The sequence below is a fragment of the Meleagris gallopavo genome, chromosome 16 (assembly GCF_905368555.1).
Source record: "Meleagris gallopavo chromosome 16, MGAL_WU_HG_1.1, whole genome shotgun sequence".
NCBI classification, from domain to species: domain Eukaryota; kingdom Metazoa; phylum Chordata; class Aves; order Galliformes; family Phasianidae; genus Meleagris; species Meleagris gallopavo.
In genome coordinates this window covers 1235810-1357705 of record NC_139419.1, presented here as the reverse complement: position 1 = coordinate 1357705, position 121896 = coordinate 1235810, and the positions used below count along the sequence as shown (strand labels likewise).

The window sequence follows — 121896 nt, the reverse complement described above, 5'->3', positions numbered from 1 at the left end:
TAACTAAAAGCTTTTGTGATTTACCTCCTTGGAGCCACTGGTGGAGCTCTGGGTTAGTACTGTGTAAACCCTCTCACAAAATAAGGTAAATCCACAGCATATATTCATGAAACAGAAGATCCAAGTATTAATGTTTACACATTAACACCACCAGGGACCTCATTAAAACAATTCTCTTACCCATATTTGCTCTATTTTATCACACCCCACATTTTCTTTTAGGAGTGTATTTCAACGAACAAGAAAGATGCCACAGACAAATTTATAAGTTTGTCCCCTTTAACTTGCATTCTCACTTTTCTACTTTAAGCTCTATCGTGAACAGAGAAATAGCTGAGTTATCTGATGATTTCCTTTCAGGGAACGCTGTCTTCTCACAGTTGGACATATCTAAGACATGCAAATGATGAAGAAAAAAGAGATACTGCGACTCCTCTGATGCAAAAAGTGCCATATTTCACAGCTACAAACATTACAATCTTCAATAAAAGGAAGCCAACAATTCCCTTCAAGTCATAAAAGCACTAAGCTTCGTTGTGAATGACTGAATATAGAGTATGTTGTGACACATGCAGGATGTGTTATGTTTTATAAGAAGAAAGTTCAGATTATTCTTGCCAACATGATTTTGATAAGGAAGCGAGTCTTTGCCAAAAAGAATACATTTGTTTTCCAAAACCTTATACAGTCCTTATCACTCATGTATTTCAGCTTCCAGCTGTAAATAATGGCATGCAGCAGGATTCAACCTATCGCTCTCTTCAGTACGTAAGGAGCACACAAACAAGGATGGGAATAAAGGGGACGCAGCTTTATTCATCACAGCAAACAGAACCAGAATCCAGAATGAAAATATATCTGGTGAGAAGTAATTAGTTCTTTGTCCCAGCCCAATCCCACAGCTGGAGCCACAGTAAATCTCTCCATCTGTGTGTGCACAGACACTCAGTCCATCTGATCTCAATGCCTGCACCTCAAGCACACAACCTGACCAGCCTTACCTGTGCCCAGCACGGCGGGTTGGCTGCCATCCTGAAGGCAGCAGCAATTCAGCTGGGAGAAGCCCCAGTGCACCTCACCTGGGAAGAAACTGAAAAGAAACTTGCATGGGAAATGCTTTAAGTGGAACAATCTTACAGCAATACACAGCACATTTCTGCAGTTCAAGCAAATGAAAGAATTACTTCCAAAATTTCCACAATTAAATTATTAGAAATCCTACACCAAATAAACTGTATTTACCACTCAATATTGAGCTGTACCGTATTTTACAAAGAAAACAGAATATTCATATATTTCCCAGGCTTTTCCCTAAAAATATGTCTTTTTTCCATACATTCTTTATTACACATTTACTTATCAGAGCTAATAGTAGAGCTTTTTTTTCCGTTTACAAGTTAATAATATCCTAATTTCCTTTTTCAAAAGTGCATTTCGTTTTTCCTGCTATATTTTAACTATATTTTTTCTGCCATGTTATAAGTATATTCCAAAGGAAAAGAAGTGTATCTGTGCTGGAGCACAACATATCTTCATTTCTAACACTGGGTGTACTCATCATTAGTCAAAAAGTAAAGAACAGGTGCAAATGCATAAATTAACCTATGAAAATTATAGACATGATCCTATATATTATGTGTAATTGACACATACCTTAGCATTTATGCATAACTAACATTCAGCAAAACATTCTGTACGAACCACCAGAGGCTTCATGCCCAGAACAGCATGCCAGACCATCCCACCTGAATGAAGAGAGTTTTATCAGAGCTCTGACATGACAAAGTGCAGCCTTCCAAGCTATTTAATGCTTAGCCTGCAGGTTTAAAGAAATTAAATTAATGGTTTTGAGTTCATGGCTGTAAACTCTGTGTACGCATGTGTAAATAAATGCACATACGTATACACACAGAGCACCTCCTGTCCATCAGCTTCACTTCTCCATGCCAGCTTCAGTGCTGCTTTGCTGCTAGCAGAACCTTTGTGCGAGATGAACAGCAGATGGAGACGTGCAGCTCCTGCACATCACTGACACAAGTCCCTATCAGTCGATCTGTTCTGCTCGTGGCTGCAAAGATAAAAGGAACAGGTTATTTTGCATCTCTGTAAGAGGCCCATGGAATGCATATGTTGCTTCTGTTCCCCCCAAATGATGACTTGATTGCAGTCTTACCTACTGCAGGCCTTGATCTGCCACCAGGTTAGATGATGATCACCTGTGAGCTCTCCCAGCCAGAAGTCAGACTGCCTTGTAGAAATTCCCCTTCCCTCGGAGACATACAGTGATGAACAGTGGTGATTAACTTGTTATGCAACTCAGTTGCTCAGAAATATCTGAAGAATCTTTTGACATCTTATTTTTTTTAAATAAAAAGAGAAAGATCCATTCTTTACTATATTCAAAGGTTCAAAACCATGTTTCTATGGAAGTTGTAGAAAACCCCTAATACAGTTCATCTCCATCTGTAACCTTGACCTCTGAGCAATTACTTGCAGGTATGACATAGGCTGTTCTGTTTGAAGACAGATGATTAATAAACAGACTGTTACCACACTGGCTTAGCAATAAAGCCTGCACACTGAAGAAATCCTTGCCATACACATATTTCCTAGTTGCAGCTCTTCCAAAAACAAACTGCTCAGCAGCATACACATAACACACATCTCAGTATGCAGCTCTCACCTTTTGATGCTCAGGCTATTTTAGTTTAAAGATCACACTTGCTTTTGGGTCTTTTCAACTTCTGCCACAGCACTGTATTAAAACTACCAATGAATGTCATAGAGAGTTTTTTAAAATATTTATTTTGAAAAAATCACTCTGTACAAATTTAACATTCTCAGCACTGAGGTTTTATAAAAATGCTAACACAACAGAAAGACTGGAGTGAAACATTAAATTCCTCTCTTCTTAAATTACAAAGAAACGAATTCATTCTAAAGAAGCTATTGTAATTCTAAACATTAAAAAAGAGATAACTTCATAAGATTTATCTTCTTTATCTATTGCAGTCAAATACATGTATCAATAGATGATTTTTCCCATTCTTTTTATAAGCTTTCCCCCCCACACTGTCCACAACTAAACCAAATGCCCTACATGTATTACACTTCTACTGTACATAGCTTGTGCTCCAAGGAAACCTTGCACAATTTCACCATCCTCTTCTCAGTGCCTAACAAAAAGATGCCTCTTTACATTTGGTACAAAATTCTCTGTACAAGCCAAATTGGCTCATGTGAATTTCTGAAGCAAACTAAAGGAAGAGTATTTATTCGAGCCTTCCATTTGGTATCATGAAGGAACAGTGATTAAGTAAAATTTCACAAAGTAAAATCCAGTAACTGGGAATTCTGTCTGTTTTAATAATTATTATTGTATAAAAACTTTATATGCTATAAGTCATTAGGAATGGCAAACCCTAAATCTAACAGTGCTAGTTTTACAGTCCTCATCATAAAATAAGATTTTTCTGTATATTTTTAAGCTTCCTTCCCTAATTTTAAGCTATTTTCAAAAGTCATTCTCGCAAATTCAACAACCTTTTTCTTTTTCCTTTTTTTTTTTTTTTTTTAAACAGGAGGAAACACACCCTCGTAGAATTAAAAACAGTAAAACTGTCCTATTCCTGTAAACAATCGAATGAAGACTGACAAAATGCAGTGTGACAGGTAAGCCAAGGTCTGATTTCTTTTTCACATTTCTTAGCACAATGTATGGCTCACACCACTTACAGCAGCAAACAAAAGCTAAAGCAAATTTCAAGTTACAGCCAGGGGTGCCAGGCGGGATCCATCCGGCAGAGATTATCCAGGCTATTTGCAGCTGCTACCAGCGTGTTCACTTTGCTTTCTCCTCCTTCAAACTGAGCAAGATTATGAAGTCGAGTCATGATGGCAGTGACAGCTTTCTGAACGAGAGAAACCAGCTGCTGGCTGTCCATATTTTCCGGCTGTCCAGCTGCTGAGAGCGGAGAGGAAGTGTCCTCCTGTGTTTTTTTGTGCCATGCAATTATTTCATCCCGCAGCACGGTTTTTAGGATACCATCAACCTACATGAGGGAGAAAAATCAGACTATTATGTTTAATCTCAACAAGCACTAGCACTACATTACAGATTTTAAGCTAAATATTAGTCTACTCAAGCTGCTAACATTTTCAGCTATCTGGTCTGAGATAAACTTTCTGTTTGCATATAATAAATAAGCATTTTTTAGCATATCCAGACATTAGGCCAACATATACATACATATATTAATTAAATTTTATAGGCTTCTGTTAAGGGGGGAAAAAAAAAAAAAAAAAATCAATCAAATGTTAAAGGAATTCCTCTTATGTCCAGAATTCAGACAAGCTACCACAATTATAACCACGTAGCTGAAATGAGCTGGGCACCCATCACTCCAAAAAGAATAAATGGGCACCTGTGCTCTCATCTTGGAAATTCAATATGAGAAGTCTAATTGGGTTTACATCATCTGAGTGTACAAATTACACACAAATCTGCAAACTCTATGTGTACAGACATGGCTTTGTAAGGTAAAGTGATGAATTATTAAAAAAAAAAATCTAAACTTTCTGTATTACAAAGAAAAAAAAATCATTTTAGGATATTTTCCATCTTCTAAAAAGTAACTAGCTCACATGATAGCTAGGGTACGTTCTGTGCAATGCCGTTCTGGTGCAAATTGCTGCCTAAGTGCAAGATGCCTCATTTTTGGAAAGCATTAGAATTTAAAAGGAAGTTAGACAATTTCTTTAGAAAACTACACCCTGCTAAGAGCTAGAATCCATCAAAGGAACAATGTATCTTGAGCATTCTGCTCTGCTAACAAAGGCCAAACACATTTCTATTCACAGTATATTATGAAGATTCTAAATGATGTTGCATCTGTCATTTCACGACTTACCACTGCCAGAACGCGTAGGGATTTATGAGGCTACAGCACTGAAACAATCAGCCCGAATTAACATGCTTCAACAGAATAAGAAAGAAATTCAGGATACAATTACACCTATCTTCCTCCTATTCTTCCCAAAAAGGCAAAGACTTCAGCTGCTTTTGGGATGACCTTGGGGTAAGACTTCAAAACATAAATACGAGCTGCTCGGTTTCTATCTCAAGCAAGGAAATGCTGTTTAGCTCATCGTTTCCTAAACGATAAACGCAAATTAAGCGCCCATAGACAACGCTTGGAAAGGTATACGAGCCTTGAAGTTTGGCTGTGCAAAGCAGCGAGCTACTGCAATCATAGAGGCGGTCAGCGGGCCAGACACCCCAATGGTGGTAAGAAACTCTGAGATGTTTGGTGTGAGCCGGAACGGAACCGGGCGATTGGCATCCAGATCTCCTGTAGCATCGTTGATGTCGAAGCGGAAATAGGCCACGTTTAGCTTGCCAGTATCCTGCAGGAAAACCAAAACGCACAGAAGTTTTGGAGTAAGAAGTTCAAATTGAAGGAATTTTTATCAACGCAAGTGTCCAAAAAGCTGTAATGGAGATAGATTGCAGCATTAAACCCTGGGAAGCAATATTCCTCTGGCAGGGGGCTGGGCAGAAAGATGGGCCTTCACTCTCCAGGCACCTCAGCTCTGGTAAGCCCTCCCTGTGTGCTGCTCACTCCAGGTGAGAACTTAACAGCACAGCTGCACCGTGGGGATTAAAAATCTACAGTGCCATACACAGGACAGCCCTCCATGCATTAAAATGGCATTAAGGCTTTAATATATACCACCTTTGCTCCACTAAGTGGCGAGCCTCATTTTAAATATTGGGTTAAAACAGAGAAATTACTATTAATAGGAGTTATAGCTTGACGTGATGTCAATGCAAAAAAGAGGGCGTTATTTGAAAAAGGGTATTCTCCTCCTAAAAAATTAACCTCTGAAGTTTTATTTTGTTGTGTACTTATTTAAGCTGTTCGGCACACAGGTCTATCCAAAGCAAAATGCGTAATGAAAGAGTAAAGAGAGACTTATCATTCACTTACAGTAACAGTTCCAATATCTGTGATCAACTTTACAGATTATGGTCTAAATGCTAACCACAGAAGGAAGACAGAGTTGATGGCAGCTGGGTCTGCATTATAAATCACTACCTACATGAAGTGCAATCACGTCATCAAATGAAAACCTACTGGAACACACTGTTAATTATGTATCTCAAATTCCCATTTTGACTCAATTCAAACTCCCAAATTTCCTTTTGATCAAAAAACACAGCATGCAGTTAGGACAAAATAAAGCATACCTGAGCTATCTGCAGCATTTCAGGGTTGAGTCTGTTTAAATGAAAGATGAATTCTGCAAAGCCAATCAGGGCTAACTGAATAGTGAACATCTTTCGAAACGTCCAGTAATCCGTGGCGTTGGGGAATGTATGTAAAGCCCACTCCTTAAGCATACTGCGTGGCACCATGTTACTCTGCACTTCTTTAAGTATATCTCTGAGAACCTATACATGAAAAATATTATTTGAAAGAGATCGTTTTTAGTGCAATTTTTAGCAACAGACAATTATGCCAAAAGCAACTACCAAACTCCACTGAACTGCTGTACCCCGTTGTAGGAAAACATCCCAAACTTTGACACTTTTAATCCAACAACATTTCCTGATTTCCTTATCGAAATACACGACGCTTTGTGAGTCCATCCCCTGCACAGCTGCCAAATAACCTCCATCTTACAAGACTCAAATTTTAATAAAACCAAATAAGCTGTAGATCTACAGTCAGTCTGACATGAGAAAATCCGAGAGTGAAAAGTTATGCATTGATTGAAGTATCTTCAAACCTTTCAAGAAAATCAGAAGTAAACTAAAGAGACATTCAATCACAATGCAGCACTTTCTTAAGGCAAACTAATGGAACACACTCCACTCTTTTTATCTTCAGTGCAAGGTGAATATGCATTTGTCAGCAATAAAATAAAAACTCAGCTTAAGTCTGAATATTGCTATGTGTTAATAGTAATACTCATTCCCAACCTCAGGCACCAGGATGCTGAACACTACAGAAGGTGAATTTTCCTTTCAGGGCTGCTCGCATTTTCCACATAATGTCCTCTCAGTGAAAAATCCCCTTTTGCAATGAAAGATGTAAACATCACTCAGCAATGAACCTTGAAGATAAAGGTTCTGGAGCCTACTTCATTTCTCTGAATTTCAAAGGGTCTGGGATAGAATCCTTACATAAAATAAAGCCAGAGAGGTTGCTGCTCAGACTAACATGTTACTGAGCAAAACGCTGACCAAGAACAGTGACATGGATTCTTTCCATGACTGGTCTGCAACAACAGCTGAAAAGATCACTGACAGCCTCGGTTTGTTCTCATTATCAGGTGATGGGAGTCCGTAGGCAGCACGAGGAGACAGCTGGCAGAAGGAAAAGTATGCACACGGATACAGCAGCAATTAGGCAGACTTTTTTGGAAGGCATTCGACAAACAAAAAAGCATAATGACAAGATGTGAAATTACACTTGGGATCTACAAAGACTGCAACCTAAAACCTGGTTTCTTTGTACACAGCGTAGTTTACTGGAAAAGGTAAAAGATTTTATTACAGGAGATAGGGAAACTCTCTGGGTAAAATAATTACTTTTATGTATTATTATAGCAAAATTACCTCAAAAATGTAAAGAGAGAAAATGTAGTCATTTTTCTAAGTGAACAATAAGCAATAATTTTTCCCTTGATGTAAAGATACACAGTTTACCAAAATATTTCATTATTGTAGCATATCCTAGCCTCATTAAATAGAAAAAGAAATAAAGTTAGGATATGTTCTATTGCACCAGAAAGAGTGACAGTCAAACTGACTTCAGTTCCATGGCTGTTAAAGAGTTTCATAACCTGAAGAAAAAAATCCTCAAAATAGAAGATGTTACATAACACTTTGTTTTATTTTCTAACAGAAAAGATTCTCCAAATGATGTCTGTGATATACTGTGTATTTTCTAACAGCTGTATTTGACGTGGAACTAGCATTTGGTATAAGAATTTGCACTAACCTTGAGATAAAAACTGTAGAGTAACCATATTTATCAGAATTAGATGTCTGATGGAGATTAGAGAGACAGAAGTTCTACTTTCCAAGTACTGTCATTTATTAGGGTGAGGCTAATCTCTGTTCCTAGTTGACTCGGGTGGGATGAATCCACCCTCATTTTCAGGATGAACATCAGAAGATGAGGAAATGGCACCACATGGCATGCTCTGCTTATGCAGATTAGGAACATGAAATAGGAATGCTTTTCCCACGTTATCAATTTATTATTTGCTAAACCTTATACAAAAGGGCCTAGTAGTAACGAATCCTTCATCTGCTTCCAGCTGCAGTTCCCCAACACAACCTGCAGCAGAACAAATACAGCTTCCTGGAGCCTTTCAAGGGTACTCCAAAATGCCAGTGAGGTGTAAGAACTGCCAAGAACACTTATAGTAAAAACAAAACAAATGCAAACCACCTCCTCAGTGAAACACCTCCATCCTCCGTCTAACGGGAGGGAGTTGAACACACTGTAGCAAAGTCCTCAAGAAATAATCCTCACTTAAACTCATTCTATGTTCTAATACCTGGTGGCTAGCTTGAGTCCCCCGTGCTTGCACCGTTGCCAGCCTGTCGTAGTACCGAGAGATAGGGTTGTCGTGCTCAATGCCCTTCTTGGCGCAGCGCTGCTTATAGATCTCCACCAGAGACAGAGATGAGGGATTGTCTTCCACCAGACGCATCTGCGGAGAAACGGCCACAACGCGCGGCACTGCGGGCAGGGGGAAAGAGGGCAACAACACAGCAGTCAGTTCCCAGCCCAGGGACTCAGAGAAGAGCACGAGAGTGCAGCCAGCAGCCCTTCAAACACCACTGTGGTAATCAGCTGATGGGTATCAAGAGAAAACTGTTATGACTATTCTTGTTATTAATTCATGAGCTCAGTTAAAAAGAAAGCAAGTAAGGCAGTATTTTTTTTTTTTAATTTAACTAAGCAGAAACATCTTCATTGTTTCAGGAGGAAAAAAACAAAGGAATGAGCACTCTACCCTTCCTACTTTACCTGCAGAAAAGAGGGCAACGTTTTGCACTGCTGCAAACAGGCGGTGGTGATTCCGTGACACTGGCATCATTTCAAAACACATTACTCTGAAGAAAAGTACTGAACTCAGTACGGTGTTTAAAGCAATTCATAAAACGGGGGGATAAAATCTCCAAGTAGCTGAGGAATAGAAGTTTGAAGTGACAGTGCTTGAAAATAACAAGGGGAAAATGAAGTGAATTGTTCAATAACAAGAAAACTTAAAGTCAGGGAGCTTTTACTTCAGGAGCAGTAAACCTGCAAAAACCCTATTTGCACATGAATGGTGCTTCACAGATGTATCACTGTGGTGAGTCTTACACCTGCAGAACACCTGCACTCATGTCCAGAGAGAGCAAACCTCTCCCAGCACCAGCTGGTGACACCCGTGGGACTGTTGCAAAGTGGCCTCCGGTTGCCAGCAGAATGCTCTCTCATCGTTTCCCTCAGAAGCTGTAATAACTAACCTCAGGAATACAGGAAAAAATGGTGTTCAAATGCCTTTAAGTTGTTTGATGCAATTTCTTCAATTGTAAAGAAACAAATGCATTCCACAGAAAGAGTGTTAATGAGCTCTTTCTTCTGGCCTGCTTCCATTACCCTCTGGCAGCAGAGAAAGGAATGTTCTTCAGGTTCTTTTAAATAGTATCAAACCACAAAGTACAGAATTATTTCCAAAAAGACTGCAGTTTAAAAAGAGCAGTTTGAAGGAAAACATGTTACTTTCCTAATTGTGTTACATAAAGGACGTCAGTGACTTTTTTCTTTTTCTTTTCAGTCATATCTATCATGGCCGTATCTACTGTATTTCTCACATCCTGGCCTTGGAATGATGTAAAAGTGTCTTCACAGACATAGATACTATATTCACCTCTTGTTACCACAAAGCCTTGACTTGTACATTTTAGGCTCATTAAAGCTAGATCAGAGTTATGCACTCCTAGCTCTGTAATTGCTACTTGCATCATCTCACCACTGCTTGTGAGAGCAAGTTTGCGTTAAGAGATACAGTGTGCACAGAAGGAAAGATTGATAAAGCCAGACTTTGTTAAAATTAGATCTAAGGATTCTGCAAAAAGCCAAGAGCAAAGCAGCTGCACACCTTGGTGTCTTCAGTTCAAAGTTCCCACTACCCATAATCTATTTGCTGCTCACCAGTTAAGGATTATTCAAATTGACTAATGAACAGAACTCATTTATATGAAATTAGTAAGTGATCCCACGACATTCTGAGAAGTATTTTATATTGTTATGAAGTTATTTCATAGCTACAAGCTGGAACTCCTGAATTTCTGGAAAACACGAGTGTTTAATTCTTTGAAGGCATTCCCATTACACGTGAGTCACAAGCAGATCAAGTATGCTGCTGAGTGCTTCTCATTTCATCAACAAATTAACTATAATCAACACATGAGAAAGGCAACGTGCAGACAAGAAAAGGACAGAATCCCTCTTTCCAGTACCTGTAAAAAACAGATGTCGTTTTGTAGTTTCCTTCCTCTTCTCTAAACAGGGGTTCAAAAGGCGAAGGAGTTGTAAGACACGCTCTTCTCTGCGAGACTCTGTCAGGCAAGCATCATTCATTACCAGATAGGGGTAAATCTTTCCATTGTGGCCTCGGATATAGAGCCTCCTGGCTGCAGTGTTGTGTTTCTGAACTATCTCCACTCGGGGCATAAACCTACCAGGAGGAACGAGAGATTAAAGCCCTTGAGCTCATCTCCTCTGATATCAAATAACGATTTAAAAACCAGAAAACAAACAAAGGAATAATACAGAGCAACTGTGAAACTATATTATGAACAATTGTTTACAATTTTATTATCCAGTTAACACAAGGTTTCTATCTGATAGTCAAAAAATTTCAGGCGTTTCTGTTTCTTTCTAAGTTCTTAAGCAAAATTAATCATTAGATGAGATCCTGATCTCTGCTTTGAAGAGTTGTCCCTCTGTGGACCACAACAGTAGAAACACACTCAAATAACATCAGCATTAAACGAACCCAACATCATTGTCATATAGTAATTAAGCTGTGCAGTGAGGCAACGTAACATCGCCAAAGGAGGATAAAGGAGCAACTTGGGCTGTTACAACAAAGCATGACTCTGTATACATTATTTCAGTACATGAAATACACATAGTAGCCACTTTCTGCAGCATGGATGGGAGAACATTTCCACTTTCTTCTCCATTTGCAGAATTACAACTACTCCTTCCCCTCTAGAGTTACCTGGCTATCTTGATGTAGTAATGTGTTGGCTTTGGCATAAGGAATTCTCCAGGTATCTCTACTTCAGCAGTTTGAGCTGAAAAATTGCTTAGAAAGCGGCACTTCTCCTCTATGAGGAAAAACTTGGGAAGCTGCTTAGTTTTTGCCTCCAGAATTTTGATCCACTTCTTCAGTTTGGAGATAAGATTATGAAGTTTCATTGACCCCGGCACACTGAAGTCAAAGTCTAAAAGAAAAAATGCACATACATCCTTAGCATTTTGGATTCCATATACCACATTTAACAACCACATATTAGAAGTTTGTGCTTTAGATGAGATTTTTTCAGCCACATGCCCTCAAGCAAAATACTTTAAGCAGTCCCCCATTCCACCTACGATGAAGAAAACATGTTTGTAAAGCACCGCAGTGGTCTTGAATACTACAGCTAGATGGAATAGGACCTCATAAAGTCAGCAGCTGGCACATGAAAGGGAAGGCACACTGCCACTAAGGCTGTGACAGGGACACGGCTCCCCATGGAACCCAAGCACGCAGTGCCACTGGCAGGTTCAGACAACACAGGAGAGATGTGGAAGAGTCAAAGCCTGAGTGGTACGGAACTACGCAACAGCAACAACACTGCACAGAGGTGCTGGAGGAGAACAAGTCATACAACTCAGCGTTGTGACAAACACATGAAGACAGCTTCCTTTGAAAGAGAATGTTGAATATTTCACTTCCATACAAAATACTTTATTAAAATTCTAACATTATACACAGCTTAAACTTATCAGAATCTACTACTTCCTGCTACCAATCCCCGACAGCTCCAAGTTATATGCTATTAATTAGTAAAGCATGAGCTTCAAGAGTTTCTTGTTTTACAGCCCCAAGAACAAAAATACACAGTGGAAATTTTAAATACTGTTATTGTATTTAATTGTCCAGAGAGCAACCAGAGGGACTGACAGAGAGAATGCCATTGTGAACCACAGGAGTAGATCCGGTCACTCAGCAGAAGAAGAAAAGTCAGTTTAATAACTCAGAGTCTAGCACTTCAGTTTTCTGCCTGTTTCATTAAAAGTGATTTATTTATTTAAAATTAGTGGAGCCCTTCTACTTTTAAAAAGAATGGAAGAACCTGAACTGAGGATACAATGTAGAATCTGTGAGCAACCTCAGGGCAAGAAGTAAAATTGCGTTACTGTTATCCTCCTATTGTGATCTGCAAGAAAATCCAGACCTTCTCTCCTCTCTTGGATACTGGAATGTCAGAACAGATGTGACAGCCTAAGCAAAAGGACATCATGCAAGGAGCCCAACCTAACAGCCTCCCAGTGCAGCAGTGCCTCCTGCAGCACTGAGTCACGGCAGGGCTTCCGCAGGGCAGCCACGGGTACTTTTCTGACTGAAATCCCTGCAATACACACTGCCTTCTGGGCCTGCACACAGGTCAGCTTCCAAACACCACTTTGCTAGTTTCAGAACACAGCAAGCAGAAAAAGTAAATACATAAACAAGCTGGAATTCTCCCGAGGTTCAGCACTGCAGCATCACAATGCTGACAGACTAAATACAGTCTGTAAGAAGCTAAACCACTCCGTGGCACAAAATCCCAGAAACGTGCAGCCCAGCACCCTTTCCCACATACCCACAATACAGAAACGCCAGCAGTTTTCACTGAGAGCCTTACGGCCCAAAACAGCAACAGCCAGCAGCACAAAACCCATTCCACCTGTGTAAGAAAAAAGCCTGTGGTGAAAGACGCAGCTCCTTACGTACGGATGACAAAAATTAGAAGTATTGAGTAATCCTCCCTTCTACCTGGTACGGGCAGTGCATCTGTTGCAAAGCTGACAGTGACATGACAGTGCCATGCTCATTGGAATCCCACGGCTACCCTCTAGTGAGCACAGCACTGCATGGCAGCAACAGCACTGAGCCACCCAGCTCCTGACTCCACAAAGCACAGAAAAGCATCCCAAACTGCATCCAGTGTGTGCTAATGTGCTTAAATGTATCACCAAAGCGGTAAAAACATGCATCAATACTATAGATTTAAGTTAATAAGAACAAAATAGTAATCAAATAACGTTAATTATGTTAATTAAATGAGTAATAAATAAGACATTCAGTTAGCATAGGAATAGGTCCAGTTTGTTAAAATGCCCATTCCAGAATTTTGTTTCTCAGCAGCAGGTGGGAAAAGAACAGAAAGTTTAAGTCTTTTACTTGAATTTAAAAAAATAATAAAAATGATAAATTTATATATAAACACACACACACACACATATATATACACCCTTCTGCTATACAGGCAGGTCTTAAGTAACAGTTAATTAATGCTTTGAGCATCAGCAATAGCTCATTTCTAAGACTTGAGAGGTTCTTATGGCAGAGACATGAGAGGATTCTGCTTAAGAAAGCCCACAAGCCAACAGGTATCATCCAAAGAGCCAGGACAGCCTCCACGGCCGTGAGATACAAGCTGAACTCTGGAGAGAAGTTCAGTCCCTTGTACATGTGACAGTGATGAAGATCCGAGTATTGTCCAAAAGCAAGAGCTGCCTATTATTATTCACTATGAAATTACTTTATGCTTTCTGAAGGGTTCTTTTTAACCTCCTAAGAACTTTAGGACAGCAGCAAAAACAAGAAAAAACTCGGTGACAGTTAGGAAAGAGGAATAAGTCAGCTCCAGAAAACCAAGACTAGGAAGACCAGACTGAGGTCAAATGAGATGCTAATCCCAGTCTCTTGATTTGCATTTTCTGCATACTGTCCTAATACCTAAAAATTACAAGAGAAGTAAAGGAAGAGGTGCCTGAGCAGTGCTAGGCTTTCTCAGCAGAAAAGAGGCCGGGGAGAACACCTCAAAGTAATGCTAACACTTGAAAAAGCTAATAGCAGAAGTGTTCCACCTCCTTTTGCCCCACACTTCGCAGTGACTGAGGACTGCAAGAATCTTCCTTCTAATTGCAGCTTCCATTCACAGCAGAGAACTCTGCTAGGTGCCACAACTCCCAACAACACGACCCTGCCTCTTAAGGGACCTTGCAGTTTTCCACCTGTACGCAGCTTGAATGGAGAGAGGGCAGCAGGAAGGAGCAGGGGTCCAACTTCTGAACTCTCATCTGCCCTCGACTGAGCAGTTGAGGCCATTTCTCTCCTCCTTTGCTGCTGAGTGCAAGGGGAATGTTTCTCTCTCTATGCCTTTTTTTTTGTGCTCTTTGATGCCAAAGGTTTGCAGAGAAGGATGGAAGGAAAAAAGAACAGACACTCAAAGAGCCATGAATTTGAAGCTCCAGAAAGAAAAAAAAAAAAAAAATCACAGTAAAACTTGGTTTTAAAATGCATAATGTTGGGACAGAAAAAGATGGCCTAGGAGAACTCCAGCAGTCTGGTTGGATGCTGACAAAATCTTTCAAGTACATGAAACGGTGAGAGAGCCCCTGACAGGGGGCTAACAGGTTGAGGTGCAGCTCTGACAGCTCTGGAGAAGATGACACAAGCACACAGAGCTGCACGTGTCTGCAACACAGCACCAACATCCATTCATGACCACAGACAGCATTTTTCTCCTAAGCAGCTGCTCAGCATGGATACCTGTGAAATGGAAGGCAACCTCTGCATTATCTGTCCACCATCTAAACACAGGCAGCACTGAGAATCACAAACACAAACCTTGAATCTGCAGTGTGACAAATGGACACAGGAGGCATGATTTACAGATGGTTTCTCATTACATTAAAACAGCTTTTGGAATGTTCTGTGGGGTAATCAGTCGCATTCATTTAGTTATGTACTTTCCATTGTTACTGCAAACCTAATCAAAAACTAACTTCCATTTTCTACATAATGAATTAAATTGTGGAAATGCATAAATGTATCGATCTGTTCAGTTTCATCCACTGTCCCATGGTTCATTTATGAAATAAACCAATTCAACAGATAGAATAAAATCAAACCCAGCACAAAGAGCAGTAAGTATATTAATCCTGCAGACGTTCATGTTTAATTATACCTGAAAAATGAAGCGTGAAATCTTGAAAAACAAAAACAAAAAACCCACAGAGTAATTACTTACTTTTAAAATCAGGCTCACTAAGGAAGTGCTTCACATTCAATCATTCATTCACTTGCAACTGTTCTTATGTTCAGGCCTTTGTTTTTCTATATGTTGTTCCACATCATTCTTTGTAAAAGTTGTGCTTGGAAAGCACAGCTGAAAACTTTACATGCTATTTACACACAGTAAAGATATGCAAGCAGCACATAGAAACCAAAAATTCCACCTATTCTATTTTTTTTTTTTTTAAGTAAAAACGTAACCGAGCAGTAATTAAACATTTTTAAGGGTTTTTTGTTTGTTTGTTTGTTTTACAAATGTTCTGAAGGAATCCTTCAGGTTTCGCAGACATGAGCCTACTGCTGTACTCAGCCTTCAGCTGTAAAGCTCCTGAAACCACAGACCCCCCCAGCATCGTATCTTAAAGGAAAGACACGAAGGCAAAGTACAAAAGACCCAAAGTAACTCAGAAGCACCCCAAGACTGAGCGTGCCAACGTGGATAGCAATGAAAAGCAGCTGGACTCTTACTGCAGTGCAGACATATAAACCATTACTAAAAAAAACAAAAACAAGTCTAAACTTTTATTTAATGTATTTCATTTCCCCGTAAGCTTCAGTCAAAGACTCACAAAATGGTTCTGCTTTCACTTCCTTTCCCAGCAGCCTTCATCCATTAAAAATCTAATCATATGGTTCAGGACTTTCATTATCTGCTGTCATGCAACTGTTGTGCCTCCAAAAGGAACCATGCAGTGTATCGTGTGCACGAGATATGTAGGTCATATCTACAACTGAGCTGCTCTCACAAGATTCCCATCCGTTCACCTATTTTCTCAATGTTAGCAGTAAAATGCTTGAGGAAAAAATAAAAAGAAGAAAAATAACAACAAAAAACCACTGGAAATCTACTTGTCAAACTCTGTAAACTCTCCGCAACAGCGTGGACCTCAAACAACTTTATGTTAAAGGAACTTCATGTAACTGAGAATTCTAAAAAGAACAATCAGTCAACACAAGATTCACACCTGCAGAGGGATCGGCTTGATGCAGAAAGGCTGTGATTTTTAAATCACTACAAAGCCAAAAGTGAATTCTAACTCATGCCAGAATCATCTGAGTCAGAATCCCAGCAGGGTAAATTGAAAAGCAAAATCAGAGAAATATGAAAGCCCAGGTCTGCATAGGAATTCCATCTGTCCAGTTACAGACAACTAATAACTTTGAATTCTTAATTTCTGTCACATACAGCCACGTGGCCTTCACGCTTCTCAGCAAATGCATCACTGCACCCTGCTGTACACAGACTTCTCTTGGAATTTTAAATCAACTTCAGATCAAACATGTAACACCACCACTGATAAAGCAAAAAGCTGCTTCTCTCAAGTGCCTTTTTTATTAGAGCTGATTATTGATTCAATTTACCTAACAATGACGTGGGTTTTTGTAATTGTTTTTTTTCATAATCTAGTTATCCAAAACACCGAAACAATCTTAGTCATCAGAAGTCAATTGTTTTGAAAGATTCTACACAATATTGTGAACTGGGAGTCCTGCAGTGATAATTGCATTACATTCTACCATTCAACATAGAACAGTCATCATTACTGCCTTCATCTAAAGCAGGCAGTCTGATCCAAATTGCAAAAAAACTGCAGTGAAGTAATCTAATTTATTTTTAAACACATATGATTTGACCACAGGTTTAGGTAATAGAAATACGATAATATCCTCATTCTCTATGTTGTGTCTGGTTTTCATCTGACAACGTACGGAGCAACAAAGATAATACAAACTACTCCAGGTTGTGCCAAATGGCAGGGAGAATAAAAAGGCAGAATGCTTTCAGAGTTGAGCTTTGTGGGGAAAATTTCCCAGGAGATGAAGATTTTTAAAAAATTACCTGTTGTGAATTGCCCTTTTAGCTTCTGGAAGACGGGATCTTGAGCTGTCGCCTGCGCTCTCCTGGCTAGCGACTCTGAGGCTGCACTGGAAAACATGGTGGACACATTGGACACGTTCTCAAGTCCTACTCCAAAAGTGCTCACTAACTTCTTGACGAAGTTTAGGGTATGGGGAGTGATTTTGGCATCTGAAACAGCTCCGCTTTTCTCAAAGGCAACTGAATAGCACTTCGCCAAGCCCTGCTGCAGTTGTCTAAGAACCTAAAGACAAAATAATGATAACAAAGACAAAGAGTCAGGAAGATCAGGTCTTCTGATTTGGTGTAAGGAAACACTGTTAAGTCACTGCCAGGTAGACAGAACTGCGTGTACCACTTCAAGAGGCAAATAAGAGAAATGGAATAACAAGTCCACCTGCTCTCTAAATCAAATTTGGACAATAATTACCACCTGTCACAGACTACCAGATCAAGAAGAAAACTGGCATCTGTGGAATTTAGTATAAGAGCATCATGTTCCAGTTAGTACAAGCAACAGCTTAAATCCTAATGCTAGAGGCATTCGTCAATCTTTGGGAAACTCAAATACTGCTTCCATAAATAACTAAGCTCTAAAAACTCCAATCAGAGCAGCCAGTTCTAGGAATACATCAGTTTTCTAATCAAAAAGAAGATATGTTTTACTGCTCAGAAGTAATCCTAGAGAAATATTTTGCAGCTAAGTTTTCCCTAGAGGATACACACATATGAAACTGTGTAAGAGCCAAATACCTCTTCATGCCAATTCTCTCTGAACCAGACCATCTGATCTACAATGCCTTCCAGAGAAGACAAAAGAGTTGGGTGTAATTCTCGCTGCATGTGCATAATTCGACTGCATCTCCACATTGGTGCTGTGGCTCTGATTGGCCCAGGATCTGAGGCAGAGTGGGACTGATTTCCAACTGAACTTGGCTGCTGTTGCCCAGAATCTGGAAAGTGGAAAAGTAAAATCAATACAAAAATTCAAGAAAGACTTTACTCTTTATAAACTTGAAACGCGTCTGCATGCAATAAATGGTTTTGTTTTTTGGATTACCCACCAAGTTTCTGAAATTTTGTCAGTTAAGAAAGAAAACTGCTCGCAGTGCTGTTCAGCACTACAGACTTCTCAAAGCTAGAGCAATGTGAACACCCTTCAAAATCACACAGTGCTGAGTTTTATGCTGCCAAATCAAGCTCTTGAAGTAGTGGACAATATTTCATACAGGAGCAAATTAAGTAAACACTGTACATTTTGCCCCCCTCCCCTTTTTGGTGAGATCTCTTGCTCAACTGCAGGAATAAATACAACTATTGCCAACAACACATACTGTACAGTGTTACCCATTAGTAAAACTTATCTCCCGTGTTGCAACTCCACTGCACAGAGTTTTGGTTTATCACATCATGTCCTGCTACTTCAAACTTCACCATCTCCCAGAAACCTCATGTAACTCACCAGAGCAGTAGTTTGTGGCAGAAATGAGAGGAAGATATGTTATCAGCTACCACTAAGCGCATAAGTGGTGATATCAAGAATTTGGAACAAAAATTTCTCTTGCTGGACACGAATGTATTAAAGTATTATGGCATGTGAATGTATCATCTTCCTCCTCCAAAGGAGGAACAAAGGAAAATGAATCATTTTTTACTGCTCTTCCATATCTGAAATGCAAGACTTTTCTACCTAAAATCCAGTAAAGAGTGCATAATTTTGAGTAATTACAGTTACATAATAATGAAGATCAAACTCTTCTTGGTGAGCATGTTATTCAAGACAGATCAATAGTTGAAGCTCCTGTAGACTTGATGCCATAGAAAAGAACTGCAATAAAGTTCATTGGAAATTCTTTCCTTGGCCTTGAGAAGTTGCTGCGTTTCCTAGAGCAGCTATCCTCCCAGGAAAATCAGGGAAAGCTAAGGATAATGACAAGTTCACAAATTCAAACAATTTCATCTGTATCAGACTCACCGCTTTTGTAGCGCTCTCGCTGTTCTATCTTCAAGGTCAAATAGAGGGTTCTGATAGGGAAGTAGACAGCCTGGGGATAGACTCGTCCCACCTATTTGGGGATGTACAGACACACTTAAGGAACACTGACTACACATCAGATCAACACATACAGATGCCGTGTGTAAATAAGTGCAATTCAGTAATAATCCGCTCCTTGTTTTAAATAACAGCTTATGGAAAACTAGGAAATTGAAGATCGTTCCAGTAACAGAAAACCAAAGAGGATGAAATGGTGACTCCCCCCACACACTGTTAAGACATTACCTAATTAGTGCTTCCAGATAGTACTGTTCAATAAATCTGAAAATAGCATAATGCCAGTGTACCTGGGCCAGCTCACCGATCTTACTCACATACATAATGGAAGAAAACAGACATAATGACACCAGTTAGTCTTTAAATTAGGCCACATTTCCCAGTGAGCCCCACGTAAGTGATAAGAAAGCCCATTAGAGAGTAACTTTACTCCAGCTAATTGCGGCATTTAATGTAAGGGGATACCAATTTCACCAAAAAAAGATGTCAGCTCCCATAATAAAACAATAATAAAAAAAAAGCTGAAGGAGATATTAACATCCAGCGCCTCCTCTGAAATCCATACATCTTTTCTATTAAAGGAAAGAAATGATGTGTCTAAGTACTACCCACAATGGAGCACATCTTAGGACATGATCAGAGACTCCTCCAGCCACAAGTGCATTAAATCATGGATTTTTCTCCCCTTCCTCCCCTCCAAATGGGCATGGCAAGCCTGACAAGTTTTGCAATGGCACTTTCAGGATCTGCATGTGCTAAAAAGAGAGCTTAAACTAAACCATGAGCAGTTCCATCCCTGAAAACATATCTGAACCCTGTTCACATTAAGCAATAACAAAACAGTATCTAAAAATAATCTCCCTTAGTGCAAAGCCATGCTGTAAGCCAACTTTATGCTGAGACACAGGCAACGTTCTGTTCTGATCCTGTTTTAGAGCAGAGGGCAGTAAAATCTTAAAATTCCAAGGTAAGATTAACCAAAGCTCCTTTGTCTTTTCAGAGGTACAAACCGAGGAAGTCAGGTCCTTCACCTAACTCCTGAAACACTACCCTTACTTCTCCAGTCACTTGACACACTAAATTTTGAGTGTAAATTTACAGCACCTCTGTGAAGATTTCTGAGGGTGACAGTGTTAACTTTTAAACCTAAGTTTAAGAAAAATAAGAAGCTAAAAAGTCTGTCCTTTACTCACTACTTACTCACTAGAGCTAGCAATTTTTTATTTTTATTTTATCTCTGCTCTTAACACGACAAACATTTAACATTCCTAAATGTGCACTATTCTGCTCACAAAAATGTAATAAAGAGATTTCCAAGGGAAATCTAAAACGTGTTAAGCAAATAAGGCATACAATTACACTAGGTTTAGTCTCATTAAGCATTGCTCACTTTGAACTTAAAATTATTCTGCTTCTAGGGAGAAATTAGCATTTATTAAATTAACAACAGTTGCAAGAAATAACGCTTTTTAAACTTTCCTAATTTGCTTTTAAAAATTCTCATATATCTCATCTTGAAAATAAAGATTACAGACAATAAAGAACCAGTGTTCATCTTCTGTAGCTACCTGACTGATGAGGTTCAGAAGGAGTTTGCCCTCGGAGCCAACCAAGCATGTTAGCAGCTGTGGAATCCAGGCCAACCACTGGATGGGTGGGACACCAATACAGTACTTGTCCACTGCGTCTGCCAGTGTGTTCTTATCATCATCAAAACTCAGCAGCCACAGAACCTGAAGCAGAGTTTCGAGCAGACATCTCAGGGTTTGAACAAATTCAACACGTCAGTGGGATTATGCAGGAAAAAAAACCAACATCCAGATAATTACTGATATGATACTGAAGTCCATTTATCTATCGAAGCCTACCCTGGTCAGTGTAGGATTTTCCCCCAGAAATAAGATTGAAAGGATGTAAAAATAAACACGTATATTTAATGGGTCGGTGAGGGGGCTGGAGTGGAAACTGAGGCATGTTTCATACTGCCTATAAGTGTGATCTTCAGATGTGTTAACCCGAATGTTCCTGTTCCTGTCTAACCCTAACAATACTTTTTTACCACCACATTTAAATGGAAACATATCAAGCACTGCCTGCTTGTCCTAAGCACTCACAAGTAACTGAAGCTGTATTTGTGGACGCAACAATATGACATTTAGCAGGAGAGTACAAAACTAATAACTGTGTTTGGCAAATGAACTAAACAGAAAAAAAGTAATACAAAAATTCTGAAAACGAAGCACTGATTTTTTCAGAAGTTTGCTCACGAGAACAAAGATTAAACCAATGACAGCTGACATTGTACCAGTAGTAATCCACAGTTCCTATTCCTGATGGAGTCAGAAGGGCAACGCCTTCAAAACTAATCCCAGTTAAGTAGCTGGAAGAAGTATTTGAATAGAGCTGAAAAAGTGGGGAAAAAGCATTGTTAATTCTAAGGCTTTGACATGGCAAGGTATCTGACTGAACTATACAGCAGAAGGACACAAAGTCTTACATGAACTTAAAAATCATTAACAGTTATGCAAGCAAGGATGTTACTTGTCCCCTTCCCTCCTGCTCCCCACAAAGAAAGAGGTTCCACACACTAAAATATATATATATCCTAATGAAGAAAACAATCCATGATGACTTCCATGCAATGACTGTACAGCAGCCATGCATACAGTTTCAGCCTCGAGTGAAGCTTTTAATCAGCACCTGGTATTTCTCCAATTACAACAACTTGGGCATATGAATGTTCAAACACCAGAACCTTACCTTTGCTAAATATTTTCTTGATTTGCTCTCATTCTGATGACGACACGCATGCAGATAGCAAGTAATAGCAGACACACCCAGATGAAGCTGACGTTCTTTCACAAAGATATTCTCCAGGTAATCACCCCACATTGCCCATGCCTTCACTAGGACGTCGTGCATCTGTACAGCTGCAGAAAAAGCTTTGTTTGCTTCTTCAGACCTGCATTGTGACAGGAATGAATGTGAGTTTCATACTAACAAAAAAATCACTAAATCACGTAACAGATTTCTGATAGGGTACTCAATTATGTTTGTAACATCGAATGGAATTTTTCCACTAAGTTCTCCAGTAAGGGCTTATGATTGCTTTCTCTTAGCTTTCCTTTATTTCAGCAGCTATGAAAGCGAATGGTTCATAATGGAAACAATTATGCAAATGTTTCAGATCCCCAGATACTCCCTGAAAAACTAAAAGTCCCAGTACACTGCAACTGCAACACAAGCAACAGAATAAGACTCTGGGGAAGAAATGAATAATAAATGATTGCACAAGAACACCAGAAGTAAGGAGGACTGAGAAAAAGGAAAATTGAGAAGATATGGCATTAGATATCTTTTGGTGGACTCCATCTTGCCTAACTGTTCTCCCACCCAAACTCCAATTGATGTTACCTGGAACAAGTCAGCTCCTCACCCCCAAAGCTGAAAAGTTAAGAAGTTGGGGGAAAAAACAAAACAAAACAAAACACAACAAAAGAAATCTAATCATACAATTCTTGGATCCACAAAAACAACAAAGCAAAGTTTGGTAATTGGGAAGTCCTCTCTGTGTTCCCTCATGTTTCCATTTCAAGACTTGGCATATTTCACCCCAGCATACACACAGCCTTCAAACTTAGGCAATGTTTCGGGTATAAGGCTAAAGAATGAGAAAACTCACATGTACAACTGAAACAAACTTTTAAAGCATTTCAGGACTCCTATTTAATAGGAACCTTCTCTCTTCTAGAATAAGCAGAGTAAGAAGCAGGACAAAAAGTAAAGTAATGCTTGTCTGTATTTTTTATATCATAATATTGGCTTGAAGGATTACAGTGAATTAAAATGATTAGCTATTGAGACAAAATGATAGAAAGGAAGTAATTTGGTCAGTCAAACACACACTCATTGCTATGTCACACAAATACACCGCTTTCTTTTAGAAGCTTTCTGCACCTTATGCTGAAGGTTGGAAGCCTCGTAGCAAGGCAGCAGCCTGATAAATGACTTCATATGACTACTTCCCTTTCCTAAAATCAGGACTTTTCAGCAGATCCTCTTTTCTACCTCTCTACTATCCATCATTCTTGACACCTGAAATGACTTTTTAAAAATGCTCTCTCCCCACCTTGCTCAGCAAATGGGCAACACCAGAGGTGACCTCCAGCTTGCAAAGTGCTTGGCACACAGGTCAGCAGCAGTTACGCATTCTCAGCATCAAGACTGCCCATCTTCTCAAGAGTAACCATCCCAACATCCCACGTCCAGCTCCAGTGCTTGAAAATTCACGTTTGGGTTGTTTTGCAAGGTTAAGATACATGTTTTAAACAGAATCCCTTATCTGTTCGATCCTGAAGAAAGATGTAGGTACAGCTTTTGCTGTCTTTTAGTTCAACTGCATGAATTTTGTTTACTTATTTATATATATATATATACTTTACTTATTTTAAAGTGGGGTGGAGGAAAGGCAGACTTTCTTCCCTTTACACCTCAACTGAACCTAAGCTCATTTATGGCCATAAAAAAGCCCACTGCACTTTCCATTGAAGTAATTACATTCCACATATTTAAGTTTCTCTCTTGTACCCACAGAAAATACTCATTATTTCCTGACTTTAATTGCTAGATGGGGTTGCAATGTATAATTTAGAAGCTGATGGACTTCATTTTGAAAGTGTCTGCAATGCAGAGGTAAAAGAATGATTCCATCTATATGTAACATTTAGCAATATGCCATTAAATACCACATGCACAAAAAAATGCTGGAATCTGAAGGGCTGTTTTTAAGTATCACCCAATAAAATTTGACTGCTGAAATATTTTCTGTTGAATTAGAGAGACCCTCCTCAATACAGTAAGATGCCTGCCAGCATTACAGTGAAAACACTGGAAAGCTGATACTGTGAAAGTAAAGCTTACACTTCAGCGTTACATTTTTGTAAAGCAAGCCATCTCCGGAACAAAAACATCAATCTATTCAGTCCCATCTTCAACGAGTTTATGTAACATTTTCATTTTGAACCACACAGCAGATTTTTCTATGGACTCTGAACTATGCCATCACATATTTTTCTTTCCCTTAACAGACATATACAGTGAACAACAGAACGGGGAAAAAAAAGAAATAAAGATGGAGGCTAGCTTTGTTTAGGTAGCTATAATCCTGTAGATTGAACAGGGCTTTATCCTTGGTTTTATATGTGATACTTACACTGAGACTGTAATTAAAGTAGCTTCCTTTTGTCAACTATGCTAATGTATTGGCTTGTTTGAGATATCAGTTAGACATCAGTCAGTCTAACTAAAGAGTCATAGAACCAGGAAAAAAAAAAATCTTACGCTGCAAAGCTTTGGACAAAAATATTCTCCCTGCCTCTTCCTTCTGCATATCTCTAAAAACAAACAAACAAGAAATAATGGATGTAACGTTTGCTTCAAGTAGCTCTGGATATTAACAATCATTCCATCTTCAAACTGAAAAGGAACCACCGTGTAAAATTCTACTTCCATATACAGCTGTGCCAAATTTTAGGCTGGGATAAACATAGGGAACAACTTTCCTGATCAAATACTGTGCTGAAATACTTCTCTCAGATGTGTGCTAACGCCTCCTCCAGCCAGCATACTTACTTGTTAATCTGTGCCAAGAACATTCCCTTCAATGCATAGAACTCAGCAGTCATCTCCTTGGTGAAGTACTTCAGATTGGTCGATTCAATAACTTCAAGACCCTGTTACGTAAGTGTAGGTGAAAAAAAGCCTTCTAAAACGGACGCTTCTATTAACATGAAAATACCATAAAAACCAGCCAAAATGTCCCCTTGAAATAGCTTGGATTTCTAACATTTGGGTTATTTCCCACTTATTTTTCATTTAAAAATAGTGTAGACTGACAATAACTTTAGGTTTCATTTGGTCCACGCAAAACTGATTGATACAACAGACAACACTCATCAGGTGATCAGTTATCTTTTGCCTACCTTATAATTATGCATCAGAGTTTTCTACCCACAATCACACTTTTTTTCCCTTCTTTTTAACTCATTTTCACTTCAGTATGCCAGCAAACATCACTCATGAGCAAGCTGCTCAAAAACCCTAACATGCCTTACAATTGGCACTGCCCTTTTGCAAATAATGTATTTTCAAAGTCCCTTCCATTTATCCACTTTGTAAGACTTCAAAATACCTATTTCCACTTTGTATTTCTTAGTTTAACTTTTAGAACGGGTCAAAGAGGACAATGACTGCTTTCGTCCCTTACAACACTACTTAACACTAGACACAGTATAACATGACAAGGAAATCGACCCTGTCCCGAATACAGGCCATTTATTTAAATCCATACATCTGACGGCCCTCCTAACCTTCCAAGTTCTAATAACAACATCAGAGAAAAAGCTGCTGTACCTGCATGCATTCGTTTTTGCCCATAACTCCCGCCAGCTGAAGGTAACATTTAACTTGCTGGCGAATCTTCTGGAAGCAGTCCACGATGGGCACAGTTGGAATTGTATGAATACGACTCAGGATATCCAAAGCTACGTTGACCAGCCCTTGTTTTCGAGCTATCTTTCCATACTGGATAATTGCTGATGCAGAAGCATGAACTCCCAGCATCGCGTTATTGGAACTGGGATCATGCTGAGAACTGTTCTCGTATGCAGTTACAATGGCTAGAGACAAAACATGAAATGTTGTCATTATAAATGAAACCATACACACAGCAAAAGCTCACACAACAGTACGTATGAAATTACGACTCAATGGAACGCTTGAATGGAAACTAAATAAAAACAATCTTGTCCAAGCCAACAAAACTACTGCATATTTAAATAAAAAGAATTAAAAAAAACTTATTTCAAACAATGTGTTGTCTGGAAAATTACATGATGAAGGCATGCTGGACCAGGCAGTTTTACCCTGGTAATGATGCTGTCTCCACATGAAAATGCTGCTCCAGTGGGATAAATCATCTGACACAATAGGTAACCTGTTCCTCCATGTCTTTACAACAGTCTTCATATCATGCAAGCTGTTGTTCCTCCCTAGATTAGTTGGCTGCAGTCCTGCGTTTATTTGGGCTGCTTCTTGAAGTTCAATTATCTGCTGTGCTGCCTAGAAAACAGTAAGCAATATAAATCATCTTAAAAGATTGTACAGTAAACTGGCCAAGATCCATCTGATCAGTTCACCTTTAACTCATCAAGTAAAGAAGCAGCTACGCTGCCTGGGGACCTGTCCACTAATTGCACAAATAACCAATAGCCAGTAGTTATCAAAGCAGAAAAAGAAAAGACAACCAAAAGCCACATGCTTCAGCTATTAACAGAAATGCTATATCCAACTGCTGATCATCGGAACAGAATTGCTATCACCAGGTAGCTAGTACTAAGAAACAAACAACCCAATTGTTTTATGAAGTACACAAAGGTGCCATAAATTTCCTTCCTGAATACTTGCAAGAAGGTCACTGCTTAAATTCAGGCTCCACACATCTCTGAACCTACCACTGTAAGAGATTCCCCCAGCAACCTCAGCTTGGAGAAGTTACTTAGGTTAAAAATGTTTTTTTATAGTGACATTGCAATCCTCAGGTTAATGAAGGGAACAAACAAGAGATGGCAGCAGTCTCAATCCTGCTACAGGCAGCAGACATTCTGCTAAACTTCAACAACCCCAAGAAAAGGCCCACAAACTTTAATGGAATTTAATTATCCGTAGTACAATAAAACCAATGTAGTATTCTCTAAGCTACCTCTTGGCAGATAGCAGTTGTATTCATTGTTAATCAACCAAATAAGATAACTACTTAAAAAAAAAAAGAAAAAAAGCCATCTAAATTTACCCAGTGAAATCTCTTGAAACAAAATAAATTAAGCAAAGTAATATTTTCCTACAATCATCTCAGTATCAGCTCTCACAACAGCTTAACCTTCATCCTGCACCCATTCATCACATAAATTTAATTTTCTCACAGGTATTTAATCACATACTATCTGATATTAAAAAAAAAAAAGTAATTACTGCACTGCAAATTCATGGCTGCATTTGTACCTCTGTCACTCATTGCCTAATTTATCATTTCTTCATGAGGGATGTCCACGCATTAGCTGATTCTAAACGCTTGTTTTAATTGATATCTGAAAGCATTTAAGTTATTTAGCAATCCTAGTCCTTTCATGCTACAAATAGCACGCATCCAGAGGAGAAAAACTGCAAATATCAGAGAAAACTTATGAGGAAGGACATCATTTAGTCAAGTTCTCAGAGCACCAACCCAAGAAGAAACGCATCCCCTGACACCAAATCTCAGATATTCCAGAATTTCCCCCTTGGAGACAAAAGGGGGAATTGCAGTGAGCACTGACCTGCCTCAGCTGCCACGTACCGCAACCTGAAGAGGACCGCAGGCCTCCGCACTGCTGTGAAGGGGAACCCAAATCCCACCTGCAACCCCCAGGTGCTGCTGCACAACACAGGACATTCGCTTTCAAGAAGCTCCTGGAAGCGTTTCGAGGCCAAATCGCATTTTTTAAAGATGAGTTTGGACACCTGCTTCCATTCAGTTACACTTGGCAATAACATCTACTCTCAGAAGTCCGCCTCTTGCCGTTCTGAATTGCTTGCATAATTAAATCCAAGGAAAGCTAAAGGTGATGACATTTCACACGCTTTAAAGGGAAGCAGAAGTCCGTTTGTGTAACAGAGAAATGTGTGAAAGTTGTGAAGGACACAAGCCATACACTTCTCACATGTTACACGTCTTATTTCATCTCACGTAACAAATAAACTGCATCATCTGCACGATCACAGTTGTGCCAGTTGCTTCACAAAACACTCCTGCAGGTCTCAAGATCTTCCAAGCTTTTCCTGCCTGGATGAGAACCAAGTCTTTTCCCCTAACTTTCCAAGTGGATTCTCAGTAACACCTGAGTTAAGGAGCAGGACCAAACACACAGAATTTGAACATCTTTTTTAAACTGCATTGCCAATTTGCCTGAAGAAGAAAGATTGAAAGCAAAAATAAACATCTATCTGGTGCACAGTATCTGCAAACCAATTTACAATTAAATGCTGGAAAAAGCACATTATTTGTCTTGGAACATTTAATAATTAGGTCTAAAATATGGTAAAAACAAGCACTAAGGACCTGTTCAGCAAGGATGAAAGAAAAGACATCTTCTACTTCCCTTATTCCAATCATACTTCCTTAGAGAAACAGAATACAGCACATCTCTTATGAGAGAAAAACATTTTTAGGACTCAGAAGTACCCAACCAGCTCTGCCTTCCCATAGAAATGGATGACAGAGTTAAGGAAAAAGTAAAAAATGGCACACACACAAAAATGTTAGCTTTGCCCATCCTCTTTGTACACACTGAGTTACTCAACTGGAAAGTTACTCATCCTTTCTAAGTCGAGGATTCCAGTACGCACACAAGGCTTTCTTTAAACATCAGTGCTGGAAAAGATCCAGTGCAACACAGCACAGTCATTTTATAGACTAGGATGAAGTTCAAGTTACAAACTTCTCTTCTGAATAATCCTGAAAGGAGCTAGCAGAGGTGAGCCGGTACTGTGCTCTGCGTGCTTTTTGTGTTGCTGTTCAGTTTCATCACTGTTTCTTTTCAAAGTTCTCGTAACTCAGAACCAACAGACTGCCTCTCGTTTATTCTGAGAACAGCTCACAGCTTCACTGTCAGAACGCTGCCCTGACTTCACGATTAAGCTCCTCTCAAACCTTCACGCTTGCTTTGCCCATTTTTCTTGCCCAGAAAGCACACAGATCTCTTTCAGATCCCAAAGTAAGGCCACAGGGCTCCAACCTCTTCTGATATCAGCGATCTGTTCCTCCTCAATTCAGCAAAATGCCCCTGACAAAGGTTACTGCTGTCTCAAGTCTTCCAGCTGACTTACTCTCGCAAGTGCTCTGTAACGTATTGGAATTAAAATGAGCCAATTAGTTGGAAGCAGTAACCTTTTCAATCAGCACAGCTAAATTTGGAAGGTACGCACCCACATGCAGACAAGGGGAATTACTGGAATATGGTCTCCCACTCAGACCAAAGACATTTTCTTTCCTGCAGCTGGCATCAGATGGGATGCAGGGAGCAGTGACCCCAAAGCCCTCCCATCTGTGAAGCAACATATTAAGAATTCTTTTTACAACTCACTGCAAAGATTTTAAGGCAATACCAATCAGAGCCTGCCAAATGACCTAGGCAGGCGCTCCATAAAGCTGAAGACCCATGCTTGAAGCTCTGAAGTACACATCAGTTCATCTGGTACAATCCACGCTCTCTTCCTCTCCATGTCTAATCAGAAGTATCACGTAATTCAGAGATGAGACTCCTTCCTAATGCCATTCCCTGCTGCTTTACTTTGGAAGATATTTCAACACTCCCACAAGTATTATAATATAATACTATACCTACTCCAAATAGAACACAGTTTAAAAGCCATTAAATGGTCAAGCACTCCAAGTGCTGCAGTGCACGGTGCATTAGCCCATAAAGAAGGCTGAGTCGTTTGTCAGTTTTTAAACAGACACATCAATACACCACAAACAGAACACATTCAGGTGAACCATAAACCTTCCAACTAGTCCCCCTCAATATGCACATTCTGCAATTTCAACAAAGAAAACTAGGAGAAACCAATCAGTTTTAGTAAAATATTTCATACCCACAGTCACCAACTGAAGCCTGCTGTCAGCACATAACTGATAAAACAAGCTTGCGGTTCTTACCTGGAGGAGGGGAGTGTGAACATGGGACACCACGTGGGGAAGCCTTCGCCACTCCCGAATGGCCAGGCTGCTCGCCATCTCCACCAGGCGCTCAATGAAGTTCAGCTGCTGCTCCTCAGGGTGGCAGATCGCTAAGTATCCTCTGTACATGTTCACTTTCCAAGCCATTTCTTTTGGACAACTCAACTCCACCTGGTAACGAAACAGAAGGAGGTCTGGTAAAGCTTACTCGTGCTTAAACATCAGACTTTTCTGATGCATTTTCTAAAGACTTCTTGAACACTCGGGTTCCTTATTTTGTTTAGAAAACAGCCTAATTTCTACAGATATCAGACTAAACCACCACAATTTGTCATAACAGGGGCTCAGGCTCTAAGAATCATTGGTGAGGGTAGGCTAGCAAAGAAATTGCCAGCTCAGCACAAGAGCAGAGGTGCTGCACACAACCTGCTCAGGGCACACCGCCAGGCAGCCGAGGTGCAGCTGAGACAGCTAGGCAAGCTGAAAGCAGTCCTGCAAGAGGAGCACGAAGCTCACTGCCAACCAGTTCACCCTGCACGAAAATGAGTGCTTCTCAGCAGAGCCTACTGCCTCCGAAATGCTTCAGGGGCTCCAGAACATTAGCTTCTCACTTAGAAGGATACCATCCCTATCTGTCAGCATGTTATGCCAGCATTATACTTCCCAACTGCCTGCTAAGTTTATCAGAATAAACAGATGATTTTTCTTTTTAAATCATCTACACATTGCCTTCCCAGTGACATCAAAACCATTTCTAAATTCAGGTGCACAGTCAGGAGGCAGTACTAAAATGATTAAAATAATTTTAAACCATTTTCTTAAAAATCTCGGACCAGCAGAAAAAACAGCAACTAAAAATGGCAAAACACTTGAATTGCCTAGCAAGGAAATCCTGATTTTACAGAAATCCTTCCACATTATCTTCCTGTTGATGTACTGCACCTTAACCATTACAACTGTTATTTCTGCTTATCCCCAATTGGCTTTTACGCCTGAGACTGCAAAGAGAAACTGCCAGGCACCAGCCTTACACTTACACAGTGAAAATCATCTCTTTTTTATTACGTTATCTACTGGATCATTAAACACAACGGCAATGTGAGCACATGGAAATGAGCCTTGGGTCCTATCAAAGGCCACACGGTATTTTAATAGCTCAGCTTAAATAGGTAGATTATTTAAAGCGTTTCACTAAGATTTATGAAAGCTGCTACATATTTGCCATCTTTTCTGACCCTCTTCTGACCCAGGGATCACTGCAGAGATTCACATAATTGTACATTTAAAATCAGTTTTTCAAAGTCAAGTTTTAAAGAACAGCCACAGAATACCATCAGAATTGGAGCAGTGAGTATAGCAGCAAACCCACCGCTCCTCACATCCTAGTATTTATACAAACACGTGTCCTGATGCATCTTTTAAGGGAATCCAAGTGAAGCCACAGAGGCTCCATTTACGGTTTTCAGCAGCATCTCCTCCAGAGTCAATTAGTGAAGGTTCCCATTACTGAAAATACCTCATTTGATGTAACTGCCACTACAGCACATCAGCAGCTACTTGTGCTTGTCACTTCTACTCAAATCCATTTCCAAAACCAGACCCTGTCAGACGTCATCTATTTCATTCTGGTCAAACTCAAGGTTTAATATACACCATACAATGGAGTTCTTATTTTAGGCTTCAAAGGTTTTTCAAATAACACAGTTCCTATAATCAGTCGGTAGAGTTGAATACTTACACATAAAATAGCAATTTTTTAAAGAGCAAGAGAAGTTAATTAAAATGCAAATATCACCCGTTAGATCATTTCTGCAGCTGCAGTACAACTTGCTACTTATGCATTTGGCTCCATGTGAACTGATAAATGCTAAAATGCATCCTTAGAGGCAACTGCTTCATTCCAACCATCAGTACTGCAAGCGTGGGAAAATTCAATTTCAAATGCTGTAATGGTTGGACACCCTTAATTTAGGTTCCAAAAAAAAAAAAAAAAAGCACTCCCTTAAATTAATTAAACAGCTTTTCCAATTTTCACTGTTTAGCCTTTAAAGCAAATCACACTGACTGCACGTACCTATATAACCAGCACTGCAAAGGAATAAACACAACATTAAAAAATGCAACTGGAATTTTCAGTCTCATCTTGAAGAAAGGAAAAGGAAAAACACAATTGGGTGTATCTATCGTGGGAGAATAAGTTGTCACAATGAATTTAACGCAGAATTCTCACCCTTCAGATTTCAGTACTACATCTGATCCGTGTTTCTGCCTTAACTAACCACAGATGAACAACTCAACTACGAGAAGCAGGCCTGATATCTTACAGCAGCTTCAGGAACAATAATGTGAGCTGATTCTCACAGGATGGATCACAAAACAGTGGGGAAAAGATGCCTAAGAGGGTAAGGATGAATTTATCTAAAGATGGCCTTTCTCCCCCCCCCACCCCTCCTCCCTTTTGCATGTGGAAGAACTCCCAGTTTGATCTCAGAAAAAAATATCTACCTGTGTGATTTCTGTGGCATCTTCTTAGAAATCATGGACATTCCAAGCATGTTTCCCTGGCCTCTTAAACTTCATTTACACACACACAGAAAAATATGTTTATAGATACTTGGAAAGAAAAAAGAACTTGGAGATTTTCATCTTTTGAAATATTATTTTACATTGTGTGCCTCCCGCCTTCAAAGCCTCCTGTGACAGGCAGAACTTCGTGGAGCACTCATTCCTTAGGCAGACAGATTCATTCTCCAGGCACACAGATGCACTGAATGCACAGTCTCATGAGTAAAATCCAGGAAAGGACAAAGGGAAGGTTAAATGTTTTACAAATGCATGTTGTTCAGCAAAATGAATTACAAGCAGAATACAATAATGAGCTCCATAATGAATCAGGAAGGTCAATAGCAGGAAAGTACAAACAATGAATTCTATCCCTTACCAAATGAGGAAGACAACTGCTCCACTTGCTACACACAAGTTCCTCAGTTTCAAACAAAAGCTACACATAGTGCTATTTTCTAAAACAGCGTGTAACAAGAAGAGCACATCTCTTCTCCTTCAGATGAAAAACATGTCCAGAAAGCCTGTGGCACATCAACCCCTGGGATGCCAGAACCCTACCAGACAAGGTAGCCTGATCTATTTGGGCCTGCTCTGAATGCATCTCTGTTCCCTTCCAATTCAAAGCAGTCTGTAGTTCAATAAGCCCTATATTAAAGTAAACATGAACACAGAAAGTCCTCACTCACCTGCACCAGAGCCTCCTTCATAGCAGTCCAGTTTGAGACCCTCCATGCACATTCCAGTACCAGGTAAGGATTTATATGGCCTTTCGACTGCCCGTATTCTGTCAAAGGTTCCCACTGGTTCAATTCTTTGGAGCAACTAAGAAAATCAAAACCACTGTAAGTTTATTTACTACTACTACTACTACTAATAATAATACTACTACTACTACTACTACTAATCATCATCATCATCATCATCATCATCAATAAAAGTGTCTTTAAGTTTTGTATTAGATTACCAACATATTTGTTTCTCCGTGAACTGCTCTGCAAGCACTGCAGATATTTTATCCAGGTGGGAGGATTTATTACCAGTTATGTGAGCAGACAAAAGCTGCACTTTCTGTCTACCTTAACAACAGTTTTAAGTAGGAAAAACAAATTTTAGTTCCAGTCTGATTCCACCAATATCAAATTACATTTTTACCAATCTTCACACAAGTTACGAGGGTCTCGTAAGGGAGTATAAAAGTAGGTTGTTTTTTTTTTCCCCCTTAACTTTCCCCTGTATTTAAACGGTCTGAGTGAAGTGTATTCTAGCAACTAAAGCTTTAAACCAGCTGGGTGTCCTCCATTGCAGGGTAGCAGTGCTTCATCAGCTTTGAAGTCTTACCGAATCCAGTGATCCTCCCAGAGCTGATACTCAGGAAAGATGGAAGGGGAAGCATTGTTCCGTTCATGTTCTTTTTTAGCCTTTTCCATTGCTTTTTCGTAAGTTTCTTGTGCCTAAATAAAATTCATAGTGATTCATTCCTCATTTACTATACACACATTAGCTCAATATTTACTTCAAGAAAAAAAAGTGCATTTTAAATAGAAAGGAAAACCATCAGCAGCTTGTTTCTGAAATAGTCATTATTTTGTAGCTTTAGAGGTGTGATGAAAGCTGATACATGTACTCAAAAAACTTACCTCATCTAGGTATCACATGGCCTTCGACTATTAATTTAACCAGAAGAGAAGCTCTACTTCTTATTTTAGATAACTGAAGTTTCCTACATTCCTACTCAGTTCATTTTCCCTCTGACCATAATACTCATCCTAACAGTAGAACTACCCAGACTGTCTCCAAAATCAAGAGCACACCTGTTCAAAGAAGCCATGCTGTTCATAGGCGATGGCCGTTGCTGTCTCTGGGAATTTACAGCGTTTCTGCCACAGTCCAGCCCACATATCCTCCTCTTGTAACAAAGAGTAGAGCTCAGCAAGGGAATCCAGTATTTCCTAGAACATTAAGCACATGTTTCTCTGCAGTCTGTTTACAGACAACTCAGTTTTAATCAGCTAATAACTTCTTAAGGTCACATACCAGCAGACATGACTTGTTAGGGAAAGCATACTCCCCTTGGGGGAGACTGAGGCAGCAGACACTTCCACATGAGATTTAAGGTAAGGAGCAGAAAGGGGCTGATCTGGTTTTACAGAGTTGCAGAGAATTACTTGCAAAAGCAGAGTTGAAAAAAGGATCAGGAGAAAAATACAGGAACTTCAAAGCCAGTTGAAAGAAAGGCAGGAGAAGCAGGCAAGATACAAAGTAATCAATACTGCAAACCTGTTCAAAACACCCAAGGCCAAGAATTTCTTAGCTGAACTAAAAATGAACACCATTTCAACAAGTTTCTAAATACAAAGATTCCTAAAGCAGGGCTGTTGCACTGCACTGCCACCACGTTTTGCTCTCCACATTTCGTAAGGTGTGTCAGTGTAACACCTCACCTGCTGAGGAGGAGTTATGCTTTCCTGCTCATAAAATTCCGTTGTCTGTTTGGGCTTAATTTGTAAGCTCAGTCCTTTTTCAAACGCTTGATGTTCCAGCATCAGTGTAGAACGAAACCAGAGGTTGTGAGTTTTCCCCAGGTACTTCAGGACACACGGCCTGATGGGGATGGGAGGCACACACTGAGACATGGCTTCCACAAAGCAGTTCAGTGCGCTCGGCTGGCAATCACGCTGCACTTGATGGCTACCACTGCACAAGAAAGGGCTTATTTCACCTGCTAGAGCCTGGAAGGAAGAATAAGGACAGACAAAACTTAATGAAGAGTTAAATATTATGGAATTCGGATTCAAAACTTTGTTACTATAGCATCACTTGACGTGTCATTCTCTTAGTAAAAGGAAGGGCCCTGCTTCTTTTAAAAGATGTACTGATGGAGACAGGCAGCCTCAAGCAGACACACAAAATGGCAAACTTCTCAAAGCAAGTGAATAAGCCATTTACTACACATTTTTCTGGAGCACCAGTCATTTACAAGAGTTTATTACAAGAGAGATTCTCACATGTTGTTGCCTGTCAGACAAGATCTTCCAGAGTCGTGAGAAAAGCTGGATCCAAGTCTTCTCTGCTAATGGTGTAGAAATATGACATAACTGAACAAAGGCACTCAGCAGTGCTCCAGTCTAGAAAAGAAATAAAATTAACAGCGCTGAAAAACAGTTCAGTTGCATAGTTTGAGCAGTCACATAAATGCCTTTTCCAACATATCAAAATGTTTCTTTCAGCAATGAAAATTACAGTAGAATTAATTTAACGCTATTTTCATGTTGATCAAGACTTTGCTTCATCATTGTAATTTTTTAAAAAAGAAAAAAGGAAGGAAAAAGGAAAAAAAAAGTTGACAACTATTTGGTAATAGAAATGATAGAGTTACTTGTTTAGAACTGTTACCACTGTGAAAATTACTTCAAAATAACTTTCAGCTAAAATTACCTTCTTATAAATTATTTAAACACAAGATGCTGATAACTTATGACTTTGTGCTCTGTCTTTGCCATCACCATTTTCTTAACTGTTGAAATATAGCAGGAAGAAATTTCATCTTTGTAAGAGAGGGATGCAGCAGCCGGTAGTAATTAAGCAAACCCTTACAGATTTTTTAAACGACACAATTAAGAAATTACATCAGATTCTACAGCTTCCCCATATAAAAAAATAAGCTTAAATACAATACTCAGAAACAGAAGATAAGAAGGTCAGCCAGGAGATCTCAGTATCAAAATGATTCTTCAGGAAAGCAACTACAGAGAACCGACCTTCACTTCACGAAGAGAGTCGAGAAATTTGTCGTGGCGGTTGGTCAGCATGTGCAGCTGATTTCCAATGTCCTTCTCAGAAAGTTCCTTAGTTTTGGGTGTGCTGGTCTGATCTCCTGGCGCCAATTCAATGTCAATTTCCACATCCTACACAGAAGCAGACAACTCAAAGCACGAAGGTATTTTATAACTACTTTTTTTCCCTATACAAAGTACTCTTCCAATCAACCTATTCTGGTCAGTTGTTCAGGTTCAGAAGTAGGACTGCTAGAGTGCTGCATTAAGAAAGGGCTAAATGAATGATGCAAGTTCTGAGGAACAGGTTAAAACAATGCACCACAAACAAGGTATAGAGAACAGGCTCTGCACGTCATCTTTGGGGCACATTCTCCAAATTTTTTGGATGTGAAACAAGGAAGAGATTTCTTCATTAAGAAGTTACATTTTCCCACGATGTTTTCTGTAAATTACCTCCTCTTTGGATTCACTGTTCTCCCTTTCCCGAGGCTCTTGTTTGACGTGGGTTACCATAGCAAATGCTGCTCTATCGTGACTGTCAGCCAGGTTGATAACATTGGTGATAGAGGGCAACATTGCACCCTGACAACTTGTCCCGATCGTAGTATTTCTCTCACAGACAGCCAGCAGGAGCTAAGACGTTAAAAAGCAAAGAGGCTTTTGAAACAGACATTTTACTGCAGTATTTCTAAGAGAATCTCTCTACAGTTTCATACCTATCAGCAAGAGTTGTAATGTGTCCAAGGTATACCTGTCACGTTTGTTCAATAAATACAGTTTCATCTTTATTTGATTTCACTGACATCAGTTTGAAGTTCATGACCGTGCTATCAAGACTGACATATTTCTAGAATTCTAATTGTATTCCTGAGAAGAGTAATTTCCCTACCTCAATGCACTGTTTTATCCAGAAGTGATTTCCCATTGCTTCCCAGTTTTGAGAGCACGTCACATAAAGCAGACGCTCATAAACACGGCGTTTCATAGAATTGTCAAAGACCTCAAAAAATTTGGCTCGTATCAGTGGCTGGGCGCAGCGCAGACCCGACAGAAACGCTGGCTCAAGCTTAGCAGTAAGTTCACTCCCAGAAAGATTCTCATCCCTAAAAGAAATACAGGTGAAATTACAGGTATTAGAAAGAGAAGCCCTCCGTTTTTTGCAGATAACATACAAAAATCAAGGGAGGTGATGGTATATGGAAGGCTACGTAGGGCAGCATGCATCCAGGTGTAGTGTTTTGAGGGAAGCAGCAAAGAAAACGTTGCTGCCTGATAGAAAACCACCCCCAAATTATCACAAACTCTTCTAGGATAAAATTCCAATTGCCCAAATTGTGAAATAGTATCAACTTTGGCCACATCTGTACCTGTTTGAAATGCAAAGTAACACTCATTGATAAGAATTTGAGTACACCACAGCTTTGCACATTAACCAGTAAACAGAATGGCAGCAAACAGCTGAAACAACATGAACCATTAGCACAAAATAACAGCTGGCATTTCTTGAATGCTACTGTTCTAATTCTTTTATCACATTACAGAACCCAATTGCTTAGCTCGCTAAGAAAATCTCCTGAGAGTGCATTTTACAATACATTTCCAAGAAGAACAATTTTTATACTCTTTTGATATAAAAGCAGAGACAGATTTTAATTTTCAACACAGTACACCCTAACACCTTGGTAGAGGGGGTATTTTAACAGATCCAAAAACAAAATCCTTTCTAAGTATCATTTATTTCAAAACTTCCCTCAGTAAATATGTCTGGTGGTTCCAGAAACATGAACTGATTCTGAATCATAGAAAAAAATCACTTAATTCAAACCTAAAGAGATCGATGGTATGTTATAAAGGTCATCTACAGTACAAATTATGAACCAATAAGCTGAAATAAATGATTAATTGCTATAATTACCTATAGACATAGTTAACAAGGTCTAAGAACTGGGCATTCAATTCAAGGTCTTCCGGAAAGCGCTTTTCAATGTAAGTCATCATTTTCACCAGTAAAATGGACTTCTCCCGGAGAGTGGGTGTCTGTGTTAAAAGAAGACATGATTAATTTTGTCAGTTCATCTTATAACATGCACAGAACTGGCATATTCTAAGTACATCTCAGCTACCATTTTTAATCACTCTTTCACTCCTAAGTATTGAAAGATAGCTTGCTAGAAGGTCATTGTTCTTAAAAAGAAAAGATACTCACACATTTATCCTTGTAACATAAGCTAGAGAATTTTAGAATTATAACTAAATCACAGAATCATAGAATTGAAGAGGCTGGAAGGGACCTCTGGAGATCACCAAGTCCAACCCCCTGCTAAAGCAGGCAGATGTAGGTTGAAGTGTTTCGATGGTTACAAAAATTTAACGTATATTTTTTAAAAAGTCCCTTTATAAAGCACTGGATTGTCAAGTGCTCAACTCTAACTGATACAAAACACAGCCAGTTAAGGAGGTTGCAAAATGTTATAATAATATGACTGAAACCAGCATTAGAGGCCCCCTCCTCCTGAAGGATTCTCTATCCAAGTCGATGTGAAACATTTTAAACCTTTATTTAAACCACATTCTGGGCAGAACACCTAACAGAAGTCTGTAACACGCTAAACATCTTTAACTCCTGTTATTTTCACATGGGATTCAAAATATTCAAAACCTCACAGAGGGTACATTAGTTTATGTAGCAGGTCCTTGCAATCCTCCCTGCAATACTTGATGAATTATAACATGCACGTGTTCAGTATTTGAGCACGGTCATGATTTTCTCCTTCCCAATTTACCTGATTAGCTGCCATTGGGGAATTGTTCTTCACCCACTCTTCAACAATTTTTACCACTGCACGAAGAATTTTTGCATCAGTAGACTTTTCAATTAGAGATGTTAGAATAGCTTGTATAAAATTTTTCCTCATTTCCATGCTCATCACAGCCAGGCGAGTTTTTACAAGATCCAGGCTCAGCATTACCAGTTCACTTGTACCTGCTGTGAATGCAAAAATCCATTACAATTGCATATACATGCCTGAAATGCCTAGCAAAAACATCTCCAAGATAAGCCACTGTAATTTCAAAAGTGGCAAGAAATAAAATCTGTTGCCTGGACATAGATCTCTGGAAACAGAAATAATATTTTCAGTGTTATCACTTTCCAATCTTAAGCAACCAGGGACACAGAGTTGCTCATAAGTAAATAAATAGAAATCACCCACTTAGAACCCAAAGGGCAGGTCTTTGAGGCTTCATGTCCATAAAGCTCTGCTGAAAGTCATTACAGAACTCCAATACCTAAACACTGCAATTAAACTTGTGAAAGAAATGCTCAATGATGCAGCATACCTATCTGGTTCTGTTAATTTCCTACCTTTCTTATCAGTCAACTTTAATAATTTTCTCGTTGTTTCCCATTGTTAGAAAAATTTGCAAGGTTTAAATCTACTTGACTAAATATAGTCTGGAAATGTAATGGCTGCATTTCTTCATAATGATTTTTTTCAGTAGCTTATTCATCCATAAATAACAGCATTCTCTAGTAGTTCTTTCCATAGGAACATCTAAGTTTTTCAATGGCTCATGACATAATTCATTTGATGACAGAACTGTACAGACTGAAAAAGATGCTATTTTAGGATAAAAACAAAGACATCACTTCAGCAAATTTATTTCACAAGCAGTGCCTCTGTTGCTTGTCAGCTTCTCTCTCCCTTGAATACCATCAACTCTGGAAAAATTTCACTATTTTTATACACATGCCATAGCTCAAGTATTCACAAACCACTCATTGCAGCTCATGTCTTAAGCTGGCATAGGAACTCAAAGTGCATTTTTATCCTTCAGTACTTCAGCAATATTTATCACTAATTCTCTTGTCATTTTAAATATGGACAGAAAACTCTGCCAAGTCATTTGAATCCCCTTAGGATTAAGAGATTTTAATACTTTACAATGTTCCTAATCACTAACATTGTTAAACTATGTAATGGAATACCTGTGTTTGTTTCTGCTGCTCCTGCTGTAGCCTGTGGGTTTAAGTGTTCCCTGACCATCTTCTGCAGAGATCGCATGAAGACCGAAATCAATCTGTCAATATAGCTGGGATTGTTACTGCATGCAGATTTCAGAATCATTAAAGTACCTATTGATAAAAACAACAGTAACGAAAGCAAAACTTTAATTGAGCATGGTATGAGTAAGACAGAGGCTTACAAATACTAGACTGAAAAAATGAACCTACAGAACAGCCAGTTTTGGCACGCTTTGGGAATGCATGAAATGGAGCACACAAAGCTTCTTAAACACAGAATTAAAAAGATTTGCACCACTTGAAGGTTAGACTGTAGTGTTTCTTTTAAACAAGCTCTGGACAAAGGGTAAAAAGCATCTTTGTGGGTGAGTTTGTCCTGAAGCACATCCTGACACCTGACAAATAGGCTGTTCCCAAGCCAAATTACAACAATCTGCGCAGACCACAGAATAGAACAGTGAAGGACATTTGCCATTTAAATCAGCAAATTTTCCAGAACAGTACAATTTCAGATCTGTACTACCAACACAACCAGTCCTGGGCAGACTGAATGATTCCAATATGTCACTGTCATGTATCAGTGAGCTTTCTACCAGTCAAATAAGTATGAATAACAAGAAAAGAAGTCCATTGCAGAGGGGGATACACTAAAAACTCAGTTGCTTGCTTAACAAAAAATAGTATTTTCAGAGTTTCTCGCGTAGTGAAAATTTGTGATCTAGGAACAAATAAGACTTTCTACACTTTTCAAATCAATTGATAAATAGTATCTCAAATACAATGAAAAAGAAAGTATAATGTGGTAACACATAAGCACATTCACACATAATCCTTGAAACATTCTATTGCATCTCAGTAGTGCCCTGGTTGTGGTTTTCTTTTTCCATGTAAGAAGTTTTCAGTTATTTTTACTTTATCTTTTGGTTAATCTCAATGCTGTGTCTCATTCCTATGTACTCTGAGTACAGATGGCTTCCATCTAGCACAGCAGCAGGTTTCCACTTCCACTAACTGCTCCCAAGCAAACTACCAGGAGAAAACAGACTGCAATGAACCCCCCGTTCCCTTCCTTCATAGCTGACACATCCCAAGCTCATCTCATGAGCTAGCTCCAATTGCTTCCCACAGCTTCCTCTTCACCATTAGCAGATTTCAGTTTCCATATGGAAAAGACAAGCTACAGACAAAGATCATACCAATTAACAGGCCAACTCACATATTTCTACAAGAGATGTGGGAAACTTACCAAAGAGCTGGGAAGGGTTAGCATTAGTGGCCTTTTCATAATTAGTAAGTCCTTCATAAATAACCTTTCCAACTGCAGCATAAAGGCACTCCAGTTCTTCATACTTCGAAGCAACACTTGAGGTACCTGCAAAGTTTACAGAGTTTGCATTTATTTTTAATAATCAGCCACAGAACATGCAAGTTAACAATGAGAACAGTCACTTGCACCACCACAGGAGTTTTACCTTGCTAATAAACCAAAGAGCACAAACAGGCCCTGCACTGATACGACCTCCTGATTGTACAGCCAATGTGTCTTCTGTAAGTGTACCACTATTTTCAAATAATTAATTTGGATGAGAATCCAAAGCACTGAAGTTTTTCTAAGTTGCCTGGAGTTAGTTTATATTAAGACATGGAATATAAAAGAAAGACAGTAGGCAGTATGCTCAGCCTCTTCATTGTTATAGCAAAACAACCAAAAAAAAAAAAAGCTGTTTTTTCATTGTACTTCTGAAGCTGAAAAACCGTAACTGCAAAAATGCACTGAAATTACAGAATGCAGTTCTTGAACCAAAGTTATGATAGCCACAGGTTATTAAGTTTTCATGTCAATGGATAATGATGTATGCCACATGATTACATTTTCAGCTTCTTTATAAACAGGTTGAAAGTGCAAACTAAAACAGACCATTAAACACAGAGATCATAAAACAGAATTCTAGCACATTGCAGACAGTGCCTTCACCCCATCTTAATCATTTGAGTTACACAGTAATAAGGGATAAAAGGAGGAAGAGTATACCACATACTTGGTTCTGTAGGGAAAATACCCATTAAGCGAGAAAGCAAACTGTGCACTGCTCTCAAAACCTTGGTGTTCCCACAAGTCATACAAGCTGCCACGCCTCGTTGCAGGGGTTTGAAGCTACTAAGGATAGCAGGGGGCTGCAGTACGGTTAGCAGGAAACTTAAGACCTCCAAGCCAGTGCAAATGTTGGCAAAGTTGGCTTGATTGGGTTGTTCCTAAAGAGAACACACACAAAGAGGCAGTGAGTGGGTAGGAAAAGACAAAAAGCACTGAAAAAGCACTGACAATTATTTAAGAGATGCAAAGCAATGGAATGACTACAGACATTCAAGCCCAAAACATTAAATGCTTGTGCTCAAATGTCTACTCTCAGTCACTGACTTCATCCCATTCCACTCCATACTACAAAGCCACAAATTATTTGTAAATATGTGTACTGCAATTCAGTTTCAAGTTTTCCAAGAAACGATACTGAATGAAACTAGTCATTAAATCCATCAGGATTTATTTCAAATTCACAACAACACTTTGCTACAAAGATCAATTTACAATTTAAAGTTGAAATCCACAAGAAATTAGATATGTAATAATTTAAAAAATACTTCAATATGAGAGAGATTTTAAATATCTAGTTGTGCAAGCATCCAATCAATACATGCTAGAGAATCCTAAAGCACTACAGAACTGGACTGTTACCTACCACAGTCATTAACAGCTTATCAAACCACTGCAGTTTCAGTTCTGACTTTGGCCACATATCTGGTCGTAAAGCAGTTTTCAGAAGGTTGACACAGCGGCGAGAGAGCAATTCCCCAGGAGAACCAGCAGTGTTTGAGTTGTCATTTACCTAGTAATTAATCAGAGTTAACAAAATGTCTTGCATCCAATTAATTTATTTATTATGCATTCCAAGCAAGCATCTAATTCCTTCCTTCTGAAATGGCTGAGCTTAAGCACTTTTATCACTGTAGTCACTCGGTATTCTACGGCAAAGAAAGATAACAACTAATAATGAACATCAGAACTTATCTGTAAATTGCTAGCTAATTACCTGAAAGCATCCAATCTAAAAGATATTTTTAAAAATTCAACCTGGTAGTTTAATCTGATAGATTATTCCCACAACTCTGAACATATTCAAAATTAGTTCATTTTGACTGTTAGGAAGGTATCAAAAAAAAAAAAAAAAAATACATAGCTCTTTACTACGTTCCTCTTTATAACTTCAAAGCATGTGTTTTCTCTGCAATGAACTGCAATGCATAAAATTCCAGGTTACTGCTGAACGTGCTGCAGAAGCCATACGATTTTCAAGCTTTGAGCTACACTCAGCCAGCTTGCCCCAATCCAGGAGAACTAACAAAATTTAAGAGGCTTGATGTGCTACATGAAAAGAGGTTTCATATCTTTGATCTTGAAAATGCCATTACAATAGTTATCCTTAGATGCATAATTGACATAGTCTTTCCTTATTTTCCTATTATACTCTTTAAATATTCTTCAACTCTTGGGTAAAATTTTCTTGCCTCTGAATCTAGTCAGTAGAGCTAGCATACTCTGTAGAAATGAGCAAGTACACAAAGAAATTTATGGGAACTTTTTTGAAGTCTTTGCCTGGCTCCAGCCAATTTCTGCTATGCAAGTTTACTTCAAGCATGTCACTTTCAATACAGCACTTGTTTGAAAAGAGAAAAGAACAAACAAAATGCTAGAAGTGAGCAGCTAAGCAGCAAAATGGAGACACTTTCAATTTCAAAATCTGGCTCGCAATCGTTCACATTCCAAGCCTGACTGTCAAAGTGCATTCCCCCTGCACGAAGCTGTAAGCACACACACCACATCAGAAGCTGAAGCATACCTCTCACGTGAATACCATAAATCATTTGTGAAATGAAAAATATGCAAATGCTGGTTATCAAATTAAATTTCTTTCCTCCTTAAGATTGTAACATTTCATTTTTTGTGCAATTTTAAAATTTCAAGCCTGACAGAGAAAGAATGCAAGTACACAATTTCTAGAATAATGCAAGCATACACGTACTCTTAGGAAAAAAGACTTTTTTTTGTTTTAGTTATTCACACTACATCAGTATTTGCATATAAGAGTAAACCTGTTATACCTGGCAGGCAATTCTAATCAGGAAGTTCACAACTGTATCCGTATGCTGCTTATCAATCGGCTTGGAAAGAAGTGCATCAGCTCCTGGCAAGGACTGACTACGTCCAAACACCTGCATGTGTACAAAACACAAAACCCATAATCAATAACACAAGAAATCTAACAACAAGTAGAATAGATTCAAAAGCTTTTCTAAAAAGCCATTAATTTAGTGAGGTCCAAGTCACATGGAAAAACTAAATGGATTAGGCAGTGCAGGTTACAAGCTCAGAGTCTCTGAACAAAACCCAAATTTTCCTTACAGCACTGATTGCCCCAGTGGCTGTCCTGAATCGTTTCACTTCTTGGCCAGAATCAACAGACAGTCCTCTTTTAACAGCTGATGAGGTAGAACTTGCTCCTTCTCCACTTGTACTTGGATCCATATCCGAATCTGGCTGAAATATCAGCAAAGCATGTCAATAAAGAGTATTTAATGGTATAACAGTCCTATCTTTACCAGTTTATTTAGAATTCCTACCTGCTGGTCTTTAATTCTTTGCAATTCCCATTTAATAACTACTTCAGCAAGATCCACTGCTAATTTTCTTTGCTCTATTGTAACACTGGGAGTGAAGCCCAGCCTCTGCATGGCACTAACCATATGCTGAACCAAGTGATGTCTCACTGGATAATAAACCTGAAAAGACAGTTTCACAATCATGTTAGCCATTAACTAATCAGGTCCTACACAAAGACTACAATGCTGAAATAAAGCTAAAGCAGAATGGTAAAGCAGCTTTAATCCCAAAGTTTCCTAAATCTGTACCATATCTGAATACTGTACTTAGGAAAAGCAACTGGTGCTCTGAAAACGCAATTTTGGATATAATTTTCAGTCATGACTACTGAACTCAGTAGTTATAATGTTGTTCTTCTGAAGACACTTGTTTAGTGCTCCTTCTCAAGGACAAGCGATTTGATTCTTTTGCCAATCCCTAAAGAGAGCCAAAGCTCACAATGGAACACAGGCAGATATGTGAGCCATCAATTCCTAAAGCATGACATAAAAGTCACATTTTGAGTTCTCACTTCAATCACTATAAACAAAAGGAAATCTAACAGAGTGACAAATTCAAAGTCACAATTGTAATTAGCAAAGAAAACAAACAACGCAGGCTTAAGGAAACGATACCGGAGCACCACAGGATTCTATTTTGGCAATCAGAGTAACAATAAATCCCATTCTTCCACTACATAAGGAGCAGTCTTACATCCAAATTTAACAAGTAAATTAGGATCTTTCTAAACTAAGCTATGCACTCCAATTTTCAAGAAATAACATGCACATTACTTGCCTCACCCAGAAGCAACTTAGACAAAAAAAACAACACTCAGCCATCCTGTACTGCAGCAATCCACTGCAACTCTACCGCTCACCTTCAAACTCCTCCACAAGTACCTTAATCAGCTCCTTAATCACACAACTGTGCTCCATATGCAAACTAATTTATTTATTTTGAAGTCTATTTTGGCTAGGAACAGGTATACCTTTGGCTTAAATTAAAATGACATTTCAAACACATGCACTCCGTGGGGAGATTGTTTGGCAGCTCACAAAGCCGTGCCAAGAAAGCTTTTACAAATACCAGATACAAAAAGCATTTTAGACAAAAGGGGAAGCACAAAGAACATAACCAAAAGTGAAAACACATCAGAATTTGCTACAACCATCAATAATTCTCCATTTTAATTGAATACCTATGCAGACAGCAGATGCTTCTTGAAATTAAGCTACGTAATTTGGATCATAATATTTCCCAATCCAACTGCAGTTTACCATTTTAGTATCTATGACACAGTGACAGAGAATAACTGGTAGAAGTACCTTGAAATGTTGTACTATTAAGTGTAAAATATGTACTAGCTGGGGAACTGTATGACCCTCTTCCACAATGATTTTTCTTGTCCAGTGAGTCAGCATCTGATGCCCATCCTCCATTCGAGCAGGCACAGCTGGAGTCAGAATAGCCATCGCTTGCCTGACAATAGCACGGGCCTCCATCGCATGAGCTTTTAGAAGGCTATGAAAAACCTAACAACCAAGGCTTCTGGTTAACATTAATATTACATGTATTTACAAAAAACGCTTATAAAAGGAAGAGTATGAAATGTAACTTTTAAACAACATTTCTTTTACTTAAGCATACACTTGTGTATCCTTTACATAGCATTTATCCTTCTCTCTCTCCCCACTTTCTGACTTGAAGTTTCCCCTTCACCCCCATTTCTGTCTTCATCTTTCACGTGAAGAAACATTACTGACTGTGATAGTTCAACCAGGAGGATTTTTCACTGTCTCCTTTAGTCTCTCTTTTTCACTTGTCTTCTACTTCTATCTGTATTTTGCCATCTCCAAATAAATATGTTCCAATATTTGGCTTTGGCTTGGTGCTTCTGTACTTGATTTATGAGGATGAATTTAATTGTTACACGTACACTGAGTATCCAAAAGGACCACACACCTGCTGCTGCGCTAACAGAAAGCACACCACAGAACTTATCAACATCCCCTAAAGGTATGAAGGCAAACACTGAGTCAATACCTGCAGAACTATCTTCTTATGTATGGCAAATTTTGCAATGATGTGTGCCAAAAGCAAATGTCCGCTGTATTTGCATGCTGGGTCCACGCAGGCTTTGGACAGGAGGCACGGCCAAGCAAACGTCATCAGGCGCCGCAGTTTGCTGTTCCGGTTTTTGTTGTTGTCATGAATGTGATGAGGAGCATGCTCAACCAGAAGTGTGGCAAACTGCAAAAGATAAATCCTGAGAGAATCCAGCATATCCGCCTGTTTTTCTGGATCCAGCACCTGGTTGCAGGAACATTGAAAGAAAAAAGAAAAAAGAAGGAGGGGAATGCTTTAATATCTATAAAAGAAACATTCTGTATTTTGGTTTTGAGTGTTTCCTTGTTGTTTTTAAGAAAGCTAATAATTATAATTTTTTTTTCCCATTCAAGACATACAAAACAGACTCCTGAGGTGAGAACTTCTTCATAGGTAAATTATTATCGCTCAAGAAAACCAAAGGGAATTACAAAGATCCTGACAGTCAATCACACAAAACTCTGCTTGCTAAAAGACTGGAATCACAGCCATACGAAGTTCATTTCTAAATGAAGACATTCAAATCCTAAGGATACCATAAATAAACTGAAAATTTTAGTCTAATCCTACAGATGATTGATAGACCTCATAGCAGTTCAAAGTTCTGATGGGATGTAACTGATCATAATACTTACTTCTAAGTAGCACGAGAGTCTAACTGAGACTGAAATGCCAAATGAGATAAATAATGCTTTAACCCTCAAACAGCAACATAAACAATGATTGATACCTTTGTAATAAAAACACTAGTGATGCTTTCTGGATTATCTCCTTCTGGGTTTGGGGGTCCCAACAGCTGTTCACCTTCTCCCTTTTCAAAACTGTACAAGAAAGCAGGATTCAGGATATGCTGCAGCACCTACAGAACAAACAGAACCGTTACCCTCAAGCACTGCACCCTTCTAGAGGCAGTCAACATACAAGTAAGGTACTATCAAAAGTGCATGTTAGAGACATTGTTACAGAAGGAAGTTGTAACAGCTTAATAAGCAGATGCACATGCTACTTTTTCCCCTCCTTTCCTTCTTCCAAGGGCAAAGATTCTTAGAAAGTGTGAACTAAATCAGTCAGCACTGAAAGCAAGATAAATTGCTGCCCCTGTTTATTATCACTCTTCTCCAGGTATGATATTTTCACCTAAGTGGCTCTGCCAATTATCAAACTCATTGACATTTAAGCAAGTGAATTTTGTTGCCCTAGATCTCAAGAAGAAAATTAAACCTAAATACCAGACTACTTTGAATTAATTGCTTCAGCTACCTTGGCTTTGAGCTCATCTCCAAAGTTTGGGTCATTGAAGTCTACAAACCGGAAGAACAAAGCCCGTTTTTGGGGAATACTGTAGTTTTTAGGAATCTCTTCTTCCATGTATTCCTTTAAGAAAGTCATATTGCAGAGAAAACGGCCTGTAAAAGCTCGAAGCAACTGGAAGAGCAGCTCTATGTCACCATAATTTCTTCTGTAAAAACACAGAAAATAAAAAGCTGTCGAGAGAAATTCCTTCTAAACCACTGTGTTGATGACTTGATGAAAAAACAAACACTGGTTTTAAACAAGCAGAGAACCAAGAACAAGCACTACTAGAGGTGTGTGTTTAGAGCTAAGAGCAGTGTTATGAAATATTATGAAATACTAAACATTCTCTTCATTAACTGCTAAGCATTTTTAGTATCCCTGTTTGTACAGAAACGATAGGAAATAAATGTTGTTACGTACTTGCAGTAATTCAACAAGCAATATGCTAGCAGTTTAGGTTCTTTCCAATTTGTTGCAGCCATATTCTCCTTACGGTGTCTTTCCTGAAAAGCTTCACTCACCCACACACGTTTTAGCTGACTCACCAAGGAATGCTGATTTGCTAACCAACATTCATCATTCTTAACAATAATACTTATGATCTGTCAAAAGCAAAACAAGACAAATGCACAATCAGCATTCAACAGACCTGCCAGTGGAAGCAATGAAAAAAGGCATTTCTTTCAGGTAGATCAAGGGTTCAAACAAAAAAGTAATTTAGATCAATTCTGACATGAATTTTTTTTAGAGACAGTCTACCTTGCCACGATTCTCTCTTGTATCATACTTGATTAAAAATAACAATAATTCATTTAAATCTCTTCTCCTTTCCTCACTGTGACTACAAACACCTTACATCTTACAAGTATCCTTCCATAAGCCATAGCACACACATGTGCACGCACACTTGAAAGTCTCTATGTAAGAGGCCTTTCGCTAAAGAGATCTTAATTATCCAATGCAGACAAACAAAAATAAATTAATACCTTGATGGCCTGAAACTGAAGGTCAAGACGCATCGTGGTCGTGCTTGGAGAACCAGGTCTGACAGTCGCCTGGGTGCCAGCAGGTAGCAGGAGAGTGATGAACCGGTTTGGGTTAGCAGCCAACACATCGCGGAGAGGTTTGGCATCTTTATGTTTTAGGAAGCTCTGAAGAAGGAGAAGAGAGAATTTTAATCTCAACCTTTAAAAGCAAAAACTACCAAAATGTTGTCTCGCCCTTCGGCATTCTATCTAACTCTGAAGTTGCAGAGCTTTTAAGCCACATAACTCCAGTGATAATCCTATGTGATCTGAAAAGGTATAAAACCTTTAAAAGCTATGGATAAAGAAATGCAAAATAAATAACATACACCTCGTGCTGGAATAACACCAGCTATTGGATTTTAAGGTTATACGAGGGAAAAAAAATAAGAAAGAGATCACAAATGTGATCAACCAGAAGTTTTTGAAGATTAGGGCCCCTACAGCTTACCATAAACATCCTGCTCCACTGTGGGTCATTTAAAGTGGCTTCCATCATGAAGAGCTCTACAGTCTGGGATGGATGACGCGTCAAAAACTTAATCAGTGGCTCCCTGAATGGACTGCCAGCCTGAAAAATTCATAATGCTTAAATTGAAAATGCAGAATGCAGACTGCTGTTATTTGTCTACTAATTGAACAGCACCCACAGAGGGGCTAATGGGAGAAGCACTTGTTTGGGCATTTATGCAGATACAAAACATTCAGAACCTCCAAGATCAAGATTTACTGATAATTTCAAAACTCTCTCTGATGAGAGAACCACAAACAGTGACACCTCCAGAGAGGACTGGGGAGCATTTCTCTTTAGTTTTAAATGATCTTTTAATATCAAATCTTTCCACTATGTGGAAAACACATCGCATTTAAAAATATTACAAAGCAAAAATATTAGCAATGTTAATTTCCACTTTTACCTCAATCAACATTGCTCGTTCTGTTTTCATCACAACTTCCAGCAGAGGTTTAACCAGTGTCTGAGGGGCAGCTGGGATCAGATGAAACAGATTTATAATTGCTGAACAAATCTTCATTTCCTACGGGTAAAAAGAAGTAAGATAAAATTAATATCACCTGTCTAACAGATGAACATTCTATCAAACATCCTACTGGTTTTACCTCTCTGTATCAGCAGATACAGCAAGGGTTAATGCATACACAGTATCTATTTACCATGATGGATGGAATAAAATTCTCTTGTGGAAGTTTGCCCTTCCCACTTGCAATACAAAGATTTCGTTTTATTTTCTTTGTCACTAAAGTGTTATCTTAAGGTAAGAGCTAAACTCTGTGTAATGATAACAGGGATGAGAACTTGCAGCACACTCACTGCTGCACTGCACCACTTGGTTCATGCATCAAGAAGCCAGACCTTTCATGCTAAACTATTCCTCATATCCAGACCACAACCCCAGGTAAGACCTGAAGAACATGACAGATAGATTTCTCCTAGCACTATTCTGTGCCCTTTGCAAACAGCTGGCTACTTAGCAAAAGTCTTGCTTTCCCAATAGATGTTCCCCCACTACATAATGAATTTTTCAAAGTTCAAAATAATACTGTGCTTTCTTTTCCTTATGATTGTGTAATTTAAAGGTGAACTACATTTCAGATAACCATACTGTGGTTTTCCACTATAGAGAAAGGGAAATGGTGTTCCACACCAAGCAGTACAGAAGAGAGCCCAAAGAACCTGCTGGCAGCAGGTAAGAAGCTCTTCCTACCACACTAGGATTTCTAACAACTATTCAACAGTTATGGCACCATTTACAAGTGAATGAATTCTGTAATTCCTAAACAGTGATACTATTTGTTTTCTCTTTGTCTTCCCACATAAAAGCATTCATTAACTTACATTTCCATCACTCCTCTGTCCACCTTTGTGTGTAATCACTACAACTTCCATCCATTTACGCAGGTGTTGCTGTGAAAGACAAGTAGTGTTATTCTTCTAATAATACCACTCCATTTTAGCAAGTGACAGCATATACCCCAAGAAAAGAAACAGGCAAAACTGAGGGAAACAAAGGGAAAAACAAGAAGTTATTTTTATTCCCTCAGACTGAAAAGTTTATTTGAAACCACACAGTTTCCAAATTCAAGTACTTTCAATGCATTCCAAACCAAAAAGGTTGGAATATCAGCTGCAAAAGCTGCCATTGATCTGTATGTGAGTAGAAGACTGAATTTTGGGTGTGAAACGTATACAGGTATGTTTTGCATATCAAGACCATAACATATTCCTGCACTGAAGCTTGCAAGAGGGGATGCTAAGGATTGTTATTGGAAAACACCCAGGAACTTTATTTTTTAATTTAAAACCAAAGCACTATACAGTTGAAGCTGGCACCAATTTCATTTCTATACAGAACACACAAACATGACATTCAATGCCTAAAAAAGGACCCTTGATACTTGATCAAGTATTACCATTAGCAACTGGAACTACGCTGACTTTTAAAGACTTTTTTGCTTTCCCTACCCAAGAAAGGAAGGGTTATAAAAGTACATACATTAAAAGGCAAAAAAAAACAAAGCTACATGGACAGTGATGATAATTATAAAAGTATAAACCTATTTAAAATTATACATATGCACTTAAATATTTAAAAACCCCTGGCAAAAGAATACAGACTTCCCAGAAAAACTTTAAAAATTGCAAATGAGATAAGAAGGGCAATAGCCTCCATCGTTTTGTAAGTAAGGAAACACTTAAACAGTTAGATTGCTAGGAAGCAAAACGTGCTCAAGGAAATACTTAATATACTGTACTGCTGGTACACTGCTTAACAAAGGAATTTGGCCAAACAGACCTTAACATAATTAGGTTTGACTCCAGTACACAAGAACACCTCTTAACTTCTAGCTGTAATATTTCTTCAGAAATTAAGCCAAATTCTAACCATGTAGGTGTTTGAAGATACTCATGTTTCCTATTAATTGTGAAACAAAAACTTTTCCTTACACTGTATACGTTAAGCCATTAGCAAGTTGGTCTTTGTCTTTCCTAAAACACTAATACAAGCTACAGAAATTTAAAAAGGAAGAAAAAAAAAAAAAAAAGAAAAAAAAGCACCACAACAATGGGCTTACCATCATTTGGTCACAGAATTTATCATTAAAAGAGTTTGGAAAAAGTCTGGTGACTGATGTCAGACGATTCACAACATTCAGCGTCAGGCTTCGGTAGTCTCCCAGCATCATAAGCAATGGTCTCATGTGTGTATGAATTTGATCAACTTCTATTGTAGCCCCTTCCAAAAACTGCAGGAGAGTACAGGTTCAAAAAACAGGAGCAGTGAGCTTAGTGATTTTTGTACAAGCACCTTAAAAAAATTTCCACTGACTTGATCTTTCTTTTACTTTGAATTTTCAGAACGCGTGGATACTACAAGACAATTATTACTAGTGACACATACAATGAAAAAATGGATTTGGGAGGCATTTCAGTATTCTTGGTGTACAGCAGGACATTCCATAATACAATCAAGCAGGAGGTCTTAATTACAGCTAACGATTGAAAAAAGTGCCACTGTTATAAATTAAATGCACAACTACAGACAAGCTGCTCAGAAGCTGCTTTATTAAGAAATGGCTCTGAATCTGGTAATGGAGCAAATTTCTCTGTTAAAATTTATATGTATAATGAGAAACATAAAAGGTAAAGAAAACCCAGCTACAAGCAGCCAGATACAGTGTTCCCCATTATAGTGGCACATCCTGTGGACATGGATTTATCCCAAAAAAGGCGACAGACACAACCAAGAAATTTCACACTGAACGCAAATGTCAAAACAACCCCTAGCTGCTCCATCTAACCCTCAGCTCAACTGCTGTCAACAACCTATAACCAATAAATACATTTTCTTCCACGGCCAAAATAACACGGAGGCATGAGATCTATCCTCTAGTCATTTGACTGCCTAAGCAAATGTAAACCACCAGTACTTACATTCCAGATGACATACCACCCATCTATACCTCCTCTTGAAGAGGCTGTAAGGAGTTTTATCATTGTATTACCATTCTCTGTATTCGGAGCATAGGTATTAAAACTGTGCTAAATTAGAATGAGGTATATCTACCAGGCACTGTGTCATGGTGAGAGGACATCCCTTTCCTCCCAGCTTTCTACATTACAGCCTAGCATCCACAGAACAGACAGTGCAATGCAGGACTAGGCAGGGATACTAATTCTGGCTTTAAACAGTACACAGACAGTCCTGCTCCTGTAAAGCAGAGCCTGACCATGCTATACTGTTTATATACATGCTATACTCCTTATAATCAAGGAAGTAAAGCAGGCAGAACAGAATCAAAAGCACCACGTTTTAATATACTAACCTTTCTCATGCATGCTTCTCCTGCCTCCTGCAGTTCATTGTTTGTCGAATTAAGTGCCTTGAAAAGTGCAGCAATTATTTTCTCTCTTGACTGAGGCAAGTAATTGCAAGCAGCTAGAGCATCTGCAAATATCAAAGTAAAATTCTCTTTGTAAACTCAACTTCAAACGAGGGGAAAAAAAACACCCTAATTCTACACTTATTCTCGTCAAGTTTTTTTTTTATTTCATCTTAAATTATAGACACACGACGCCCAGCATGCTTTGTCAAAAGCAACAGGCATCATAAAATAGTAAACAAAAGAAATGTCTATTAGGAGTGTTTTAAAGTGTCCCCAATTACATAATTAATCTTAAAAAAAAAAAAAAAAATGGGGTTAATTTCAGAAAGCAAATCCTACCCATTAAGAAAGCAGTGATACTTCCCCATTATTCTCCATTAAACTGTGACCTCTAGGGAGCAGTCATCAGTCTTCAAGCTCTCTAATTTTCTACTGATCTTGGGAAGAAGACTGCCCACTGCTCAGAAGGGCACTTATCCACATCCAACTTTGTTTATGAACTTTCACTTACTTAATGCAGCAATCCGAAGAGGTACAAGAGATGGAAGACTTTTGTAACAAGGCAACTTCATTAAGGCTGCATCTTCAGCCTCGCACAAGTTCAAAAGCTAGGGGAAAAAATAAAGAAAGGCAATCATTTTAGCACAGAATTATGGATAACTGAAATAGTATTATCAGTTATCTTTTGAGCCTTACGTCCTCATAGAGACACATTTATTCAAATTACAATCCCCAAATTTCACCCACAGGCAAAAATTCTACTTGAAATTAGAGTGTAAGTTTCCATGAAAACTAATGGTTAGCCAGAGGCAAGAGTCCTGTTCACAGTGCCACTGTGGTAGAGTCTGGCAAAAAACTAGGGGTTTTACAGTTTGCCAGTACCTAGCAGGTCTATTTGCAAACATGCTGCTTAAACAATACAGGTTGTGAAAGGACATGTCTGCAGGAATTCTTGCATCCTGAACTGCAGTAGAACACAAGGAATACTGAGGACAGGAGTAAGAGAGCAAAAGGAAACAAAGAACAAATGTACACCAGTAATCTCTATTTGTAGCAATGAGAGTTCTGACAACACCATCATTACTTAAGTATATGCATCACGTACGAAAAAATAAAATCAGAGTACCTCTGTGTAGAAAACCTTATGTTCCACAACATTTAGATCCATTGTAAACAATCGAGGCTGCAGGGTTGTACAAAATGTATTCCCCTCCATCAGTCCAATCTGGGCATTTGCAGGTTGATGCCTAAGTAAATGCTTTTTAGGAGGGACCATATCTTGGAGGACCTACAATGCAATTTAGATTACTGAATTAACAACCTATTCAAACAATCCCACAAACCCAGCCACTAAGACACCATTAGGTATGATCACTCGTTCCTACCCATTTGCTACTGGAGCTCCAGCTGCACCTCTTTAGAAATCATTAAGTGAAGAAAAGTGTTTGTCTGAAATACCTGATCTCACTGTCAGTTGGGGAAGCAACTCAGTACGTTCAATTATCATGTACTCTTTCTGAACATACCTATGGCAATAGCTCCATATAATGTTATGCAAAAAAGAAATTCATAAACATAAGCATTTAAAGCATTAAAGTACAAAAACAAGAATATCTTAAACTCTTAAAAGTATCCAAAAAAAGAAAAAACAAACAAACAACAAAAAAAAAACATTCACGCAGAATTTTTTCACCAACTTCCCACTCTCCTTCATAAAAATCTTCAGCAAAATAAGATAATAATTTGGGGGCTACTCTGTGTGTTCCATAAATTGCAATAATGACATCTATAATTTTACACATTGTGGTGGCCTTCAGGGCCTTTGTACATTTACTAGCATTGCAAGAGAATGAATACTACCAGCTTTAAGGGGTATGTAGCAAAAAGTGATTTCAGCCAACTTTGATTTACATAATCTCTTTCTGGACTGGGAAAGGCATAGCAATATGTCTGATTTAGATAATAACACAAAATACAGGTTGAAAATAAAATATGCATTTGGCCTAGCCTACGTCTGATTGGTGGTAGGACACACAGCCCATAATTTCAGAAAAAAAAATCGACCTGGAGACACAAGCAATACAGACTAAGCAATCACGCATGGTTCACATGAACCTCTACAGTACAGCCACACTATATTTTACAGCAGTGAAACACAGCAAATGAAAACATACCCTATCAAAGCACTAACAACTTCATCCACTAACACGTAAAAATGCACTCAGAAAAGCATCTTGCAAACCCAAACTGGTGAACAACTTCAGGCTTGCTTGGGCGTTCAATAAGTATTTTTGCTTACCTCCTTATGTGGCTCCATAATTACAGTGACACTTTTTCCAGTGACCTGGGCAAGTACTTGCAACGAGTGCATTGCTTGTTTTCTCACAGTAGAGTTTGGCGAGGTTACTTCTCGAACAAGATCGTGTGTTACGTGATGGAAAGACTTCTCCTGTGCTGCTATGATTTCCTCTGTTTTCTCTTCATCTTTTAAAGGAGTTGCACATCTAATCAGAAGCTGTTCAAGTGTGGTCTTTGCCATAGCAACTGCTCCATTGGAAACCTAGGGTATCATAAATAAGTTTCTACATTTTTAAAAATACAGAACAAAGGCTATAAATCAGCACACTCATCAACACCAAACTTGCACTTGATTTTGATGAATCCTCTGCAAAAGGCTAAAAACACTAAGTTTAAAAACAACATTATTCACTTCCCAGCAACCTTTTCAAAGCTGTGAGCTGCGATGGAACACAACTATGCAAACCATCTCTAAGAGCTGGAACACTTCAGCAATGGTGTTACTGTATGATTCACAACTAAGAAAAGGTCAAGCAGACAATTTGTGGTAATTGTAACTACATACTGCCTTCAGATAACACCTTCAAACTAAGCACAGGAAAAAAAAAACTCAGAGACCAAGTTATAGTGAATCATCTTCTTTCACTGATCTGAATGCAATCTGTACATTTACATTCAGAAATAAGCTAATGTAATCAAATGTAGTTCCAATAACTTTGGCAAAGTGGGCAGGACAGGGCAAGGAATGATTCCTAAACTCAGCACTTGGTTTAAGTTAAAATGACTAGAATTAACTCATTGACTAGAATTACTGCATTATCAAAAGATTTTGAAGTTGAGTAAAATCAAGATTAGAAAAGGTTAATTTGTATGAATTGAAGAAAAAACTTAGTTTCCCCCAAACTCTGTGATATATTCACTAGTTACCTCTCCAGTTAGGTCCATCATAACAAAGAGAAGTGCCTTCAGGAAAGTCTGTTGGTTCTGGAGGACCCAAATTAGTGGAAGCCGTTCCATAAGAAATTTAATTGACACCACACCTCCTAGCTTTGCGTACCAAGCTTGTTCGTAACAGCAAGCGCATAAACGTTCCACAATGTAGGAAAACAAGGGAAGTTGACAAGCCTGCAAACAAAGGATTCCATCAGTTTGTTTTCTTAGCTCATTGGTAGCCTCTGGAGTTTCAGAGGCAGACCTGAACTGGTTGAATGTAGATCATATAGATAAAAATTGAAATATATATTACCCTTTCTTTTGAACCCAAGATAATGCTTGCAACATCAAATATCACTGCTAGGGCCACCTCTCCTATTTTGCAGAGCTCCTTCTCCTCATAAGCCATGCAGATTGCTATGGCATCAATAAGCACCAAGGGATCCATGCCTTTCGATCCATTTTCTTCACTATGAAACATGGCTGTGCTAGGCTGGCTTCCAACCTGATAGCACTGCAGCAGAAAAGGACCTGCAGATGGTATGGGGGGGAAGGGGAAGAAAAAGATAAAATAATGGATATTTCAATATGAATAGTCTTTCAATTAGATTGCTATTCCTATGACTAAGGGATGGCAAAAACAGTGAGCTGTGCCAATTTGCATATAAATGGATTGTAAGGCATTCTTTGCTCACAAGAAAAAAGATTACATCTACTTGAATATTTTCTTCTACTTACTAGCCTATGCACTGCAGAGGTCTCCTAAGAAAATTTAATTAAAATGAAGAATCTTAAGAAATTCAGGTTCCACTAATGTAACAATGAAGTAATATGCTCATACTACGTCTTTTCCCAAACTGTCACACAGTCAAACTCCAAACAAGAAGTGTACTCCATAGGCAGGTTTACTTGGTTCCTCTGATAGGCCCCCAAAACTGCAAGTGGAAACAACCACATTAAAAACCACTTGCAAAAATAACCGCCAAGTTACACAAACGCACTGGAAACATCAACCACTCCAGACCCTATTTAATTCGTTTGCTTCAGTATTTTGAAAAAAAACATTATTAGGAGACAATTTTGAAAACCCGCTCAATTATTTTTCCCTGCTCAGCGCAATTTGGCCACAACCCCAGAGCAACATAACTACCCAAAGGCTACCACAACATCCAGACTTACGTCCAAGTAAGCACCACAAGACAACCAAACTTCTCCCCCCTGCAGCCCAGCCATCCCTGCCCCTCCGCTCACCACACTGCTGGGCCACGGCCACCATGGTGTAATGGCGGATCAGGCTGGCTACGAAAGGCAGAGCGCTGGGCCGCAGGTCTTTGATCACTGCTGACATGAACGCCCCTGTCAGCGCCTGCTCGAACGTTTTACGAGCTGGAGTATCCTGAGCTTTGTACCGATGGGAAATAATGACGCTGGGTATGGACTTCTCAGTAAAGCTGGAAGAGAAAATTAAGTTCTCTGTAGTCCTAAAGTGCGGCGTCAGCAGCTCAACCATGAGCATCAACAAGTACTTGATTTACAGTTTGCTCTTTATATCAAACTCCTTCTCCACCTCCCATTTTCCCCTCGCTTTGATAGATCTAGATCGGTTCACCCAGTTGGTACCAATTTTGTCAACCACTGGCCTCAAACATGATGGATAGCTCAATTTCATCACGAACATTTCAAGCCAGCGGTTCAGAAGAAGCCACATATATTACAAATAAGAGGTATACAGGCATCACATTACAACTCAATTACAGAATGTCATTTTCAATATTTTGACATTTTCCCTTTTTTAAAATGACATTTGCTTTTAATCTTTCAAGATTGAAATATTATGTAACAAATCTCCACCCCAATAAGACCTATTCACTGCAAAGCTGTGTGCGTCAAGTCTAACAAGTCCAAATTATACAAGCTACTATGCTCCTTAGCAACTGCAACTCAAAGCCAGCACACACTTTGTAGTGAAAGCTGTCTAAAAGCAAAAAGTCATTAAGTACCAGCAACTAACATTTTAAAAGATGTAAAATAATTCAATAAAAACCCTCAGCTGCTCTATGACAAAGTATTCCAAAGCCAACACATACATAGGTATCAGCTGCATGTGACTATGCCACAGTTTGGGCACTAAATGAAATCAGATTTTGCATCTTTTTCATTTTGGTAAAAAGTGAGAAGTGTGCATACGATATTGCAATCCAATCTTGAAAATTCATTTAAGCAACAAAATATTCCAATTATTTAAATACATGAAGCCAGGATTAAATTTTAAATAGCTGTCTTTCATATCTGTATCTTTCATATATATATATCTCTTACATTGGACTGCAAGTAAAATATGGAAAACATGGAAAATTAACACACATTGTATACTAGCAAAATTCATGTTAGCAAGAGAAAGATTTGAAAAGTCCTGTATTAACTCAAAAGGAAGCAGGATAAGCCAATAGGTAAAAATGCCAAGAAGAATACACTGTCTGTACATAAGGTTAGACACTATAAATTTTACATACGCATTTATGCTTAAAGAATTGTCATACTTGGGATGTGCCAGAAGTTGGTATAATGCATGTTTGTTATCATCCAGGCTCATCATAGCTACTAAGAAACACTTGATTACTTCCCAAGCTTGCCTCCGATAATACGGTTCTGTGTTAGCACTCTTCAAACAGTCCAGAGCAGTTTCAATTGCCTACAATGGAGAGGTTACAGGTCAGATACACAAATGTACTGGAAAACCTGGCTTGAATTAAACCTGGCAGGATAGGAAGATGTCAGCAATTCAATATTTGTACATATTCATCTCATCAGATTGAGTACAGAGGAGAAATCAGCAAAGCCATGTGCATTAAAAAAAAACAACAGCCTTCTCCCAAGCTGTATTTAAGCCTGCTGGCTGTATGGAGCCAAAGAGAGGCAGCTGCCTGTACAGAAATCCAATTACTGCTTCAGATCACACCTACTTGTGGAGCTATTACTGAAAAATCACAGAAAATGTATTAAAACTCCACAAACCAAATTAACTTAAAATCCAGCTTGATTCTCTGATCCCAAATTACAGTCACAGATTAGATTGCTGTAATTAGTGAGAACAAAGCATCTGTACGACACTGAGATTGTCAGATGAAAACACTACAAGTACAAAGTATTTTTGCAAGTATTAGAAAAACTATACCCAACCTACAGACAACAAAGGAAGCCAAATCATTAAAGTCATTAGGATAATAATCACTGAAGAACATCTACGATAAGCTTTTGGTACACTTCATAAAGAAAACAGGAAGATTTTAGAGTAGAATCCTGCTCCTAATCTAACCAACACACAAAAAGGTAGGAAGGGAGGAAAAATGCACAGGAAAGATTTATTCTGCCAGTTCAGCTCTAGCCTAAAGCTTTGTAGAAGCAGAACAGCATCATTACATTTATTATTTGGAGTGATAATGTAAAACAGTTTAAAGGAGACATAAAAAAAAAAAAGGAAAAAAAAAGACTGGCAAACTTCTGGCTCAAGTCCTTACCTTTTCCATAGGGAGCTGAATAGATGCTTTACAGTCTGAAAATTCTATTGTGATGCTGGGTCCCTGAATTTCTGTGACCACATATTGTAGTTTCTGTGACTCCTTTAACATCTTCCTGTTACTTCCACCAAACTTACCAAGGACACGATAAGCCACGTGAGAAATGCTGTCTGCAGGATTGCGCAGCGTACGCCACAGAGCCTGGAAGCAGTTTAAACATAACAAGGTCAGACCAGGCTCACTTCAAAATTTTTCAACTTACAGTGCAATAAAATGTCACAGAAACCACTTGCTCATGTATCTGATACTTGGTCCTGCATATCTTCCAGAAAAAAACAAAAACACTTATCCAGATGGATTGAAAGCAGTTCGTTGAAAACAGGTGAACTGATTTGTAAGGAGACTGTCCTATGCACAGTTCTACATTTGATTAATGTGGTCGGTCACAAAATCTTTGCCCCCGTGAAATGCAATGTCATACTTATGGCTAATGTTAGATAGATGACATTACGAATTCAATGAGAAAAATTAAGAACCAACATGGACCAAGTGAAATATCTTCAGAGAGCTAGCTTCTAAATCTAAATAGAAAATGAAGTACATGTTATATTTACAGGCTAAAGGATATGCTAGCTCTATTAGAGCGAACAGACACATTTATAACATTGCTCCAAATTTCAGCCACAGTATAAATACAATCATCTCTGTACATATGAAGATTGCATACAGTTGTCAATCACAGTATGCTGAAGGTAACTAATCTTACCAGATCTTCATCATTTTCTATACCAACTCATCTGAGATAGCAGTATTCTTCCTACAGAGTCTCAAGCCTTAATTTTAACTTCTTACCAGGAGGTATAGAAGAAAAGATTCATTCACTTTTAAATGTTTCAGCTTTCAGTTGCACAACACCAAACTGTGCTTCGCATACAAATCAGACAGCTACGGTTCCCATGACAGTTTTTTCCAGTTCTTACAATCAAAGTTTCACATAACATTCTAACATGTAGTGAATTGACGACCTCCTGTGGTTTAATGGGGAAAAATGTGGTTTACCTGCATAAGCTCAGCTCGAACTGGCTGAATATGATCATACAGAAAGTCTGGCTGCAAGTTATCCACGCACAATTCAAGTGTTCTTAAGCCTTGGCTAACCAGGGTCTGAGATCCATTGAGAGCTGACACCAAGGGATCCATGAGCATCGGCAGGTATGGCAGCAATGAGCTCAGACGGACTGGCACAGTGAGGCACAGCTCCACAAACAAGTCCTTCATGTGTTGTTTATGAAGACCACTTTGCAACATATTAAGTCCTGAAAATCATTGATAAATTACACGTTCAAAAGAAAACAAAAACAAAAAAACAGTCCACAATTCAAAGTTCAGAAGTCACTGTTTCCTAAGCTCAGAATAACGTGACATTTTCAATTATGGCAAGCTTATTTATCTCTAAACAATGTATTTAGAAAACATAACACCATTATAAATACAAATTTCATCTAAGGACTCTACATAGTGAATGCTTTGTAAGTACACGCACATACAAGACCTGTGTGTGCACTAGAACTGAATATCAAATAAATGTCAAAATAAAGTAGCATTTGAACAGAGTGGATGAAAGCAAAAAGACAGCCTGATCCAAACCTGAACTTCAATATAAATTTGAAATCTTCTCCAGATGGAGAAGATTGTTTTTAAAATATGTGGGCTCCTGAAAATAAATACTAACATATAAATAGTTTATGTGAATGTCCATCCACTCTTCCATACAGACAAAATATGTACCCCAACTCTCTCCCCCCTCACAAAAGATTTCATATAGTCCACAACCTTAACTAGCAGCTCTACACTGACACATATTTTACATAATGATTTAAATGTAAGAGAAATATTTGCTAACTACAATAAAAGTTGCCCCTGCAGATGTAGGGGGAAACCACAGATTTTGCTTTCCCAAAGTCGTTCTGATAAGCTTCTCCGTAGGTTTAGGTAGTTCTCCATATTCCCTTGGTCATATCCAGCATCTCTGGAAGACGGCCTTCACAAGCACATAAGCTCATTTAATCAAACCCATTCATTTTCCCACTTCTTGCTAGAAACTGACACAACTTCCATGTAATTTATCATGCAGCAGCAAGTGTACACAACACACCCACAAGTGCAGAAGAGCCAGAGCCTCTCAGCAGTGCTCTTCCCTCGGAAGCAGTGACAGCCTGGCAACCTTGCTCCTCCTGCTACCCCACACTCAAAACAACAAGCAAACAAAAACCAACAGCCCCACAACAGAAAGCAGGAAACAAGCAGCAGTAGTTGTGAAGCAGCCAGAACTATGGAGCCTGAAGCAGCTGACAGAAAATGAAAATAAGCCACGTCCAAGTTTAATCAACTGCTAAGCTCAAAACCAGCAGCTACGTTTGGTTTTGTGTCGTTTTTTTTTTTCTTTTAAATTACACAACATAACTTTATGAGTACTACGTACATAAAAAGATCAGAAACTGGGAGGGGGAATAAAGGTATTGTTCTACCTTGCAGTAAGTTTGGTAACAGCGGCAAGAATTCTTGATATAACAGATCATGACTGCCTCCTCCAATAGATCTGAACAGTGCTCTGAGCAGCAGGAAATAGTTATAGGGCTCTTTGGCAGTCTGTGCAAGTTCCATAGAGCTGTTCACAATCTTGTGTAAATGTGGCTATAAGAAAATAAAGCTTTAAGATTAATATATCATCAATTTTATCATCGCTGCAGTGTAACTTTACATGAGACAACTTCTTCAGATCAAAACCCTTCAGTTTCTCCAAGTAATCCGATACCATCCTAATTTCATATTGCTGCTGAGGAACTGTTACCAAGAACACATAGCATTCGTTAATTAATTAAATACTGCTTTCACATTAGCCAAACAATCAAGTCTGCTTGCTACCCCAAGCACAATCTGTATTAAAACAGAAGCCCACAAGTCTAACACAATGAAACACATTTGCTCTGGAGCACCTAAGGATGGGTAGCAGAAATGCCAGCAGTATCAGAATGACAACAGAAGATATTTCACCATATTACTTTAATCCAGATATAATCTCATCATCAATTCTTATTTTTTGGTGAATGCAGTAGTATTACTTTAGTAACTAACTTTTATAAAGGAAAGAAACAGTTCCAGAACCAAAAGAGTAAGGGTCAGCAGCCTCACGGACCAGAGGACTTCAACAGTGCCCAGGAATCATTAACAACAGTTGAGAAATACAAGGAACCTCCCAGAGCAGGTACAAACAGCGACATAGTTCTGGATTTAATTCACATCTAAAAGTGCTCCACATTGTTACACAAATGCTGCAGGGAGCCTTCATCATTCAATTTAATTGTCTACCCAAGGCCCACATCATCAATCCAGCTGAAACAAAAATGTAACAGAAGCGTGAAACTGTGAAGGCAGTAAGTCACATCCCTCGAATGGGACCTCCAGCTTATAAAATCCAAATGACCTTGACTCTGATGGTAAAAGAATTAAACCAAAATTATATGAATATTGCCTCATCCTCTTTAGGAACATTGCTTCATATTAATCTTCCAAAGAATCAGGAAAAATAGTCATCCCTACTCTGTTCTGTCCTGAAAATCCTGAACTAATCCTGCAATAACAAATCATTAAGCAGAGAAATCATTTTTATATAGTTGCCTCTATCAGGAACTGTGTTTATTTCAAGGTGGGGAAAGGGAAATTGAGATAAACGTTGAGAGAAGGAGCAGTGTTCTACAACGTTTTAAAGTTTTTCTGTTATATAGGCAGCTGTTTCTCATAGTTCTGAGAAAGCTTCGAGCTCAGAACATATTATTTCTGAACTTATTAAAAGAAATAATTATATTCAACATAAACCAAGTTTTCTGAACGAGCAAGCAACATGTTGTTAATAGAAAGGTAGAATTTCTCAATGCAAACTTTGCGACATCCCAAAACTTTTTAACTCAAGAGGTCCGTGTCACCAAACATGATGTGAATTAACCAGATTCACTAACACACAGAAGTGACAGTCTAAGCAAAATCCTTACATTAATAAGGCAAAAACAAAAAGAGCACAAGATATGTAACTGTCCTGACCATAAAGCTATGAAGTATGTGCTAATCCCAGCCAGGCTACATGCATGCCTCAGCCATTCAGATTCAGAATTAGCACATCACTACAGTGTCAAACATTCACAGAAACTGCCTCATAAATAAGGCAGTAACGGATGGCTGTTTGAACAATGCTGCTAATAGTGGCTCAAAAACTATCAAATGATATACAGAATAAAGCTAAGTTTCTTCAAACATCTGAAGAATATATTAAGAGTGAAAACAGATTTATTTATTTTTTTAAATCTAAATGATCTTTACCTTCAGCATTTGTTCATTTTCAGCAGCAAACAACGAGACGGAGCCAAAGACCAACTTGAACAGCTTGAGATACAGATTGGAGAGTTCCACATTAGAGCCCATTTCTGGCAGTCGGTCCAGAAGATACTCTACCAAAATCGTTGCAAAGAGGGCAGAGGTGGTAGGATTTGCCAAGAAGGAGTTGGCAACTATCTATAAAAGGAAACCACAAAGGAATTAATGCTGCTGCAATGAAAAGAACAGAGGGATTAATACACTACCAATTATAAAAAAACAAACTACGACCAGTTTCTGCTTCTCCACTCCAGCTTCCCTGCTGTGCACACAATTCATGTTATCCTCAAAGGAAAAGAACCATGCATACAATTTAAATTCAGATTTTAGATGTATGCTGCAGGAATGGGTTCTGCCAAGCGCTAGATCAGAACACTAACACAACAATCTCACTCACAAAACAGGAATTCCAGGACGTTTAATACTTCTTGTGAATAAAAGTACTAGCTTGAGGTGCTCGTGTTTGTATTTCATCACTTAACCTGGAAAGTTTTTGAAAACCCATCTTTGCAGAGTCTTTTCATAAAATGTTTTAATTCTTTCATGCTAATTTCAACATTATTACTTAACAATTCCTCTTCAGCCTTAGGTACTCTAAGGCATGAGGTATTTTCTACAGGCTGGTTATTATCAATTGGAGAAGAAAAACAACAACAAACATAATACCTGAAGAGCATAGTTTTTTGAGATTCTTTCCACCATATAAGGAACAGTAGTTTGAAAGATCTCTTTAAAAGTCAGTGGGTTCATCATTGTGAATACACCAGCAAAATGCTCCAGAACTTCCTTCTCCTCTTTCATTCTGACTGTCTGACAGTTGGCTACTCGAACGTACGTCTGTCCATTTCCTGCTATTTGAACCTATGGCAATTGAGAAAATGAATCTATCAGTTACAGAACTGTAGCAACTTGTCCCTGCTATTCCTAAAGAAGGCCTTGAGTAAAACTCATGTTATGGGAGATTGACATGTGAATCTTATACAACTAGAAATCACAAAAGCCAAGTATGACAATAAATATATGAAAATGGAGTGTGAAGATCAAAGACTTCAAAATCACGGAGTCAGGAGTGCAAAAAAAAAAACAGGAGATATCATACTGCATCTGTAAAGCTACTCGATTTTAAATCATGTTTACATTTCAGCAACACTTTGTGCAACTTCAAAAGATAAACATGTGCCAAGTGAATGCTTCAGCTGGTAACTAAACTTAAAAAAATCTCTCTGCAGAAGAAATTTAATCCACTACATAAAAGATAAAGATTTTTAGTCTGACCTGCCAGCCTCAGTATAGACAATAATAACTGTTATGAAAATAATCTGCTTCTTGCAAGTGATAAGTACTCTGAAATTCAAACAATTTCCCACTAGATGTGGCCCTGAAATGAAAGGCTTCATGAAAACATACAAGTGCAATCCGTACTTTAGCTGACAAACAACTATTAAGTGATCTAACACAGAAACTGCATAAAATAAACATGGTATGGGGTCAGAGTGCATACCTGATAAATATCCAAAGCTTGCATTGCATATTTTACCAGTTTTATATAGATTTGAGTCTCTTTAGGTTGCAACTGCTTATTGGGAATGAACTGTGCTTCTGAAAGGAGAAAAAAAATACAACAGCAGTTACATCTTAAAAATACTATTTGTTTGTTTTTGGCTAGTTTTAATTGCAGAATGTAAAAAGTCAAGAGTAACTAAACATTATGCAGCATTACCACCAGGAGCTTTGCATGACGTTATGCCCCACGTGATTGTCTTCACACCACAGACCAAAGTTTTCACTAAGCTTCGGCAGTCTGTGACCTGAAAAGTCTGTTTGTCTTCTTTTTCTTTTTCCCCCTGCTTTTCAAACACAGGTACAGGGGCAGGGGCCACTGGAGTGGCCGGGGCAGGAGATGGAACAGGAACAGGTGCTGCATTTGCTGCTGTTGGCACTCCAGGCAACGCAGCCTCGGCCGCCCCGAGCTCAGACTGTGGTTTGCATTTTTTAAAAATTCCTGAAAGCTGATATCGTGCTATGGTGTGAAACTTCAGAACAAACACCTGTGGGGACAGGGAAGAAAGGAAACAGAAGAGCAGAGTGGAGAGGGGAAGAAAAAAAAAAAAGAAAGTAAGTTCCTACTTTAGAATTAAAGATGATTCTAAATCTCATAATCCTAATCCTTCAATTTAACATACTTAGACCAATAAGAATCTGTATTTCTGGAATGGCTTATATAACTGCAAACATATTCAAGTGTACCACAAAGTGTTAACATACTGCTTTGGCATATCCTCATTTCTGAAGAAAGGAGGGAGTAAGATGTGATTGATAATATACTACAAAATATTAATTAGACTACTCATTTTATTATCAAAAATTTTAAACACGTCAGTACCTCCAACATTCTCATGAGAATATCTCTACCATTTCCATTCTCCTGTTCACTTTTAGACCGGATGCAGTCTACCAAATTTAGCAGGAGCTTGCAGGACATTGTCTGGATACTGCTAGGCAATGACTCATCATCAATGTTCTTGGCAAATAACTGGACAGCAAGGGAGAGATCGTTGAGGGGTAAATGCTGCCGGACGTGATGCACCAGGTCTGCCAGTGTACTGTATGCCAGGGGCCTGCCAGGAAAAACAAGAAACAAAGAAAACACACTGAGGACAATTATAGCAGCTGCTAATTGGACTTAACCAATAATCACCACCTGGATCTATTTTCAAGATTCTCATTAAAATTTTCTATTTTTCTATGCCAATACATTGTTTTGAGGTTTTTTCAATTACACAAGAGAATTACAACCTGTATCATACCAAAGAAGCATTAATTCATCCCACAGTGCCAATATTAGAACTACTTGGATCTTTATTCACCTGCTGCTGAACATCCCGTGCACACAACTTCATCTCCATAACAATTCAGATGTTTCAAACCACATGGGAAGCAGTGCTGGTAAGCTTTTTCACAATTAATCCTTGATTACTCATGATCTCGTGAAAATGAGCAATATAAAGATTTAAAACTCTATATAGACATTGTGGTAAATATTAGCAAACCCTGAAAGAAAGCAGCCATGGCAGGCACTCAGGAAGACATTCCAACCTTTCTGCCATACCTCAGTGTCTCTCGGGCAGTATATCCAGAGCCAATTAATATAGATTCATCAAACAGTTTGTCCATGCATGGAATAAATTCTATAATTAAAAAAAAAGAAAGAAAATGAAAGCTAAATATAATGATTAGCAAAGAAAAAGTTAAAATAAATTTGTTAAGCATTAAGCAACTCATTGTACATATTGAAACCAAAGATAGAAAGTTGTACAATAAAATTTACTCCAGAAACGTGTAAACTTTCAATCAAACTCTTATAACTCTATTGGCACTTCCTCCTTCAGTAACTTTACAGAACAGTCAAAGCAACCCTACGCATATAATGAGAACAGCTACAGCTGGAAAAAGTGGTTCCATTAATTTCAACTTCACAGAACTTTTTAGAAGCAACTAATGAGTTACTGCCCATGAAAACGCTGCTCTGTGTGTCGTCATGCAAGCTCTATCCCAAATGTGAGAAAGAATATATGGAACTTGGGATACTGAAGAGCTATCAGTAACAAAGTCAAATGAAAAAGCAAGGTCAAAGAAGCTTTTTTTTTTTCCTTTGTAAATATAGAATTCAAAAAGGTCACTGAATTGATTAGTTCACTCCATCCTAAGGACAGATAATGGCAATGACAGGAAGGGTTGAATGATCCCACCTTCAAATAACACAAAGTAGATTGCAGTAAAAAGCAAAACCTCAAGTACAGAGAGGAACCCAAAAAGAACAGAATTGAAAGCAAAGTTCACTTTCCTTCCCAAAGTAATGACAATTATGTAATAGTCCTAACCAAAATGTACACAAATGTACCTCCTAAATACACAGACATAGTTGAAATCTTTTCAATGCACAGATACGTTATAAAAAAGCAGTTATAAAACATACGGCTCCTCAAGTCTGTTGTTAAAATGTGCTTAGCAGCAATCAGAAGCTCCTTCCGGAGGTGTGCTGTTTCTGCTGGGCAATTGGAGAGCAATTGCAACATTCCTTTCACCATTTGCTGAGAATATTTAGCCACTAATTCCTATAAAAATAATGAAAATACAATTATTATTATACTCTACTTTAAAATTCTTTTTGCATCTCCAATACAACATTGAATTAAAACTCAGTGACTTCTCTCCAGGAAGTCTGCTTGTAAAAATAAAATACAGTAGCCATTTCATACATGCTTTTATTTTGCATTCACATCAGAACACTTCTGAAAGGATAACCAAGTACAGCTCTACAGATGGTCAGGTTTACTACCCAAATGTTCTTCTCTCCAACCCTTGAAGCACAGCAGTCATACAGGTGGCTTTCCCACCATAAAGTAACGAGAGATCTGTTGCATTTAAGAGTAGTGAAGTAACAAAAACGCAGCCTACCTGGTAAATTCTTATGATGTAAGCCAAAAAAGACAATGTTTTAATTTGAGCAGCGATAAAATCAGCATACAGTTCTTTGTTATACAGTTTATGTTGCCTGAAATCAAATTGAACAGTGGTTATTCTTCTCCCCCTTTTTAGAACCTTTAGTCAGAAAATTCATGGCAGTATCAAATCACATCACCTTAAATTGAGGTTCTTACTCCATAAGAAAATAAATTCATTATGGGAGAGCCTACTTACACAACATTTTATGCTTTAAGTAGAAATGCACAACCCTGAAGCAACCATACAGTTTTCAACCCCCTGCAGAACACCAAGCTAATACACTGGAACTAAACAGCTGCCTCTCTTCCCCTAGTTGGGGTCATTTTTCTCCAAGCAATATTCCTTCCCAAAGCCTTGCATGTCTTTCAAGTCTCAACTACTTATGCAGATCATCTGAGCAGACAGGGAAAGACAGAGGTAGTAATCTTGCTGCACTGCTCAGCACCAGTGTTGCTCCTTAGAAACATCTCTCTGAAGCAGGCAAAACAGTGCCCACATCTGCAACACCACATGGCTCCACACAAGCTAGACTTGGAAAAGCAAAACTGTAACACTGGAGCTATCTATCTCTAGGAAGCCACCAAAGTCCCAGCTGTGTGGTCTCCATCACATACTATCTGCGCTAACATCTATTTCTGTCAGAAACTACATTTAAAAAAAAAATGCCTACTAAATAATAAACTGGGAGGCAGCTCATAACTATGAATCTTCTCAGTGACACATAATGGAAATATTCAAATCTGACAATTACCTCAAGTACAAAAGTGTCACTGTAGGACAATTTTACATCAAATAATCATTGCTACTTTTGAGATTAAAAGCACTAAGACTAGAAGCAAAACTCAAAGGATCTAAGACAAAAATATTTCAAGCAACCTTGAATAGCAGGTTAAGGAAGATTATTCCACATATCATCAAAGCAGTACTGAATTACTTTTACCTGGCTTGAGCAGAAACCTGAATTATAATAGTGTTCATAATCAAGGGCACAAATTCAGCTACCACATTATGAATGTTCAGTTTGTAGAGCTTAAAAAAAAAAGAAAAAGAAAAAAAACAGTATAATTAGAGAAACAAGAGAAACATGCAACTCATTCTTGCATTCAACATATTTGAGAGCTAATGAAAGACAATGAAAAAATCTCACAGGATTATTATTCCACCATATTTTAGTCTCAAAAATTGGTTACATTTTGCCATGAGAAGTTACACAACAACTGAGTAACCAGAAGTGTTTAGGTGCAAAACACAACACTATACTAACCTGATACATAAGAACAACAATAATAGGTAGCTCGGCCAAGACCTTCAGGGATAAAGATCCTCTGGGTATTATAGAATGCTGAAAAGAAAATACATGTTTTATAAACAGTTTGTTGATTTTTAAAAGTGCTTGTAATGCATTTTTAAAGAAACTGCTCATTTTAATAGATATATTTGCAGAATATTTAAGGGGCACAAAGCCACTTGGTATATTACATTAAATAAAAAATCCTGAAGTTACAGTTGCATAGCAAATATGACAAGTTTCAATCACCTTCTACAAATACAGGTTGATACGCAAACAAACAAAAAGAGCCTACTGCATTCTCAGTTCGAATACTTACAGTTCTTGTTTCACTGTCTTCTCTCTCTGGGTTTACCTTCACCACAATTGTTGTAATCATGCCAACCATCTCAGGAGGAGGAACAGTGTTCTCAGGAATCACTTGAGGATTCTCGAAATACCGTCCCTACAAGCAGACAAAGAGCAGAAGAGAAATCAATCGTGCTAGTTACAGCCAAGGCAATTCTTCCACATAATTTTTCCCCACAACTCATTGTAGATATTTTCTCCTACACAGGACCTTCACAACTACAGAAGGTGCTGGGACTGCATCCCCCTTAATCTTTTGCTCCTACTACAGCAGGAAGCAGAAAAGAAAAACGCTGAAGCAGACAGTCTGTATCTGACAGAAAGAAAAGGCAACGGCCTCCAGAGATCAACCAAGTTGAAGAACTCTACTGGAAGGTAAGTCATTTCAGCCTTCCCTCAAAAAAACAAAAGCAAACAAACAAACAAAAAAAAAAAACAAACACCAAAATTTGGAGATCAGTGCAGCCAATAGAATGCTATTTTATTAAACAAATGCACCTTGGTTTTCTCACACTGTTAGTACTACAAACACAAGATTTTCTAAATCAAAGTCTAAATTTCTCTATTTCGTGGAGTATTTCTGTTAAATATTTTTCTTAAAAATAACTGAATCATTAGATGTAAAAGTAATTAACTCATTTAGAGGCAAAATTAAGACAGAGGAATTAGTCCCCTGACTACAACAAGGGTGATTTGGGAAATAAACTCACCACAACTTTAGGAAGTTCCTTGTAAATCTGCTTCACAAAGTCCAAAAAATGATGGATCTAGGAAAGAAAAAGGTGCTACACCAACAGCCAAAAACTTAGAAAAATTTTACAACGTCTGTATTAGCTGTACAACTACATACAACCTTTAGCCACCACTAGAGTTCACTTCCCATGACACCTAAAAGGGATACTGAAGTGTTCTCCAAGTCTATTCTGTTCCACTAACACTAACCTGAATTGACTTGGAAAGAACCCAATTTAACTATAACCTCAACATTTTCCCAATGTGGTACAAATAGGAATAATGACTAGAAAACAATTAAGTCTTCCGAGGGAAAAAAAAATAAAAAAATCAAAGAAAGAAAGCAAAAGAAGAAAAACAGACTTTCATGCAAACTCCTTCTTGAGCACAGGAGTAACATAAGTGTGGAAGGAGAAGAGGGAAATAAAAGACAATAATATTCAATTTCCAGGATTTTTCTTTCACAAACCAAAAAGGCAGAGGAAATTCTCTCTTCCTCTGAGGATGTTTAATCCTTTTTAGAGATGCTCCCATGCTAACACAGTATCCATAAACACCTGAAGTGAAAATAACCAGACTTTAACAGTTTGTTTGGTTGGTTTTTTACCCTCTCCAGGGTGCTGGACTGCTTAGCCCTATGCAATCCTCTTCTACAAATTATTTGAGAGTTGGTTTTTTGCTGTTGGTTTTCTAATACATGGTTACTAGAGGTCAACAAACAGAAAATGACAACAGAAATAAAACACACAACAATTTTGAAAAGAGCATGGGAGCAAGCTCTATGCTACATAATAAGATTGATCACTTACTTCTTGAGTGATTGCTGGTCTGAACTGTTTGTGCAGTTCAATTATTATTCTTAAGCAGATCAGTACATTTTCTTCATTCTCCGTCTGACAAAAAACAGAACTTCAGTGAGTCTACCATTGCATTCTTCAACTTCAAAACCCCATAAAAGCACAGTTATCTCAGCATTCCATTTCTGCAGATTTGCATGAACAAGATGCCTTTAATTTGATCTATCTTTACCTTGTAGCCTCCAGAGAAGGATGACAGTAAATTAAATTCATCCCTTTTGGAACAAAAACCAGAAGTTTCAATGGCTGTACATCATCAGACCTGACTACACGCCCCACAGACAGAAGCACGAGTGGAGCCATTTGCACACCAAGACATCTCCAAATATAACATGTTATTTTTGGCAGGCTTCGAGTAACAATGTTTTCAGTGCTGAATAAGAAGCAGATCTACATCTCCAGAATAAAGCATTTCCATCTATATAAACTAAGCAAAAAAATGCTTATAAATGTAATGTTGTCTAAAGTAAGCGATAAAGAACAGTTCCCTGCAAAATTAAAAGCCAAGAAAGGGAGAAAAAGAAGAAGAAATCAGAAATCCTACAGACAGTAAGTAATTACACTGATAAAGACCAAGTAGAATGTTGCTCCACTCTTGCTCCAGATGCACAGCCAATATAGTTACTCAAAAACCCACCCTCAGCAATTCTGGAGACAAAGTAAAACTTTCCGCAAATCTGGAACAGTTTTTAAAAGAAAATATACACACAGACCCATAAGCAAAGATAAATACCTCTAGAAATCTAAACATCACAGACAGGATATTCTTGGTATGAAGACGAAGGTGTTCATTTGTTGGTATTCTGTGGATTATTTCAAGCACTAATTTCCGGAGTTGCTGTTTAAATTAAGAAATAATTAAATAAATAAGGAGCTTCTGGGATTTTTTAGAAGACCACAGAAAACGACGGTTAGTTGATGCATGTTTTCAACTTCCATACTTGAGTGCCACTTTACGTTGCACAGGCACGCACTTACATACAGACACAAAATGCTTCCTATTTTAAACAGGTAAATAAGCCAAATGTAACAATCACTGTTGAAAATGAGGTCCTTAAACAAGTCCAGTAAACCCTTAATGGAATAGATTCTCAACCACGGCCTTTTGCTACAAAGTGTAACAACTTATCAGTGAGAAATCCAAGTCCAACACATCTAGTTTTTCCCTCGCTGCACTTAGAAGCATGACTGCAAATTTTAAAAGCAACAGAAACTGGACTTTTTCAGTTTCACTCCAAACAACAGATCTGTTTTTAAGAACAAAGATAGTACAGAAGTCAGTTCATTGGCTAACCAAGAGCATCACTGAACGAGCAGCCTGCTGCACGCACTGCAGAAGGCGAAGAGATGCTCTGCACAGCTCACCTGGGCTGGCTTCTCCTGCAGAAACTGAACCTCTCCGTCCTGCAGGAAGGTGAGGAACCTTGGGATGATGTGTTCCAGGAATGTAGAATATTGAGGGGATGATGTCACATTCTAAATTTAAAAGAAAATGAAAACATGAAGACATACAATCTGTGGTAGTGTGTTGTATCAAGTTACATTCAAAGCTTCTAGAAAATATTTTCAGTGACTTTTATCAGATGTAGTATTTAAGCATCTGCTGACATACTACAGAGTTAGCATCTTTGAAACAAACACACACAAAACCCCAGGAGGATACTTTCAGATACTCACTCACTGTAATAGTAGGTTCTGCTCAGCCTGTGCACAAACTACTGCAGAACAGTCACAGACAGCTTAGTTCTTTATACACACTAACCAAGGATGAAACCTTTTAACTTTTTTAATGCAAATAATACAGTTGTAATAGCTCTAATTGCATTTCACTGCATTAACCTAAACAAAACAGTTTGCTGGACAGGAGGTTCCACTGATAGCTCATTAACAACTGAAATCTGCAACAGCACTGCACTTCCAACACCTTGCATAAAGCTTACTTAAGAATATCTGATGACATCAAAGAGCACTAGAATGGGTATTTTTGTGTCCATGCCACAGACTAAGCAAGATCACTTCAAACAACACAGATGTGGACAAAAGCTGTTACAGCAACAGCACTTTTTTTCTTATTTATCACAGCTAAAAACACGACAAAGAGAGCATTACAGCTATTCTAAGATCTTGCATTTATTTATTCCACAAAAGAACAAGTTCTCCATAATTTCAGAACAGACTCATACTAACTAGGTGTTCAGTACAATGTGACTAAGTTATGCTTGGTTTAACTTGTTTCTCAACTTTGTTTCTGGTGCTCATCTAAACCTGATTTATCACTGAGCAAGAGATGTCACGAGTCATCTCCACTCCTGATGCCAGACTGCATCTGACAGCTCTCCTCACTTCCATCCTGTGGGATTATTCAGGAGTAACAAAGGGCCTTTTGCATCATAAGAACAAAATACAAACTCAAAATAAATAAAACAATGCTTAAAATACAGATTTCAGATCACTCAGCTAAATAGAAAAAAGAAAAGGTGATGTCACCTTTATTTAAATACTTAATGAATAATGACTACAGAATAAAAGAACTCTCAAGTACAAAGAGGAACTCTTTAAACATCTGGATAGCTGCTAAATGCAGCAGTAACATAAGTGATTTATAGTAGAACTTACAACTCACAACAATAATACACAATCTTCTAACTGCATAATATCAGATGTCAAACTGCCAGACACGAAGCACTACAAGGATTGCCATCCTGGACAACTTTTTTTATTCATTACCTCAAAATTCTCACTGACTTCTTGCATCATTTTCAATTTGGTTTCATCGGCTGAAAAAGGAAATTCAAATAAAAAAGTAAACAAACACAAAGCTAAATCATGAAAGCAAGTACCAGGTTCACTGATGAAAGAAGCAATCAGATCTTATCAGTTTAGCTGTCACTGCCAAATTATAAGGCACACAACTCTCACAAACATCCCTGTCATACAACCACATACACACGACTCACTCTCTCTTTGGCTCAAGGAAATATTATTCATCACTTTGCTTCTTCAAAAACCAGTATTTTAACAAAATTTAAACTGAATTTAGCACGCATTTGTCAACTTTTTGAACAATATTCAGACATTTGTGAAACAAACCACAAGTGAACACAATTCTATGATTCTATTAGCAGTCTGTTCTGATAAGACAAGGAAGGAGAAATGGTTTCAAACGAGAAGATGGGAAATCTAGATTGAATGTAAGGAAAATGTTTTTTACAATAAGGATAGTGAGGCAATGACACAGGTGCACAGAATGTTGGCCATGCGCTATCCCTGCAGACATCCAAGCTCAGGGGATGGATCAGAGCACTGATGGAGCTGTCAGTGTCCCCAGTCAGCACGGGGGAGTTACACTAGATGAGCTTTAAGGGTCCCCTCCAGTTCAAAAGTGATTTTATGATTATGGAAAAAAATGTATCTTACGTGTATTGACATCTGTAAGAGCAGCCACAAATTGAAGGTACTTTTTCATCAGAGTGGTTTGGTCCACCACTGTGGGCCCTTGTGCTGAAACAAATGCCATCTTGGAGGAGGGAGGATCAGCTTTCACTACATAGAATCGAGATCAACACGCCTACAAAATATATATGCGTGTGTTAGTTTATATATCTGTTTAATTGCAGTCATCATATTACCTAAATCCATTCTTCTAACACATTGAAGAGGACACATCTCTTTCCCAGAGTCACAGGGCATATCTCTGCAGGTCCACATGAGCAGTGCCTGGTGTGTGCAGCACCCAGGAGCACAGGTACAAACCTCCAAACAGCCACGGTAACCCAGCTCTTCCCATCTGCCCTCTCTGCATCTGCTCTGAGGCCTCACCTGGAGCACTGCACCCAGGACTGGGGCCACAGCTCAGGAGGGATGCAGAGCTGTAGGTGTGGGCACAGAGATGCTCAGAGGTTGGACAGGGACAGGCTGAGGGAGCCGGGGCTGTGCAGCCTGGAGAAGAGAAGGCCGCGGGTAGACTTAAGAGCAGCCTTCCGGTACGTAAAGGGAGCATATAAACCAGAGGGAAACTGACTTTTTACACTTGTTGGACAGTGACAGGATAAGGGGAAACGGTTTTAACCTAAAAGAAGGGAGATTTAGGTTAGACGTCGGGGAAATTTTTCTCTGAGGGATTGGTGACGTGCCGGCAGCGCTGTGCAGAGCTGTGTTGCCCCATCCCTGGAGGTGCCGAGGGCACGGATGGGCAGCCGGAGCTGCTGCCCGCTTTGGGAGCTGGCAGCCCTGCCTACAGCAAAGAGACGGAGCTGGGAGACCTCAGAGCTCCCTTCCAACGGAACCATTCCGGGCGCCCAAGATCCGTGTCAGCACCAGCGCCTTCCTTCTGCGTCCGCCGCTCTGCCCTCCGACCCGCCCGCATCCCACCAGCGACCCGCAGCCGGAGCTGCCAGCAGCTGAGCCGCCGCTCGCGGCCCTTCCCGCCTGCAGAGCCACCCGCGTTCGGCCATCCTCAGCCTCCGGTTCCGGCCCCGCCGCCGCTCGCGGCCGCTTACCTGCACCGCCCGGCGCTCCCCGCCGCCGCCATCACGCCGCCCCCATCCCCGCCGACACGGGCACGGAACGAACGGCCGCGCCGGCGCTCCCCGCGGCCCGAGGCCTCCGAGCGCGGATCTGCCGGAAGGAGGCCCTTCCTCCTCCTCCGTTCCGGGCCCCGCCGCCCGCCGCTTCGCCCCGGCCCGCCGCCCCCGTGCTGCTCACCCCGCGGCCCCCCGGCTCCTCCTTTGTTGCTGCCGGAGCCCGGCGGCGGCGCATGGGCGCAGCGGAAGCTCCCGAGCTCAGTTCCGGCCGCCTCCTCCCGCCGCCCGCCTCGCGCGCACCCCCGGGCGGAGCGCAGCGCAGCGCAGCCATCGATCGCAGCGCCGGCGCGGTGCGCGGGGAACGGCGCTGCCCCGGGCTGCGCGGCCCCGCCGGGCCTCTCCGCGGAGCGTCCGCCCTGGCGCTGCGGCCGCGGGCAGCGGGACGCGCAGCCGGGTGCGGGTCACGGCCGGACCGCCCCGCGGGTTCATTTGGGCGCACTCTGCGCTCGGGGCTCCTCGCGCACCGCCCCCGCAGCACGGCGCGCCCCCACCCGCGGAGCCGGGCAGCGCTGCGAGGAGCTCGGAGGGGCTTCGGTCAGACGGAGCCCCGCGGGTCACGGAGCCGCGGCGGGCAGGGCTGCCAACTGCTGGATGGTGACGGCCCCGGACCGTCTGCGTCTACATTTTTGACGGCGCGGCCCCGCGGGACCTTCCCCCTGGGGGTGGTTGGGCGCCGCCGAGGGGGAGCGGCCCCGGGGGCGGACGGACGGACGGAGCGCCGCAGTACCGCGGGTGGCCTCGGGGGCAGCGCCCGGTGCTGAGCGCCCGTCATGCTGCGGCTGAGCTGCGTGCTGCTACCCGCCGTGCTGCTGCTGCTCGGCCGTGCCGCCACGGCGCCGGGTAACGAGGGGAAGGGGCTGCGGCCCCGGGAGACGGAGAGGCGCTCGGGCGTGGGGCTGCGGGGAAGGCGGGGTGGGGATGGGCTGCGTCTCCTCAGGGAGCTGAGCCGGCCGGGGGCTGATGGTTGCCCGAAGCCGGGAAGCGTTTCTGCTTCACGCGGCGCTTGGGCAGCATACGGCTCCCGCTTTGTCCTCGGGTCGGAAAGGTGGAAGGGACCGCGGAGCGCTGCTGAGCTCCGTGCCCGTGGGGGAGGCACTGATCGGTGCTCGGCGGCTGCGGGGCGGCCCTGGCTGGGCAGAGCCCGGCGATAACCTCAAGGAGAGGTGCGGTAGATAACCGCGAGGCGGCTGTTTTCTTCCGCAAGTTTCGCTGAGAAGAAGCGGAGGACGTCCTGAACCTTCTAGAGAGCTGGAACCTCGCAGCACTCGGTTTCATTAAAACACGTTTTCTTCTATGAACCCCGGAAGCTGAACAAACTCAGAGCTGTTCCTTGCCCTGTATGAGGGCAACAGAGGAGTTCTGGTTTGGTCAGTACTGTGAAAATTGTTTTCCACCATCATTTGCATCTCTGAACCTGCAATCCCTGGAATAACGTGATGGCACTACATGGATGCTTTGGGCTCCTCTCCCAGCCCAGCCAGAGGGCTGCAGGAAAGGCAGCACAGGGGTTAGTTGGCCCCGCTGCGCCCTCCTGTCCCCATGAGCAATCTGTCAGCTGCTGGAAGAGTGAGGGAACCCCACAGCTGCACAGCGCTCTGCCTAGCATTGCCCCCGTGCTCTCCCATGAGAGAACAGCTGGGCAGAGAACTGCTCAGGGTGGCAAACCACCAGATTCCCTTCACACTTCAGAGCTTGCAGTGGCTGTCGTTTTGTTTTGATTTAGCAGATCATTTCATCATAAAATATCTTGGGTTGGAAAGTATCTTATAGTCCATCCAGTCCCAACCCCTGGCCATGGGCTCAGGCTGCCCAGGGCCCCATCCACAGCTCAGGTACCTCCAAGGATGGGCAGCCTGTGCCACAGCCTCACCATCTACTCAGTAAATTTCATTTACATTCATTTCCAGGCTCTTTCCAATCCTGTCCAGTGACAGCGTTGTTAGACCATTAGCGACACTGGGCCTACATCTATAGCCTAACTGTACCTGTAAAAACTCCTCAGAGTTTTTGGGATGTTCTAATCAGAGGCTCCCTCCTACTGTTGACACTTCTAGGACAGATGTTTAATGTTTGAGTGCAAATATGCACACAACAGTTCCTGTTCCAAGTTTTCAAATGGCAAAAAGGTGGTAGTTTTAAGTTAGTGCTGTGAATCACAACCACAGCTGATAGGTAAGGTGCACTTATTTACAAGATTTCTCTTTTTTGTCCTGCTTCTGAAATCAACAGAGGAGTATGGTCTGGAAATCACCAACAATGGTCCCATCACAACAGGAGCTCAAGCTACCATTCACGCCACTCTGAGGACGAAGAACGACAGCGCTGTATCAAACTTGTATCACTTTAACTGGATTTATGCTCCTCTGATCCTGATAGAGAAATCCGAGCGGCGGTTTAACTCCGTAATTAACGTGACTGGTGAATTTCCTGGGACTTTTCCAGTATCTGTCTGGGTGACTCACAGAAACTGCTGGTTATGTCGGCCAGTTGCTAGGAACGTCACCATGCTTCAGATCACAGGTAAAGCAGAATTGCTGCTGCCCTTGCTAGCATGGGGCATTTTCATTTCATAGAAAATGAAAGCCAGACCTAAATATGGCCTCCACCAGCAGGGTTTGATTTGTGTAGGCCTTCATTGCAGGTGGTTCTGGCCAGCACTGTACCAGCTGTCCATGCTGTAGGCTACCTACCTCAGTTGGTCCAGAATTTTTTCTCTCAGTCCTATTAGAAGCTTCATCTTGTCCCACTGTATAGCCTTCCATAAGTCAAGTAATCTCATCACGTGTAGCAACATTGAGTAGTAGATAAAAAATGCACTTAACTGTTTGGACTGGGGCACAGAAAGACTTACGCTGTGTATTTTAAGTTGTGTCAGTACACACGGCATCCTATGAAAGTGATACATGCTGTCATTCTTTGTCTACCTTAATTTTCTGCAGAATTTGTCACAGGGAATCTTACCATTGCCCAGATAGAAGACAGCAGATTTATCAAGCATGGTTCCAGCTCTTCTGTGGGTGCTGTGACACGGATTTCTTTCTGTCTTCATGATCCAAGTGATTACTTCAAGTCAGCTTCGTTTGTCTACAACTGGGATTTTGGAGATGGGTAGGTGTGGTTACTTTGTTCTCTTTAATGAATACTCAAGGTGCCTCTCATTCAGCTGTTCATCTAGAGAGAAATTCTGATTCATACAGGGGATGGCACGCACGCCTTTGCCCATTGGTATGACCCTGCAGCAGCAAGGATGAAAGATGTCCAGCTATTTGCCTTCTCTTGAGTACAAATTTATGTCCAGCACAAACAAGCGTACACAAATAGAAAAATATGATTCAGTTTTTGAATGCTGCATCTTTCTTTCTATCTTCCTTTTTTAAAAAAAAAAAATCTTTTATTTTTCCTTTTCAATACTTCAATTAGCTGTAGTCCACCTGTTTTAATGATAGTTTTCATCTTTTATTGTCTATTCCTATTCCATTTTCTTAGGTCCTATAGCGCTATCCTTGATTTCATAAATACACTGTGAGTCTGATACTGACTACAGTTTTACTGGTTTTACACCTACGAAGTGCAACAGACATTAATCCTTATTGATGAGGACATAAAGAATTAGAATCATAGCTGACTAGCGCTGGCTTTAAAGAAAATACTCCTTTTCCAATGTTAAATCAGAAATAAGCAAGTACTTGATAAAATTCAGTTTTGATTTTCGTATTGCACACAGAGTTTATCAGATTACCAAGGAGCCCTTTGTCTACTGTAACTACTCCACCATGGGGAATCGCACAGTGCATCTCAAAGTCGTAGCGGAATGGGAGCAAATTGGAAGCATCATACACGAAACAGAAACTGTGCAGAAAACTGGTGATTTTACCACTGCTCTGGAGCTGCTAGGTAATTACAAAACATTTTACACGCTCAAAATAAAATGTTATATGTATGTAGTGATGCAATCTAGATGGTAGGTTTTTAAGGTGGTAATACAACATGGGTGCTGATTCAAGTGGATGAAATGGTCAGTATTTTTCAATGAAGAGTTTGCATTCTAAAATGGACTTTGCACCATTCTGGTTCACAAAAAATCTAAAATTTTCTGTTTCTTTTTCATTGCTTAGAAGTTTCACTGTCTTTTGTAACAGCCTCAAATATACTTAAAACTTCAAATAATTTGTTTATCATACTTATGGAGGATCTGTTTAATTTATGATGAATATCCCTGTTAAATACATCTGTTAAAACAAGTGTTATGAAAGTTTCAGTGATTCAATCAGTTGTAAACAAACACACTTCAATAATCCTGTGCATTATTATGTTTCTAAAAAGAAATCACAGAGCGTTCCGAAAACTTGTAACAACCCTACCAGTAGATTTCTTTTTTGGGGTGTGAGGAAGGTGTTGTTTCATCTGCATGGTCTAAGAGATGAAACGTTTACTGAAAGCCAGTGAATTTCAGGTTGTGTGTTCCATGTGATATGCTTGCTTTCTTCCTCTCAGATGCTGTTAAAAGCATTCACGTAGTGGGCTCCAGAGAGACTCACGTCATGGAAAACTTGAGTTTATCTCTTCACATCAATGGCACGTAAGTAGCAAACACTACTGCTTTCCACAAAACACTTTAACTAAGCTTTTTTTCCTCCTCTGTTTCCTCAAAAGTCACTTGCACCCCACAGAACCGTTTGTTAAAGTTTTCCTTGAAGAGAACACAGTTGAGTATTTATTTTTTCTTGACTTAAAATACTGTGAACCTCTAAGAGTCTGGCAGAGCTCACATCTGTGCAGAAAAGTAGGATGTTAAAATGTTCAGCTCCTCAGCAAATCCTCGTATAGAAAGCAAAGGTTACCTTTATCCCTTTGTAAATAGAATGTTGAAAGAGAATTTGCCAGAGAAAGATAGTGGAAACAATGACATTTTTAAACTCTCTTTTGAATTTTTATCCTTGACCAATTAATTTCCTCATAATTAAATTAAACTGCATTCAGAGTCCTGTTGAATGGCAGCAGCCCTTGACTGGCACATGGGAGCAGTGAGTTTCAGAAATCAGTTTGACAAAGTAGAGGCTGCCATAAGATGAATAAGAGAGAGGGGCACCACGCAGTGAGAGGAGAGTGTTTTGTTTTGTTTTTAAAATCATCTTTGGAAGGAAAAGTTGGAGAAAGATGAAGTTGTTGAAGAGAGATGAGTCAAGGAAGGGGAGGGAATTGTCACACTGCAATGTGACGAGCTGGGAAAAGTCTAAGTTGGGTAACTAATCATTTACCATTCCAGGACTGTAGGAGACTCGGGAGCACCTTGATCCGAGCACAAGCTCTCTGAAGCTGCAGTATTTAGAACATGTGAGGGCTTCTCATATAGCAGAAGCATTTTAAGTAATGTTTGAAGCACTCAGGAAGGTGCCTTCACCATAAAAATCTCCATGATCACAAAGTAATTTATTCTCCAGAAGAGTAACTCATCTGTGCTCTGCTACAGGGAGCACATTTGCCTAACGGTGGATTTCCAAAAACAAACTGAAAAAGCAGGGCTGCTGGTAGGGGTGTAGGACAGAGGGAGCAGCACCCAATGCAGTCATGTACCAAAGACATAAGTGGTAGAGATACACAGAGCAGCACAGTTTGCACTGAGCAAGGGAACTGCACTTTGACAGACTGGAAGTTGCAAATGGCATACAAGTTAATATGAATAGTTAAAAAAACATTACAGGCTACCAGGCTTGACTCTAAGATGGCCATCAATGCTTGCCAGACCTATCCTCTAGCAGCAGGGCTGGGACTGCTGTGACAGCAGTTTGTGACAAAACCAACAACAAAGACTTGAGAGATGTGCTATCAAACACATAAACATGCTGCTTTCTTACCAGAAACTACCCTGAGCAGATAAGGAACAAAATACTAGTAAGACAGTGTAAAGAAAAGCTCTGTCATCAGAATCAAAGTCCATTGTGTGTAGGGGGAGTCCAAGCAGAATCAGTTGGACCTGACATTGTAAATAAATGGCATCAGGTAGATGCAGTGAGAATGCATGCAGTCATCATGTGGATTGTACCTAGAGAGCCTGATAACAGCTAAAAAGCTTTTTGTTTTTTGTAAGGGAATACCAAGATCCTTGCAAGTTATTTAACTATCCTAACTGTTAGTCCATTGTGCAGAGGTCAATTTACATTCTTTTCTTTCTTCTTTTTCTTTTTTTTTTTTTTTTTTGTTAAATCAGAAGTCTCGGGTGTACTTCAGTAGCACAGTGATCTCCACTGTGAAAAGAACAAAGAAAACCAACCTATATTCCCCTAGAAGAGGGGGAAAAAAAGATTGCTTTTATCTCTGTTAGAGCAGGACATGGGTTTGCTATGCACAATGGCCTGCCTGTGACCCACACAGGTATTTAGCTTTCAGCTGAAAGGACTGCTGCTATAAAAGCATCACAAAGACTTTTTTTTCAACGGACAAACACGGTGAACCAAGTAATTGTGCTGTTAATTACTTCTCTATTTGTAGTTAGATTAACCTTATTATTTTCTAAGTTGTCTCACAGTTTTATCCCAGCGATTCATCAGCTCTTAGCTGAAAATTGTGGAGCTTTTAATGCGCTGTTGTGGTTGGTTTGTTCTTAAATGTCATTTCAGCCCACCGCTGGCATTATGCTGGCTTATAAAGTCCGAGTGCATTCTATTGGAAGGCGAAAAGTGCCATCTGGTGGTGCTCACCGGCTCCTGCTACAACCTCAGCCATACCTTCAGTGACGCCGGGCAGTACTGCCTCAGCGTCCGAGTGCAGAACGGCGTGACGATGCTGCAGACCTACCATGAAATAAAAGTGTGGCCAGCAGGTGAGCTGCAGCGCACACATTCCCACTTGTCCAGGATTCGGTCTGTCTCAAGCACGTCAGGGCATTAACTTGCAGCTGATGAGGTTTCTGGGAGCATAAAGAGAAGGGAAAGCTTGTATTGTGCCTGCTGTAATTGCTCTGAGCTTTTTGTATCCTGCTGAACCCTTAATCTCAAGAGTGCCTTGAAGCTAATGCGTTCCCTGGGAAGATTTAAATTACATATTTTTCAGTTTAAATAGTCTCCCTCTCTTGTAGTTAGAGAGGATAAGTGCGAAAACATAAGTGGCTGTAGCACTCCCTTAATTAAGCAGCCTGAATTCTTTTTAGTATTTTTTAAGGGTAGTTTTCTCTAATCTCCATTTCATTACATGTTTCTATTCCCTCAGCCAGCAATCCCTGCAGGCCACCCTATTTGCTGTCCTTCGTGGGGCTCCGATTCATCTGAGAAAGAAGACCTGGCCAGGAGTCAGCTAGATTGTGATAACAGAACAGTTACAGAACACCCCACTGGGACAGCACTTCTGTACATATAGGATTGCTCTCTGCAGGAGGCAATAGTGTACACTCAGGGCATAGAGGTAGAATCCTCTTTGCTGAGGGCTACCAGCTGTTGCAAAGATGATGCTTATCAAGATTCCTCCCTACCCGTTCAGGGCATGACAGAGGTACAGACACCCTTGGGAGTTAGGGCTAAAACTTAAACAGCTTTTTCAGCTTGTTTAAGCTGACCCTTGCAATCCCATATTCCTACTTTTCTGATTGTAGAAAGATCTGAAGTAATCTAGGCTGAAAAATCTGTTCCCTGATGCATACACATCCTTTGTTGTAAAAATGTGAAGAGTTCTCCGAAAACATCTTTTTTTCTGTTACCTCTTCTCAGTGTATTGTATCACTCCAGGAATGTCCCCTTGTGCTCTTTCCCAGGAATCCAGCCAGCCTTCTTTGTCCTGCTGTGCATCGCCCTGGTTTTAGTGATGGTAGGACTGGTGCTGTACACGACCTTTCGAAGTAACACACAACAGAAAGACCTTGTGGAGGTATAACTTTGAGCTGGGATAGTAATTAGATAGCTTTCAGCTATGTCTCTTCTTTCATCCTCAGGCAAACAGAGTGGGAGGGAGCATTTCTCTGGTATCTGTCTGAGCTGGCAGAGTTTAAGCAACAGGCATGGAGAAAAACATCCAACAGGCTTCTGGAGAAATAAAACTGCAATTCAAGTTCCCAGGGCTATCATGTCTAGTTAGTTAAAGTTCCTAAGCATGTGCTTGAATTGAAATGTACCTTCCAGAGGATGTATCTGGAGTGGTTACCTGGAAGAAAGCAGAGGGATGATGAGAAAGGATATGGAACAGTAAAAAAGAAAGGATGGTTATGTTAAGCAAAGTGACACTAAATTGTCACCCAAGCTTAGTATGTGACCCTCATCTCTGCTGGTGCCCTTCCACCTCCCTTGTGTAGCTTTTTACATTTTCATATTTATAAGGCATGAGCTCCCAAATCAAAGATAGCTTCTTGGCCCTTTGGAAAGTACCTAATACAGGTAACATCACGGCACAGTATGCATAAATGGACCTCTAGGAGGGCTGCTGCAATCCTTGTGTCCAGCTGGTATGAATCTGTGACCAACTTTGAATAGATTTCTGATAGAAACTGGTTGAGGATCAGGTGCCATTTTTAACCCAGAGCATCCTTGCTGGTTTCACTTCAACTGGTATGACTGGAATTAAAAACACTCTCATTAATGTTCCTTTCCAGGTAGCTGACTTCGACTTTTCTCCGCTGTCCGATAAAAGCCTGTCTTCTCATTCAGAGTCAGACTGTGGCCAAGTATGTTGCAGATCATGTTTTCTTCGGTCATCTCAAGAAGAGAGAGAGAGTCATGAATTTCTACTTTCTTTTTACAAGCCAGTCAAGATGTACACGGTGTGAAGAACACAACTGCACTTTGGTTACACTAACTCCAAGTTTAACTTTCTCACGTGTGATGAGTTACAAGCCCAGTGCTGCATGAATGGTTTCTTTTTGCCATTGCTATAAGGTAAACCACTTCACCAAGTCCAGCACTTGAGTGTTTCATTATATAATCCAAAAAGGAAGGAGCCTGAAACACAACAAAAGTAATTTTGTATTTTAAAATGTTACGGATGTATACATTTACAGCTGTGAAAGCAGCATTTTATTCTTATGAAAGATTATTTTATGTGCAGGTTTGCTCAACTCACTACCTCTTGTAATTTCTCTGTTCCTTCTGCTGTATGTTTCAAAAAAGAAAATGCTTAAAACAAACATACTTCTCTTTCTTATGCTGTAAAAACACTGCAGGAAATGCAAGTCATCCAAAAGGCGTTCTAAAAGGGAACTAACTTGTCCTGCTTGGATAAGGCTTTAGCTTATGTCCTTCCAGTGAAGCAGATTATGTAGTTACCTTGTCTTTTTTCCTCCATCTTAAAAGACCCCTTTGTTAAGTTAATGAGGTGGTGTGGGACTGCAGTAGCTGGTGACCTGCTCATGGAAAGGCGGTGCTGCTCACAGGAGTCCGGTGGGATGGCAGCACCCACTGTGGAAGACTCTACACCTCCAGCAGTTTGAGACCTCTCCAGTCTGTTTAAGTAGCATTTTTTCATAACAGTCCTTCTTTTCTTTCTTATGTTACTGCCCAGCTGGTCACCAAAGCTCCCGTGTCAAAAAAAAGCAGTAACCTGCAGCTCAAAGTGCTCAGCAAAATACACTCAATTCACAGTCAGTGTTCAAGGCTGTGTGAACTCCTTGTTCCTCCTTGTAGACTGTCTTCTATGATCAGCTTCCTGCTCAGCCACATTTTTCTTCCTGCCATGAAGTATTTCAGAGTACTCTGGAGATTTTTTTATTATTATTATTTTTTTTTTTTTACACTGAACTGTTTTTGGGCCCATTTCTTAAACACAGTGCTGACATTTTTGCCACCTCTGACTTGGGCTTGGGACTTTTCACCTGTCATAATTTATCCAGTGCACTGAATGACAGGTACTCATTTGACTGAAGGGATTTACCATTAGGTTTCACAGTTTTTATTTCACACATCCAACTTCCACATTTCCTTTGAGAAGCCCAACATCTCAGTTCCTCTGTGAATGGAATTGCATAACCTCAGAGGGGCTTTGCTAAGTGATACATGCAAAATGGATTAGGATCATTTAAAGTAACAACTGATCCACTAAATCCAAGTTTTTGTCTAAAAGTCCTCCAGGGCCGAACAGATTTCAGCTTTGGCTTTGGTTTTATAAAGAGAAGCTATGTTTGTAAGTAAGTGAGCCTGCTGGTTAGGAGCAGTGTCCTTTGTCTTCCTTCTCTGTGCCCCAGTGTCAAGTTCTTATTTTTAGTCATATTCAGTCCCTGTTTAAAATGTGCCTCTCCTTAGACTAGCAAAGAAGCTATTGTTCTCAGGAGCCTTGGTTTTATTGCCTGCTCCTGAGATACCAGCAACTCGAGCCGCTGCCAAAGGTTCACGACTTGTTCCAGGATGTCAGAGAGTTCTACAGATGCCTACACGGTCCTTGGGCACTGGAAATGCAAACCAAAGTGAAAAACACAACTCAGAAAAACACAACACACCTTGACATGCCAATGAGTATGTAAAGTCTTTCTCTTCCTTGCTACACTCCTAGGAAAGGCAGTAGCTACAAGAGAGCAATGACTGTCAGTTGTAGATAACTGAAAGTTTTGTTTTGAAAGTAGTTTTGGATGGAGGATGAGGATACCCACAGATCAAGATACGTTTTCTGCCCTAATTAATACCTATTTTATTCCAAAGGCTTCATGTGGTGTTAGGTCACACATGTCATTTCCTTGGCTGGGGTCTCTGCTCTCCCCAGCACATCTGACCTATCACCCCTGGCACCAAGCCTGGCTAAGGTGGATATCACCTACAGACAAAAAACTGAGGGGCATGGACTCAGTGATGTGACAGGTAAAAGATGGGCATAGGGAAATTCCCAGGTCCCTGCTGAACAAAACAGCAAATGCCCTTCAGGAGAGCGTTGGTGGTTCTTCTGTTCCGAGAATGACCAAAAGATGGCAAAGGAGTGAAGGGATTCAGGAGGGTGGGAAAGATGGAGGGCCGCAACACGCCAAGTCAAGGCTGTCATACAGTAGAATACGTTATTCAAGAGCAGGAGGAAAAGAATGGAAGACAGAAAGATGGACATCTCTTGCAAAAAAAAAAAAAAAAAAAAAGAAGTGGAGAAAGTACACTTCAAAGGACGTGTCAAGAAGCAAATTAAGCAAGAAAATTTAAACAACCTGAACAAATTGAGGTATAAGCGTAAGAAACATTCTCAGGAACATGTTCCTGAATCTCATATTAAACTGCTTCCTGCACGAAGACTGATCTGTGGGTTCAATAAAAGCCTCTGAAATCGAAGACAAGAGGTAATTGAGCAGTTCCGGATACAGCAAGGAGATCAGTGGAACGTAGCAGGGATCAGCGGGAGGCTTCGTTTTGTTAACCTCAGAAATCAACGACCTGGAAAAAGGAATGTTCAGCAAAACCATGAAACTCACTGACACAAAACGAGAGTCCGGTGAGCGCAAAGCCCGAGCAATTACACTGCAGTGATATGTGAGGGTGGGAGCAGATAAAAAGTTTATGCAGCTGAGAATTAGTTTCCAGGAAATGCATCTGACGACAAAAATGTTCTGGAAAGTTATGGTATGAATATGTATGTTGAAAACAAAAGAACGTACAAACAGTGGTGCAGCAGACAGGGGCACAAATCAGCCCCTCAACTTAGTAGCAGCAGCACATAAGGCTGCTGTCCCAACAGAGCTGAAATCCATCCCTCTCTCTGGAAGGGGATTATGCAGCCCAAGTTGTGACACTCAGAATTCATGAGACTTCTCTAGTATTTGCTGGATGCTGTAGGAATGGCAATTATTGCTATTGAAAGAGTAAGGTGAAGAAATTCATATTTAAATGCTTAGCATTATTATTCAGTGATCAGCCAACACTTCACCTTGATTTCAGAGAGTCAGTGCCAGTTTCCGTGGAAACTGAAGTGCTACCTTGCAGCTGTCAAAGAAGAGTTCCAGTCCTGCAGAGCTGGGCTCTGACAGCTCGCTGAGCACTGCAGAGGTGGGTTTTTACCTCTAAGACACCAGTGTGGGAACACAGAAGCTCCAGAAACTTCTCTCTGAGCTGAGTGCACTCATCACTGCCGTGCACACCTCCCACAGCAGTGCACGTAAGCAGAGCAATCAATGTATAGGATTTTGAATAAAATACCACAGTTGCACAACAGCTGACACAACTCCATGAGCAAGTCACACCAGAACACTACTAGATAGCTTCTCTGATCTCAAGAATACCCCGGCCAGAACAGTTCTAATGCATTTGCTCGGAAGCATTGCTGTCACCACATACAGAAGGCAAAAGGGAGCTGTGCAGCAGTGCGGAGCTTTGCCCTAGAGTGCTGCTGGGGCAGGTGCAGCTATCCGCTTAAAATCCAGGACTAAAACATGCCAGAAGGGAGCCCTGCTCTCGCAGGGGACGCAGTGTGGGTGCACTGTGCAGCAGGGGGCTCCCGACATACAGCAATGCCGCCGCGCTCTGCTCTGCCGGCCACGATTGAGGGAGCTCCTCGCTGTGGCTCGTGAGCTCAATGCACGGGAGCTAAATGCACGGAGCTAAATGCACGGGAGCTGAATGCACAGCCTCCCTCAGTACAAAGCCTGCACGTCGCCATACAAACCCCGCAGCTTTGGGGCCGCCCTGAGCCGCTCACAGAGGCGATGCTTGTCGGCTGCCAGCCTGCGTGGGAAACCTGCAGCCATCACCGGGGCAGCTCTCAGAGCAGGGAAGCAGCACGAGGCACGCTTCGGCCCCGCAGCTCTACCGTTCCACCCCTCCCGGTAACACTAATTACCACTCCGGCATTCAAAGAGTCTCTTCAGCTACGGTTAAAGTACAAAATGAGAACAGACAGCAACAAAATCTCTCTTATTGGATCAACAGCGTGTACTTCACTGCAAAATGGAATTACACAGCTTTTTAATTCTCCATTCAGTTTCCTGTCCTTCATCTATTCCTCTTTCATTATATGCAAATTGTTCATTGTAATACTTTGAATTAAGTCAAAGAGGAAAAAATGATCTAAAAATACAAATGCCTCAGCTTCACTAAATAGCAATACTCTCACTTTCGTTCAGTTCTGATAAATTACAACCTAATTACTAAGTAACTCCAGGTTCAGCGCATTTCTCTCACCACAAAACAGAACACCCAGTTTAAAAGACACAAACCGGACAGGGCTGCCCCTGGTCCTGCAGAGCCCCACAGCACACACCCAGCTGCAAGCAGAGGAGCAGGCTGCTGCGAGAGCAGCAGGATCTCAGCAGCACATGGAACACACTGCAGTGAGCACCAGGCCTTGAGAACCCAGAGCCCAACGCAAAAACTACTTCTCAGCCCTTTCTCCTACGCTGTTCCATTTCAAATCCAGGTGGCTGAGGGGAGCTCCATGAGGGGTACTCCAACCGCAGCAGCACAGTACTGCTGTGCCATCAAACAAGCGCCAGATTTCACTTGTGTATGAAATTATTCATACTCGGGAACACAAGTGTTTCGTATCACAAGTCCACCTCCACAGGAGTGAGACATCCCTTTGCCACGCACAGCCCAGCACAGACAGGAGCTGCCTGCCAAAGGATCCGCCAGCCCCAGCCAGGCCCCACACACAGCTCAGCTTCTCAGATAGCTGTGATTTTATTCTGCTCTTATTCTCTCTTCTGTTCTTTCCTTTCCTTTTTTTGGGCAATAAGTAGTGGGGTAAGCCTTGCGGGTGGGAGACATCATGTAATTAACTGCAAAGTACTCTATTTAACTCTGTAGGGATGACATCCTTTTTCATGATACAGTCTGTGAGAAATTAGGTGAGTGGTGCATGCATTTCTTCATGAACGAGAGGACCCTCAACTATTACTAATGAAGTACAGAAAGAAAAGGCAGGACTCTCAGCAGGGAAATATCATCACTTGAAGTCTTCCCCAGGGATCAGATGGCACTTACAATTGAGAGACAGTAGCTGCTTCCTCTGCGTTGGTTGGGACAGGCAGGATGCCTATTTGTAAAGCCTTGTGCTGCTGCATTCTGTTAGTCAAATGGAAATATTTTCTGACCTTTGCAGCAGATGTTACCATTTTTCCCACAGACCGGTGGCCTGGTTTTAGTTGTACAAAAACCTATAGTCCCAAATAGCAGAGATTAGACAGCAATGTCAAGGTCTGAGAACAGAGATTACATGCCCCATATCAGCAGATGTCTGCAGCCACTGGCAGCTCTGAGATTTAAGGGGCTGTTCTCCACCCAGGAGCATCCTGCATCGCTGCATGACGAGCAAACAAGTGCCTGCCACAAATAATCAGCCGAGGAGCCAGTATCAGTACTTCAGGCAGTGTAGCATCTCCTGAGTACCAGGAGCACACAGAAGGCTCCCGCTGACCCCGGACACGTGGTTGCAACTCTACGGGTTACTGCAGGAGCAGGTTGCAGTGCCTGAGCCAGCAGGGGGACCTGGAAGACAGTCCTGGCCTACTGAGGTTGCTGCACAGCATACATCTGTCCTTAACATGCTGACAGCTGTAACACCAGCTCGGTGCCACCTGCACACTCAGTGAAAGCAGGACTGATCCTCCAGGTCACCAGAGTACATTAACAAGACGGGCCCAGGACGGACCCTGGAGCACTCCACTTGTTACCTGCCTCAGGAGATGGCCAGGATGCAGGAGTCCAGTCACACACCCAGTGCTGTCACTCCCATCACTCTTTCACTGGAGGCAATCATGTCGCTCAGGCACATTTACCCCTGCTCACCCTGTGCTGATCCCAGGGACCTTCTCCTCCCTGTGCCCACAAGTGTGTCCCAAGAAGAGCTGCTACTTGATGCAAAGAGCATAGAACATCCAGACACACCAGAAGACATCCCTGCTCAGCAGCAGCAGACACCGGAGCTGTGGGTGCCTGTGCCAGACCTATAGATATGGCCAGTCCTAACCAGGGAGAAAACACTTCCAGCAGAAAACCAGGCCATAACGTAGTTCATGATTAGCACTAAAACCAGCAGATTAGGCAGTGACTGCTTTCAGATTTCCAAAATTTTTTAAGTCTTTCTGTAGCAACCGTAGAAGTTGCTGCTTTTTATACATCCCAAATTTTGATGTATACTGGGACACATTCTTTGTGCTGTATAACTTTTTTAAAACAGATGGGGCTCATTTAGTTAGAAGGCTCTTGAGTATCTCAGTTTTTAAATACAAATCTGGAAAATTTCCACCTAATTTGCACCTCCAAGTGAGCACGCTTTCCCAGCAGCTGGATCTACCGCCCAAGCTCACAGACTGCAAGCATAGCCTGAGCCTAGCATGCTCCTCTCTCTGCAGGAGGGGCAGAGTCCCATGGAACGCCAATGTTTCACCAACGTGCTCATGGGACAGGAGTGCTACCTGCATCAGAACACACTGGAGCTTTTAAGGCAGGCTATGCCACTAAGGGCTCACATTCCTGTCTTTGTCCTGCATGTGCCCCACACTTCTGTAGAATCATTACAGAATTTGAGAACCAACTTTCATGTTCAAACAGAACCATTTTTTATATTCCTTTCGCATTGTAACAAAGAGTCTCAGTACCATCTGTCCAATTACTCACACAGAGCCATAAAATTGTTCTCAAATAATTTAATACGCCTTTTATTTGCTGGCGAATGCCATGATTTAAAATACTTCTAATTCAGATTTGACACAGCCAATAATAAGTGCTCAGACCTAGAGAGCAAATAAGTATTTTCTTTACCCAATGACATGCAGCACTGTAACTTTAAAGACATTTAAGTGCAACGTCTGTGCTCGCAGCCCAGTGCTGGGTCTTGCAGGCCGTGATGCTCTGGAGCACAGCATTGCACTGATCGGGTGTGGGAGTGCCTACAGAGCCACTGCCACAACAATTTAAATGCAACACCTCCTTCTAGCCTAGAAACTCCAGAGATATTTGTGGCCGCATATGCTTTAAAACTGCTTCCTTTCTTCTGAAGCAGAGGAAGCATTGTTCAGCAGTTTTATTGTGGCACAAAGGGAACCACATTGGCTCTAAGGGGAAATAACACTGCAATCCAAACGTGTTCAGGAGTGCGCAGAGGACCCCAAATGCTGCACAGCTCTGCTCCTCAGCCCTCAGTGCAGAAAGCCTGGGAGCTCTGTGGGGTCAGAGACACCACGGAGGAACAGAAGGGAGCAGTCAGTGCATTTCAGCAGCTTACACCAATTCTGTTTGCCTATAAACCTGCAAATCGCTCTGAGAGCTAAAGCACTCATAACGAGCCCCTGTTGTTCTCTTCTAATACCTTACCGTAGCATTTAGTGCCACATTCACTGACACAGCCTAAAAGAGGATGGGCACGCAGTGGTCCAGCCAGGAACAGCAGCAGTGTGTTAGCTTTTGAGAGAAAGAATCTTGCTTATACCAGATTTCTGCAAACATACTTAATGTCCAACTTGAAAAGGACATATGTATAAATATATATATATATATTTCTGAGAGATAGTCCCAGACAGGTTGCCAGCTCTAGTGCTGGGCAGTGCATCAAGAAATGCAGAGAAATTAGGCTCTATATGGCACACGCTTAAAAAATTGCTATTTCTCTTAAGAAAAGAAGGTTCACACTAAAAAATTCTCTTTTATGGAAAGCTTCCAAATCTCCTAAGGGTGCCCTTATGGCCATAGGGATTGGTGTGGCACACCCAGGTGGCAGAGGCCACAGATGCTGCCCTGGCAGAGCGACCTGCCTCTCATAGCTGTGTGAGAGCAGAGAGCCTGAGCTCCTTGGATACAAGGACCTGCCTGTGCTATTTCCCCTCAAAGAGGGATTACAGCAGCTCAGACACAGGTGTGTGTTTTGCCCACATTAAGATGGTGGCAACAGGCTGTGCCACGTTGACCTGCGTTACCATCATCAGGCCCTTGATGAGCAAGAAGGCCATAGAGGAAACAGGTACAGGTTGCAAAGAGCTGCTGTTCGTTATCTAGAAGTTTCCACCATCCCACACATCAAGCAGAATAAGCTTCTCCATTGTTTAAACCAGCCACAAAGATGCTCCTGACCGCCTAACTCCCTCCGTGTCCCCAGCACACTGCTAACTCCTGGCACTCAGCATGTGAAGCTGTGAGTTTCGTGTGCCTTTGCAGTTCCATTCTCCGGTGGGAACCTGTGAAGTCGAACAACTGCTGAGCAGTGCATCCTCGCAGGGTTTCAGCCCAGTCTTGGAGACTCACGGCATTCAAACACATGAGAGGAGCTTTGGAGAAGTGTCTGAACTTCAGGCTACTCTTCTGAACTGCACTCAGGCACCAGCCCCTAAGGAGTTCACCCATCTTCTTTTAGAACCTCGTTAACTAGAGCTTGAGGGAAATAGCTATAGACTTTATTAATACAGCAGGGACATTCTGCTGTGTGGAGCAGCACTGTGCATTCATTTCTTTTTCTGCAGTGTTTCAGTGCTGCACATTATTTAGCCATCACATCTGAACACAAATTATTGTACAATAAAGAGCAGTGACTCAACAGGTTATTGCCACAATAACTCCTACATCTGCACTGTGTACAGTCAGCATGGTTGCTTACCCCACCCCAGCACGTTCCCAGGCACTATGTGCCATTTGTCACCCACTAGCCAGAAGCACACATAGCTCAGTGCTATTGAGACCACAGGGGGTATTCCAAACCGCACTGGGGGAGAGGGAAAGCAGAGCTCTGCTTGTTCCTATTAACAAATCCTTCACACATTTTCGCCTAATGTTGCTTCTCTCATTCTTTAATTTGCAATTAAATAATGCAGAACTTATGCAGTGAAGATAAAGCAAAAGAAAGTACTGTCATTCAAACACACCATTCAGTGTGATGTTTTCTCCTTCAATGCCTCCTGTTTGATTTCATGTCTCACAGTCAGAGGGAAGGGGCATCACGTCCCCATCTTCCTTACAAATTCCTGACGGATTTATGAAACTAAAATTGAGAAAAGGGAGAAGGAAACAAAGAAACCATTGATACAAGCATTAACACCGCACCTGAAAACGTGCTGTAACACATACAGGAGATCAGAGACCCTGATCTTGAGCAGAGATTGGTGCTTCTAAATGTTCACAGCAGTGCAGAGTCTAACAAACTCCCACCAGCTCATGCAGTGTGATGGAAAAACCTCTATCTTGGCATACAGCTTCAGCCAACTGCAGCATAGTGGAAAGGACTGCTCTAGGACTCGGAAGAAAGCTAACAGCTTTTCTGCAGGCACACTCACCTAGCTCCCCTCTCCTGTTATTGTGTCAAAGTCTCTACTGTTCGCCTTCCAGCGAAAAAGGAGGAAAACGCAGGAGTGCGAGGAGGTGATGCTGCACACAGCGCAGCTCTGCCTCTCACAGACATCCATGGGTCTCCCAAGGCCCCGGGGAATCACCCTGCCCAGGAAGGGGGTGGGCTGCCGCCCTGTGCTGCTGGCAGGGCAATAACCCCTGCACACAGCCCCTCCTGCTCACCTGACTTCTCAGCACTTGTGAGGCCCCTTCCAGAACTCACTCCAGCTGGTTGCCACAGCAGCCGCTCATCCCGTGACGTTCCCCCAGAGGAGGCTGCCCTTTCATCTCTCCCTCCGGGATTTTTAAGTTAAGCTTTAGTGCATCAGGGGGAACATCACTGAAATCCTCTCTGATTCCCACTGGAAACGCTGCCAAGCGAGACAGTCATTTCCCACAGCCGTGTTCTCTCTCTAGGGTCAGAAACCAGCTCAGCTCCATCCTACTCACAATGTCAGCTACAGACTAAACAAGCTGCCACGGCACCTCCAGCACCTTTTTGGAGCTCATTCAACCACAGCATGGCCACTCCAAATTCTGGGCCAGAGGCAGGCGGGTGAGGTGCAGGCTCCAGAATGGGATGGAGTTCCCAGGATGGGCAATGAGTGGGGTGCAACTGCAGGCATGCTCTGCACCATGCTGCCATGCACTGCCCTGCACTGAGGCCTTCCTACCCCCACCAGCATCCCCAGCTCTCAATCTGAAGCAGCGCTGGAAATGTTCAGCAACAGCAAGCAGTCTCATCTTGTTATCTGGGTGGCCTTTTTGATGAATTACAAAGAACTCACACGGTTTGCTAAGTCTGTTACAAATATCGGGCCATTGGCAGAAATGTTAGTGGTTTTTTTTAAGAATTATTTTCTAAAGATTAGTAATAAACTACAGAATTAGCTTTGCACAAGATGGAGACTGGGTGCTCCACAAGCTTGGAAGTGCATGTGCAATGCTTGTGCCAAGTGCACACTGTCTGGATTTCCCTTTGGGAAATACATGGTCATATTATCATGGCTACGTGGCATCAGACCTTTAATTCCTTCACAATCTTTAATTTCTCCTCAGAACTTCTCTGTGAGACCAGACATCTACCTTTTCTCAAAAAGAAACTTTAAGATGTGTATGGATCACAGTGAGGCTGATGAACAGAAAGTGAAAACTTAAATCCCATTGAGAAGAATAGGAGATAAGCCTCCAGCAGGACAAAAACGCTTCAATACTTTGCTAAATTTCTGCCTAAGTGATGTGCCCAAAATCACACAGAACATTTGGAAAAACCATCTCCATCCTCCACTGCTAGCTCAGTAATTCCTCTCCCAGTGAACCTGGAGGATGGAAACCTGGCAATGTTGCAAGGTCGTTTGTGTAAACACAACACACCTACAGTGTCAGCCAACCCCATGGGCAGCAGGCTGCTTGCCTGGACACGACATATGAATGCAGTTATTCTGCTCCCTGGCTTCTTCAGAGGTGTGCTGGGATCTCAGCACAGAAGTGCATTGTACCCAACTGACGTCACCCTGAGCAGGGCAGAGACCTGAGCCAAAGCCCTGTGAGTCCCACCCAGTTCCTCAACCACAAGGGCAGTCCTCCCCGCACCGCCCTTCTTCCCCTGGGACGTGGGGGATGAATGAGCAGCACTTTTCCAAGCCCACAGGGAGGGTTTGATGTGGTGGGGTCTGAACTGACTCTTTCAGAGCCCCTGAGCCTCTTCCATCCTCATAGAAAAATAAAAATCTTCAGATTTGTTTTAAATTCTGATCCGGTTATTGCCGAGCTCCAGGAGCATCATGCACACATAGGAAGCTTTATGCCTCCTTGACTGGTGTCAGGCAGAAAGTAAATTATTTATGAAAGCACTCCATGCAATCTTTTATTTCGGATTTAAATGGGCAGAAGTGATGGGAAGGATATTTCGTTTTTAAAAAGTTCAAAATGCACTCAAACCTGCATCTTTTAGTTTTGCTGAGGATCTGCTCCCTCTCAGACTGGTCCCACAGAGCATCAGTCTGAGCTCACCCCTATGTACAGGGATGGTCCCAGTCACTTCAGTGGTGCTGCTCCCAATTTCCACTGGTGTATGCAGGCTGAGGAATCACGATTCGCCAAAAGCCAGCGCTGGTGCCAGTGCTCAGAGCTGAGTGGGTGTCTGCAAACACAAACCCACATTTCGTTCCACAGTCTGATTCATACACACTTAGCTTTTCATTTTCTGTGGACTTTTCAGTCCAGTTCTCCTATTAGCTGTCACCAGACAGCTCCCAAAAGCCATTGCTACATAACATCACCTGAAACACTGCTGCTACAGGACTAAGACCTCAAATACTGGAATAAACCTGATGGCAACATCTCAATGTTTGATAGGTTTTATTCCAAATCAAATATCTCTTAGTGCTTGTGTTTTAAAATAAAGCCCATCACCTTAACCATCACTAAAAGATTAATGTTTAAAAGCACACCGAAGGCAGAGTTCTGAAAAGGAGAAAGCAGAAGTCATTCCTTAAGATCGAGCCCTTTTCCCTGCACACACAGTGAGTTTGGCCGGAGTTCCACAGAGGAGATAGAGCACCAAACCCCTCTATGCTTTTGAGCACATCAGAACAAGGCCCCTGAAACCTCGAGGTATGAGCACGAACCTCAAGCAAGGCAAAATTTGCAGATGTGCATCAACTTGCCCCCACTTTCAGGAGACGATTCCAGGGAAGAGACAGCAGTTTGCCTCTCTCCCCACGTACACAACAGATCAGTGCCTCAACACGGGGCTTACCAGACCCTGTGCTCACCTGTGCTGTAAATCAGGACAAACAGGACATCTTTGTGCCCAGTAAACAGGACAAACAGGACATCTTTGTGCTCTGGAGCTGGCAGTTCCACCCTTCCCTCTGTGCAGCCCCCAACCACCAGGAGGCAGACACGAAATTCCTACCGAAAACACGAAGGTTTGTAACACAACAGCAGCTCCTAGCTGTAGAACCGTGATATGAATCTAGTCAGAAGTACTACTTAAAATCTAAGCATCAGTAGCATTAACACAAGATTCCTCCGGCTGATTTGTACATTTTCCTGGTTTCTTAATTTCTTTCAGCAAATGTATATCCAAGACTGACATGCTTGGTGCTCTCTCTTTTTCCGAGCTGCATCACAAATAGCACCAACACGGCTGTCCCGGCATCTCAGCAATAGGGCTGCATGATTTTATGACAGCATAAGCAGAAAAAAGGAAAACTGGAAACTTTTCTGCAACACTTCAGCCACTGTTTCCATAGTAATCGCTCATTTCAACAAGCCACCAAACCCCATCTCAAGGATTTTTTCAAATGCACACAGAAAAAGTAGCAGCCATCAATAACCCTTTTTTTTTTTTTTTTTTTTTTAATAAATACAGCCTCCAAAATTGTCCCAGACCTTTTTCTTACATTATTTGCTGGAAGAAACAACACAATGAGAGCCAGAAATAACATTTCTGTTAAGATGGATGGATTCGAAGAGAGGTTGACATGAATAAAAAAGCAAAGTGCTGCTTTGTGTGCCTGGGGCCTGAGCTCCCCAAGGTGCCAAGAACACCAAGTGTCAACTCAAGCTATGGCAGTGCTGAGGCATCCAGGATTCTAAACAGGAAAGGCTTAGCAGTCAAAGCTCACTCATTAATTGGCTGAAATGGGTCACCTACAGAGCAGTGTTCTGTAAAACCAAGCAATATGACCAAGTATTTTTTGCTGCTGGAAGATTCTGGGCAGGTTCTGGGACACGTCCTGCCCTTTTCTTAAAAACATCCAGGGACAGTGACTCCACCAGCTCCCTGGGAAGTTTGTGCCAGTGCCTAAATGAATGAATGACCATGGCTTACTAATTCTGTCTTTCTGACACTTGCTCAAGTCCAGCATTTAAGCTTGGATTTCTTGAACACCTGGAATACAGCATCCACAAGCTCCTCCCAGGACAAAGAATAGCAAAGGGGGGTCGGTACACCCTCCATTTGAAAACCTGCCATACATGCACACACACTTCCAAACATTGGTTTTGTAACGTTCAGGAAAGTTGCTCTCCGTAACTATTTATTTCATGTCAGTTCCAGGGCAGAGAGATGTCAACTTAAGTACACTCCTATTACATTCCTCAAATACGAAACACTCTCGTTCTCTTATGTTCAAACACCACCAGCTCAATGGATCCTGAACTGCAACTGGAGTACTTAGCAAAATACAAATAATAGATAGAAATATTCAGCACAGCTCTGACCTTATCAAGAACCGAAACACGCTTACGAAGAAATGCTGCTGAATCCAAACCACACTCAGAAACGATATCCCTCTGAACTGCTGTCTGAAGGTATTTTCTTTCTAAACTCTCCTGATATCACAGGAGTTTGTATTCTGGAACTTGCAGCATTAGTCATTTTTCTACATCATTTGAGGCACTGCTTCCAGCAAGCTGTCTCAGCGATCCTCATCCAACCGTCCAAGCCTCTCTTTGCATCACTCATTCTTCCAAGAGTGGGAGGGCAGCGGCTCACAGCCTGCGTGTGGAGCAGGTCAGCAGCACGAGCACGTGGCTAATTCTGCCATCTGTGCCTGGGGTTACCTGCTGGGAATGAGCAATCCCGGAAAGCGAGTGCACAATTAGACCTCCTGTTGCATGTCAGCCTCTGCTGAAAATCTATAATTAAACTGATACAGTGGTAATGAACAGGAGGCTTAAAAAGCAGTTCCGGGAACTGCAGAGATGTAGGGATGTGCTTAACTATGTGCTTTTTCCCACTGGGTTTTACAAAGCCAGCTTCCATCAGCTTTGTGTGAAGTGACAGAGCTGAGATGGCTTCCAGAAGCACACAGGGGTGCCCTGGCCACACCGTGAGACTGGGCTGTGCAGTGCTGGGGGGAGCCAGGTCCCACAGGCCGCACAGGACAGGCCCAGCCTTACAGACCTGACTTGCTGGAGGATCAGGGCTTTGCACTTCCTGCATCCTTATAGTGGGGCTGCTTTCATAGCAAAAAGATGAGCATCAAGAGGGGCGCTGAAAACAGCCAGTGAAACAGAAAAATGGCTCTGTGGTTTTGTGTCAGTGAGGCTAAATGTTTGCCCAACTGATGACAAAATATTCTTTCTGCACTCTGCAAAAATGGAAATCCTGCCCGTATGCATTGACAACATTTTCTGAAACATCCTTTGGAAGCAAGAAACCAAAACATTCCACGTGAAAAACCATCACCATTACTCAAAACACAGGGAGAGGAATTTCACTCAGACAAGCCTCCAGTCCAGCCAGAGCTCCATCTTTCTGCCCAACTACTCATGGACAACAACTGCTCGGATAACAGAGCTGAACAGGAGTGTCTCAAAGCTCACACAGCAGCCGGCTGTGCTGCCCCGGGCTGAGCAGGCCTGACCTCACTGCAGAAACACACAGAGAGGAAACCTAACATCATCCCAGCCAGCAGGTCACATACACACATCCAGTGCTAAACCAAGTGCAGATTAATTATTCACAAGTACTTTGTTGTCCGTGTAACATTAATACTGTGAGATATCACTGACTTTGTGCTACTCTAGAGATACCATGTTAGACAGCGAGAAACAGTATTTATAGACTTCAAGGCAGCTTGAATGCAAGGCTATTCTGCCAAGAGATCTTTTCCCATGTCTATCACATAGCTTCAGGATAAGAATTTATTTTTTTTTTCATATTCATTAATTAGTGCTTAGCTTTATTTGAAAAATTCATCCCTGGTAATGTGTCATGCTAATATGCCGTAGTTTTTTGACCATTATTGTGTTTATGCTTATTAGGTGTATCCTGCTAGAAGAAAGCATTTTAAATTAGATTAAATCTTATACATGTTTAATGCAGTATTCTCACAATTTAAAATGCTACTCTATTAAAACAGCAGAGAGAGAAACTGACTCACAGAATACGAATGCGAAAAGAATAGATCATGAGTGAAATGAATAATAGATTAACTGAATAATCATATTACTTCTTTTATGAAGAATATAAATCACAATAATCCAGTGCTGTCAGCAGAAAAGGGAGGGCAGGCTTGCCAATACATAACTACGTTCATTATCTAATATGAAAAGAAAGAGCTAAGTATGATTAGTGTTAATGAGAGGCCATTTCATTGCAGCTGATGCCAGCTATCAATCCCAACGCACGCCAGACAAGAGTGCTCTTCTGGAGATCATCTTTCCAACGTGTTCAAAGTCAGCCACGATCATCCATCCTTACACAGCCCTACTGCTGCCTGGAGTGAGACTGAAGAACAATCTCACGTACCTCACCACATCACGAATGGAAATTAACTTTTGGGATCATCATTCAGACAGAGCATCCACCAGCAATTGACAGCCCCGAACCGTTCACAGGAAGATGCACTCTATAACTTCCAGTACTGAGGACAAATCATCAGGCTGAGCTAAAGCCTACTGACAGCAGTGGAAAGATTCACAGTGATTTAAAAGGTGTCTGACTCAAACTGTAGGTCTCTGCATACAGGTTAATGCAACAATTTTAAATCACCGTATTTATGTATCTTCTATATTTGATACCACTCACTTGTATAATTGCTCTGAGTGCACATCTGAGTCCGTGTTACAGCACAGTACTAGGGACTGCAGCACTCAACAGATGAGAAGAGCCACAGAAAGGCAGGGCTCCTACTGCTTCAGCCTCTCATCCCAGCCCAACACAGCAGAGAGTTTACTGTCTGCTGTGTGGTTACACAGCTTTAGGACACCTCACTGTTCCTAGGAAACTGGAGAGGGGCTCAGCCAAGGATACTGAGGGTGCAGGCTAAGAGAATTGCACTAACTGGACTTGGACTGAAGACTCCTTCACGTGGAAGAAGTTTCCCTTGGCAGAGAGCTGTAGGCCAGCTGCAACATGCTCATGGTGCTCTCCATTCATTCATCCATCCATCCCCTGATTTCCCCCACTCATCCCTTTCTCTTCAGAGAGCAGCCAGGATCACTTGGAAATGGGATTCAAATACCAATTGTTTTAAAAGAAATGCAGATTGCAAAACAAAAAACATGGAAAAATGCCGGCTCTAATGCCATTCACCACTCCAGGATTACTAGCTACTCAAACACGAAGCTTACAAAGAGAGAGCTGATTAAAATGGCAACTGGTTTAAACTGAACAGGAGTTACTACCCATTAACAGCTTTTAATGAGAAAGTAACATTTGTTAGAAGTTTCCAGACTTGACCTTGTCAACGTCAGATTGAAGGAAGAGAATAAAAACCAGGAATAGCTGCTGGCATCAGGAGCTGATTGTCAGCTGAATTCAGCATCAGAAGGGCTCGCAGTCAATCTGCTCCACGCTCTTAGCAGGATGTGCTTATATATCTAGGGACAGGACATGTCATTTTCAGAGAGGAAGAAAGCAAGGAGAGAGATACTACACAAATGGCAAGTAGAAGACAATGTCAGCACAGACAAGGAGGGACAAATCCTGCCTTTCCAACCATGGCTGTGGGATAGGAAAGGAGAATGGAAGCTCAGCTGCAGCACACCTTGATCAGGGACACCCACCAATTCTGGGGCTCCAAGAAGTCATCTATGGAAGAGTAAGCTCCCCCAGGCATTGAAAAACCAGCGTGTGAATGCTGAGCTGTTGCTGCCAGCCTCAAGACACACTGTGTTTCAGGATCCCCTGGTAGCAGGTGTACTCCTCACACATAGCACAACCACCTCGCTCACATCCCGGGACCTGCCACAATGTCCCCTGTCAGATGGAAACCCCTGGTGCCCCCTGAAATCCCAGAGAAGATGCTCAAGAGAGATGCTTCTGGGAGGCTGCTGCAGGTAATAACATCATGGTGTTCAAGCAGACCACACCCAATGACCAAAGCATCCTTCAGTGGATTGTGGCCAGGTACAGCGTAGAGGAAGGGGGTTTGTCTCTCTGTAGACCAGTTGGGCTTGAGGTTCCTTTGCAGTCAGGCAGCTGGGGTTTGGGTCAGTAGGTCCCTGGTGCTTAAAACAGCATTTCCAGCCATTAAGCATCAGTGATTGAGGGCCTTGATGTGTCAGTGACTCAGTGAAGAACTGATTAGGAATGCAAACTCAAACTGCCACGTTTTTACAGAACAGTGAATTTTTAGCTCTACAGTTTGCTGTGTAGCTTGCTAGACATCCATGCAATAAGAACAAGATTGTTCTGGCAGCTTGAGCTGCCAAATACTACCCAAAATTGCTGTCACAGCAGGAGCAAATTGTTTGATAGCAAGTGATGCAGCAGTGGCTTTGGATGCAGATCTAGGAGCATATGCTGCTTTTACACCAGTTCTCGTAGCATCCCACGGCAGCAGGGCTTGGAATTCAGCACCCCAAACAAGAAGCTGGCAGTGTGATTGTTCCCTCCAGGTACAAAATCACCACTGCAGAAGTACATGCCTGCTGTCAGGAGACCTTGCTTAGCAGAGTCATCTCCTCAAAGGACTACAACCAAAACCTGTTCTCCAGTAGTGTAGATGTAGGAATCTAGGGACGTAAGTGCCGCCTGTGGAAGGAGGACTAGCCTTTATTGTGCCAATTAATGAATGAGAATTTAAACAAAGCTTATGTATTCTGAAGAGTATAAGCACTTCTTCAGGACTGAGATGAGAACAACAAACTGAGAAGAAATTGCAATCAACATCTTTGTTTGTATTAATTGAGAAATGCATGGCTGTTTCTATGGAACAGAAAGAGGCCTCTGCAAAGACTCAGTGTCCCAAAGATTCTGGACATGACTTTCCAGGTATTATTCCAACATGTGGTAAGGCTGCTGCTGATCCAGATCCAGCAATTTAATATCATAGAAAGCCAAACAGGATGGAAAGGATATTTAAAAATGGGGATAGAACAGAAAGGAGAAGCATAACTGCATCTGAGACTTCAAAAGGAGCATTGTCCCAAAACAGAACACAAAATGCACAAAAACTGGCTAAAAAGAAAGAGCAGAGAGTGACAACTGGGAGCTCTTTGGGGAAAAAAAAAAATCCATTAGATTGTCTAAAGCCACAATTGCACAATTAAGAAAAAGAGCAAGTTTGTCTAAAAGCACAATCATATTTGGTGCAAAGTGAAGGAGGCAATTAGGAATAAAAAGCCAATACAAAATAACTGAGGGAAAAAAAAGGAAACTGATAGAAATTACTGTAAACAAGGTTAGGAAAGATGAAATATTTATTAAGAAAGCTGAAGATAGAAAAAGCTATTGCAAGCCTGGCTAAGGGCAGAGAATTTGAACGGAGTGGGAGGACCACGGCAGCACAGCAGCTACACAGCTGGCAAGGGTTTCCATAACAAAAAGGAAAAATTGTTTGATACGTATTGCCACTCTATATATGAAAAGAGCAGAGAAGAAAATTAAATGCCTTCCCATCCTCGAGTAACTATGGGAGAATGTTAAAGATCCAGGAATAAATGTTTGAAGGCAGTTGGTGGGAGCCCGCACAGAACTGGAGCAGTTAGCCAAGGTCTTTTAATTTTTAATAAACCCTGATATCTCAGAGAAATTCATTCATTTTCTCCAAGTTCATTTAAAGCCAAATTTGTAGCAATATATCTAGGAACAAGAGGTGTTCCTAAGCACAGCTACAGAATAAGGAATGATGCATAAACAAGTAAACAACAAACAGCAAGGTAAATTTACTTCCATCTGCAGCATTTTTTAGACCAATGGGGAAACATTCTATAATCCCCTGTCACACTGGGGCTGCTAAGCCTCTGGGCAGCACTGCATTTTGACTGTTCAGAAGATCTTGGCAGGGCAGTACTGGAGGCAATAACCTTAAATCTCTCAAGGGAGCCCAAAGTTTCCTTCTGGCTTTGTGTTTGCAGAGCAGGGAGCTCTGGTCCCTTTCTTAGCATTGCTATTACAATTGCCACATCAGGAACTAAGGGGAGGAGAATGACAGGCATCCATCAGAAGATGATGAGCCACAGGTCTGTCTGCGCACTTCTGTCAGACTCAGCCTGAGAATGTAGCTGGAGGCAGGTGATACAAGTATTGGAAAACAAATCAAGGGATTCCTGTCGCAGAAATACCAGTTTGCTGTCTCCTAACCATATAGCAGACTGACATGCAAACAAGGCTTTCCTGTGTGCATGCACAGCGGCATGCTGCTCATTTATTCCTGCCTTGGTGTGGGGTCCTCAGCCTTCAAGAAGGTCCCTGCCTCCCGGAGCTGCAATTGCCTCTTCTTCCAGCTGTGTCACGTTGAAGCAATTGCTTTAAGTCTTACAGAAAGTCACTCTAGACGTCAGCAATAAAAACCTCCTGAGCTACACAGGCTTAGCAATGTGCAGAATTGGTTACAGGAAGGTAAGACCTCAGTTGTTTGCCCTTACAAATGGGAAAACCACCAGGCATGGATGAGTTTCTCAGGTTAGCACATAAGCACTTCATTCAGCAAGGAGGCTACAAATTTGATGGCACAATGATGGAGTGCAAATCAGCACTGCCGAGTCTCGGGGTGCCTGGGATGAAACAATGAAAGGCAAGGAGAACACACACCCATTGTGCATTGAAAATGGTATTTCATGTTTCATTATTTACTGTAAAACTTTCTCACATCCTGACAAATCTGCAGGGTATTTCTAGGCACAGTTTTTTGCATGAGCTGGCAATGTTCTGCCATATTAACATTGATGCAATTACCCTTACACGTACACCTCCCCAACCAGCTCGGTCCAAGGATGAAAGGCACGGCAGCATTCAAGTGTTCTACCTTGTAAGATAAAAGTTCTCAGGAAATGCAATCACTCTGCATCTAAGCTGCATCTACTGGATATATTTACACTCCCAAGAGGGGTTAAAACAACATTTTTAGCAGCTGCCTCAAAACTCAGATCAAATCTCTGTGAGATGGTACATTGATTTGCATATCATTAAGCATGATCCTTCCTCCCCACCGCAGCTTCCTTCCACGCTTTTGTTCCTGAGTGAAGGTTGCCATCAGTCTCACGTGTGACGCCGTCCCCCGCGGCCCAGCAGAAGTGAGGCCGTGCCATGCTAATGAGTCCCAGGGAGACAGCCATGGAACTGCAGTTGTCATCGCAGCCCTGGCAGAAGGGGAGAGCATTAAAATGCTTCTGGCAACTTTTCGGAGCTGCTAAAATTGAGTCAGCTGGAGAATCCTTACTCAAAGCTAACACCGAACTGGACAATTTCTGGCCCAACACATTACACGTTGATTTCATCAGTCTTGCAGTGTACGGAGTCTGATAAAACAACGTGGTGGGCCAAGTCTGAGGCGCTCGCTAATTAGGGCACTGGGTGCTCTGTCTGCCGCCTCTGCCCTCCCACCCTTTTATAGCTAAATATTACAGGAACAATTTTCAAGAGTCAGATAAGCCTAAATAATGTCTGGCACCAACCCTCAGGTGTCAGGCTGGAGTTCAGGGGCAGGTAGTTCACAGAACATTCACCCTTCAGGGATGATGCTCTGTACAAGGACACACATCAGCAGAGGGTTTCAACTACAAGCCAGGAGCATTTTCTCCTCTTTTTAGCAAACAAAGAGCAACGAAGGGAAAACACAAAGGGCTGACAGGCTGCAAGTGCTTCACCAACGTGTGAATGAAACCAGGGCTCACACTGAAGCAGAGGGCAGGCTGCTGCTGCAAGCTCTGCAGGGAGCAAGCTCATGCACCATGATGCTGCCGGGGTGCCAGGTAGCACTTCCAGCAGCAGTAAAAGCTTCATGGTAAGTAAGAACAAGAGAAGCTGTCATGCACATCAAAAACCAGGTTCCAGTCTCATCTGGGGGGAAATCTGAAGTATTTCCCTGGTAGAGGCCATCATACTACTCCAGCCTATGGCTGTATTGCTATTGGTTCTTCTCCTGCTGTAGTATTACCAGATGCCCCAGCTGTGATGTGGGCCCCAATTTGCTAGCACAAAAGGTCATGCAGTTATTGAAAACTGATTCTTTCAGGCACAAACACGGCCCCAGACACAGGACCTCCCACTCACCAGCACCCTGATGCCCTTCCACACTAGAGTTAGACCAGAAAGGCCAATTGATAGCAGTTACACACCACACACAGCTGTTGCAAAGCTGAATGCAGTTCAGGACACCGGAGGACAGCCATGCAATGCAGCAGGGCAAGCAAAGTGCTCCTGTCACTGACAGCCCAGCTTCATCTGGGCAGCACAGTTTGCTGCAGTTAGAGATGGGCGGGTACATACTTCATACACACATCTCAGCACTACAGACTAAACCTTCCCTTGCTGCCTGTGTGCTGGAGCCCTGTCCTATGCACCCCTGCACGCACTGCCATGCCCCGGCTCCATCTCAGTGCTGAGCAGGATGGCTGCAGCCTGCTGCCTGACCTGGTCAGAGCTGCAATGCGAGTCAAAAAGCACTGAGTGGGGACTGTGCAGGCACAGGAATGGCTCAGAGGTGGGAAAGCATACAGTTCATCCCTTCCAGCACTGCAGAGGATGTTATAAAATATTGAAAAGTATCTCTAGACGCCATTGAAGTGCCCAGCATAAGCCTTGAGAGAAATAACCTCTCTGAGCACAGGAACAGACTTAACAGATCTCTCTATTTTCCCATCAAACCATCTAAGGGGAGCACTTTCTGCAACATTTTCTCATGCTATCACACAACTCTTTACCTGATAAAAGCAACTATTAGCATAGGCCCCAACTTAGAATCTCTACAAAGTCTGACATGTTTATAGTTCAAACAGAAAGTGAGCTTAGAAACAGAGATGGAGCGCAGTGAATCATCCATCCGCACACAGCACTGACGTGCAAAGCTGAACTTCTTTCCAGGTTGGAGCTTTGTGTTACCTTTTTTTCCAATCACTCTTTTAAAGGGAAAAAAAATGAGGAGAAAATGAGAGAGAAAAATGTGATTCATTTTTACAAGAGTGAAGCAGTAAAGCTCTTGTAAAGTGTGGTCACCCCACACTCCAATTCAATAACAACAATAACACCTAACCTGCTGCTGTGTTCTTGCTCTTCACATACTAAGCTCCTTGTTTTTAATCACAGTCTCCTATCCCATTTGTAAGACCATTGAAATTGTATTTCCTCTTTTTTTTTTTCTTGATTGTTTGATCAAGTGAGAAGTATTTGGTGAGTCACTGATGGACCATCTCTTCCATATGCAAGAGGAGAGGAAGCTGCTGTGGGGAGCTGCATCCCCAGAGGGACCTGTCAGTTCTGCTTTGGGACACTGACTGCACAATTCACTATTTCCTATCATCTTCTCATCTGTGGTATGTAAAAAAGCAGCGTTATGAGAACGCAATCACTGTACAACTCAAGGGTAATGTTGTTTTAGTTATATACAGCAGTGATAAATAGCTTCAGCACATCAGCACACCAAGGTCCATCTTACCTTACCCACACCTGAACCCTTGTTGTGATCCAGCTGCCAAATAGAAGTCCCATAAACCAAGGGCTCTGACAGGGGTAGCTGCAGGGTGGCCCCTCCCAGCTCAGCTCCCACAGACCTCTTTCTCTGCAGGATTCAGCCCTGCCTCGTCCCAAAGAGATGACAGGGACACGGAGGTGGCTCAGTGGGTCTCTTAGATCTGTGCATCTGCAGCACCTTCATGCATCATATCTGGAAGCCAGCCCTGGCAAACCCATAACATTCCTTATCACCCCCAGCAAGTGGATACTCTTGCTGGAAAGCAAGCTACATCAAGGCCAACCTCAGCAGCATCACTGAAACCAAAGAAACTGGAACACTGAGGATCTATCGCCAGAATGTGTTTCCTTCTTTCTCCCTCCTCTCCAGCATTTCACACAGAGATGCCACTTTGGTTTCCAGAGCTATTTAAGAAAGGATCCATCTGAAGTACTTCCAGGGATAACACTGAAGGTCCAAGGCATTACAGCGCTGCTCTGAAAAAATTCCTTTCTCAGCATTTTCTCAAGCTCACACAGTTTGCCAAAAGCATTGTGCAAAATACTAATCCATGAGCTGATTGACTTTGAGCAAATGCCTGGAGCAAAGGCAGCAGTTGTGGGAATGAAAGCCGAGTGTCATGGTTAAAAAGCAGCTCTTCTTCAAGCCATGGGGCATCAGACAACCATCCTCTATTCGTGGTTTCTGGGCCACTGCACTTCTGCTTTAATTCCTTGTATGACATCAGTGTTCTGATTTTAAGCTCTCTAGATACAGGTATTTATAGCATGGAAAAAACATCTCAGCATTGTGAAAGTTTCCAGTTACATCTTAATTTATGAGTATTAAATGTGAACAATAAAGTTTGATTTGAATACTGATAATAAATAACTTTGAGAAGTTAATTACCAGGTGTTTCTTATCAGCTTTATTTCTATTGAGACAGTCCATTGGCTTACAAGCTGAGAGAGAGAATTCAGTAGTGCGCATTCTCCTTTGCCTAAGCCAGTGTAACTAAAACAGTGATATTGCAGGTTTTTCATTGTTGTCTTTTTTTTTTAATTAGCTTCAGCTAATCAATTTCTTACATAACTGATATTTATGCACTTTTCAACCGCCTCTAGTTCTGTGTATCCTGTGATCAATCCTGCACAATCCTGGAGAGATTCCCCCCCCGTCACCACCTGTCCCCTCCAATTAGTGTCAATTGCAGTGAAAATCTTTGTGATATTGAAACTATATTAAGACATATGTACATTTGCTTAGAAAGACAGATTTTATTTCCACAGGAAAAGCTGTCATTTCAAAAATCATTCTTTTTTAAAATATTTTCTTTTAAACTATAAAATCAAAATTAATTGCCTGCAGAATGCCAATAAAGTGGATTTTCTACCTGTGGGAAATATTTGATTTTTAAAAATGCCAAAACTTCATAAAATAAAAAGTTACAATTACAATATGTAATTAAAATATAATCTGGGGTTAAAAAAGAACAAAACCAAGAAAACAGACTGTTTGTTCTACTTTATCCTTATTGGTAAAGTATACGTATATTTTGATTAATAACTACTCACTGTCCCCTAGACTGTATTTTATAGAAAAAGGCTGCCCACTAAAACGTTTACAACCAGCAGATGAGAATTTGCTCTTCCAAGTATCGTTGCTGAGCTCTTTGTATCTGGTGCAGTTCCCATGGAAAGAAATCGGAGGCATTACTTGCCAAACAACCCACATATTTACAGTGATAGAACTAGAACAGAAAAAGAGACTGTTTAGAGCCTACTGAAGTAGTCTATAAAATATTTAAATGTATTTAATGGGTCTGTGATGAAGTAGTTGCTATAGAATCACAGAACTGCTCAGGTTGGAAAAGGCCATCAAGATCATCCAGACAACCACAGCCTAACCATTCTGCCCTACCTCTAACAACCCTGCACTAAATGAAACTTCTTAGATGGAGGTGATTTAGTTCACAGTCCCCTACAACATCTATAGGTGCTCCAAGCATTGAATCCATATCTGCCACCCAGTAACGCCCATACATCTCCCTGGCATGACTCCTATGAAATAGGAACAGAAACATGATGAAGCAATCTGCAGATAAACTTCGAGCTCTTCCACATAATATTTGATTCCATTGGTCAGGAATTAGTTCAGTTCTGAGGTCAAAGCTGGCAAGTTACTAGATGTTGATCTGAGGAATGTACATTGTATTGTTTTCAGTTATAAGGAGTTTTCCATACGTCAGTCATCTAGAAAGCAAAATGGACTAGAAATCCTGCACGTTGGATTGTGCAGCACCCATTTTCCTAATCATGAATTACTTGCATAAGAAGTAAGTGATCATTAATATTTCACTCACTGCATGATGCTTTCTGGGTTTTCAACAGATTTAACACCCAAAAGTTTCAGTTGAACTAAATCCTGTTGAGATTTATTGTTTCCCTAAGAAATTAAAGTAATTAAAGAAAATGAGAAAACTTATAAAAAATAGTTGAATGAAAAGCTGGTTCCCAGCACAATGAATTGCCCGATTAAAATGTTATCATGCACAAGACAAGGGAAATCAGTTCATGCCAGCCTACAAAGATGCGTTTCTCTTTGATAGACACTCCTGCTGAGAAGAAGAAGCTGCTGCCATCCCCGATGTGACATGAGAAACATGCATCTCTTTTAAAAACACTGCGTGCAGGGAAGTCTTGTTCTCACACACAGATCCCTACCCATGTATCCCTAGTTAATATTTTGGCTGTATCCCTTAATAAGATCCAACAGGAAAGAAAAAAGACATTGCACTGCAACACTGCAGAAACCTTCATATGTGGAGGAGCTTGCAAATGATAACAGGAAACATCAGCTGCTCTTGGGCTCCCAGCACAAACCCAGGCACTGCCACAACAAACCTCAAGCCCAAGTCACATCTTTCACGTAAAAAGATCACCAGTCCTTCAGCACCCAGAATTTCCAATTATCACCTTGCATCCCGGTAGGCAGTGATGTGACACAAGGAATGACCAGCCCCTCTATCCTGACGTGATACGAGACAGTTATTCTCACTTCTGATGCCTGCAGACCTGCTGGGCTAATGGGTGCAGCGTCCGGATTATCCTCAGGCCAGCCAAGAAGTCAACATCTCAGCTGCTACATGAACCTCTGCCATGGACTCCATCCAATCTCCTGCAGTAGTTCATGAATATGCAGCAGCCAAATCTCTTTTCCCTTTGACATTATGAGGCAAAAGCAAAGGAAAACAAGGCTTTGCTCTTGTCATAACACTCCTCAGAGGAAAATATAATGAAGCTGGAGATGTCCTTGACAGGGTTGAAAAGTTCATGAAATTTCATGTGTATTACAGTTTTGTTTCTACTAAATGAGGAAAAAAAAGAAAAAGATTCAGTTTCTACTAAAATAAGAATGAAAAATATTTTAGTGTGATATATACAGACACACACAGAAGAGAAATGATCTTATGGCAAAGGCAGCAGGCTGCATCTGCAGAAAGCAAAATTCATCCCCTGCCCTGTAAAACACTACATATATCATACAGGTCTGATCCAGAAGCTTCTGATTACAGCAGGAGCTGCTACCAGAAAGGAGCACAGCCTTGTATTTCATCACTTTTCTTCTCTTTGCCTTGGCACAAGCCTTTTTATTAGGAGGAAATAACAGCATTAAAATATTTTTTAAAAATCAGTACAAATAAAATTATGCTCTTTTTTTCCTGAGCGATTATAAGTAGCTGATGAGATCATTCTCACTTGCTAACTGGTTTTTAAGAAAATCTGATTACAGTGAGCCCTCAGTAACTCACAGAACATTCAGGATACCCATTACGAATTACTCACTAATTTGCAAACTCCAGCACAGAAGCTATCTTTCTCTCACACACACACACAAAGCACTGGAAAACATACTCACTTCATGCAGATTGTCAACTGTAGTTTATGGTTTCTTCAATTATTTACAGCGCGATAACACTTTGTTACACAAACCAATGTATCACATTACATTTTGGAGGAATAATGAAATCTTAATGCAGGTAATTTTGTCAGACATTTGTGCTAGAAAGGCACCGTTCGTAGGTAGAAGACAAAGAAGTGTGTGTTTATTAAAGAGCTCCTGGGTGGGAAGCACGTCGCTTACCTGCAAACAAGAGCTCCGGGAGCAAAGGCGGAGCTGAGCAGAGCAGCCATGGGCTCAGACCCTGGTGGGAGTTCTGTTCTGCACACATCCTGTGAAAAAAATAACTCTCTAAGTATTGCTGTAACGAGTGAGCTGAGGGTGCTGGCCCTCGATGTGCTCTGCAGCTGCACTGCTCCTGAGAGCTGCTCCTACTGCTACCCTCTGAAGGGCGATGGGCATCCCCTGCCCTGCACCCCCACCTGAACACCACTCACAAGCACAGGATAAGGAGAGGTTTGCTGCTCTGTTACAGGAATTTGCATCCGTTTCAGCTGTTCTGCAGCTGTCACACATTCAATTGAAGGTGTTTCTTTTACACCTCTAACCACCCAACCTGGCTGTTCTTGCAAGGGTCAATACATGAAAGTGGAAGGCACACACAGTGGCAGAACTGCATTGCCTTTGTTCTCCAAGTCTTGGTGTGCAGTAGGCAACGAGAGCCTGAGGAACTCATACTGCCTAAGCCCACTAGCTGCAGTCAGCAGCAGCTCAGCAAGAAAGGACTTCACTAAAAGTTACGGCAGAGGAGAATTGTCATGGCCTCCTTGGAATAAGAGCAGGCAGTTTCACATCCATAATACAGGAACAAAAATAATAGACTGAACAGAAACAAAGTTACGGCTGATTTACTGACAAAAGTACTGCATCAATAACAGGACTGGTTCGATTCCTGTGCTTTGTTACTTCAGTACAGTCCAAGATACAGAGAGTTGCTCTGGAAAACACACAGTTGGATTTTAACTTTTGCCAGCAAAAAAAAAAAAAATAAAAATGTTAGTTGACTCTGAATATTAAATCTGAAAAAATATATACATACAGTTTGCACCAAAAGAGTAACTGAAACGCAATTGAAACTGCTTTGGGTCAGTTGTGCCTGGGCACCAGCACTGAAGGAGCAGGCAGCCCCCAGGGGAAGCGCAGAAATACAGATTTGGAACAGAGCATCAAAGCAAAGGAACAAATCTCTGGATGGTTGGTGGCAGAGCTGCCAAGTCAAATGTAGGTTCTGCACAGCCAGGACCAAACCGCTTGTAAGCTACGAGAAAACCAAAGAGCATTCTCTTTCATTCACAGCCAGAGCATCTGATTTGGTAGCTCTGGCAACAGAGCCATGAGCAGCACGGTGGTCCAGCAGCCTGCATGGCATCGAGAGACAGCAGCACTTCACATGGAAGGCTCAGGAGAGAGAGAGAGAGAAAAAAGTTCATCTCTCTCCAGTTGGCTTCCATCCTACTGCCCTTTCCTGATAAGGTCAATTCATTTCCACCAGTTCCAGGTAGTTTCTGAGCTAACAGCCAGTGGCACATCCCAGCACCACAGGCATGTGCAGAGGGCAGCAGGCTGCCAGGATGCTGCACCCCTATGGGACAGAGCAAAGCACACACCTGCCCACAAGTCCCCTGCCTCTGGCCACGGCCTTCTGTGAGAGTAACAACAGCAAAGAAATTGAAAAGTAAAGGTTAGCAAGGGGTGATTAAATATCCATTTAAAGAAGAGAGGGCAAAGAGTTCAGCATTAAGTCCCTTTCCTGTGATTTCTGCCCTCATTTCTTTCAATACTGCCATTTTCTTTTGAAGAAAATGCTTCATGCAAGATTAAATAACCTATATAAGGTCCAGCTTACGGGCAGACTTAATGCACAGAGCTCCAGAGCACTCAAAAGGTAACCGTATGTATGGGGCTGCTGAATCACGGCCTGAACCTCTGATTGATCACCTGAGGCGAGCAGTGAGTCAGCCAGGGCAGCACAGGTGAAGGCAGTTCTGCTGTGCTGCTGGAAGGGGTGGAGCCTGGCTGCACTTCTCCTAGAGCCACTGAAGAGCTGACTGCCAGTGGGGAAGGATCTCTCTGGAGATCCACTTCACTGGAGTTCATCTCGCGAGCCCACGATAGGGTGGGTGACTTTCTCTCATTACTCCAATATAAATTATATTAGCCAAGCTCCTCATGTATATATACCATCTGTATATCCATCGATTATACACTATGCCATACAGAGTACTGAGCACAAGGTAGTTCTACTGTAGGCACTGCACTCATGTCCTCAGCTCATCATCAGCTCCCTCCCCCCCTAAAACAGCCTCTATCACCTACCCTTATTCATCATCACAGATGCCTGTGACGAGAAGAAAGCTGTTCCTATCTGCAAGACCTAAACGAGACAGACCAAAGCCATGTTTCTCAGCAAGGCAAAAAGCAGAAGAGGTTCAGAGATGCACACAAGCACATGAACAGGAACCTCATGGCTGGAGGCGTAACATGGACAAAAGTCCCAGCACCCACACAGTGCCTGCAGCTGGAAAACAGAGCAGGCATATCTGGAAGGGTTCTGCACAGGGGCTGGGAAGGCTTTTCCATGACCACTGCATTTGGTTTGGGATTTTTTGGTCCTGTTGGTGTTGTTTGGCTTTTGTTCTGTTGTTTCTTGCGAGTATTACTTTTTTTTTTCTCCCCACCCCCATCCCTACATTCCCAAATCTTTTGTACATTTAAGTACAACAACACTCATTTTCATGAAACTTCTTTTACTTCCCAGCACTTCATCACTGAAGGTGTGCAGCATGTTCCTTACTCTTTTTTTCTCTCATACAAATCTTTCAGAAACAGCAGAACTCTCCTGAGAGTGTGACAGATATTACTCTCCAGTCCCTTTATTCTTCACAGATTTTTTTTTTTTTTATCATTTATTTCATTTTGCTGCAAACAGCACCTTTGTACCTTGGACAAATTCAATAACCATGACTCAACCCACAGCCCATAGCAGGCTGCCTTGTGTTTCATCTTGCCCATTAAAACCAGCACAGAGCACTTGCTGAATGCAGAGGGCCAGGTTCCAGCTATGGGCACACAACCCGGAGCGGTGCCGATGAAAGCTGCTGTACCACACAGAGCCACACACGTCAGCCAGTGCACCTCCCAGTGCCAGTCCTTTCTTCCACCTCTGGTCTCTGAAAAGGCACTTCTTGTAATTATGCATCCGCTTTTAATTTTCCTTTCATCGGGAGGGAAAGGCTGACTGTCAGTGCCTGGTGCCCCCACAGCCCTCTGCCCGGCTCCACTCATGCCACCCACCTAAGTGACAGCAATGACATTTCCTGGTGGCACAGATCCCATTCTATGCACTAAATGTCAGCAGTGGGGTGGCAACAGGAAGAAGGGACAGAAACCTATGGGTTTTTTCACCCAAAGCCATCATCCTTTCAGCAGCAGTCAACCTGAAGGCTCTCATTTTCATGGAGGTGATAATCTCTGCTGGATTCAGTCCTAGACTTTTCCTAAAGCACTTTCTTTTTGAGTTTTTATAAACAAGGGGTCAAATCCACTGGCCAAAGTAAAGGCAATAACTGAGGTTCAGGGTGGTGCTGAGCCCAACCTGCTGCAGGCACAGAGAGGAACAGACCTCCATGCAGAGCATGCAGGAGTCATAAGCAATAACACCACACACCTCCCTTCTTATTAAATACCACACTTCTTTCCAAAGAGCACTACTTGCAGACCCCAGCGTTGCAGTTAACCACTTCCAGCACCCCTGGCTATGATGGGACCTATGGAGCAACACTGCTGAGCCCACCCCACCAGCAACCACACAGGCCCATACCTCATCTTGGAGACTGATGCCAACGTGGCTAATTTAAATTGGTTAGTCAGCCTTCCCGTCTGAACAGCACAATTTAGTCCTCAGCATTTGCAAAGACTAACCACGCATTTACAGGGAAAAAATAGCTGTTATTTCAGTTCTTGTGAAACGATAATAGAGCAAGCCTAAACTCACACCAGCTCCATCTGCAAATAACACCATTGCATTTAAAAGCCCACAGAAAGATGAAATCTGAAGACACGTGTTGCTCCAGCAGCACCAAGAAACTGAAAGCACAGCACTGAGAGAAGCTGTGTAGTATAGAAGCAGTATTTGATGTATGAACAACCTCACAAAAAGTTTCTCCCTGAAGGACAGACATAGAGGAGCAGAGACACTGCATGAGTTCAGATGTGTGCAGTTCCAGTGGCAAGAGACCTAAAGAACACCTTCACAACCTGATCCAGAGCACAAACATCCAAAGAAAGGCTCAGGTCAAAGATGTTTCCATTTGTATTAGAAACAACATTTAGAAGTTCAGGAGAAGCTCTGTCTTTTTGTGATCTAGCAAGTACACCACAGCAATATTCCAGCAAAGAGTGATCAGATACTACTTGGACCTCTGATCAGTGCCCTTTTCCTATGCTAATGTGACACTACAGATAGACTACAGCTGCAGCTGGAATATTTCTAGAGATCCACAAAGTCCTCTCAGGAGGCATCAGAAAATATAGCACTTATTCCTCTAATATCTAAGAGCAAGTCTAACAACCACTGCAGCACATAAAGAACAAAAAGACAAGGGCGCAGCTAAGAAGACACAAGGCGAAACAAGAAAACAGGCTTTATTAATAGGCAGAGGAAGGTCAAAGAAAGTCAATCCTCTACTCAACAGGAAAGAATGTCTCAGTAAATGACGCTGAGCAGACTAAAGTGTGCTCCCTCTCCTGCTCAGCCCTCACTAGCAAAGTTCATTGTGATCAGATGGCTGGCAGAGCTGCTGCTGGCTCACAGAAACGAGCATACAAACCGAAGGCAAAAGTCAGAAGAGATGGGAAGATACTCAGCAAAGTTGGAGGGGGTTATATAGCTGTTGGTCATAAATACAATAAAAAATACAAAATAAAAGGTGCATTAGAGAAACTGGTTTTATACTTTGGGGAGCAGAAGCTCAGCAGAAGAGGTGATACTGCAGACTGCAGGTGAAGCTGAAACGCCATGGAAAGGACAGCAATAACAGTGCAGTAGAATAATAGAATTGCCCAGGTTGGAAAAGACCTTAAAGATCATCGAGTCCGCAACTCAACCATACTACCCTAACTAACAACCCTCTGCTAAATAGCTAAGTCCTAGGCTGCAGCAAGTGAGGATATGGTCAAGTGTGGCAGCTGTGGATACAGAAACAAAAGGAAAAAATAAAAATAGCAAGCTGCTTACCCTTGGAAGGCCTCAGGTACGCAGGGATCTCCAGATGAGATCCCTTTGCCTCCACTGCCAGCCCTTAAATGAGGGCTGGGAAGGGGTGGATCCTGGTTCCACCCTTCCATCACTCAGTGCATTGCACTGCATGCACCTGAGCTCCCCTGGGCTGGCCCTGCCTTCCCACCAGGTGCTCCATCACTGCTTCAGGCCACGACTCAGCATTTCTGCTACAGCTAGAAACCAGTAAGAGAGGATCCAGGGATTGACACACTATTCAATTCAAAGAGAAATACTGTGATTCGCAGCCCATGAGAGAGCAGAAAACAACATGAAGGTGAGCAGTAGAAAAGAACAAATACATGAAATAAATGTAATTTCTCGTTCTCCAACATTTTTTAATGTTGTATTACTTGGCATTTCATAAGCAACCTTGGGAAATGCAGTCCACATGTACTTGCTGTAGAAAACATGCTACAAACAGTGTGGGGTTGAACTGGAGGATGCACAGAGAAGCTCTTCAGTAGGTGCTGCTTAGAGGCTCCTGATGCAAATGGGTACTTTGGAGCAAGAAATACTCCTTGACTGACTCCTTGTAAGCACTCAAGAACTCGGGAACACTTCATTAACTATGAATGCACTTTCAAATTAATTGGCTGTCTTATTTTAGTTATTTGGCTTCTCTCAAGACTTGCTTTATGTCTTCATTTGTGAGTTTGTGAGCACGTGTTGGGGAAGGATGGGGAGATCTCGGTACGAACAGTTCCAGTTCACACGAGGAGATCATGTTCCTCATCTTTAAAAAAACACGCAGGGTTTCAAAGCCACACATGTGAATGTTTTCAAATGTGATGTCACGTGATGCCCTCTGTTTTGATGTCGTTTTGCTAATTGCAGCCACTATGGAGCGTGGAGCAGACACTGACAGTCAGAGAGCTGTCACTGAGGGCTGCCAAGTGGTCATGCTTCAAAATAAACTTATCTGATGTCATCCCAATGTGATATATGGGGCTGCTGAGTGCCTTCAATTTCCTACAAGTTTAGCATTGCCTTAGGGCAGACAGCAGCTCCCAGACCAGAGGGCATGTGACTCAGTGAAGGAGTTTTCCAGTTCAGCAGCTGCATTAACACTGTGCAGCAGTGGTGAATTATCCTGCAAGTTTACCATCCTCTCTGAAACAACAGAGCACGGCAAAATGAGACAAAGCACACTAGGGCTTGACGTGGTTGCTCGTGTTCTGTAGAACCCTGACGCGGTTGTGCTGGTGCTTCTGAAGACAAATGCTGTCTGCCTTTCAGTCTCAGACCACTTCTCTTTTTTGCGGATTCTGGTGCAAAACACCTCAGAAGCACGGAGTGAACAGAGCCTCCAGTTTCACTGTAACACCTCGCCAAGGATGAGCAGGTTGCCTCTAGAACATCGCCAGCAATGGATGCACAGCTGAGGACAGTCCAGCAATGGGAGTTTTGTGGCTGGTAAAGTAGACTGTATTTGTTACCAAGCAGGTTGAAAGCCAAAGGTATTTTCAAAACATATTAAAATAAACTCAAACAGATGCTTCTGAATACTGATCCCTTCCATTTGTGGAAAGACATGCAGAACCCATTTCTACTTTATTATACAGCAAGGATTTTCACATAATTAGATTAGCTTTTTTCTGTATCCAAACTTCCTAATTGGTAGTGCAGGATATTCCTAAATGAATAGCATCCCTCTTTCTTTCTTTTTATCAGAACACCATCGTTGTTTTTTTTGCTAGAAACATTTCTTTTGCAAAATAAATGAAGTCCCAGACACAGGTTAATGGAAGCTTCGTCACAGACTTCAAAGGAACCAGAATGTTACCCACAGATCTAACGCAAAATCCTCAGAGGTTAATGAAAGCCTTTCTGCTGACATCAATGTGGTTTGAACAGAGTAAGAGTTGCTCTAATTCACTTCTTTAGATCCTGATGAAAACACTTAAGCATGCCTCTAAGTGCGTGCTTCAGTGCTTTCCTGGTTTGGTCTGTATTTATCGGTGATGGGGAAGGGAACCAGATGTTTTCTTTTTTCTTTCTTGCTTTGCTCTATAGACTGAATATGAAAGTATATTCTGCCCATATTATATTTTTATAAGGTTATTCAGAAAGACGTCAGTGAACTTTAATTTCAAAGAAATTTAATATTGTAAGAAAGTCCTCTCCATTTTGTTAGCTAGTTTCTAACACCCTAATTCTTGGAAAGTGTCATTATATATGCTAAGGTAATTACTTATCTCGGTTATTTATTTCAGAAGAAATTCTTGCAGACTTGTCAAGGCCATGTAAAATTTAATATTAATTACTCAAAGGCATTTCAGATCAACACATGTTAAGTAGATCTATTAAAACCAATGATGAGCTTTGAGTAAAACCTATGAGATATATACATGATCCATCATCTAAGTATAAAAATTCTAAATCCCCCCTCTCCTCCCACCTCCAATGGATATGATGCTTTTGGGATTCAAGTAGTGCAGCACTGACAGGGAAACATTATGGTTAACGAGCAGCATCCAAAAAAAAACCAACTTGAGCTCCAGAAAATTCTCTTATGAAAATTACAAAGGGTATCTCATCAAAACCATATTAGAGAGACTGCCATCCTATTTTGTAGGGCAGCAGCAACACCAAGTCCCAGTCAGGAAATCTACATTAACAGATTTTTTACAGATACCTAAATCCATGCCCGTGTCTTTCATGACCAGTGTAGACAAGATGAATGTGATCAAGGCATAGAGGTACCAAGTGACCATCTCTTGTTTGCTCAGGAAGACTCTCACTGAATGCAAATCTTCAAACCCGCTCTTAAACTCTCTTAATCGTAACAGTGGCCTTCTTCAAATATTTTGTTCCCCAAAGCTCCTGCCCAGGAGCTGTAAGAGACCAAATATTTGCAATCCTGCTGCAGCAGCACAGCTGAGTCATGGTGCCTGCAGAGACCAGTGCCACTCGCCCTCCAGGGCAGCAGCAGCATTTGCTGTTAAAAGGGTTTAGATGGCAGTAGCAGTGATTCCTATATAGAGCACTTCTGAAGTGTTTAAGACTTCAAGGCAAGACTGGAGCAATGAAATTTCAGCAAGAAGTGAAACAATGCCACATTTTACTGTAAACTTTGTCCTTGTTATCTCTGTGGCTCTGCCAACCGGTGCAAGACGGATGTTTGTTGGAAGGATTCTGCTGCTAGAAAAGAGCAGAGACTTCCAACCTAGGCAACAGCAACACGTACTGGCAATTCAACACTGAATTACAATAGGAGCTGTGATGAGCAGTCTCCCTCTTACAAGATTGTGTCTCATTGTGTGCATGGAGATATCTGACCCACAAAGGGTACTTCTAGACACACCCGAGCCATGGGCACAACCAGGAATCACAGTCGAGGACGGCACAACACAGAAGTTAATGAATCAGCTATGCCATTGGCACATCTTACAAGTCACTGGGCTGTACTGCATTAGTCACACTCCTGAACGTAAGTTGTTTTCATTTTAATTTAGAAAAACTAATCTCACTTATTCTGCAGGAGAGGGAAGTAATTCTGCCCTACTCTAACCTTATATAGTGATATGCAAAAAACACAGCCATATGTGTGGGGGAGGAAGCTGGTAGGGCGTGGGCTGTGCTGAGTGAGAATGAGAGTGGATTGGTGAAGTCCACAGGACACTGGGC

The 121896-nt window shown here is 41.1% G+C and overlaps 2 protein-coding genes and 1 long non-coding RNA gene across 10 annotated transcripts; 1 reads left to right on the top strand and 2 right to left on the bottom strand.

Annotated features, from left to right (window-relative positions):
- Nucleotides 1–2786: 2786 nt before the first annotated feature.
- TRRAP (transformation/transcription domain associated protein) lies at nt 2787–77734 on the bottom strand. Of its 5 annotated transcripts, none has more exons than XM_085238071.1 (71): nt 77604–77734; nt 76317–76467; nt 75627–75676; nt 74265–74375; nt 73633–73737; nt 72852–72935; nt 72021–72077; nt 71282–71407; nt 70939–71016; nt 70615–70703; nt 69627–69723; nt 69145–69283; nt 68278–68356; nt 67552–67786; nt 66889–67216; nt 66670–66767; nt 65835–66029; nt 65115–65306; nt 63269–63434; nt 61800–62056; nt 60741–60941; nt 59736–59914; nt 58474–58673; nt 57536–57753; nt 57217–57414; nt 56291–56551; nt 55118–55279; nt 54503–54599; nt 53932–54053; nt 52681–52851; nt 51443–51511; nt 50505–50624; nt 50039–50158; nt 49549–49713; nt 48983–49164; nt 48527–48725; nt 47997–48125; nt 47204–47470; nt 46486–46692; nt 45139–45297; nt 44921–45055; nt 44620–44730; nt 43200–43346; nt 42501–42714; nt 41708–41833; nt 40426–40572; nt 39221–39423; nt 38353–38474; nt 37327–37540; nt 36891–37070; nt 36420–36566; nt 35667–35786; nt 35103–35390; nt 34473–34610; nt 34000–34112; nt 33348–33483; nt 30076–30267; nt 26213–26441; nt 25734–25999; nt 24954–25054; nt 22083–22284; nt 20891–21055; nt 19245–19335; nt 18023–18222; nt 17252–17513; nt 11299–11524; nt 10532–10749; nt 8575–8759; nt 6251–6454; nt 5212–5406; nt 2787–4052 (listed from the first exon to the last, which is right to left on the bottom strand). In XM_085238071.1, the coding sequence occupies exons 2-71, from the start codon at nt 76414–76416 to the stop codon at nt 3768–3770; spliced, it is 11574 nt and encodes a 3857-aa protein (XP_085094197.1). In that variant the 5' UTR covers nt 76417–76467; nt 77604–77734; the 3' UTR covers nt 2787–3767. The 5 variants fall into 5 exon arrangements, with proteins under 5 accessions (XP_085094197.1, XP_010717983.1, XP_010717985.1 ...); XM_010719681.4 differs by lacking the exon at nt 77604–77734 and adding an exon at nt 77399–77540; XM_010719683.4 differs by lacking the exon at nt 77604–77734 and adding an exon at nt 77399–77540 and having other exon boundaries at nt 26246–26441.
- Nucleotides 77735–78180: 446 nt separating this feature from the next.
- On the top strand, nt 78181–86588 carry TMEM130 (transmembrane protein 130). Of its 2 annotated transcripts, XM_085238073.1 has the most exons (9): nt 78183–78322; nt 78687–78849; nt 79712–80002; nt 80422–80590; nt 81207–81376; nt 81977–82061; nt 84100–84302; nt 85227–85339; nt 86058–86588. In XM_085238073.1, exons 2-9 carry the CDS (start codon nt 78822–78824, stop codon nt 86229–86231), a joined length of 1233 nt encoding a protein of 410 aa, XP_085094199.1. In that variant the 5' UTR covers nt 78183–78322; nt 78687–78821; the 3' UTR covers nt 86232–86588. The 2 variants fall into 2 exon arrangements, with proteins under 2 accessions (XP_085094198.1, XP_085094199.1); XM_085238072.1 differs by lacking the exon at nt 78687–78849 and having other exon boundaries at nt 78181–78322.
- On the bottom strand, nt 83642–113263 carry LOC104913444 (uncharacterized). Of its 3 annotated transcripts, none has more exons than XR_014886896.1 (2): nt 113172–113263; nt 83642–85612 (listed from the first exon to the last, which is right to left on the bottom strand). It is a non-coding gene; the product is annotated as an uncharacterized LOC104913444 (long non-coding RNA). The 3 variants fall into 3 exon arrangements; XR_014886894.1 differs by lacking the exon at nt 113172–113263 and adding an exon at nt 98451–98723; XR_014886895.1 differs by lacking the exon at nt 113172–113263 and adding an exon at nt 85834–86062.
- Nucleotides 113264–121896: the final 8633 nt, after the last annotated feature.

Coding starts and splice junctions, on each gene's coding strand:
- TRRAP (XM_085238071.1), bottom strand. CDS start 76,416: ATGGCATTTGTTTCAGCACAAGGGCCCACAGTGGTGGACCAAACCACT. Junction 66,768..66,888: donor GTCATGCAAAGCTCCTGGTG/GTAATGCTGCAT, acceptor TTCTCCTTTCAG/AAGCACAGTTCATTCCCAAT. Junction 25,055..25,733: donor GCAAAAACGAATGCATGCAG/GTACAGCAGCTT, acceptor CTTACGTAACAG/GGTCTTGAAGTTATTGAATC.
- TMEM130 (XM_085238072.1), top strand. CDS start 78,253: ATGCTGCGGCTGAGCTGCGTGCTGCTACCCGCCGTGCTGCTGCTGCTC. Junction 80,591..81,206: donor AACTGGGATTTTGGAGATGG/GTAGGTGTGGTT, acceptor TATTGCACACAG/AGTTTATCAGATTACCAAGG. Junction 85,340..86,057: donor AACAGAAAGACCTTGTGGAG/GTATAACTTTGA, acceptor GTTCCTTTCCAG/GTAGCTGACTTCGACTTTTC.